The sequence below is a fragment of the Trachypithecus francoisi genome, unplaced genomic scaffold, assembly GCF_009764315.1.
Source record: "Trachypithecus francoisi isolate TF-2019V2 unplaced genomic scaffold, Tfra_2.0 Lachesis_group2, whole genome shotgun sequence".
NCBI classification, from domain to species: Eukaryota; Metazoa; Chordata; class Mammalia; order Primates; family Cercopithecidae; genus Trachypithecus; species Trachypithecus francoisi.
In genome coordinates, this window is record NW_022681465.1 from 66,913,683 (window position 1) to 67,057,861 (window position 144,179).

General features: G+C 41.2%; 1 protein-coding gene across 5 annotated transcripts; it reads left to right on the top strand.

Annotated features, from left to right (window-relative positions):
* Positions 1–7,492: 7,492 nt before the first annotated feature.
* On the top strand, positions 7,493–91,576 carry NPR3 (natriuretic peptide receptor 3). 5 transcript variants are annotated; one of them, XM_033179298.1, is made up of 8 exons: positions 7,493–7,886; positions 21,714–21,836; positions 35,520–35,686; positions 78,200–78,335; positions 83,939–84,033; positions 86,114–86,249; positions 88,038–88,125; positions 89,480–91,576. In XM_033179298.1, exons 1-8 carry the CDS (start codon positions 7,856–7,858, stop codon positions 89,589–89,591), a joined length of 888 nt encoding a protein of 295 aa, XP_033035189.1. In that variant the 5' UTR covers positions 7,493–7,855; the 3' UTR covers positions 89,592–91,576. The 5 variants fall into 5 exon arrangements, with proteins under 5 accessions (XP_033035189.1, XP_033035187.1, XP_033035188.1 ...); XM_033179296.1 differs by lacking the exon at positions 7,493–7,886 and adding an exon at positions 7,893–8,362; XM_033179297.1 differs by lacking the exon at positions 7,493–7,886 and adding an exon at positions 7,893–8,362 and having other exon boundaries at positions 88,041–88,125.
* The last annotated feature ends 52,603 nt before the right edge of the window (positions 91,577–144,179 follow it).

A 144,179-nucleotide genomic window follows, 5' to 3' on the forward strand; every position in this document is an offset into this window, starting at 1 on the left:
TTGCATTTTCAACTCCAGAATTTCTCCTTGATTCTTTTAAATTATTTCAATCTCTTTGTTGAATTTATCTTATAGGACTGTGAATTCCTTCCCTGTGTTATCTTGGATTTCATTGCGCTTCCTCAAAACAGCTATTTTGAATTCTCTGTTTGAACGATCACGTATCTTTGTCTCCCCAGGGCTGATCCTTGTTGCCTTATTTAGTTCATTTGGTGAGGTCATGTTTTCCTAGATGATCTTGATACTTGTGGGTGTTTGTCAGTGTTTGGGCATTGAAAAGTTAGGTTTCTATTGTAGTCTTTGCAGTCTGGGCTTGTTTATAGACATCCTTCCTGGGAAGGCTTTCCAGGTATTCAAAGGGACTTGGGTATGGTAATCTAAGTTTTCGGTCACTGCCTCTGTATCTGCATTAGGGGGTATCCCAAGCTCAGTCACGCTGTGGCTTTTGCAGACTTATAGAGGTACTGCCTTGGTGGTCTTGGATGAGATATGAAAGAGTACTCTGGATTACCAGGCAGAGACTCTTCTCTTCCATTTATTTTCTGCCAAACACATGGAGTCTCTCTCTCTCTGTGCTGAGCTGCCTGAAGCTGGGGAGGGCTGACATAAGTACCCCTGTGGTGGCCACCACCACTGGGACTGTGCTGGGTCAGACCTGAAGCCAGCACAGCAGTGGGTATTGCCCAAGGTCTGTAGTAACCACTGCCTTGTTACCAGTTAGGTTCACTCAAGGCCCTAGGGCTCCACAATTAGCAGGTGGAAAAGCCAGCCAGGCTTGTGTTCTTCTCTTCAGGATGGTGAGCTCCCCCTGTCCCCAGGTGGATTCAGAGATGCCATCCAGGAGCCAGAGCCTAAAGTTGGAAACCTTAGGATCTACCTGGTGCTCTAGTCTACAGCGGCTGAGCTGGTACCTAAGCCACATGACAAATTCTGTGCCACTATTCCCTTCCCTTTCCATAAGCAAAGGAATCTCTCTCTGTGGTCATCACTACTTCAGGATTGTGATGAGTGACTTCCTGGCTACTGCTGATGTTCATTCATGGCCCAAGGACTCTTCAGTTAGCTTGTCATAAATGCTGCCAGGCCTGGAAGTCTCCCTTCAGGGCACTGGGCTCCCCTCTGGCCCAGGAAATGTCCACAAATGCCATCCAATGGCATCTTGGGGTCTTCATTTCCAAGAGCCAAGGCCTGGAATTGGGGACCCCAAAAGCCCGTTTAGTGTTCTATGCCACTGTGGCCGAGTTGGTACTTAAGCTGGTACTTAAGGAGACAAAGTCCCCTTTATTATTCCCTTTCCTTTTCTCAAGCAGAAGGAGTCTCCCCCAGTAGCCACCATGGCTGGGAATGTGCTGGGTCACACCTAAAGCCAGCATAGCCCTGGGTTTCACCAAAGGCCCACAGCAAATACTTCCTGGCTATTACTGCTGACTATTCAGGGCCCAAAGTCTCTTTAGTCTGCAGGCGATGAATCCATTTCTTCTCCTCAAGTGGAAAGAAGGAGTCTCTCATGGAGCTGCAAGCTGCACTGCCTGGGGTTGGGAGACAGTGGGGTGCAAGCACTGCTTTGGCCACCCTGGCTGGTGTCTCTCTAGGTCATGTGCCCCCCATGTCCACAGCCTCCACGCTTAGCACAGCACCAGGACTTGCCCACAAATTGCAATCCCTGTGGCCTAGACTGCCTTTCAAGTCTATCTAGAACCCAGAGCACTTTAGCCCACTGTGGCAAGGCTTGTTGTATCTCAGGTTCCAACCACTAGGATGGATGATTCCCCTCTGGTTAGGGCTAGTGTAAATGCTCCCTCCATAGGCACTGGCTGAGTTCTGCTCAGTGTTACTTTCTGCTGTTAAAGGGCAGCACTGAGTCCCAGTGCAAAGTCCCACAGTCACTGCACTCTGTCTCTCAAGTGCACAGATTCTGTCTCCACACCACGTGGCTGCTGCTGGGGGATGGGGGAATGGGGAAGGGTAGCATTGGCAATTCAAGGCTGTCTTTCCTACCCTTTTTAGTACCCATTTCAGTGATATGAAATGAAAATCAGGTACTGTGATTTATCATCCGGTTTTTGGTTCTTATAAAGTGTTCTTTTGGTCCTGTGTGTGTGTGTGTGTTGTGTGTGTAGTTGTTCAATTTGGTGTTTCTGTGGGGAGGACAACTGATGGAGCTTCTATTTAGCCAGCTTGCTCTGTCTCCCAATTGATATCTCTATTTTAGAAGTGAGAAAATTGAGAAAGTGAAGGTTAAACAGGTTAGGTGATAATGCATAGACATGTTTATGAGGCTTCTAAATGCATGATCTCAACACAGTATACCACCCTAGAGACTGGATCCCAACCCAGACATATTTTCCTGCAAATGGAAATACAGTTTGGTGTGATCACAAATCTGAGCAATGTTATGGAAACTGAGATGGGAGAGGAGATCATTTCTGAGGCTATTACAAGAGAGTAAGACCCAGTGGCTCTGCAACATGCACTGGCATTTGCACATGGCCCAGTGCCCATTTCCTGCACTCCCAAGCCAGTGCAGGAAAGTTTTCTAAAATTTGATTTTATATATTTGTGTGCTTTCTCAAATCCTTTTTGGAAGAAGGCAGTGTACAACTAAATAAGTTCATTAAATATAGTCAGTATTGGTATGCATGAAGTTGAAGTGCATATAAGGGGTCTTCAAAAAGTTTGTGGAATATGTGTATTATGAAAAAACTATGCATAGATTTCAAAATTATTTTTTAACAAACTTATACTAACTTTTTATGACATGTCTTAATAGGATTCAATTTGAGGCACTATCAGAGCAAAATGAATTCTGCTGAAATTGAAGCAAGGAGAAACATTAAATTTACAGTGAAGCTTGGGCTGAAAAATGGTGAAGTAATTGGTGCTTTACAAAAAGCTTGTGGGGACAATGCCTTAAGGAAATCAGAAGTGTATAAATAGTGAGAAGGGACAAGATGATGTTGATAATGAAGCCCACAGTGGCAGACCATACACATCAAGTTTTGAGAAAAAACAAACCAACCAACCTTGTTCATGTCTGTATTAGTCCATTCTCACACTGCTATAAAGAAATACCTGAGACTGGGTAATTTATATTAAAAAAAGAGGTTTAATTGGTTCAGAGTTCTGCAGGCTGTACAGGAAGCAAGATGATGGCCGTCTGCTCAGCTTCTGGGGAGACCTCAGGAAACTTACAATCACGGCAGAAGGCAAAGGGGAAGGAGGCATGTCTTACATGGCTGGAGCAGGAGGAGGAGGGATGGGGAGGGGGAGATGCTACACACTTTTAAACAATTAGATTTTATGAGAACTCTATCACCAGGGCAGCACCAAGGGGGATGAGAAACTGCCCCCATGACCCAATCAGCTCCCACCAAGCCCCTTTTAAATATTGGGGATTACAATTCAACATGAGATTTGGGCAAGGACACAGATCCAAACCATATCAATGAAGAAGACCAGCGATTAACAGCAGAAACAATAATCGACACCAGAGATACCTCAATTGGTTCAGCTTACACATTTCCGATGGAAAAATTAAAGTTCAGCAAATATTCCAGTCCATGGGTGCCAAAACTGTTGCAGCCAGATTAGTTGAAGACAAAAGCAGAACTTTCAATGGAAATTTTAAACAAATGAAAGATCCCAAAGTGTTTATTTGGAGAACTGTCCCTGCCAAATCTCATGCTGAATTGTAATCCTCAGTGTCAGTGGCAGGGCCTGGTGGGAGATGTTTGGGTCATGGGGGAGTATTCCTCATGACTTGGTGCTGTTCTTGGCAATAGTGAGTGAATTCTCATGAGATCTGGTTGTTTAAGTGTGTGGCACCTCCCTGCCAGCCCTGCATTCTTTCTCAGCATGTGAGGTGCCTACTCCCCATTCACCTTCTGCCGTTCTTGTAAGCTTGCCGAGGTCCTCATTGGAAGCTGAGAAGATTCTGGTGCCATGCTTCTTGTACATCCTGCAGAATCATGAGCCAATTAAACATGTTTTCTTTATAAATTACTCAGTCTCAGTTATTTCCTTACGTCAATGCAAGAATGGCCCCTGTGTTGTCATTTCAACACAGGGGATGAAACACTGCTTTGCCAACATGATCCTGAAGACAAACACAATGAAAGCAGTAGCTACCAAGAGGTGGAAGTGGTCAAGAGCCAAGGTTATGGCAACGGTTTCTTGGAATGCTTAAGGCATTTTGCTTGTTGACTTTCTGGAGGATCAAAGAATGATTATTTTTGTTTATTATGAAAGTGTTTTGACAAAGTTAGGTAAAACTTTGCAGAGAAATGTCTGGGAAACTTCACCAGAGACTTCTTCCCCACCACAACGATGCTCCTCATTCCTCTCATCAAACAAAGGTGATTCTGTGAGAGTTTTGATGGGAAATCATTAGGTATCTACCTCACAGTCCTGATTTGGCTTCTGACTTCTCTTTGTTTCCTGATCTTAAATAAATCTGTAAAGGGCACTCATTGTTTTTTTTTTTTTTTTTTCCAGTTAATAAAGATTACATTGACATGGTTAAGTTTCCAGGACCCTTGGTTTTTTAGGGATAAACTACATGGTTGAGATCACCACTCAGAAGAGTGTCTTGAACTTGATGAATCTTATGTTAAGAAATAAAGTTCATATTTAAAATTTTTATCTTTTAATTCCATTTTACATGAACTTTTTGAAGTCCCCTCATACATTTGTTTTTGTGAATATAATAATCTACATAAAGTAACTTGTCTATAAATCAATGATATGAGAATTCTTCATGTAGCTTGCAAATCTCATGCCAGTAATCAGATTAAATCACAGACTATACATTTTTCAGAAGTCTTTCTAAATGTCACTTTGCCTCAGAACATCTTCAAAGAAGTGAAAAAAAGATTGTAGTTGATAGAAATCTAAGAGGATTATAATAGAGAAACAACTGTGTGTTTTCAAAAGAACCCCTTAAGGTCACATTTAGCTGCAGCTTCTGATGAAATTGAATCATAAATTTAATTAGAAAAAATATAAAATTGATATTATTTATAGTGCTGCAAAATTAAAATAATAGATTTGTATAATAGAAGAAAAAGGGTAAGTTAATGAAGTTCCTGCCAAGGAAAGTGAGAACCCAGAGGCAAAGTTTTACTTTAATTTTTTGGCATCCATTGATTTTTTTTCCCCACTTCTTGAATAGTTCCCTCTAAAACAGCAACTGTATGTAAAGAATGAAATCTCAACACTCATTATAGAAATGTTCTTGAATTATTTGTAATGTTCTTTCATCTTTTCTGCCTCTAGAGGGGAGTGTGTTTTCAACAATTCTGGCCTCAGAAGGTATTTTATTGTGGGCCACAGGCTTCACAGGGGTATTCTTGAATACAACTTTAGGACTGGCTCAACAAGGGAGAAAAGGCCCTTTGAAAATCTAGATAGGTTCTTACTTTAGAGGTTGCAGCCAGGATGCCAAGGGAGAAGAGTTGCAGAGACTGTTATGGTTAGTGGAGAAAACTTACTTCTGATAGAATTTCTAATACACTTCAAAGAATCACATGTTAGTTTCCCTATATTAATGCTGTCGTTCCTGGTAGTGAGAAATAACATATAGACAGTAATTTCATTTCGTAGAGCTGAAAAACGAACCGTTGAATACTTTATAGAAAACTTGCCACCTTATTGTAGTAGCTTTAAAAAAAAACAAAACAAAACCAAAACAACGAAACATGGTTTGTGGATCTTAAGTAAAACATTTCTAAACCTCATAAAAAGTCTATTAGTTTTGGAAATATCCTGTTTAGGGCTAACATCGTCTTTCTTTCAAATGTCTAATTTTCTTTCATTTTGCAGCATTTTCCAATAACTTTCCTTTGGTTTCATTCAACAACTGAAGCCAGAAAGGAAGCACCTAGTAAAAAGGTTACCACTCATTTGAACGTTAAAAAAATACTTATTTTTTCCCCATTTCAGTGTTTTACAAAATTGAAAGAAATAATATTTTAAAATTGAGTCAAAGAAATGAGTTATTTCTATTTTTTCCTTTTTTTTTTCTTTTGGTTCATTTTTGTGACTAAAGTGCTGTAAAAATTCTACTATAAAACGTTATTTTGGGGTTTATTATGCTGTATTAGCCTCAAAACTTAGCTATATATATAAAAAATTGATATAAAGAAGTTATTACTTAGAGTAGGAATTAACTTTGTTCCTAACATTTTTACATGATGTAACTGGTGGTCCATGGTTTGTTTTGAATCCAATCCAATTTAAAAATATTCTCAGGGGATGAAGAGGTATTTAAGTATATAATGTATACTGTTTGGGCCTTAATTCATCTAGAGAGTAAGGGGTGTCAGGCTGGGTGATTTAAGTCTTCTGGCCTGAAGATTTAGAACTGCATATTTACACAAACTTTCAGTTGGTTGCAAAAATTCTAATTTGATGAAAAGTAAACAAACCCATAACACTGAAATCCATACACTTACATTACTTGGTGGGTCCTCCTATAATCTTGTGACTCTTTTCATTTGAAAAGCTTTTTAAAAAATCTTAATTGTTGCTCCTTGGAATTCGTAAGGGGTGTTTTGAGCCTCAGCAAAAGCATAACACTGTCATTTTTAAAATTCGTTCCGCTGCATGGTTTGGGGTCTCTTCCCTTCCGCAGCTTGGTCTTGTTGGTGCTCTTAAGTGTGACAAACTGCAAGTGGAGAGCTCTTGTCCAAAAGCTGCGGAGAGGCTACGGGCACTCACCCTAACTTAGGCGCACTGCCCTGCTGTTGAACTGCGGGCGAGGTTGGGTTGCATCTGGGATGGGACAGGCGTTCACACTGGTGCCACTGAAACCCCAGACTCTCCGCATAAACCCACACCACACACAGCAGAATCATATCGCCATTGGCTGGTGTTCCCCAGACACAGGGCATACCTCGGAGTAACAGGAAACCCTGGTTCCTTGATGTCTCCTGGCAACCAGTTTTGAAATCCATTAAGAGCCTTGGAATTCATGATTTAGCTCCTGTTTTGTTGTTGTTGTTCTTTTTTTTTTTTTTTAATCTATGCTGCCATAAACGCCTGCCGTTCTGCAAATTCAGGAAAGATTTAATTGCTGTGAAGCACTAAATCTCAATTTCCAGTGTGTGTGGATTACCTGTTTGTGGAATTAAATTTTATATAGATGTCTCTTTTGCTCCTGGTTAGTGGCGCTAATTAAATAAATGGAAATTCTCGCAGGAATTAGAAGCTCCTACTTAACAGTGAAGATTTCAGGATCACAGTGCATAATCTGAAACCTAAATGACCCAGAAGCTGAAACATTACCCATAATCACATTGACGTTTCCAGAAAGAGTGATGAGAGTGCTGTTAAGGGCGGCGAGCGCTGACGCCAGAAGTTGCCATATCTCCAGAAACCCCAGTTTGCCTTTTTACCCTTCGCAAGTGAGAACCAGAGCGCGTTAAGGCCTCCGAGTGAAAAACGCAGCGTCTGGGACTGCCGCACCCGGGTTGAGTCGGGTGCAAGTTTCTGCCGACAGAGGGCGTTGGTCTGAGACTAAAAGAAATTTGTGGACACTGACGCCTAGTTAAATGAAAGACCATTTTAACACATTTTCAATGTATTTAAATGTGCGGGACTTAATTGTCAGAATTCTTCCTCCTAGTGTAGCACGTTCACATTGCAAAAGACTTGCAGAAGAAGGTCCAGTTCCGTTTTGACCTGCCCAGCCGCACGGCGGACTCCCGCGATGCTCCTCTGGTCACGGACTTCTCCAGAGCCGCTTCCCTCCGGTCTCCACTGCTGTTGTGGCTGTGGCCAGTGATAGGACTGGGTCTCCGAGGCAGGACCTTTCTTGGCGTCGCGGAACCCCGGCACAGTGCCTGGAGCGCTCCAGATGAGGAGCGGTCGGATCTTTGAGCGCTCAGGTTGGAGGGGAGCGTGTGTCGTACCCGGGGGACCTACCGGGAACGTTTTGGGAAAAGCAGTCCCTTTATTTAGGTACCTGGTTTAGCAAACAAAGCCCGAGGACGCTTTGGGGATGCTTTCCAAGCTTTGTGACACCTCCAGAAGTTGAACCGTTCGCTCGCCTTTGGGAGCAACAAGTTTCACTTTCCTGCTCTCAGTGAGCTGACGGAGGGTCCATGAGCTGGGACACTGTGACCCCGGCACCGCTGCGATTCCAGCGCGAACCTGCGTGGCCCAGCGAGAGGGGGCTGGCGCGGGGCTGAGGAAGGCGGGGTGTGGGTGACGCCCGGGCCAGCCGGGCACACCAGGTCCGCGATGGAGCCATCTGCACTGGGACCTTGGTGCTTGTTCCCTGACCTTGCGCCGAGGGACCAGGAAGGTCAGGTGCTCGCCCCGCGTCGGTGCGTCGGGAGGGAATGTGGCCGGAACCAGAAAGGTGAGAGCAAGCGGCACCTAAGGATTACTGCACGGAAACCACAATTTCTAGAACCACCCCTTTCCCCCAGTCCTGTTGTTGTTGCTTTCTTTTTTTTGCACGGTTTGTGTGTGTACGTGTGCGTGCGCGCGCGCATTTCTCTACTTTAAAGCACATTTCCTTTTTTAAAGCCAGGAGCTGGAGCTGGCAAGGGAGAGGCGGGGATCGCAGAGGCACGCGGCGTGGTGGGGGCTCCTGCCCGTGCAGACGTGGGCGATTTCAGCTTTAAGGAAAAGGCCGAGGGCCGGCGGGGAGTGGTGGTTAGAGACAGGGGCGCGATGGGTAGGGAAGGGGTGCGGGGAGGAGCCCTGATGTAAGAATGTTAATGAGAGACTCCCCCAGCCCAGCCCCACTTCTTCCCACCCCTACCCACCCCACCCGCTGGAAATACAAGCCCGGCCTCGGCGCGCCATGTGTGGTAACACGCTCAGCCTCTGCCACGCTATTTAAACGCGGGCTATGGATCCAGGAACCGGCGCGAATCAATGAGATCAAACGCGAGGGAGATGCATCGTCAATTACAAACACTTGGACAAGTCTAACTTTTTTTTTCTTTTACAAAAACGCTTTCAAAAGCAATCTTAGCAACGCCCAAATAAGAAGCCACCTCTAAGCAAAATAGTATATGTATAAAGGGAGGGCGAATATAAACAAATATATATATATGTGTATTACAGACGCACAGGTTTACACCCGGTAAACTTTTTCTTTTTTCTTTTTTTTCTTTTTTTAAGAAAAACTAGTGACATTGCAAAGAAGGACGCTTCCTCTCTATCTTTTGGCGCATTAGTGAAGGGGGTATTCTATTTCGTTAAAGCGCCCAAGGGGGCGCAGGGACCTTGGAGAGAAGAGTAGGGAGGAAAGAGGAAGGGTGGGTGGGGGGCAGAGGGCGAGTCGGCGGCGAGGGCCAGCGCTTTCTTGAGGCACGATGCCGTCTCTGCTGGTGCTCACTTTCTCCCCATGCGTCCTTCTCGGCTGGGCGTTGCTGGCAGGCGGCACTGGTGGCGGTGGCGTTGGCGGCGGCAGCGGGGGCGCGGGCATAGGCGGCGGACGCCGGGAGAGAGAGGCGCTGCCGCCACAGAAGATCGAGGTGCTGGTGTTACTGCCCCAGGATGACTCGTACTTATTTTCACTGACCCGAGTGCGGCCGGCCATCGAGTACGCTCTGCGCAGCGTGGAGGGCAACGGGACCGGGAGGCGGCTTCTGCCGCCGGGCACTCGCTTCCAGGTGGCTTACGAGGACTCGGACTGTGGGAACCGCGCGCTCTTCAGCTTGGTAGACCGCGTGGCGGCGGCGCGGGGCACCAAGCCTGACCTTATCCTGGGGCCAGTGTGCGAGTATGCAGCAGCGCCAGTGGCCCGGCTTGCATCGCACTGGGACCTGCCCATGCTGTCGGCCGGGGCGCTGGCCGCCGGCTTCCAGCACAAGGACTCTGAGTACTCTCACCTCACGCGCGTGGCGCCCGCCTACGCCAAGATGGGCGAAATGATGCTCGCCCTGTTCCGCCACCACCACTGGAGCCGCGCTGCGCTGGTCTACAGCGACGACAAGCTGGAGCGGAACTGCTTCTTCACCCTCGAGGGGGTCCACGAGGTCTTCCAGGAGGAGGGTTTGCACACGTCCATCTACAGTTTCGACGAGACCAAAGACTTGGATCTGGAAGACATCGTGCGCAATATCCAGGCCAGTGAGAGAGGTGAGCAGGGGCGCGTCCCGGACCCCGGGCCCTAACCCAACCGCTCTCCGCGGCTCTCCCTGCACACCCCTCCACTCTGCAGACCCCACACCCCCTTGCGGCGCTGAGGGCGGGTACGCGCGGGCACTCGTTCAGGTATGCGCTGTGTGGCTGCGACGACCTTTGACGACCGCCCATCGCGGTCGAGGGGTGTACATAGAGGGTCCCAGGGAGGTGAAGGGGTTGGAGGGGAGGGCGTCTGAACCCGCAGCTCCTGCGTGCCCAGGTCCAACAGGTGCTGTCAAACCACTTGCGTGCTTTTTCTTCCCGGTTTCCACTTTGCCAGCAGTGGGCTGGCGATTAGGGGGCGTACTCCCAGTGACTGGTTCCATCTACGGTCTGAAGCATCCGAGACGGAAAGAACTTGTTCCTCAGTCCTTTGCCGGCTTGCGCCCCGACTTAGTGCGAAAGCGTCCGCGGACTACTCGCAGCCAGGCGTCACCGCTTGGCTGGCCTGCTCTCGGGGTTTCCCTGACTGTTGTTTCCACAGACCCCAGGTTTCTTTTAAAGGCTTATTGAACCACTCTTCTCATTCCTTTCATTTCCCTTCCAGCCCCTTATAAACGAGCTTCTGTGGTTTCCACCAAAATTGCCCCTGTGTGTCTGAATTCTGGCTGCACTCACTTCCCCCGGCGTGTTCTGCAACGCAGTCTCGAATGCGCCAGAGCTAAGCTTTACGGGAGTACCTTTAGAAGAAACGGGCGCTGAATCTTCTTTCCACCTGTCCTCCAAGTTTTCTCCATGAGTCTTTGGGTGTTGGAATAAAAGAGCCCGAGGCTAAGGATGGTGGCTATGGCTGCGGGGAGCGGGTGGATGCGGACGTGTAATCGTCAGTGTGGCCCATTTTACTGTAGGGTAGAATCTGAGGGAAGGCGGGCTGAGATCCCAGCATAGCGGCGATCCCTCCTCCCTCCAGTCAGGGATTAGGAGCACAGCGATGAGGGAATACGGTCTCTGCTCCCCCTCGGCGCTCACGCGCCTGGAATGTGAGTGGTGCAATCCCGGCAAAGCTCCCCGAGACCCCAGTGCCACGCGGATGAGACCGAAGGGGAGCGGAGCTGAGCCAGGCGCAGGGCGCGTCCACAACTTGGCATGGCCGGACACCTGGGCGTTGGTTGTAGGGGACAGCGTAACCTGAGGCCCAGGGCCCCAGGAACAGGTGAGAGTGAACAGAGAAGCCATCAATATTGGCGCTGCAGTCACCGCCTTGCCATCTTGGCCACCTGGGACTCACCCTTTAGAGCAAAGAGGCGAGAGGTATTTGACAGTAGGAATGCCTGGCCAAGTTTTGAGCTCTCGAACTCCAGGCTGTCTGTGCCGAGTCCCTGCCAGCCAAGCAGGCGGGGCGCGGGCTTTGCCGATTATGAAAAAGGGCACGTGTGTCCAACGGCTGCGGGCTTGCCACGCCTCGGCAAAGAACCCACATCTAAGCTTCCAACTCGCAGTCGCCGGGCTACTGCAGCCTCCATGGGGGAGTCTGCGACCCGGGCTGCTATGGTTCCCGGAACCTGCTTCTTTAGTTCTTGGCTTTCGAGGGCTAGGAGCTAAAAGTCAGAGACTTCTCAAGGTGGGCTGGGGCTTGGGGTGTGTCCCCCTACGGGCGAGATCCGCGGTTTGCTGACTTGTCCGTAATGCCACTACCCTGTAGGTCCCAATGTCGGCGGCTGCCCCGGCGCACGTGGCCTGGGATACAAAACCAAGGGCGTGCGTGAGCCCAGAGGAGGACAGATCGCTGCCCGGGCCCCTCAGCCTCACAGTAGTGGCTGAGGCCTGGGACTGGGCGGACAGCAGTGCCCTGGTGGACCTGGGGACTGGTGCGCCCCGGGCTTCAGAGGACTAGGGCTGCAGTTGGCTGCTGGAAATTATTTTTTAATTCCAAAAGCCTTATAGACGTTCGGAAGTCTCTTTGCTTTTTTTTTTTTTTCTTCAAGTTTGCATTGAGTGGTGAAAGTTTTCTTAACTGACCTGTGTATTTTACAAGTGATAAGGTTAGTATTTTACAATTCTTACTCTAAAAAATATTTCCAACAGTGACCTGGTAGATATTTAGAAATAGGAAACACAACAGTTTCTCCTCTAATCGTCCTCGCCCTTCCACCCTGAAATTCCTTACACTCAAGAGAGAAAGTTGCCTAATAACAAAGTTCTCTTAGGGGACCTTTTACAAACACATTGAAGTAACACAGTTACTTTACCATAAGAAGTTAATGTTTTAAATAGGGCTTCGGTATATGGTTGCAGTGAAGTTTGTGGCTCAGTCACCGACTGGGGGATCTTGGACTGCTATGAAACCTCTGTACCTCAAGCTCCTTAGGTGAAGTGGGGGTAGTCAGAGCACCCACGTCTTTGGGAAACTGGGAGGGTTTAGAGGAGCTAACCCAGGAATGCGTGGGAGCAGTGCCAGACGAATACAAAGTGCTCAATTAATGTGCGGTTTCATTGTAGTTATTATTTTATATATGATGATAATCACCTTTACCCCCAGGGTGAGGCCATGCCATGGGAAAGAACCCTGGACTGAGATGCAGATGCTCTGGATTTGGCTGGTTTCCTTATGTGAATTTTCTTCTCTGTGAAGCAATGTGTGGGGTGAGAATCAGGCCTCTTCAAACTAATATTCTCACCCAAGTGTGAAAATGCAGCTGACAGTATTTTTGCTTTTGAAAATTCCCTATTAAGCATTATGAATTAAAGTAGAGAGAGTTCCTCCCTCTTTTGGTGAGAACACTGACATTACTTTTTTTTGGACTTAAGTTTCTCTTTAAAACCAAATCACAAATGTTTGAACAAGTAAAACACTGACCATGCCAGCATCTCAAATAATAATGCGACTAAAATGTCACATGGCGTACTATAGAAAGAAAAACGAAGGGACATCAATTATTCCTTCATTTTAAGGATTTACCATCTAAGTCAATAATTTAAAATCTTTTTTTTCCTGTCATGTCTTTTGCTAATACCACTAAAATAAACAGACCTGAACATATATTATTTTAAAAAACAATTATCTTTATTTAAAATGGATTTCCTTATACTGCCAGCTACTGCCGTGAGTATTCCACACACTTAACAATAAATTTAGTTTTAAAAAGACAGGCTTAGAAATAATTTTTTCAAGCAATAAAAGCCAGTAGTTGTTTTGTCGATGCACTTTATATGGTGCAGAACTGGAAGTATCCTAACGCAAATGTTGTTATGTGAAGAACTGTAGTTATATCCTTTTAGTTATTAGTATGTCATTAATCTGGGCCTGCATAATGACTGTATAACATTATACAGTCGGTAGAGATAGAGATAACAGTATTTAATCCACACAAGAGTCATTTATTTTTAGAATTAGTCTGGGGTAAATGACCGAGTGGTCAGTCAGCAGCATTTTTAAGGAAAGAACCCATGATAAGTGTAAAATAACTAACACAGCAGGGGAAAAAAGGAGCTTTGTAGGCTGCAGTGGGGAAATCCTAAAGGCCTTTGGAGTAGATGGAGCTTTATGAACAACAGAAATAAAGATTCAATCTCCATTTTGCAAACAATATCCATTGCTATGCAGTGTAGAAACAACCAGAGGGAAACCTTTTTTGAAAAAAATTAGATTTACTTTTTACCAAAGTTTAGTTCTACAGCTATAGAAAGTGAGAAAACTACACAAGGTTTATGAGGAAAAAAAGGTTCCTGTCTCCTACTCTCCATTTTTCACTCTCAATTCTTGTTAGCTGTTCCTGTAGGTATTGGCCTTCATAGCTCTTAATAACATGCTACTTTTTTTTCAGTTTTAGGTCTTATCTCTTGGAATCCTAGTGGAAGAAAATTCTCTTCTCGATCATTCTATTGCCTGTTAACCACACATGCAAGCTTTCTTTCCAGTCATCTTTCCAATATGGTTGTGTCAAAATTTTTCTCAGTAGGCTGAGGCAGGAGGATTGCTTGAGTCCAAGAGTATGAGGCTATGGATTGCACTATTTGAATAGCCACTGCATTCCAGCCTGGGCAATGTAGCTAGACCCCATCTCTTACACAATCTTTTTAGTTAGCCCAGTATTCAGTATAAACATTATCATTACTTTCTAAATGATAGTTAAGGTTAAGTCACATAGGCTCCTGTGTTGACATTTCCTTTTCTCCCCTAGTTATTTTCCTTGGAGTTAAAAAAGTCCATTTTTGTTTATTTGCTTAATTTCCTATGGATTTATAATTAAGTAATCTTCTAATTCTTTATTTTAAATTTCTTGAGTTTTTTAAAAAAATTATGCTACTTTAAGTTCTAGGGTACATGTGCACAATGTGAAGGTTTGATACATAGCTATACATGTGCCATGTTGGTTTGCTTCACCCATCAAGTCATCATTTGCATCAGGAATTTCTCCTAATGCTATCCCTCCCCCAGCCCCCCACCCCCCAACAAGATAAGGCCCTGGTGTGTGATGTTCCCCACCCTGTGTCCAAGTGATCTCATTGTTCAATTCCCACCTATGAGTGAGAATATGTTGTGTTTGGTTTTCTGTCCTTGTGATAGTTTGCTGAGAATGATGGTTTCCAGCTTCATCCATTTCTCTGGAAAGGACATGAACTTAGCCTTTTTTGTGGCTGCATAGTATTCCGTGGTGTATATGTGCCACATTTTCTTAATCCAGTCTATCATTGATGGACATTTGGGTTGGTTCCAAGTCTTTGCTATTGTGAATAGTGCTGAAATAAACATACGTGTGCATGTGTCTTTATCCAGCATGATTTATAATCCTTTGGGTATATACCCAGTAATGGGATTGCTGGGTCAAATGGTAATTCTAGTTCTAGATCCTTGAGGAATCACCACACTGTCTTCCACAATCATTTAATTAATTTACACTCCCACCAACAGTGTAAAAGTGTTCCTATTTCTCCACATCCTCTCCAGCATCTGTTGTTTCCTGACTTTTTAATGATTGCCATTCTAACTGGCATGAGATGGTATCTCACTGTGGTTTTGATTTGCATTTCTCTGATGACCAGTGATGATGAACATTTTTTCATGTGTCTGTTGGCTGCATAAATGTCTTCCTTTGAGAAGTGTCTGTTCATATCCTTTGCCTACTTTCTGATGGGATTGTTTGTTTTTTTCTTGTAAATTTGTTTGAGTTCTTTGTAGATTCTGGATATTAGCCCTTTGTTAGATGGGGAGATTGCAAACATTTTCTCCCATTCTGTAGGTTGTCTGTTCACTCTGATGGTAGTTTCTTTTGCTGTGCAGAAGCTCTTTAGTTTAATTAGATCCCATTTGTCTATTTTGGCTTCTGTTGCCATTGCTTTGGTGTTTTAGTCATGAAGTCCTTGCCCACGCCTGTGTCCTGAAAGGTATTGCCTAGATTTTCTTCTGGGGTTTTTTTATGGTTTTACGTCTAGCATTTAAGTCTTTAATCCATCTTTAATTAATTTTTGTGTAAGGTGTAAGGAAGGGATCTAGTTTCAACTTTCTACAGATGGCCAGCCAGTTTTCCCAGCACCATTTATTAAATAGGGAATCCTTCCCCCATTTCTTGTTTTTGTCAAGTTTGTCAAAGATCAGATGGCTGTAGATGTGTGACATTATTTCTGAGGGCTCTGTTATGTTCCATTGGTCTATATCTCTGTTTTGGTACCAGGGCCATGCTGTTTTGGTTGCTGTTGCCTTGTAGTATAGTTTGAAGTCAGCTAGTGTGATGCCTCCAGCTTTGTTCTTCTTGCTTAGGATTGTCTTGGCAATGTGGGCTCTTTTTTGGTTCCATATGAACTTCAAAGTAGTCTTTTCCAATTCTGTGAAGAAAGTCATTGGTAGCTTGATGGGGATGGCATTGAATCTATAAATTCCTTTGGGCAATATGGCCATTTTCATGATACTGATTCTTCCTATCCATGAGCATAGAATATTATTCCATTTGTTTGTGTCCTCTTTTATTTTATTTTGTTTTTGTTGAGGAGTGGTTTGTAGTTCTCCTTGAAGAGGTCCTTCACATCTCTTGTAAGTTGGATTCCTAGGCATTTTATTCTCTTTGTAGCAATTGTGAATGGGAGTTCACTCATGATTTGGCTCTCTGTTTGTCTGTTATTGGTGTACAGGGATGCTTGTGATTTTTGCACATTGATTTTGTATTGTGACACTTTGCTGAAGTTGCTTATCAGCTTAAGGAGATTTTTGGCTGAGATGATGGGGTTTTCTAAATATACAATCATGTCATCTGCAAACAGGGACAATTTGACCTCCTCATTTCCTATTTTAATACCCTTTATTTCTTTCTCCTGCCTGATTGCCCTGGCCAGAACTTCCAATACTATGTTGAATAGGAGTGGTGAGAGAGGGCATCCCTGTCTTGTGCCAGTTTTCAAAGGGAATGCTTCCAGCTTTTGCCAGTTTGGTATGATATTGGTTATGGGCTTGTCATAAATAGCTCTTATTATTTTGAGATACATTCCATCAATACCTAGTTTATTGAGAGTTTTTAGCATGAAGCATTGCTGAATTTTGTTGAAGACCTTTTCTGTATCTATTGAGATAATCATGTGGTTTTTGTTGTTGGTTCTGTTCATGTGATGAATTACGTTATTGATTTGCATATGTTGAACCAGCCTTGAATCCCAGTTATTTTGTAGATATTTTGCACAGTTGGCCACTGTGGGTTCTTCAATATCCTCCTGGGGCTTCCATCACCTCTCTGTTGAGCTAGATCCCTGTGTGTTTCTCTTTTTTGATTATGTTTTCGTTTTGGTGGAGCACATCCACCAAGTGCTTTCTGAGAAAGGATGAATAAGGCCAAAAATTTGAGATGTTTTGTGAGTGAAAATTTTCATCATACCTTTATACATAATTATAGTATTCTAGGTTAGAAATAATTTCCCTTAAAATGTGACAGTATTGCTTTACTGTCTTCTAAATTCTAACATTGTTATTAGAAATCTGGAATCAGTTTGGATTCTGAACTTATTGTTCATTGCTTTGCTTTCCTGGAAATTTTTAGAATCTTCTCCTCTTCCTTGTGTACTCAATAGGCCTCTTTTATCCAGAAACTCATATCTTTTAATTCTGGGAATAATTCTTAAATTATTTCTGTGATACTTGTATCCTTTCCATTTTCTCTATTTCTTCTTTCTAGGTTTTTTCTAAGTTGCATGCTAGACCTCTTGGAATAATCCTCTACTTTTCTTACCTTCTATTTACCACCTATCTTTTTTTTTTTTTTTGTAATTCATCTTGTTTGGATATTTCCTTGGCCACTTTTAAAGTTGCTGTTGAGTTTTTCATTTTTGGTATCACATTTTCAATGTGTAGGACACGGCATACTCTGCTTTGCTTCCATGCAGTAATATCCCTCTTTTTCTTCTAAACTTTGAATTAACTGGAAGTTGGGTAACCAGATGGAGAATATGAATATATCCCTATTATTGATAAAACCAGTTGAACATGGATTTAGATCTATTTCCAAAAGGGCCTGCTTGCTATTACTTCCTCCCAGAATTAGGCAGGAATATCTACTAAATCACAGACAGTGCCATTTAGCTGCAAATCTCCCCTGCTAACTCTTGACCATGTGACAAAAGAAGCCCATGATGTGTGCTCTCCGCAAACAGCCACAGCCCAAAGAAGAAGGAAGAAAAGACTGAGCCAGCATACTCAGTTTTAGGCTCAACAGTCAGACATTTCACTTCTTTTCCTCTTGTTGGGGGTGAGGGGAGGGAAAATGAAAGCACATTGAGAGATGAGAAATGTTAGCCCATTAGAGGTTTCTCCCAATGAAAACTTGAGGTTTTGGAAATAAGTATCCCCCCGATTCAGGGATACTACCTGGAATGTTTTTGATTCTCTGAATTGATACCTCTTTGCATTTCTCTCTGCTGTTCTTAGAGTGATTGCAAGGACATGATGCAATAGTGAGCAGTCATTTACAGAAGTCATTGTGGGAACCAGATGATGGAGGGTGGCATGGAACATTGAAAGTTCTTTGGCAAGGAGGATAAAATAGAGTAGAATGAGGAAAAGTCTATACATAAAGTTAGAGTTACACCATCGTCCCCTCTTTTAGAATTTTAACAATTTGACCCAAAATTAATATTTATGTATGTAACTAACTGAGATACAACAAAAACTGCCTTAAATAACCTCCACTTATGCAGGTCGCAGGATTAGCTGATGTTCTCTGTTCTCTATAAATCTTATCACTTGTTGGTAGATGCTGGCAGCTAGTATAGTTCTCCTGAGTGTGCCACACACTTCTCATACTTCTTCATATATTTTCTAAGAGTTGTCCCCAAGTCTGTTGATGCTGGTTGTGCTTATTATGATAAATATGTAATTTAATTAGTTATTATATAAATTGATGAAACACAAGCAGGAAAAGAAAGTTATTTTAATTAAAACTATTCTAAACCTTTTGATTGTATAAAGGCAAGTTACTAAAAATACTTGCTGTTCAATTAGGCATGAGTGAGACAACCCTAAGAGATTGGGGAGCATCATAAAAATCTAGGATCGTGTACTCTGGCTACTTTGCCAGTGTCATTAGGTGCTTGTTCCAGTTTGAACTGAAACTGGATGATAATGTGCATTATGGGTTTGGTTTATTCAAGAAAGACAATGCTCTGCCCATGAACTTGGAAATTAGGGCTTCCTTTTGAGTGTTAAATCACATGGCCAACACAAAATGGATAAGATCTAAAATAATCAAAATCTGCTTAGATAGACACAGTGCCACTCTATGTCTCTCTTGCTCAGTCTAAGTGGGTACTAACATTTACAGAAAGAATGTAGGCTGGGCTTGGTGGCTTGTGCCTATAATCTCAGCACTTTGGGAGGCCCAAGGTGGGCAGATCACTTGAGGCCAGGAGTTTGAGACCAGCCTGGCCAACATGATGGAACTCTATCTACACAAAAAGTACAAAAATTAGCCAGGTGTGGTAACATGCACCTGTAGTCCCAGCTACTTGGGAGGTGCTGAGGTGGGATGATCACGTGAGTCCAGGAGATGGAGGTTACAGTGAGCTAAGATTGAGTCACTGCACTCCAGTCTAGGTGACAGAATGAGAGTCTGTCTCCAAACAAACAAACAAAATAATAACAACAAAAAACAAAACAAAGAATGTGTCCATCAGAAGGACTTGGTGGTGGTGGGGTGTCTGTTAGTTTGTTTTCTGTTGCTATGACAAAATACCACAGACTGAGTGATTTATAAAGAAAGAAGTTTATTTAGCGTATGGTTCTAGAGGCTAGGAAGTCCAAGAGCATGGTGCCAGCATCTTGTGAGGACCTTCTTGCTGTGTCATAACACTATGGAGGGCATCACATGGTAAAAGAGCAAATGTGTGCCAGCTCAGGTCTGTCTTCCTCTTCTTCTAAACTACCAGTCCCATCTTAGGGGACCCACCCTGATGACCTTATCTAATCATAGGTATCTACCAAAGGCCCCATCTCCAAATACCACCAACAAATGATTTTGAGCATTAAGTTTCCAACACATGAAATCTGGGGGACACAACCAAACCATAGCAGGAAGAGAGAGAAGGAGATGGGCCAGGAATGTAAAAATAGAAAAAAAGTGCCACAGAGGCCAATGTTTAGGGAAACTTCAGGCAAAGTTTAGGAAAGCTGGTCCTCTGGTCCTTGGACTCTGCCTGTTTGGTCCTGGACCAGATATATCTCTTAGATGGATGCCTAGGGTCATCAAGGCCTGGTGACTTTGACACCTAAATCCTCTACTGGCCTCCCTGATTCTGATTTCATCCTTACTTGCATCTTACTGCTTACAATTTGTCTCTTCAGTTAGCATGCCCAGCTACAGGGCATGTTGACACAAATATATTCATAACCATCCTGGACCTCATTGAATTTAAATAGTGTGCGTTTCAGATTACCTACACATATCTGAGTTAGGTTATTGGAAACTTGCCCCTAAGGAATGATTCTACTCTCTGTATGTTGACAGAATCAGGTTCTGCATCTTGGAATTGAGAGCCAGATCCTGGACTATGATCACTTGCTCGAAAAATGATGAGGGCTGCTTGGTGGCCAGTCAGCCAGAACTTCCCGGAACCTCCTGGAGACATCTACTCTTGGAATCCACATTCTTCAAACTTGTCCAGCCTCAGTCCCTTGTTGAATGTGTTATGGGACACCTTGACTCTTTGTTCATTTAAGAGGCTAGAATCAAATCAGAGGTAAAACAAGGGTCTAAGTCATAACAAATAATTAGGATTTTTTTTGAAAACTTTCTTACTGAGGCATCTTGGAATTGATTATCCCAAATATATACCTATACTTTCAGGCAGAAACAATACCTACTCCCATTGTTATAGATCTTTAAGAATTTTGTATTGTTTTAGAAACTTTTTCTCTAGAGCTTTTATGCTGTACACCGAGCCCTTCTGGGGTATGAAATGTCAGAGTCATGATCTAACACTGAATTAACGTGTGTAGTAAACTAAATATCAACAAGAGCCCAACCTCCATGCAGGTTGCCAAGGCCGCTTTGGCATAGCCTGAAGTTTGTTTTATGTCTTTCAGCACCCATGCTTTTACAAAGAACATATACATCTTGGAGGGCTGGCATGCATCGTGATAATGCAGTTTATAGCACCCAGGTCTCTCCAGGTCCCTCTGCACAGTATGTGTGCAGCAAAACACAGTGGATCTGGTCATGGAGACCTGGGTCTATCAACAGGGATCAAATTGACTGGGTAATGGTCAAGCCCTACTTCACTCTAGCCTGTGTAGCCCTTATATGGTAGGCAACAATATCCAATTCAAGAGGCTTTCGAGTTGTGTGAAGCCTCTTGAATCCAACAGTGTGGATATAAACTGAGAGAACAGGGGAGAGACACCTGGAATCTTACAAATGATTTCTTATGTATGTTGAGACAACCTGAAAATAATGTTTTAAAATTCAAACAGCAGAAAGCTTGTAGCACTCCCTGAATCCTCTGATTTGCCAAGTGAATGTTCTCTCTAAAATCATTAAGTTTGCTTTTTCAGGACAGTGCATTTACTATGCTATTAAGTATAAAAAGCAGTTGACAATTTTCACTATCTTATATTGGGCAAATCTGGTGATTTATTTGATGCAGTTTTTTTTTTTTTTTAAAAAGAACTTTTTTTTTTTTTTAAAGAAAAGGTCCAGAATCCAATCCAGCATCACACATTGCAGTCAGTTGCCTATTCCTTTAAGCCTCTTTCAGTCTAGAATGTTTCTTTAGCTTGTCTTTGTTGTTCATGAAATTGACCATTTTAAAGAACATAGGCCGATTTTCTACAGACCATCCCCCAAGTTGGGTTTGTGACTGCCTCCTTCTCATTAGATGTAGACTGCCCATCTAGACATTTTGGTCCTTAGAGTGTTATTCCAGGTGTCCCATGAGTCTGTGTTCCCATGGTTGGTGATGTTGGCTTCCATCTCTTGGTTATGGAGGTGTCTGCTAGGTTCCTCCATGGTCCATTTGTAGTTAATAAGTGATTGTGAGGAGATACTTCAGGACCATACAAGTATCCCATTCCTTGTCAGATGTCCCTCACTGGTGTCAGCATGCTCCAAGTGCTCTGCAAAGGGGTGCCTCATGTGTGTTGTTTGTTCCTCCCCTAGTGGTGATCATGTGTGCGAGCAGTGACACCATCCGGAGCATCATGCTGGCGGCGCACAGGCATGGCATGACCAGTGGAGACTACGCCTTCTTCAACATTGAACTCTTCAACAGCTCTTCCTATGGTAACTCTGCTTCCACTTTCCCCTCCTCTGCTAAGATTCCAAGAGAGGTTATCAGATGCCGATGAATGGTGGGTTGGATAAATAATATATGGTACATAAACACCATGGAATACTATGCAGCCATATAAAAGAATGGAATCATGTCCTTTGCAGCAACATTAATGGAGCTAGAGGCCATGATCCAAACATGATCAGAATAATTTCAATGAGATTTGGGCAGAATTTTTAATAGAATGGAATAGACTAGAACATAACACTACTGAACAGGTAAAGGTGTGTCACACTTAGCATGTGTATTGTTTTAGAAAGCTTTTACTTTAGTAATATTATTGCACATTTGTGTGTATATGTGCATGTTACACCTATGTTTACAATGGGTCACAGTGTGAAATAAAATAACTGTTATTGCAAATTGAGGTAAAAATCATTTGAAAGCCACTGTTCCCAGTCCCTTTTCTTTCAGATTACTGCACCTTAAACCTCTCCTATACAGAAGTTATGAGTCACTAATGTATAGAGTTGAAAGCATTTAATTCCCTATAATGAATCTGGGGAAGTTTGCAGAGTTCCTGTTATGGAGGGTGATTAAGGAGATCATAAAGATAATAGGTACAAGACATTTCTCCCCCAAATGTGGTTAGGGCTCTCTCTGAAGCAGACAGCACAGGGCTACAGAACATTTTCTCAAACGCTGCATGCTGGCTGCTCAGAGTGGAGCAGTTGTAAGGGAAGTGTAAGTGTGTATATCACAAATGGCATGTTTATACTGAGCTTCACTTCCCAGTTCTTGCTGATGAGATATAGTTGGACAGGATCTAAACCTTAAAACATAAGCCCCGGTTTCCTGCTCTGATATCCTGGCTTACTGGAGCAGTACATCATTGTACATATACAGATAATAAAACACATTTATCATGAAGATAAAGAAAAGTTGATGAAACAAAAGTAGCCACTGCTTCCTGTAGCGGATAAAATTGGAGATTTGAGGCTTGGAAGATAAACACCCTATTTTGCCCTCCTTGCTGCCATGATGGTCTTTTCCCCTCTGTTTCACACAAACAGAGTGGTGGTTTCACTTCTTTTTTTTTGTTTGTTTGTTTTGTTTTTTTTTTTTTTGAAACGGAGCCTCGCTCTGTCGCCCAGGCTGGAGTGCAGTGGCAGGATCTCAGCTCACTGCAAGCTCCGCCTCCCGGGTTCACGCCATTCTCCTGCCTCAGCCTCCCGAGTAGCTGGGACTACAGGCGCCCGCCACCTCGCCCGGCTAATTTTTTGTATTTTTTAGTAGAGACAGGGTTTCATCATGTTAGCCAGGATGGTCTCGATCTCCTGACCTCGTGATCCGCCCGTCTCGGCTTCCCAAAGTGCTGGGATTACAGGCTTGAGCCACCGCGCCCGGCCGGTTTCACTTCTTGACTCAAGATCAGAATGTAGTTTTACCATAGGCTGCAGGGTTGAGTTCATTGAAATAATGAACTGGTGAAAATGAAAAACATGTATGTTGAGTTTTGCAAGTTGGCAGCTACAAATACAGAATTTAGAGGAAGTGCATGTGAATTTAGAGACATTAGGCCTGGCAAGTACCTAATACAAGTGTTAGATACTAGAATTCCTCTTATCCACAGATAAAGCCTTTATTACTTTTCTCTGTTAATTACAATACATGAGTATTGTAGACAATTTAGAAAACACAGAAAAGCACGGGAAAGAAAACAAGTTATCATAATTCTGCCACGCAGACAAAAGTACATTGATAATTTTTAGAAGTATGTACATCCTGCCTATTTTTATAAATATATGTCTTACAAAAATATTCTTCAATATATTGATCATACTATTTAAGGTATGGCTCTATGTTCTTTCATAATGTTGATAATCATCTTTTATAAGTCTTATTTTTCAATATTGATGTTGTTCCCAGCTTTTTGCTATTAAGAACAATGCTGTGTTGAGTATACACACACACATATATACATATATACTCTCTCACATATTTGTACACATATATATTATCTGTAAAATAAATTTCTAGAAGTAGAATTGCTGGCTCAAAAGTTATGTGCTTTTAATGTTTTTTTTTTTTTTTTTTTGAGACAGGGTCTCACCCTGTTGCCCAGGCTGGAGTATAGTGGCGTGATCTTGGTTCACTGTAGCCTCAACATCCTGGGCTCAAGTGATCCTTCTACCTCAGTCTCCTGAGTAGCTGGGACTATGGGACTACAGGCATGTGCCACCAAGCCTGGTTAATTTCTTTTATTTTCTTTAGAGACAGGGTTTCATCATGTGGCCCAGGCTAGGCTTGAACTCCTGGGCTCAAGTGATCTGCCTGCCTCAGCCTCCCAAAGTCTAAAGGGACTACAAGCATGAGCCACCATGCTGCCTGCCATTTATGTTTTGATTGATATTGTCCATTTTTACTTTTGCAGCAAAGTGTGTGATTATCTGTTTTCCTGTAACCTTGTCAACCCTGTATAATTTAACTTTTACCTTATTTTATTTAATTGAATTTCTTTCTATGTTTATAAGCAAAGTTTTGCAGTTTTCTCATTTATATTGTGCATTTTTCTTGTTGTGTTTGTTATTAGGTATTTTATGTTTTTTGGTTGTTATTATGATCATGATCTATTCCCATTGTATTTTGGAATGATATTTATGTAGAGAAGCAATGTGTTCTTGTTTATTTATTTTGCAAGAATTCTACTTGTTAAAATCCTCTGCTCTAATAATTTTTGTATCATTTCAAATAACAATGACAGTTTTTTTCTCCATTTTGATAGTTGAACATCCTATTTCTTATTCTTTTCTTATTGCATTGGCAAGAACTTCCAGAATAATATCATATAATGGGGGTTATACTTTAAATTTTGACTTCTGTCATGAAGTAGATGGTAAAGTACCCTTTTATTCCTAGTTTATCAAGTCTGATTTTTAAAATCAGAAATGAATATTGAATAATATCAAATGTATTTGACCTGTTCTCCTAATAAATTTAAAAATATTGGGCCACCATGGCATTCTTGGAATCAAGTGTATTTTGTCATGATGATTTTTTAAAAGATATATTGTTAAGTTTAAGTTTTTAGTGTTTTATTTAGGGTTTTGGATCTATATTCATGAGTGAGATTCAAGAGCAGTTTTTGGCTGGACTGCAGTGGCTCATGCCTTTAATGGATTTTGGGAGGCCGAGGCAGATGGATTACCTGAGGTCAGGAGTTCAAGACCGCCTGGCCAACATGGTGAAACCCCATCTCTACTAAAAATACAAAAATTAGCTGGGCGTGGTGGCGTGCGACTATAATCCCAGCTACTTGGGAGGCTGAGGCACGAGAATCGCTTGAACCTGGGAGGTGGAGGCTGTAGTGAGCTGAGATCTTGCCACTGCACTCCAGCCTGGGCAACAAGAGCGAAACTCGATCTCAGAAAAAAAAAAGTCTTGAGTTTGGGATGACATTGCCAGATTTTAATATCAGGTTCTTATTAGCTTTATAGAATTAATTGAGATACTTTCCATTGTTTTCCATGCTCTATAACAATTTTGATATCATAGGAATATTCCTTGAAATAAGAAAAAAGTTCAACTCTGTATTTGCACCTAACTTCTTTCTGGAAGTAATTTTGGACAACTTAAAAAAACTCTTCTATAGTGAAATAATTTCAGACATAAAAAACTTACAAAAAATGTAAGTTGAGAATCACTTATGTGAAATTCTTGGTATTAAAGTGTTTCAGATTCCAAGTTTTTATTTGGATTTTGGAATATTTGTGTGATATATATATACATATGTATGTGTGTGTGTGTGTGTGTGTGTGTGTGTGTGTATGTAAAATGAGACATCTTGGAGATGGGACCCAAGTCTAAACATGAAATTCATTTATGTTCCATATACCTTATACACATAGCCTAAAGATAATTTTATTTTTTCCCCTAAGGATGCTGAATAATCTGTATATCATGTGCCTGTGTTTTGACCCATCACATGAAGTCAAGTGTGGAATTTTCCACTTGTGGTGTTATGTTGTTATGTTATGTTGGTGCTCAAAAAGTTTTGAATTTTGAAACATTTTGGATTTCCCATTTTTGGAGTAGGATGCTTAATCTGTATAGAGACTTCATGTACAGTTATGTGTTGCTTAATGATGAAGATACATTCTGAGAAATGAGTGGTTAGACGGGTTCATCATTGTATTAACACCATAGAAGGTTTTCGTACAAACCTAAATGGCATATAGCTTACTACACACCTATGCTATATGGTATAGCTTGTTGCTCCTAGGCAATAAACATTTACAGCAAGTTACCATACTGAATACTGTAGACAATTATAGCACAATAGGATTTGGGTATCTAAACATAGATTCTATCTAAGTATAGAAAAGGTATAGTAAAAATACAGTTTTATAATATTATGGGACTGCTGTCATATATGTGGTTTGTCATTGACTGAAATGTTATTTGGGGCTTGACTGTACATGTTTTACCAAGCTTCCTCTAATGTTACCAAATAACCATAGTACGATTATCAAAACAGGGAAATTAATGTTGGCACAATATTATTAACTAAACTACAGGCCTATATGAAGTTTACCACCACTTCTACTAATGTTCTTTTTCTGTTCCAGGATCCAATCCAGGATCTTACACTGCCATTTAGTTGTTGTGTCTCCTTTATCTCCTCCAGTATGTGATAGTTCCTCAGTCTTTCCTTCTTTCATGACTTTGACACTTAAAAAAAAAGCTTTCACTATGACCAAGTGGGGTTTATCCCAGGGATGCAAAGTTGGTTGTATATTTGAAAAGCAACCAATTTAATCCATCAAATTAAGGAAGTTAAAGAAAAAAAAATCACATGATCATATCAATAGATACAGAACAAGCTTTTAACAAAATTCAACACCCATTCATGATCTTAAAAATAAAAAATAAGGCCGGGCGCGGTGGCTCAAGCCTGTAATCCCAGCACTTTGGGAGGCCGAGACGGGCGGATCACGAGGTCAGGAGTTCGAGACCATCCTGGCTAACATGGTGAAACCCCGTCTCTACTAAAAATACAAAAAACTAGCCGGGCGAGATGGTGGGCGCCTGTAGTCCCAGCTACTCAGGAGGCTGAGGCAGGAGAATGGCGTGAACCCGGGAGGCGGAGCTTGCAGTGAGCTGAGATCCTGCCACTGCACTCCAGCCTGGGCGACAGAGGGAGACTCCGTCTCAAAAAAAAAAAAAAATAATAATAATAATAATAAAACAAGAAATATAGGGGAACCTGCTTAGGTTGACAAAGAATACTACAAAAACCTCACAGCTGATATCACAATTAATGGCGAAAGACTGAATGCTTTTCCCATAATATGAGAAACTAAGCAAGGATGTTCACCTTCATTACTCATTCAATTTGCCACTAGGGGTTCTAGCCAGATAAACAGGGCAAGAAAGGAAAATAAAAAGCATACAGGTTGGAAAAGAAGAAAAAAGTCTGCTGTTTTGTGCAGATGTCATGGCTGTCTATGTAGAGAATCCCAAATAATCTACAAAAATTCCTTAAAGCTATTTAATGAGTTTAACAAGGTCCCAAGATACAGGTTCAACATACAAAAATCACTTGTGTTTCTATATTCAAGCAATCAACATGTAGATGTCAAAATCAACAATATAGTATCATTTAGTCAAAAAAGAAACATTTAAAAAATGTAAATTAAAAAATATCTAGTTTTTTTTTGCTGAAAACTATAAAACACTGATGAAACCACTAATGAAAGAAATAAAAAAAAAGATCTGTATTAATGAGAGACATACCTTGTTCTTGCAATGAAAGAAATAAAAAAAAGATCTGTATTAATGAGAGACATACCTTGTTCTTGCATTGGAAGACTCAACATGGTGAAGAGTACAATTTTTTCTTACATTGAGGTTGAGTAAATTTCTTATAAAAATTTCAACAAGTTTTTTTTAGATGTAAGGAAGATTATTCTAACTTTGACACTTTTCATGAATCCATTATTTTGTAGAATGTCTTTCAATTTGGATTTATCTGGTATTTTTCCACAATGAGATTGAGTTTGTGCATTTTGGTGAGAATACTGCAGGTGTGATGTTGTGCCCCTCTCATTGCATAACACCAGTGCATAAGAAGCCATACTATATGACTTATGGCTGGTGATGTTTGGACAACTTCTTAACACTTCCTTTCCTATGAGTTTAATTTTTCTGCTTCTTGAAAATTCTACTACACAGTTATACAGAATGCTCTTACACAACTTACAAAGTATACTTGGGGTTTCTGATTAGATCCTTTATATTTTACATTTACACCATATTTGCTCTGACTTTGTGCTTTGGTGTTGTTCTGCCTGAGAGGCTCTGCCATGTACTAGCTGTTAACTCTAAAAGCTAAGGGTTAAGAGATGGTTAAGAGCTTAATCTTTAACCCTGGCAAAGTAACATAACTCTGCCCTCCTGTGCAAGCCTTAGTTTCTTCTAATGAGAATAATAATACTTATCTTATGGCATCAGATTGAGTAATAAATGAGGTGATGTATATAAAATGCCTTGCAAATTTCTTGGAATAACTATTTAATAAATGTTAGCTATATTTTATCAGTCCTAGTTTACTTTGACCATTACACCTAATAGTTAAAAAAATATGTTAAGTTTATACATTTTTTTCTTTGGTGATAGTTTTATAGATAGATTTAAGGCCATACATTCTGTTATCAGGTTAGCCAATGTTAATATAATACATCCCAAGAACCTGGGTGCATTAGGAATTGCGTCTTCATGCACCTAACCAAGAAGTCCAGTTGTAGTGATTTTAAACAAATGTAGAGATTTATTCTCTTACCTGAAACACATCCAGAGGTGGGAAGTTGAAGGCAGGGATGATGACTTCCTAATGTCATCAGGAGTCCAAGGTGGCTCTGTTTTCCTGCTACTCTCAATCTTAGTGCATAAAATCCATTCTCAAGATCAAATATAGTGGCTAGAGCTCCAGGGATCATGTGTTAATTCTAGGCAAGACAAAGAGAAAAGACAACAGGTAAAAAGAGACCCTCCTGGATGACGTGGTTCTCTGTGAAAGGCTTTCCTGGAAGCCCCACTTGTTAACTTCTGCTTACATTACACTGACTAGCTCTAGTAATAAGGGATATCAGGGAATGTGTGCTTTTAATTGGACTCACTGCTATCCTACATCAATTTAGGAATCTGTTACTAAGGAAGAAGACAGCGTGGATGTAGGAAGGCAACTGTCCATCTTCCACAGACTCTGAAGCACCTTTTTCCTTGGGGTAGAAGCAGTCAACAGAATCACATGGTGAGCAGAGTGACCTAGACCGAGCTTCTGCTATACATCAGTAGTAAAGGGCCTTATTTGAAACTTTGTACCCCAATAATCAGATATATATGTTCATGAAAAGTTCTTCAACATCTACCTCTCCCTGGGCCTCTTCATACCAAACCCTATACTTTTTCTAGGAAAAGGCCTCTATTTTATTTTATTTTATTATTTATTACTATTTTATTTTATTTGTTTTCTGAGACAGTCTCACTGTTGTCACCCAGGCTGGATTGCAATGGCATGATCTCAGCTCACTGCAACCTCTGCCTCCTGTGTTCAAGCCATTCTCCTGCCTCAGCCTCCCGAGTAGCTGGGATTATAGGCACGTGCCACTAAGCCCGGCTAATTTTTGTATTTTTAGTAGAGACAGGATTTCACCATGTTGGCTAGGCTGGTCTCAAACTCCTGACCTCAGATGATCCGCCTGCCTCAGCATCCCAAAGTGCTGGGATTACAGATGTGAGCCACCGTGCCCGCCAAGGCATCTAATTTTAGTCACTACTTATTTGATATTGGATTGAAAAAAACATATTGATAGTGTATCTATTTTTACTAATTACTAGATTGTTTGGTCTTGGTGAGCACTCAAAAAAAGATTCTCAGATTTGCCCAAATTATGTGATTACAGGAGTTCAGTGGGTAATATATTATGGGATAATTCCAGTGATTGAAAATAAGACATAGGTTTTAAACATAGGTTTAAAAAAGTCTAGAAAGAAGGTAATATATATTGCCCCATAGAGCTTTTAAAGGCACCGATTGACATTTTTGTCCATTGGCATTACCTACTTAGAAGGTAGGTTAGGTGGTAATTTATCTGGGCGATCCTGTCCAGAACTGTTATTATTGTAGAGCTTCCCTATCTTCCTGAGAACTCAGCACTAATTAAGATGGGAACAGAAGTATAGTAGAGATTGGTGATGCACACAAATTAAATTATTCGACTGGCTAAAAATGGAAAAATAACAGAAAAACCAGGGAGAGATTAGAATTATGTTTTGCCATAAAAGTGATACATGTACATTAAAGTCAATTTGGAACATAGAAAAAAAGAAAAAGAATTCTCACATAATTCATCAATCACAACAGGGGCTAAACAGCATTTTGGCACTTCCCCTTCTGATATTTTTTCCTCTGCTACATTTATTTTTAACGTTTTTGTCAACCACTGCATATACAACTTTAAATCTTAGAACACCCAAACTCTGATGAAATGAGTGTACGTTGGGTGGGGTGTTGGTATTTGGAGTCTGGCTTGCATTTGGATCTTGCTCCTATCATTTATTAGCTAAATGACTTTGGGCATGTTAATCTCCTTGAGCCTCAATTTCCTCATCTGTAAAATAGGGATTATACTTAAATCTTTTTCAAAGAGTTGTTATGAGAATTAAAGAAAGAAATACTGCAGGTTAGAACAGCTATCTGGAGCGTGCACAATGGTAGCCCCCATTAAGGGATGCTGTTATTAACAATGGGTTAATAACAATTGGACCAGCCTAGCCATGGCAAGCATGTGACAGGGGGTCGTTTGGAGAGGGTGGGGGTAAGCCAAGGAAGGCAGTTATTTTCTCTCCTTAAATGACCACCAGAGCTGAAGAGCCACAGCACTGTGGGGCCAGGCCAGGTGAACGCTAATCATTCATTTCTTGGACAGATTCTGATGGCTCAGCTACTCATTCAGGTGATATATATTGAAAGTTTACTATGTGCTAGGTCCTCGGTAAGTACCGGGAACTACAGGATGGCACAGTTACCCCAACATGGGTACCCTTTATTGGCTGCAGCTCTTCAGCCACAGGATTACTGGGCATAGGGCTTGGTGCTGAGCAGACTACTTTCCTCTTTCATAAGTATTCTGGACCCAGTGTGAGCTTGGGTGTTTAATATGGCGTTAGTATCCACCACTCCTCTGCAAGTGCTGTCCTCAAGGTCACCAGTGAGCTTCTCATGACCAAATCCATTAGCCTTACCTGAGACCATGCTTCCATGCCTCCAAAGCTGTGCCACCCAATGGAACTTTCTGCAATGATGGCTGTGTTCTAGTCTGTGCTGCCCAATATGGTAGCCACTAGCCACATGTGGCGTTGAGCGCTTTAAATATGGCAAGTGTGACTGAAGAGCTGAATTTTAAATTTTAATTGCATTTAAATAGTCACACATGTGGCTAGTGGCTCCTCTGTGAGACAGCACTGCTCTAGAGCATTCAATCTTGTTGTCATCCATCCCTTTCTGGTAACCCTATGCTCTTAGCTTTGGCGACACAGCATTCTTCTGGTTCTCTGTTAGCTCCTCTGTCTCCTCTTACTCCTCTTGCCCACTAAAAATAGCATCCCCTCAAAGTGTCTGTGCTCTGCTCTTCTCCCTCTGCTTTCTGCACTGTCTTTCATGTCTGGCGAGGCAGCCCCTGGTTTCTAACTTGGAGCTGTGTGGAAATGACACCCAGCACGGTCTCTAATCCTCACTCCTCTTTTTGACTTCGGACTAGTGTTTCCACCTTTAGCCTGGTGGTCACTTGGGCATTCTGCAGTCGCCTTGGATTTACCATACCCCTAACTGAAATCATCATTTCCATGTCCTCCTAACCCCCTCCTCCTCCACCTGGCTCTGCTGCTGCTTTACTGATAACCTGTTTTCCTTTTCTCCTTGGCGTCATCTGTGACGTGTCTCCCTCTCTGTTGTCCTTCACTCCCTAACTGTTGTACAGTCTTAAGATTCCTCATGCACAGCACTCTGCCTTTGTTCTCAAGGGCTCTCTTTTTTTGATAATAAAAGTCAAGGCTTATTGTTGAAAATTTACTATATTCAGAAAAATACCAAAAAGAAAAGAAAAGAAAACTTGTGCATAATTGTAACCATCCCGAGAACCATTTTTACCTTTTTTGGTGTGACTTCCCACATATAACCTTCCCTAACCTCTTGCCTGGATTACTGTGGCTGTGAGCGCTTGGTGTCTCCCCCACCCTAATCCACTGCTATTTCCCAAGGCTGATTCTCATCATATCACTCTTCTGTTCTGCTCATAAATCTCCAGAGGCACCCAGTTGTCTACTGCATTAAGTTTGTCCCCACTGATAGGGCTTCATGCCAAGCCGACCTCTGCTTTCCTAATGCTCAACAGCCCTGATATGGGAGATGTTACTGACACACCACAGTTAGAAATGCCCACAAAAGCAGGAAGTCATAGTATCAGTTATGGTTAGAATAGATACCTATTTAGCTTGGCTTAAATTTATTAAGCACTACTATTTCCATCCTTTTTTTCTAGGAAGCAAAACTCCAGGCCAGGCTCGGTGGCTCATGCCTGTAATCCCAACACTTTGGGAGGCTGAGGCAGGTGGATCACTTGAGGTCAGGAGTTCGAAACCAGCCTGGCCAACACAGTGAAACCGTGTCCCTAATAAAAATACAAAATCAACTGGATGTGGTGGCGCATGTCTGTAATCCCAGCTACTTGGGAGGCTGAGGCAGGAGAATTGCTTGAACCCTGGAGGCAAAGGTTGCAGTGGGCTGAGATCATGCCACTGCACTCCCGCCTGGGTGACAGAGAGAGACTGTATCTCAATAAATAAATAAATAAATAAATAAAATAAAAGACAGAAAAAAAAAAAAAGGAAAAAAGGGAAAGAAAAAAAAGGAAAAAAAGAAAAGGAAAAAAAAAAGGAAAAAAACCTCTAAAGCCATTACCTTTTAGATTGTGGTAGACAGATTTATTATACTGGATTTTGCTTCTTTGCAAATTAAAAAAAGTTTTTGTCCATTTGGTTCCCTGAGATAGTTGCAGTTTCTAGTTCTATGTGTATTTTCTAATTACATAGCATACAAGTCTGTAGAGTTAGGCATTTCCCTTCTTAGACCCCTGGAGAAAACTTTTTTTCCAGAACTGAAACTCGCACCCTCTTTGCTTGAGACATCACCTCTACTCAGTCTTGATACTTTGAGTCAATTAAAAATGAATCAATAACTATTTATTGCATGCCTGCAAGCAATGGGCTCCTCCATTGGACAAAGATGTCCTGAGCATTCTTAGAATTTCGGGTCTTCCTGGCGATGGACTTGGCCTCTTAACAAAAGCCACGCTGTATCTTGATGATTGAGCATCCAGCTGGCTTTGACTGCTTGATGGCTCACTGGCCTGAGCATGGGTGTGACTCTGCTCACACTGTTGCCTCCTCAGTGTCTGGGAGGTTTCATGGGAGAGGAGGAAGACTTTGTCAAGTTTTGCTCAGTGGCTTGAAATTTAATCTTGTGCTCAATGAGCACAGATTTAGTTCCTAATGAATTCTGTCCTCAGCTGTGTCTTATTTATCTTTTAACAGCTCCCTGGCACATGTAAGCAATTAATAAATGGTTGCTATTATTAGGATTATGATTATACAGATGCCTCTGCAAACATTTTCTTTGTCTCTGCCTTTTCTTGGGCTCTAGACTAAGTGCCCAGCTGTCTCCTGGCTGTCAGGCACATTTGCACCTTTGCCTGTGCTGTGATGTAGGCTCAGCCAAGCATGCTTTCCACCCTCCTCCCCTCCTATTAAAATCCTGTTCACACAGTTAGGACCCTTCTAATGCCTCTTCCTCACATGCAGCCTTCCCCCAGGTTAGAGCTCATTGCCTCTTCTTCTCTGCTCTGTGTTGTTTCTTGTACACCCCCCCCACCCCGTAGTAAGCTGTGGTCCTACCTGTAATAACTTCAGTTGTTTACGTGTCACACCCTCAGCCTCTCATTGAATGTGGTGGAGACTGTATTTTCAATGCTCACCCTGCCAGTCTCAGGACCTTGTATAGTTCATACATGTTTGTCTGATTCACACTGTCATAGAAATTCCAAAGCCACCAAGTCTTTGTTAAACTTCTTCAGGAAGAGTAGAGCGAGTGCCACAAAGTCCTGGCCATATATCCCAGAGACATTCTCACGGCTTAGCTGTTGGGTTCGAGGCCTCTGCCAAGGATGAGGGGGGGGGCTGGCGCTGGACTCCAGCAGGTGGAGTTCCTTGTATTTTCACAGATCTCCAGGAATCATAATAATGGTTCATAGAAAAATAGCTTATTGTCAAAAGTTAGAGGTCCACCTTGCCTTTTGGGGCCCTGTAAGCCACATGTTTTCTTGAAAATAAAATAACGAGGAGAAAAGTAATTATTCTTACTCACGTAATTTTTTGCTTTTGTAAAAGAGAGACCTATGAAAGACTGGGGTACCCAGCTTCTCACCGCATCAGTTTCCTTATCTGCAAAATAGAGAGGATCATAGTACCCATATCGCGGGGTTTTGTGAGGAGTAATTATTTTTATGCATATAAAGTGCTCAACAAATAGAGCTTTTATTATTATTTTATTTTATTTTTATTATTTTATTATTTATTTTATTATTATTACATATGTGCTTAATAAATGTTAGCAATGTTAATTATTATTATATATATACTTAATAAATGTTAGCAATTATTATATATGTACTTAATAAATGTTAGCAATTTTTATCTCATTACCACTAATGCACTAATGGACATTGTCTAATAAATAATTTCTATGATGTTGCTAGCACTAGAGAGACAGGAATCTTTGAGTTCACCTAAGCTACTGTTCACCCTGAAAAGATTCAAGAAATATCAATAATCTCAAACTTTTTTAACAGCACTTTCTTTTTTTAAAATTATACTTTAAGTTCTGGGATATATGTACAGAACATGCAGGTTTGTTACATTGGTATACACGTGCCATGGTGATTTGCTGCACACATCAACCCATCATCTACATTAGGTATTTCTCCTAATGCTATCCCTCCCCCAGCCCCCCAACCCCTGACAGGCCCTGGAGTGTGATGTTCCCCTCCCTGTGTCCATGTGTTCCCATTGTTCAACTCCCACTTATGAGTAACATCACTAACTGTCTAATAGTTGTGCATATCCATTGTCATGCGTTGCTGTGACCTGCCGTCCCACCCACACATAACATCAGGTTTATTATGCCACACTAGCCACTTGATTCACCTGCACATTTGATCGTAGGTATTAAAAAAGAAGTGTGAATGGCAAGGAATAAAAACTGAATTCTTTCTTTTATAGTGCTGCAATTTTGGGGGTGGGGTAGGGCTGAAAATTGCAGTTACATGGTTATTACAAGGCAATTACCTCAACAGTACTCTTCTTTCTTGCTCACATTTCAAAGGAACACATGTGCAAAGGGCCTTCTTCTCCTTTAATGGTCTTGACGTCGCATCATACCTAAGGGCAGAACTATGACAATACTTCTCTTCCTGGTTGCCAAAAGTAACATGTGGGGGGGCACATCGCAGTTGTAAAGGCAGAATGGCCTCTTTTTGGTGGCTGGCTTGGAATTGCAAATATTTTTATTTCTTTCATAGGAGATGGCTCGTGGAAGAGAGGAGACAAACACGACTTTGAAGCTAAGCAAGCATACTCGTCCCTCCAGACAGTCACTCTACTGAGGACAGTGAAACCTGAGTTTGAGAAGTTTTCCATGGAGGTGAAAAGTTCGGTTGAGAAACAAGGGCTCAATATGGAGGATTACGTAAGTGCCTGATTATGAACCTAGGCCTTCAGCATCCTGAAAACAGTCTTCTAGTTAAATCAGAGATGACAGAGTGTCCCATTCTGAGCCATTCAGAAATTCCTAGGTTCAGGTCTGAATTTCACTGTTGCCTTCTGTGTGTGTGTGTGTGTGTGTGTGTGTGTGTGTGTGTGTTTTCTTTCTGGGTGGTTTTCCTCCTTCCCTCCCAAATATACTCACTATCATCTCTACCCTTCACTTACACTTTTTCAGCTGCTGCACGAAGGACAATTGCTTTTTCGTGGGCACTTGTGGTGGTGCTGGGTAGAATGTCTGTAGACTTCCATTACGTATTTGACTAAGAGGGTTTTGGGGGAGAAGAAGGATGAAGGAGTGCCAAAGGTTTGCGTGCCTCATTTTTCCAAAGCTTGGTGGCATTGGGTATTTGGGGTTTTAGGAGACACTTTCTTTTGGCAGCCTGGCTTAGCGTTCTGGCTAGTCTGCTTGTGGACGGTGTGGTTGCCTCTTTCTGCTGGAAGTTGCTTCCTACTCACATATTGCAGGGCTTCACATTCCATTAGTGCTGTTGTTACTAGTGCATTTCAGGAGTGGACAAGAGTCAGAACCTTAGTTCAGACTGAGGAATAAGCAGAGGGACTCATCTAAAAGCTGGCACCGCAGGCAGCTGACCACACCTCATTTGGCATCATTATTTTGACTGCTTCTGACATGCCTTTGCTGCATGGCCAACACACCACTCCTGTAAATCCTTTCTTAGAGCAGGATGAGTGGTGGGCACCTTGGACTAGTTGAGTAGGTGTGCTGGTCTTCAAAACGAATCACTCTACAGCATGCAAAACTGAAAAGGAGCACCTTCTTCCTCCTCTTCTTTTGTTTTGAGTCAACACTTCGCTCTGTCTCCCAGGCTGGAGTGCAGTGGCGCGATCATGGCTCACTGCAGCCTCAAACTCCTGGGCTAACGCGATCCTCCCTGTTCAGCCTCCTGAGTAGCTGGGACCACAGGTGCACACCATCATGCCAGCTAATTAGGAGCACTTTCTTAATGATAGGCATACGGCCTGGATAGTCCCTGCTCAAACTGGATAATGATCAACTTCATAAGAGATGGCCACTTCCAAACAGGGTTTCTCCTACTTTCTCTACTTGAAGTACCGCAGAGTGCTGGCACTGGCCTCAGAGCTGCCTTCAGAGTCTAGATCTAGCCCTTCTGAGCTGTGTGATCTTGGAAAAATTGCTCTGTTTCCCCGATTCAAATTACTTTTTCCTGCTGGAGGATTTCAGATTATTTACCTGAAGCATTTAGCACTGTCCCTGTCAGAAAGTTAGAATGAAATAAATGGTACCTCTTTTGTACCACTGTTTCAAGATTATACCTGTCTTTATAGGAATTTGTTATGAAATGACATGCAAAGGGTCTTATACACATATTTATTAATGTTTTAAATGTTGCATATACTATACTCACATCATTTAAAATATCTTTTGACTTTTTAGATCAGTGCTGTCTCGTAGTTATACAATGTGAGCCAAAAAAGTGAGCCACATATATAATTTAAAATTTTCTAGTTGACACATTTGAAAAAGTGAAAAAAACAGGCAAAATTAATTTTAATAATATATTCCAATTAACACAATATAAACATAATATTTCAACATTTAATCAATTAAAAATTATTAATGAGATTTTAATGTATTTCTTATACTATGTCTTGGAAATCCAGTGTGATTTTACACTTACAGTGTGCGAAGCCCTTGTTCAAGTGCTCCACATGACATAGCCACACATGACTAGTGGCTACCATATTGGACAGCGTGTTCTGAATTATGAAAGAAGTAGGGTTTCTGCAACAGAGCCTACGTTTAAGGAAACATATGGTAGTGCTGTCATCATCCAAATCCTTTGTCTCAGAAATAAGAAAGAACACAAAAGGTACTGAACTTCCTTCAGTAGTGCTGCCAAATGTAGGCTGGGTCGTTATTGAAAACATCAAACTCTTTTACATATGCCACTGTATATTATTTTACTTTATTAGGTTCATATTAATTTTATGGTTTAAAAACTCAACAATGGTGCCATGTTGTCTGGTTTCCTCTCATTGGGCAAAAGTTGGCATCCCAGCCAGGAGCAGTGGCTGACGTCTGTCATCTCAGCACTTTGGGAGCCTGAGGCAGGCGATTGTTTGAGCTCAGGTGTTGAACACCAGCTTGGGCAATATGGTGAAACCTCATCTCTATAAAAAATACAAAAATCAGCCAGGCATGGTGGCATGCACTTGTAGTCCCAGCTACTTGGGAAGCTGAGGTAGGAGGATCACCTGAACCCAGGGAGGTGGAGGCTGCTGCAGTGAGCCGTGATTGCACCACTGTGCTCCAGCCTGCGTGGCAGAGTAAGACCTTGTCTCAGAGAAAAAGTTGGCATCCCACTACTGGGTAATTCTTCTTGGTTATCTGTGATTCTGTGTTCATAATATTACATCTTATTTTAATGGTAGTCTAAGCAAAATCTCACTGGAAAGGTATACCTACTACAAAGATTTATAGAACATTCCAAACCTAGTAAGAGCACTGTAGAGATTATTTGCAGCCCTAGATTACCATACTGCTTCCCTCTGATAGTAGGACTGTTAAAACTGACTTTATAAATAAATAAAAATTAGAATTTTAAGTAGAAGTTAGAGCTAACTATAACAACTTATTTTAGTTCTGAAGATGTGTCCATCTTTTGTATGTATGTAGGTTTTAGTGGGGCTTTTTTTTTTTTTTTTTTTTTTTTTTTGAGATGAGGCCTCCCTGTGTTGCTCTGGCTGTTCCTGGGCTCAAGTGATCCTCCTGCCTTAGACTCTGGAGTAGGTGGGATTACAGGTGCACACCACCACGCCTGACTGGGTTGGGCTCTTGTAAACACCAGCTGTAGATGTTTATCAAGTTAGGTTAGACAGGTGGTCCTGGTGAGTATCATGGGAAGGAACTATGGGAGCCAAAGAGCCAGCACCTGGTGTGGCTGGGTTCCCAGAGACTAGTCCTTGATCTAATGTGGTGGGAGAGCCTGTAGGAGTCTGGGATCTTCTCTCTAGACTCAGTCTTTTTGCTTCTCTTACTTGTGCTAATGAGTTGTCTCATCTGCTTTCTTAGAACTCCAGTTGATGATACCCATCGTGAGCTCTTCGTTCTCTGCTATCCATCTCGAATTCAGTGATTCTGGTGGACTCTCATTTGTTCTAAAATTTACCATGCATTTCCAAAGAATCACATAATCTAGGAATAGTGGCAGTTTTGTTTCTTTTAAATTCTTCTACTTTTAAGTATGTTTAATTGAAAGTGTACTTAAGAAGCTGGGCACAGTGGTACATGCCTGTATTCCTAGGTACTTGGGAAGCTGAGGTGGGAGGATCGCTTGAGTCCAGGAGTTGGAGCCCAGACTGGGTAACATATCAAAACCTCACCTCTAAAAAGATAAGTAAATAAAGTAATTTTTTAAAAGTATAATTAAGAGTGTGTATACTTAATTCAAGTAGTAAGTATATTGAATTAAAATTAAGTATAATTAATGAAATTAAAACTTCAAATGGCCTTGGGTGGGATCCCAATACATGTTAAATATAAGCAGTGATAGTGGGCATCTTAACTTTAATGTAAAGAGCATATGACAGAATTCATATCTGTTCACATCACCACTTAAGCATGATGTTTGCTGTGGAGTTTGGGGGACACTCTTTATTAGACTGGCAATTTCCTTTTCTCTCTTGTTAGTGAAGTTTTTTTCTTTGGCAGAATGATTCCTTGTAATACGATAACTGAAACAAAAATAGCACATCAAGCATCAAGGTTTGTATAATGTAGGTTAAGGAAAATATTTGGACATAGGTTTTTTACTTTAGGTGTTACATGTCGTATGATGCCACTGACTCTATTTCATATATGTTAGTATTGCATTCATCATATTACCATGTTGTCAGCATCCTTAAAAAGGTTATGATCTTCTGAAAATGAAAAATTTGAAACTTTAAAATATTTACAGACTATACTAAAGCATTGGGAGAATAGAGTAGCAATGACGGTTTTAGTAAAATTAATGTTCCATATTTTTAACTTATCAAATTTTGATGGATTAATGCCATTTTGTTTTGGTAAAATTGATCTCTTCTCTCCTCTATCCATCTCTTGCCCTCTCTCTTTTTAATTGACTTTTTAGTAGAGATAATTGCACATTTACATGCAGTTTTAAGATGCAATACAGAGAGATTCCTTGTATACATTTCTCAGTTTCCTGCAATGGTAACGCTTTGGAAAATTATAAGATCACAACTAGGATATTGACACGGATACAATGCAATTATTATGCTCAGATTTCCCAGTTTTACCTATACTCTTTGTGTGTGTGTGTGTATGTGTATGTATTAAGTTCTATGCAATTTTATTCTGTGTAGATCTGAGTGTATGAATTTTATCAAATGTGTATTCTTACACATATTGTGATACTCAGTGTTTCTTTATTCTGTTAAAAAGTTGCGATGTGAGTTGCATTAGTAGATGTTTCTGATTGTAACCATTTATGCACTCCTAGAATAACCTAGGACCATCTCAGCTTCAAGACTGAGTTGTTCTATTTCCCAGTTCACATTTTGGAGAATATACTTATGGTTGAACCTACACATGCCTGCCTAGCTGGAGATTTTCAGGCCGGGTTGTCTCAAATGCTATTAGCAGCCTGTAAATTAGCTTCCCTGAGTCCAGTGTTCACTCTAGTTTCCCTCAGCTTGGGTGGTACATGTAAGTGGTGTGACAGAAAATACGGTTGTTTAGGGCTAGTCTATCACTGGGGCTGTAAGTGTTGCATATATTACAATTGTCTAGTCATTAGTACATGTATCTTATGATAGTGTCCCCACTATTCCTATGGGTAATATAATATTTTAAAAAAAGCATTTGTCCTTTTACTAGTGAACCAAGGGGAAATCTATTCCATTCTGATGCATTGTTTTTTGTTTGTTTGGTTTTTTTTTTTGTTTTTTTTGAGACAGAATCTCACTCTGTCGCCAGGCTGGAATGCAGGGGCACAATCCTGGCTCACTGTAACCTTTGCCTCCTGGGTTCAAGTGATTCTCCTGCCTCAGCCTCCCAAGTAGTTGAGATTGCGGGCACATGCCACCACACCCGGCTACTTTTGTATTTTTAGTAGAGATGGGGTTTCACTATGGTGGTCTATATGGTCTTGATCTCTTGACCTTGTGATCTGTCCGCCTCAGCCTCCCAAAGTGCTGGGATTACAGGCATGAGCCCTCTCGCCTGGCCTGCATCATGTTTTAATGAGGCCCAGTGGCCACCACTGGAGGCAGTGCAGCCCAGTGGTTAAATATGCAGGCTTGGGATTTCATAGACCTGGCTGCCTCTTACAATTCTTATCTTGGGCACCTTTCTGAGACGTAGTTCATTAGTTTACTGGCTATCAAATGGGAAGCACAATTTTTAACTGACAAAGTTGTTCAAATAACTCAAGAATTATATAAAAATAATATAATATTCACCACAATGCCAGGCATTCATTGGATGATAAGCATTCATGGGTGCTTGCCAATGATGAATACTAACCATGACGAATACGTGGTAAGCATTCATCGGATGGTAGCTATCATTTCTCTTACTTTTGTTTCTCGTATTCCAGGCTGATCTATACGACACTCTTGTGTGCCTACTGCATGCAGTACTCTTACTCATCCTTCAGATTGTAACTCAAACACCACTTCCTCAGGACAGTCTTTCCTGACACCCCAGACTATGTCATGGTGCTCGGTTCCTTTCCATCACAGCACACCCCTTGGGTTGTAATTACACACTGATGTATGGGATTTTCTGATTACCCTTTGTCTCTTCTACTGTAAACTCTTCGAAAGCAAGAACTACTCTTGTTTCTGCCCACTCTTGCATTCTCTTACTGTGTACATGGCACATAGGAAGTGGCCAAAGTACCTATTATTATTGTTATTATGGCTATTCTTTTTGTTGTTATTGAATAGAAAGGACATAAAATCAAACCCATTTCCTCTACAGAGGCGGAAACGGAGGCTGAGAAAGGTGGGGTGGCCTTTCCAAATGTAACTAGCATATTGCAGTCAGTACAGTGATGTTGGCTGGTGGTGGAGTCCTATGCTTAGACCTTATTGGGTACACAAAGCCAAGTATTCAGTTTCTCTTATACCATGGGAGATAGTGTGGGGATAGTAATGGGGTTTCACAGTGGGGGTTCTGAGGACCATCTGGAGGTCACCTGAAATCTAAAGTGAGAAGTAAAGCCCTACTGCAGAGGTTCTCAAGTGTCAGTGGGGCTCTAAGTATGACTCAGACAAATTTTTGCCAAGTACCTGCCTGGCCTTCTCTGGTGGTTTCTGTTGAGTTGCCCATACGTGCAGTGGCCCTCACTCAAGGGCGTCTTAATGGTGGTGGTTGGCCTCTGCCCACGAACAGTTCCAATTCCAGAGCACTGGTATTTGGTTTTAGAATGCACTGTGTGGTGGCCAAGCCAAGATTAGTTGCATCCCTTGACTCCTGCCTGGGTCAGTGACTTTCTTTTTCCACTACATCAGTCTGACCCTTTTAACAACAATGTACCCCATAAGGGGGCAAACCCATGACCTGAAGATTATGTGTCTCAGGCTCTGCAAGTGAGCCTGGCAGCAACACAGGCTGAAGTATTTCCTTCCTTTCCCTGCACCCCACCTGCCCAAATACACACATGTAAGATACTGGTTTCTCTCTCCTCTTTCAGACTCTTGGCAAAGTCTGGCTAGGACTTCATCTCCTCTTCATTCCTCAGTGACCTAGTTTTCCTATTTTTTTCTGAACTGTAGACCATCATTCCTTTGATCATAAGATGCTGTTTACTGAGTGCTCTAGAAGTATGGATGTGAGCCTGATCCTGGAAAATGAGTGGTCCCGTCTCGGGTGGGATCCTCACCCCCTAAAAATACTTGAGCAGGTGTATAAATATCCATGGCTGTGAGCTCTGGGGGCCCACCAGAGCTGCATTCCTATGCCAGCATGCACATAAAAACAACATATACCTTAGTGTAAAGCACTCTGACACGCTGGTGATAATCACAGGAGTCTGGACAGTTTATTTTGTAGCAGATCGAATGTGGCACATATGTGAAAAAATCCATGTTTCTAGAGAATCAAAATTAAACAATGAGTTCATTTTGCTCTTTAGTAAGAGATACCTTTCAAATTCATTCATGTTTTCATGAGCTCGTTAGGTAGATGAGGGTTTCTTGACCTAGGGTGTGTTAATTCTTTATAATTATGTACAAAATGTTGTGTGTAAGTGCACATGTGTATACTTTTGGAGAGAAGGGTCAGCACCCATCATCTGATTCTTAATGGGGGTCAGTGTAGCAAAAAGTAGAAAATCACTGAACTAGACCATGGCTTGTCAATATTCCATTCACCCAGTTACTGTCTTGAGCCGTGTTTATTCACATGGATAGGGTACTACAACATTGTGTATGTCAGGTTGCACTGAAAAATCACTCCCTTGGAAGAAACTAAAGAAGGACCTGAATGCTCAACTGCTACCTTATCTTACATGATAAAAGCCATGAGTTTTATTTCTGAGATGAAAGACATACTCATTGATTCATTCTGTACCAGGGAGACAGTTCAGTCTTTTCGATTCCCAGTGTTTTTGCATTATGCTTTTAAGAGTAGACTTAAATTTGTCCCTGCTACTATTTCCCATGTTAGACTGAGTCAGTGTTGGAGACACATTTTCCTCTCAGTCAGCTTATTTGGCTTTTCTGGCCTGTAAATTCCCCTTTTGGCTTGACCCACTCTCCTGATTGTGTTTGGCACTTTTGAGACCCATTTGCTGCCTGGCCCTTTAAAAGTTGGTTCTGTCTTTGGGTGAAGTTCACACTCCTTCCCTCATATTGTTGTTGTTTAAGTCAAAATAATACACAACTTTCTAGATTGAAAGGGCCCAATATAATGAATTGAAGAAAAGCCCACAATGAATTAAAAATACATTCATAGTACTAAAGAGTTATAGATAAACATGAATCTTCTTTTCTGCCCTTCTCTACTTCTAACTCCCATTTCCCTAGAGACAATCATCATTAATGTTTTATCTGTTTTTCTGCTGTTTCTCTCCATATTTCTAAAATTGATTATTTATATTGCTGTTTTGGATAGTAAAAATTTTGATATTATCTCTTGACTTCCTAAAGTGGAAAAGGATTTAGCTAGCTCTTTTATGTACTCTTTCTCTGCCAGTTCTTTCTTTTCCTTCTACCTTCCCAATATTTTATAACATAGTTTCTGGTGAAAAATACATTCATAAAATAAAATGTGAAGAAATGCTAAAAAAATCAGAACTTTTATTATTATTACCATATAAATACTTATAGTAGAACCATATAGTATTTTATAGTTACATACCCTTTCCAGTACAGCTTTTTGTTTTCTCTGACCTTACTAATTGCCTTAGTTTTTTTATTTGCTTCTGTGTCTGTGTAGTTCTTACTGTTTCATTTTCACTCTCTCAGCCAAACATTTTAGATAATGTTAATTTTTTAAAGCCTTTATCATCCTACTCTAATCTAGAATAATTTATTTCTCCAATACCACCTGGAAATGTCCTACAGTTCTCTTATATTATAGCTCTTTTCTTGGGTATCATATCTCCTTCTTTCTTAAATTTCCCATTATTTTTGAAGAAGAAAGGAGGCATGCATCAAAAAAAAAAAAAATATATATATATATATATATATTTTTTTTTTTTTGAGATGGGGTCTCACTCGGTCACCCAGACTGGAGCAGTGGTGCCATCTCAGCTCACTGCAACCTCCACCTCCGGCACTTAATAGATCCTCACACCTCAACCTTCTGTGTAGCTAGGACTATAGGTGTGCTTCCATGCCCGGTTAATTTTTGTATTTTTAGTAGAGACAGGGTTTCATCATGTTGCCTGAGCTGGTCTCAAATTCCTGGGCTCAAGCAATCCTCCCACCTTGGCCTCCCAAAGTTCTGGGATTACAGGTATGAGCCATCATGCCTGGAAGGAAAATCTTTTGAGACTTTAAGTATCAGAAAACATTTTGTTTTAGTCTTACATTTAATTGACAGTTTAGCTGGGTATAAAATTTTCTTTGAATATTAATTTCCCTCAAAATTTTGATGCTGTTACTCTACTGTTCTGTGGCTGTTAGTGTTATCATTCTGATTATTTATCTTTTTCATGCTTTCTTTTTCTCCAGCTCTAGAAGCTTTTAGTATTTTCTCTTTATTGTTGATGGTATCAGTAAGGATCTAGTCAGGAAAATAGAGCCTATGCCAGGTGATTCAACAAGCATTTAATACGAGGAATTACCTTTAAGGTGTAGAAAGAGCTGAGATACCAAATGGAGGAATAAGGCAAGCCAGAGATTAGCAACAGCAGAAAGCCATTACCACCTGTAGAGCTGGAAGGACCAAGGAAGAGCTAGTTTTCCCAAGACTCCAAAGTTAGGGTTGCCTTTGGGAGATAAAAGGATAGAGTAAATGCAGCTTCTTCTAAAGATGCTGCCCAAGGCAAAGGGAAAGTGGGAGAAATATCCTGGCTTTTTTCTTCTTTCTGGTAGGACCAGAAAGAAGTGCTTCTTCTTGGCTGAACCAACTAGATGTCAGCTGACAGGGAAAGGGACCTGGAGTAGTTATTTTCATATGATATAGGGCACAGCAAAGCAGATGAAGGGAGGGGAATGAATTGGAGGGGAATGAAATAGGCAGACAACTGGATTCACTGGTTTTCTGAAATTTCACAATAATATGAGCGTTTTTACATCCTTGTTATGAGCACTTTTTGCTTGCCTTTTCTGGAACTTTAAAATGGGATGTTGGCTCTTCTCAGTTGATTCTCTAATTTTCTCTCCTATTTTCCAACTCTTCTTTTTTCTTTTACTTTCTGAGAAATTGACTCAACTTTACCTTCCAGCTTATTTATTGAATTTTTAATTTTTGCCATCATATTTTTAATTTTCAAGAGCTCTCTCTTGTTTTCTGTGCCCCCTCCTTTTAAAAGATAGCACCTTGACTTGTTTCTTGTATGCAATAGTTTATCTTTCTGAGTGCATGCTTTCATCAGTTGTAGAATACAATTTAAAAAATATTTTAACTTATCCAAAGTTGAGATTCATTTTACAATTGGTGGACTGTCATAATTTAATAAGTAGAATTTTTTCTTTCTAAGGGCAACTTAGAAAAAAAGGTGCTTCTTACAATTGCAGGTATATTACATTTGTTGAGATGAGGTTTTTTCCTCTGACAACTAAATCAGAAGAAAAAAAGAGATAAGTGTTTTGAAAAAATTTTCTTTTACTTTCTGCATAGTGTATGCCTTTCAAGTTCATTTTTTTCTGTTAATTTTGATCTCTTTCTCTTATAAACCTTTCTTAAACTTTTGGTAATCCTTAGCTCTCTATTTATATTTAAGGGTGAACCACTATGGAGCTTTCCTGGAAAGCTCTATGTGTATGAGTGGAACTTGTTATAGTGGTGAACTTTACGATAGGGTAACAATATATCAAGCTTGTTATTCAAAGGATTATCCCAAATATGAATATCTGGAAGTTAGTTACTTACCTTAGGTTGGTCAGTTTTACTACAAAATTCTCCTCCAAATTCCTTCTTGAGGGTCATAAGACTGCCCTATATTCTGGGGGCCCAGGGAGTGAGAGTCTTACCTTTAGGACAGCAGACTTATTACTTAAACCCAATTTTCAATTTTATGCTTCACCCAGTCTTCAGTTGTGCCTGGTACCTTCCTGTTCAGATCTTCTTTGCTTCAACATCTTCAGACAATAAAACTAATGCCTTTTGCCTAAATGGGATGGGGCACTTTCTTCTCTGTATAAGGTTAGGGAGGAGATCCGACTCAATTTAAGGTTGAAAAATGGAATATTTACATAAAAATAATTATGAGAGCTCCTATACAGACTTTCAACTAGTCTTGCTATTTTCAGTGCCACTGCATCCTCCACTCCAGAGGTAGCAGTGACTCCAGTTCTAGAGCCTCTGAACTGGAATGGCTTTGCTTCTTGTTAGAGTTCCCTGCCACCCTCCTGTGTACACTTTGGTTGTAGTTTTTCAGTTCTATTGAGTCAGTTACTTTTCCCATCTTCCAGCATTTTGTTGATATTTCTTTTCTTTTTTTTTGAGATGGCGTTTTGCTCTGTCACCCAGGCTGGAGTGCAGTGGCACGATCTTAGCTCACTGCCACCTCTGCCTCCCAGATTCAGCAATTCTCCTGCTTCAGCCTCCCGTGTAGCTGGGACTATGGGTGCCGTCTAGCACGCATGACTAATTTTTGTATTTTTAGTAGAGACAGGGTTTTACCATGTTGGTCAGGCTTGTCTCAAACTCCCAACCTCAGGTGATCCACCCACCTCAGCCTCCCACAGTGCTGGGATTACAGGCGTGAGCCGCTGTGCCCAGCTTGTTGATATATCTTATCTGCTATTTCCTTTCTGTACTCTTTAGACTTGTAGGTTTATGCCTTAAAACATTTATTTATTTCATTTTGGTGGGGATTTTAGAAGGAATCTGTGTTTATATGGCTGTGATTTACGTGAAGTCTCTTCTGTATTGTTGACTTTCCATACCATGCAAGTGTTCAAAGATGGTGGTGCCATTTTTTGTGGGGTGGAGGTGGGGTGGGGAATAATCTTACCAAAGCAGGGGTAAGAGAGACAGGATGTGTTTGAGGGAATGAGTGAACACATGTTTTGGTCCGAAATGCCCTAGCTCCTTTAGAAATTCCCATTTGGTTATAGTTTCCTTCTAAGGACCGCTTGTCTTCATTTACTAGCTCAGTACATTCTTTTACCCTTGTGGACATACCTGACTTCTGTGATTCTTTAAAAGCAACTACAGACAAGCAAAATACATGAACAATAATGCATACCAATTGCTTTGCCAGGTAACAACAAAAACTCCTGCGGGTTTGTCATCTTGGTGTATGAAGACTGCTGATTTTACTTTATGTCTGGAGCTGTTTCCTCTAACATAGCTCTCTGTTGGCTTTTAAAAATGAGTCTTTTGTACATGGACAGGAACATCATCTAGGGATCCTGTTCCCAGTGTAAGGAGACTTTTTAGGTTTTTACGTAGATTTTAAAAAATTGAGCTGATTCAATTTTAAGGTGAAGAAAAGGGGTATTTACATAAAAATAATTGGAGATATTTGTGTCCTGGCAGGTTATTTGTAGTTTATCACAGTGTAATGTAGCAATTTTATACCCTTTCTAGAATCTGTTAGAACTCTTTTGTTGTAAAATAAGACAGAAAAAAGGTGAAAAATATTTGAGGATATAAACTTGTTGAAAGGGCCCCAGTGGCCTTCCATTGTACCTTAGAGATTCTGAAATGAATCCACCCTGTAGTAATCATTGTTGCAGACAGCATCCTTCTAGTGCCAAAGGAGGGAGGGCAGGGTCCTGATTGTGGCCAACCGCAGTGGACTTGGGCCGAGAAAGCCCTTGGCTAGGTCCCTCGTCTTCCTGGTGCTTCCTCTGTTGTGCAGCGAGAGATTCGGACCCCCACCACAAGGGGCCTTCCCATTCCCAGGATTTTGTTATTACATACAGGCAAACAGTGTTTTTCTAATAGTCTTAATTTAGAGACTGAGTTTCATTGTTGTTATCTGGGTATGGAATTTACTTAGCCCTTATTGACAAATCAGAGTCCCAATAATCACAGTCACCACTTCTCACCTCCCATCTGAGGAGAATGTTTTTACAATTAAGCATTCTGCTGCTTGTAACACTACATCAGAAACATCTCTTGGAAATTTTCATTACTCCAGCTTTAAAATACAAAGGGTCAGCTTTTCTTCAGCTCTAAACTGTCACCGTTCTATGGTGTGTAACTGTTTCTCAATGCAAAACCTACTGTTGTATACACAAATTAAGTAATTGCAATGTTCTGTGTCCAATATGTGTTTGCAAAGATACAGTTGTGTAGTTACCCAAACATAAAATTAGAGCCTAGTTTTTAAAAGTGGGTCAGAATTTCTCCAATGAATTTCAGAGATTGGATTTTGTTTTGTTTTGTTTTGTTTCATTAAAGTTGTGTTAGTTATAAAGAACATGTAAAGTACATTTTAAATAAAATAATGTTGCATCCTTAATACTTTGGCTTTCACATTCAGTTTTATACTTCTTAATGTGACCTCTGTTCTTGTTTTAGGGGTAGAATTTGGTAAATGCTGTTTTTATTTCTAACCAGGTGTTCTGAGCAGGGCGTGATTTTATAACCTTGGATATTTGCCCATTTGAGGTTAGCAGGCCACCCGTAGCTTGTTTTTTCTCCTCATTTAGAAGTGAAAATTTAACTAATTAAACAAATACCCCAGTAGTAACCAGCACAACAGTATTGATAGGAAGGTGGGATGTGTGTTTGGGCGTTCCCTCTCTCCCAGGTCTTCCTCTGACACTCAAATATGAAACAAGAGGTTGAGGAGCAGGTGGTTTATCTAGCCAAGGTGTTTGAAAGGGACTGGTTTTGATAAGTAATTGTTTAGAATAGCCCAGACGTCACATGTTGGAAAGTCTAAAATGTTGGAAAACAATGCTCTAATTTCCTTAAATGAGGAAGAAGTGTCAGCATTAAAGCTGTTTAAACCAACTTGGGGCCGAGCACGGTGGCTCACACCTGTAATCCCAGCACTTTGGGAGACTGAGCCGGGTGGATCACCTGAGGTTGGGAGTTCAAGACCAGCCTGGCCAACATAGTGAAACCCCATCTCTACTAAAAATACACAAAAGTTAGCTGGGTGTGGTGGTGGGCGCCTGTAATTCCAGCTACTTGGGAGGCTGAGGCAGGAGAATCACTTGAACCCAGGAGGTGGAGGTTGCAGTGAGCCAAGATCATGCCACTGCAATCCAACCCGGGTAATGAGAGTGAGACTCAGTCTCCAAAAAACAAAAACAAAAAACCGACTTGGATTTTGATACAAGTTTTGCACAGAAGCAGCATGGGAGGTGACATTATTTGAAAAGTTATCAGATCATCAGTCAAATCTTGGCCAGACACTTCCTGCCCTCTTGTCTTGTACAATATCATTTAATTGGAATTGTATACTCCTACACAAAAAATTTTAAGCTAATGGGAGAAGCTAATGGGAGAAAATAAAATGAAGCCGTATTCGCCCTGCTTCCAGCGAGACTGCAAGGCTGAGCTGCATCTGCATAGAAGGAGGCTTTCCCCTCCCCTCCTTCACCCTCACCCCCTTTCTTTCAAGTCAGCCAGGGAGTAATTTGTCCATATATAAAAGTCCTTTCAGGCACTGGAGGGCTTTACTAATTGTATTTGAGAGAATAAAGGTAAACCACAAGTTGGGCTTTTAACAACAGAAAAATAATGAGTTCGCATGGCAACATGTTTAATAAGATTAGTTTTATTAGGAAAATGTAATCAAGTGGACTGAGGTCTTGCAGGAGGAATGGCTGATAAAAAGCCATTCATTTTCTTTAGCTAAAGAACTATCAGTTGGTGTTCAGAACACATTTAAATAAACAGGTATTAAAATCTAAAAAATATATGTTCCTCCCATTTTCTTGGACTAAAAGAGAAACTTGTTTATTCCGCTAACATTTAATTAACTTTAGTTGTGCTAAATTAGAATATTTGAAAAACTTGGGAATCTCCTGATTAGAGTGCTTTTTGTTTGATTGCAAATAAGTATTTGCTTGCAATTGGCACATATTGGCAGGTGTGGATTTATTCATTTCAAAAATACCATTGAAGTGGCACAATCTGAAAATATGAAGAGCCACAATACCTGTGAAAAAGGTCTTTTCCAAGCAATGAGCTTCATTTTGCCCTTCTGAAAGATAGTCACTGTTTTTTTTTCCATTATATGTGGTGATGTAGTTAATTTCAGTTAGAAAGATGTTTGGCGCTAATGGTGACAATACACTTAAATATGCGTGACTAAAATAGCAATTCAGTGTGGGAATATGTTTCATAATTGAAATGCTATGCTATTTTCTTTTTTTTTCCTGTATGAAGGAGAAGGGCACTTTAGTTAATTTGGCCAACTTCTTCACAATTGAAACACAATTTCAATTATTGTTAGAATAGTCCAATCACTTAAAATATGGACTATAGACATATGACCAGTTCAGCCTGTAGAAAGAACATGTATCAGCTCCAGCAGTTACACCCGTCAGTGTAACTGAAGGAGTCTGAGGCAAATCTGTAGAGGATAAAACTCAGATTTCCTTTTTATTTCCTGTCTTTCTTACCCCTTTCAATGCCTCTGAGCACCTCAGGGTCTCAGCATCCTTTTTTTTTTTTTTAACTTGGTGAGGAACTCTTACATTAGAGGCTCAGTAGATTAGCTTTACCAGGACATTGCATTTAAAGGAGGAACCTGGAAAAGGAAGGCTTAAAGTGAACAAATTTAAAGGTGATATTTTGCTGTCAGCACAGGAGATGAGAGTGTCCCTCAAATGCCAGGATTTACTCCTTTGATAAGAGAGCCCTGCTCATGAGACATGTCTTCAGTCAGACCACCTGATGGCCACATTCACAGCTGAAACTCCCTTGCATGAAGTTTTGCATTGCACTAGTAAAGCAGAAGCAAAATTACTCTGCATTTTAGATCATTTGACAGCACCCAGGAAAGCATGCCCATGTAGTCAGCCTTCCAGCTTGCAAGAAGAGAGACTGACAGGCCACTGCCAGCTTCCTTGGCCATGGTACTAACCAAGGACTCTGGTGTTTGATGCTGACAGCAGCCAGAGATTTTTAAAGTCTTAGGGCAGTGTTCTGGTTCATAAGGTCTGGCCACTGATGCTGCTATCCATGTGGGTAGATGTGGTGGAGGAGCCCAAGGTAGTGGTTCGATAAATACTAATTGATGGGCTTTAAAATAATCGATGACCCAAGGGCATGCCAGCTCGTGTGCCAGAGACTTTAATTTGTTAAATGAAGTAAACCACACTGAGTTGCTCTTGGAAGTTATGAAAAATGATTGTAAAGGGTTTTTTTTTTTTTCCTTTTTTAAGCTCAAGCACTTTGAGTGATAGTATCCAAAGAAAACAGCCCAGCAGCCGAGTGCAGAACCTCCCTGTGGCCCTGCAAGCAGTGTGTATGTAGTAACAGTTTTAAGTGGTATCCTTTCTGGGGTCCAGCCAATTGTTAACAGAGAGGAACTAGAATAATATATTGCTGGGGATTCAGCCCTCTTACTGATTATAACATTTCAAAGGAGCTCAAGCTGCAGGAAATTAGTTTGGATTAGTATTTATCTTCTGATTTTTTTTTCTCCTCTGGAAAAAAAAACTTGTTTCTTCTATAAAGATCTTTAAAAATCTTGCCCCACAGACCGTGATTTGGAGGTGGAGAGGCGGGGTGCACAGAGGATTATGTTTTGTATAATAAACAATATGACTATTGGCCTGAATTTGAAGACCTTTATTAATTATTTCTTCTACCCAGATATCTCTATGTGGGATAATTACTAAATCACTGGTGTTGGACAGCTGTGTTTCTACCCTGTCTTAAAGATCTTAAAGAGATTTAATTTCTTTGTTAGTCAACAATTCTGTGTGAGATTGACATACCCGTTTTCCCACTGTTGCCACACATACTACATTCATTTCGATCTTAGGTTATTTTTCCTTTTCTGCGCTCAGTGGTGACATATATTTATGGTAACTGTATGTTCAAGAATTCCTTGGATGAAACAGATTTCAGATGCGGTTTATTTGACCTCTCAGTGCACATATATTTTTGCTAAACACTTGACTCTCCCTATCAGCACGCATATAGTTAAGCCTGAAGATGGTTGGTGATTGAACCCATATACGCACCCTCCAGCGCTCACTGAGCTCCTCCTCTGGGTAAGGTATTGTACTACGTGCTGTGAGGACAATTCAGCACCTGTGTTAGGGGCCCCTGGTGGGTCAAAATTGATGAGTAGAGATGAACCTCTTAAGTGAGGCAAATACAGGAAATCCAGGCTTAGAATTAGAGATGCATTAGACACATTTAAGGAATAATGAAATAACCCCACCTGAATGGAGGGATTTCTTACAGGAGCGGTTTGGAAAGATCTGTGTCTTTTTGAAATTTGTTCCTTCCTTGACTGCCAAAACACCGTCATCTCTAAGTTCTCTACCTACATTGCTGCATCCTTCTTAGTCTTCTTTGATGACACCTGTTTTTTACTTACTCCATGAATACTGATGTTTCCCAAGCTTTTTCCCCTGGCCCTTTTCTCTCTAAACACTATTTCTAGGCAACACATCTGCTTGCCTGAGCAGGATGTTCGCCTCTATGTGGATAACACCTAACCTTCTATCTCAGACTCCAACCTCTCTCCTGAGTGACATCCCCACTTCCAGTTTCCCACTGGCACCTCTGCCTGAATAGCACTGTGTCTATCTACATCACCTTCTTGTTGGAGACTGCTCCATTCAGAGTTCCGTGACCAAGCCTAGAAGCGGAATCAAGGAAGATGAAAGTCTGAGTTCAAAGAGCTTATTTTGCGCACAGAAGAATGTAGGAAGGCAAGGGGATAGTAGTAAAAAGTATGATTTCCAAGGATTTTGAAAATCGAGCTGTTTCAGGTGATAATAAGGTCTATGGGCTTGCTACCCAAAGTGTAGTCTATGGACAGTGGCATTAGTGTCACATGGGAGATTATAGAAATGAAGAATCATAGGCTCCCATTCCTCAGACCTACTGAATCATGATCTGCATTTGAACAAAATCCTCAGGGGGCACTGTCTGCATATTAAAGTCTGGGAGACATTGGTAGAGAGTATGTGCATAAAAGTGAATTGACGAAATTGAATGGAGATGAAAAAATGGCGGGCAAGGAACCAAGAGGCTAGGTGTTGAATGAATGGATAATGCACAGGGACATTGAAGTGGCTCACCAGGAATGCAATAGAATGTGGGTGGAGAGGAAGAATGTGAGCTGACTTCTGACCTCCGTAATGTATTCATTATGCCCTGAGAGTGAGGGAGGGCACTTGTATTAGATGATAGTGATATTTGACATATAAGATTTTTGATGCCTCAGTTCTTTGAGAACACTGGTTAAGATTATTTTTTTCCCTTTAAATTCTGCATCTCAGCTCTTAAAAAATTATAGCAGATCCTTAAATAATGATGAATTGGCTTTGTCAGCCATGGATCTAAAGAGATTAAGCCTTCTTTTCTGGCCTTATGTCAATTTACAAAATTATTTTCAACAACCCTAAGGCTGACTTAAACAATCTAATATCCAATGTTACTTTTTTTTTTCTCATGGTTCATATTTTCCTGACAGTTAATTAAAAGTTGTGTTTGCTAGGGCAAACTTTCTTTCTTTCTTTTAATCCCTCCTGATATGCGGATAACATCTTGGAACTCTTTATACTTGCTAGAGAAGTCATATCAAGTCTTCTAAAGAAGAGACTGATATACTTGGAGTTCCACCCTTGGGTGTAAGTTAGGTGTTTAGGGAAGTATGTTGCTTGATAAACACATGGACACTGATGTTGAAGGTGCTTGTTTGGTGTTAGGAGACTTCAGTTCTAGTTGCAGCTCCATCCTTCCCTCTGCATGATGTTGGGTGAATCAGGTTACTGTTGTGGGCTTCAGTTTCTCATGTACACAGTATACTGGTTGTACTGTATGAGGTCTAAATTCCCTTCCAGTTGTAAAATTTTGTGATGTGTAAGCCTGTTAAGAATTCCTATAATGTTGAGGTAATGCATCCCCCTAAGACATGTACCCAGGAGTCTCTCTTGTATGGTGGCCAGTCTATTTATTGGGCTCAGGTCATTCTACCTTTCAAAATATTGAGAATATCTTTATGATTCCAAATCATGATACATCTGAATCTGGAATACTCTGTATAGTTTTGGTAAATTTCTTAAGAGAAATAAGTCTCACCACATTAGTATATTAGCCTTAAAGGTTTCAAAAAAGAAATAGAGTATCTTTTAATTGCCCAAAGGAGTGAAACAATTTTCTTATAAAATAGACTAAAAAGATCAGTCTCTTTAAAATATATAAGATACAGCATGACCCAACCTTGTGAAGACTATGGGGCATTTCTTGAAATTTGAAGACAATGGAATTCTCAAACTGAAGGGATACTTTCAGGATAATTATAATGAATTATTATTTTTCCTGATAGCTAATAAGCATATAAAATTCATTATTTCCGTAGTTTCTAAAGACTTTTAAGTGGGTTCCAGAATGATTTAGATCAGTTCAGTATGATGGATTGCAAACGGGAATAAGAGAGTGTTGATCATTGGTGTGTTACCCTGTCCTTTTAGGTTGACATTTGAGATCTACAAATGTCTTTTTTTTTTTAAAAAAAAAAAATTATTTTGGTTAAATGATGAGAAACCAGTACTGGACCGGACAAAAATATAAATGTTGACCTTATTATTAATGGTATTTCATGTGTTCTAAAGGTACGGACTGTGGAAAAGCTTCTACAATTTTCTAGGCTTAGGTTGTTCATTTAGGAAATTGATTAATATGCAAAACTTTAAAAAATGGCAAATTTCAAATATACATGAATAGAAAGCCCAGTAAAGGGAAACTCCGTGACCCCATCACTCAGATCCTACAATTATTAGCTTGATCTAATTTGATTTATAACCTTTTCCCTACTCTCACATCCTGAAAATTTTGAGGCAGATGTAAGGCATCATGATTTCATCTGTAAATATTTTAGTATGTGTTTAAAAGATAAGGTTCTTTATTATTATGTTAAAATTTGTATGCAATGAAATATGTAGATCTTAATTGTACAATTTGGTCAACTTTGCTGAAAGTGTATGTCCTTGTAAGCACCACTCCAATCAAGATACAGGACATTTACGGGATCATATACTGTTCGTTCATGTCCCTTTCCAATCAATTACCACCTCCATAAGCAGGCATTTTTATTTCTATTACCACACATTAGTTTTGTCCAGTTTTGAATTCATACAGCACGTATTGTATGAGTGAAATCATGTGGTTTATACTCTTGTGTCTAGCTTCTTTCACTTTATATGCTGCTTTTGAGGTTTTGCATGGTGATGCATATCTTATAGTTCATTCTTTTTAAAAAAGTTGCTGAGTGATACTTTTTTTACTGTACTTTAAGTTCTAGGGTACATGTGCACAACGTGCAGGTTTCTTACAAATGTATACATGTGCCATTATGGTGTGCTGCACCCATTAACTCGTCATTTACATTAGGTATATCTCCTAATGCTATCCCTCTCCCTTTGCCCCACCCCACGACAGGCCCCAGTGTGTGATGTTCCCCACCCTGTGTCCAAGTATTCTCATTGTTCAATTCCCACCTGTGAGTGAGAACATGCGGTGTTTGGTTTACTGTCCTTGCGATAGTTTGCTGAGAATAATGATTTCCAGCTTCATCCATATCCTGGCAAAGGACATGAACTCATCCTTTTTTATGGCTGCATAGTATTCCATAGTGTATATGTGCCACATTTTCTTAATCCAGTCTATCATTCATGGGCATTTGGGTTGGTTCCAAGTCTTTGCTATTGTGAATAGTACTGCAATAAACATACGTGTACATGTGTCTTTATAGCAGTATGATTTATAATCCTTTGGGTATATACCCAGTAATGAGATGGCTGGGTCAAATGGTATTTCTAGTTCTAGATCCTTGAGGTATCACCACACTGTCTTCCACAGCGGTTGGACTAGTTTACAGTCCCACCAACAGTGTTCCTATTTGTCCACATCCACTCCAGCATTGTTTCCTGACTTTTTAATGATCGCCATTCTAACTGGTGTGAGATGGGATCTCATTGTGGTTTTGATTTGCATTTCTCTGATGTCCAGTGATGATGAGCATTTTTTCATGTGTCTGTTGGCTGCATAAATGTCTTCTTTGGAGAAGTGTCTGTTCATATCCTTCGCCAACTTTTTGATGGGATTGTTTGTTTTTTTTCTTGTAAATTTGTTTGAGTTCTTTGTAGATTCTGGATATTAGCCCTTTGTCAGATGAGTAGATTGTAAAAATTTTCTCCCATTTGGGAGGTTGCCTTTCACTCTGATGGTAGTTTCTTTTGCTGTGAAGAAGCTCTTCAGTTTAATTAGGTCCCATTTGTCAATTTTAGCTGTTGTTGCCATTGCTTTTGGTGTTTTAGGCATGAAGTCCTTGCCCAAGACTATGCCCTAAATGGTATTGCCTGGGTTTTCTTCTAGGGTTTTTATGGTTTTAGGCCTAAAATTTAAGTCTTTAATCCACTTTGAATTAATTTTTGTATAAGGTGTAAGGAAGGGATCCAGTTTCAGCTTTCTACACATGGCTAGCCAGTTTTCCCAGCACCATTTATTAAACAGGGAATCCTTTCCCCATTTCTTGTTTTTGTCAGGTTTGTCAAAGATCAGCTGGTTGTAGATGTGTGGTATTATTTCTGAGGCCTCTGTTCTGTTCCGTTGGTCTATATCTCTGTTTTGGTACCAGTACCATGCTGTTTTGATTACTGTAGCCTTGTAGTATAGTTTGAAGTCAGGTAGCATGATGCCTCCAGCTTTGTTCTTTTGACTTAGGATTGTCTTGGCAATGCAGGGTCTTTTTTGGTTCCATCTGAACTTTAAAGTAGTTTTTTCCAATTCTCTGAAAAAAGTCATTAGTAGCTTGATGGAGATGGCATTGAATCTATAAATAACCTTGGGCAGTATGGCCATTTTCACGATATTGATTCTTCCTATCCAGGAGCATGGAAAGTTCTTCCGTTTGTTTCTGTCCTCTTTTATTTCGTTGAGCAGTGGTTTGTAGTTCTCCTTGAAGAGGTCCTTCACATCTCTTGTAAGTTGGATTCTTAGGTATTTTATTCTCTTTGAAGCAGTTGTGAATGGGAGTTCACTCATGATTTGGCTCTCTGTTTGTTATTGGTGTATAAGAATGCTTGTGATTTTTGCACATTAATTTTGTATCCTGAGACTTTGCTGAAGTTGCTTATCAGCTGAAGGAGATTTTGGGCTGAGATGATGGGGTTTTCTAAATATGCAATCATGTCATCTGCAAACAGGGACAATTTGACTTCCTCTTTTCCCAATTGAATACCCTTTATTTCTTTCTCCCGCCTGATTGCCCTGGCCAGAACTTCCAACACTATGTTGAATAGGAGTGGTGAGAGAGGGCATCCCTGCCTTGTGCCAGTTTTTAAGAAGAATGCTTCCAGTTTTTGCCCATTGAGTATGATATTGGCTGTGGATTTGTCATAGATAGCTCTTATTATCTTGAGATATGTCCCATCAATACTGAATTTATTGAGAGTTTTTAGCATGAAGGCTGTTGAATTTTGTCAGAGGCCTTTTCTGCATCTATTGAGATAATCATGTGGTTTTTGTCTTTGGTTCTGTTTATATGCTGGATTACATTTATTGATTTGCATATGTTGAACTAGCCTTGCATCCCACGGATGAAGCCCACTTGATCTTGGTGGATAAGCTTTTTGATGTGCGGCTGGATTAGGTTTACTGGTATTTTATTGAGGATTTTTGAATCGATGTTCATCAAGGATATTGGTCTAAAATTCTCTTTTTTTGTTGTGTCTCTGCCAGGCTTTGGTATCAGGATGATGTTGGCCTCATACAATGAGTTAGGGAGGATTCCCTCTTTTTCTATTGATTGGAATAGTTTCAGAACGAATGGTACCAACTCCTCCTTGTACCTCTGGTAGAATTCGGGTGTGAATCTGTCTGGTTTTGGACTTTTATTGGTTGGTAGGCTATTAATTATTGCGTCAATTTCAGAGCCTGCTATTGGTCTATTCAGGGATTCAACTTCTTCCTGGTTTAGTCTTGGGAGGGTGTACGTGTCCAGGAATTTATCCATTTCTTCTAGATTTTCTAGTTTACTTGCATAGAGGTGTTTATAGTATTCTCTGATGGTCATTTGCATTTCTGTGGGATTGGTGGTGATATCCCTTTATCATATTTTATTGTATCTATTTGATTCTTGTCTCTTTTCTTCTTTATTAGTCTTGCTAGTGGTCTATCAATTTTGTTGATCTTTTCAAAATACCAGCTCCTGGATTCTTTGATTTTTTGAAGGGTTTTTTTGTATCTCTGTCTCCTTCAGTTCTGCTTTGTTCTTAGTTATTTCTTGCCTTCTGTTGGCTTTTGAATGTGTTTGCTCTTGTTTCTGTAGTTCTTTTAATTGTGATGTTAGGATGTCAATTTTAGATCTTTCCCACTTTCTCTTGTGGGCATTTAGTGCTATAAATTTCCCTCTGCACAGTGCTTTAAATGTGTCCCAGAGATTCTGGTATGTTGTGTCTTTGTTCTAATTGGTTTCAAAGAGCATCTTTATTTCTGCCTGTATTTCGTTGTGTACCCAGTAGTCATACAGGAGCAGGTTGTTCAGTTTCCATGTAGTTGAACAGTTTTCAGTGAGTTTCTTAATCCTGAGTTCTAATTTGATTGCACTGTGGTCTGAGAGACAGTTTGTTATAATTTCTCTTCTTTTACATTTGCTGAGGAGTGCTTTACTTCTAACTATGTGGTCAATTTGGGAATAAGTGCGATGTGGTGCTGAGAAGAATGTATATTCTGTTGATTTGGGGTGGAGAGTTCTGTAGATGTCTGTTAGGTCTGCTTGGTGCAGAGCTGAGTTCAATTCCTGGGTATCCTTTTTAACTTTCTGTATTGTTGATCTTTCTAATGTTGACAGTGAGGTGTTAAAGTCTCCCATTATTATTGTATGGGAGTCTAAGTCTCTTTGTAAGTCTCTAAGGACTTACTTTATGAATCTGGGTGCTCCTGTATTGGGTGCATATATATTTAGGATAGTTAGCTCTTCTTGTTGAATTGATCCCTTTACCATTATGTAATGACCTTCTTTGTCTCTTTTGTTCTTTGTTGGTCTAAAGTCTGTTTTATCAGAGACTAGGATTGCAACCCTTGCTTTTTTTTTGTTTTCCATTTGCTTAGTAGATCTTCCTCCATCCCTTTATTTTGAGCCTATGTGTGTCTCTGCATGTAAGATGGGTCTCCTGAATACAGCACACTGATGGGTCTTGACTCTTTATCCAATTTGCCAGTCTGTGTCTTTTAATGGGAGCATTTAGCCCATTTACATTTAAGGTTAATATTGTTATGTGTGAATTTGATTCTGTTATTATGACATTAGCTGGTTATTTTGCTCGTTAGTTGATGCAGTTTCTTCATAGAATCGATGGTCTTTACATTTTGGCATGCTTTTGCAGTGGCTGGTTCCAGTTGTTCCTTTCCATGTTTAGTGCTTCCTTCAGGAGCTCTTGTAGGGCAGGCCTGGTGGTGACAAAATCTCTCAGCATTTGCTTGTCTGTAAAGGATTTTATTTCTCCTTCACTTATGAAGCTTAGTTTGGCTGGATATGAAATTCTGGTTTGAAAATTCTTTTCTTTAAGAATGTTGAATATTGGCCCGCACTCTCTTCTGGCTTGTAGAGTTTCTACTGAGAGATCCACTGTTAGTCTGATGGGCTTCCCTTTGTGAGTAATGCGACCTTTCTTTCTGGCTGCCCTTAACATATTTTCCTTCATTTCAACTTTGGTGAATCTGACAATTTTGTGTCTTGGAGTTGCTCTTCTCAAGGAGTATCTTTGTGGTGGTCTCTGTATTTCCTGATTTTGAATGTTGGCCTGCCTTGCTAGCTTGGGGAAGTTCTCCTGGATAGTATCCTGCAGAGTGTTTTCCAACTTGGTTCCAGTCTCCTGACAACTTTCAGGTACACCAGTTAGACATAGATTTGGTCTTTTCACATAGTCCCATGTTTCTTGGAGGCTTTCTTTGTTTCTTTTTACCCTTTTTTCTCTGAACTTCTCTTCTTGCTTCATTTCATTCATTTGATCCTCAATCACTGATACTCTTTCTTCCAGTTGATCGAATCAGTTACTGAAGCTTATGCATTCATCACGTAGTTCTCGTGCCATGGTTTTCAGCTCCATTAGATCATTTAAGGACTTCTCTACATTGGTTATTCTAGTTAACCATTCATCTAATCTTTTTTCAAAGTTTTTAGCTTCTTTGTGATGGGTTCAAACTTCCTCATTTACCTCGGAGAAGTTTGATCATCTGAAGCCTTCTCCTGTCAACTCATCAAAGTCATTCTCCGTCCAGCTTTGTTCCATTGCTGGTGAGGAGCTGCGTTCCTTTGGAGGGGGAGAGGCGCTCTGATTTTTAGAATTTTCAGCTTTTCTGCTCTGTTTTTTCCCCATCTTTGTGGTTTTATCTACCTTTGGTCTTTGATGTTGTGGGTCCACAAAAAAAACAAACATCTTTACTGTTGTGGGTCTTTGATGTTGATGGTGACGTATAGATGGGGTTTTAGTGTGGATGTCCTTTCTGTTTGTTAGTTTTCCTTCTAACAGTCAGGATCCTCAGCTACAGGTCTGTTGGAGCTTGCTGGAGGTCCACTCCAGACTCTGTTTGCCTGGGTATCAGCAGTGGAGGGTGCAGAACAGCAAATATTGTTGAACAGCAAATGTTGCTGCCTGATCATTTCTCTGGAAGCTTCATCTCAGAGGGGTACCCAGCCATGTGAGGTGTCAGTCTGTCCCTATTCGGGGGTGCCTTCCAGTTAGGCTACTCGAGGGTCCTCCACTTGAGGAGGCAGTCTGTCCGTTCTCAGATCTCAAACTCTGTGCTGGGAGAACCACTACTCTCTTCAAAGCTGTCAGAGACATTTAAATCTGCAGAGGTTTCTGCTGCCTTTTGTTTGGCTATGGCCTGCCCCTGGGGGTGGAGTCTACAGAGGCAGACAGGCCTCCTAGAGCTGCAGTGGGCTCCACCCAGTTGGAGCTTCCTGGCCGCTTTGTTTACCTACTCAAGACCCCTTTCCGAGTAATAACTATGTTGTTCAAATACACCATGATTTGTTTGTGTATTCTTCTGTTGATGGATGTTTGTTTTTTTTCCAGTTTGGAACTATTGTGACCAAAGCTGCAATGAGCATTCCTGTATATGTTTTTTGCTGACCCATGCTTTCATTTCTGTTGAGTAAATATCCAGGAATGCAATTGCTGCGTCATAGCATAGATGCATGTTTGACTGTATAAGAAGCTGTCAAAGTAGTATCATTTTACATTCCCACCAGCAATGTATGGAGTTACAGTTGTTCTACAACCTCATCTACATTTGGTGGTGTCAGCTTTTTAATTTTAGCTATTCTGATGGATGTAAAATGCTGCCTCGCTGTGGTTTAAATTGTACTCCGATGACTAGTGGTTTTGAGCTACTTTTCATGTGCTTATTGGCTACTTCACTTTTCTGACTGTTGTGCTGAAATACTTTGCCCGTTTTAAAATAGGCTGTCTCTTTGTTGTTGTTTGAAAGAGTTCTTTTTGAAATGTTCTAGATATAAGTCAGATGTATGTATAACAAATATTTTCTCTTTCTTTTACCTGCATTTTAATGTTTTTAAATGTGCTTTTTGATGAGGAGAGGTTTTTTTTTTTTTATTCAGATGTAGTCAGTTTTTTTAATGTTCAACTTTTTTGGTATCATCTTTAATAAAAAATTTGCCAACCCTATAGTCACAAAGATATTTTCTGGTTTTCCTTCAGAGCTTCATAAAAGTTTTGGCTTTTATTTTAGGTCTGTGATCTGTCTCAAGTGAATTTTTGTATTTGCTGTGAGTTAGGAATCAAGTTTTAGTTTTGTCCGATCTTCTTTTGTTCTGCCACTCTGCATAGAAAAGACTTTTTTTCTCCCATTGACTTGCTTACGTGTCTTCGTCAAAACTCAAGTGTGGTTTTTAGACTCTTTATTCTGTTCCATTTATCTATTTGTCTATTCTTACACCAGTTCTATGCTGTGTTAAAAACTGTAGCTTGGTAGCAAATATTCAAATCTGGCAATGTGAGCCCCCTAATTTGTCCTTCTCTTTGAAAAAGTTTTGCCTACTCAAATTTTTCCTTTTTCTATATAAATCAACTTGTCAATTTGATTTAAGAATCAACTTGTTATGGCGATTCCTCAAGGATCTAGAGCTAGATGTACCATATGACCCAGCCATCCCATTACTGGGTATATACCCAAAGGATTATAAATCATGCTGCTATAAAGACACATGCACATGTATGTTTATTGCGGCACTATTCACGATAGCAAAGACTTGGAATCAACCCAAATGTCCATCAGTGACAGACTGGATTAAGAAAATGTGGCACATATACACCATGGAATACTATGCAGCCATAAAAAAGGATGAGTTTGTGTCCTTTGTAGGGACATGGATGCAGCTGGAAACCATCATTCTTAGCAAACTATCACAAGAACAGAAAACCAAACACCGTATGTTCTCACTCATAGGTGAGAACTGAACAATGAGATCACTTGGACTCGAGAAGAGGAACATCACACACCGGGGCCTATCACGGGGGTGGGGAGGGGGAAGGATTGCATTGGGAGTTATACCTGATGTAAATGACGAGTTGATGGGTGCTGACGAGTTGATGGGGCAGCACACCAACATGGCACAAGTATACATATGTAACAAACCTGCACATTATGCACATGTACCCTAGAACTTAAAGTATAATAATAATAAAAAAAAGAAAAAAATAAAATAAAAAACAAATGTATAAGACACACACACACACACACACACACACACACACACACAAAGAATCAACTTGTGGCCGGGCGCGGTGGCTCAAGCCTGTAATCCCAGCACTTTGGGAGGCCGAGACGGGTGGATCACGAGGTCAGAAGATCGAGACCATCCTGGCTAACATGGTGAAACCCCGTCTCTACTAAAAAATACAAAAAACTAGCGGGGCGAGGTGGCGGGCGCCTGTAGTCCCAGCTACTCGGGAGGCTGAGGCAAGAGAATGGCGTAAACCCAGGAGGCAGAGCTTGCAGCGAGCTGAGATCTGGCCACTGTACTCCAGCCTGGGCGACAGAGCGAGACTCCGTCTCAAAAAAAAAAAAAAAAAAAGAATCAACTTGTTAGTTTCTAAAAAAAAATTCTGGATTTTTGATTTGGATTGTATTGATCTGTATACCAATTGGGGGAAAACTGACATCTCAGATATATTGAGTCTTTCAATCCATGAACATGAGAGATTTCTCCATTTATCTGGGTCTTCTTTATCTCAGCAATGTTTGTAGTTTTCTGTGTAAAGATCCTGCATATTTCTGATTTTTTTAAAAAAAAATGATTTAATGTCTTTTGCTGCTATTGGATACAGAATAAAATAATTATTTCCAATTGTTCATTGCTAGTATATATAAATACACTTGATTTTTGTATACTGGTGTTTGTTTCTGTTCGTTAGATTGGGACATTTTCTACTGCGATACCTTCAAGATCATGGTCTCTTCTGCTGTCTCTAATCTGCTTTTAAGCCTGTCTAGTGACTATTTCCTTTTTCAATATTGTACTTTTCAGTTCTACAATTCTTGTTTTTTTTTTTTTTTATAACTTTCATTTCTCTGCTGAGATTACCCATCTGGTAACTCTTTGGGCAACTTTTTATTTTTATTTTTATTTTTAAATTTATTTTCATTTTTTATATTTTTAACTCAAAAATATAAAAATTTTTTTCATTATACTTTAAGTTCTGGGATACATATGCAGAATGTGCAAGTTTGTTACATAGGTATACACGTGCCATGGGTGGTCTGCTGCACCCATCAACCCATCATCTACATTAGTTATTTTTCCTAATGCTATCCCTCATGTAGCCCCCCCTCCCCAGTAGGCCTCAGTGTGTGATGTTCCCTTCCCTGTCTCCAAGTGTTCTCATTCTTCAGCTCCCACTTATGAGTGAGAACCTGTGGTGTTTGGTTTTCTGTTCCTGTGTTAGTTTGCTGAGAATGATGCTTCCCAGCTTCATCCATGTCCCGGCAAAGGATATGAACTCATCCTTTTTTTTATGGCTGCATAGTATTCTGTAGTGTATATGTGCCACATTTTCTTTATCCATTCTATCAGTGATGGGCATTTGGGTTGGTTTCAAGTCTTTGTTATTGTGAACAGTGCTGCAATAAACATACGTGTGCATGTGTCTTTACAGCAGAATAATTTATAATCCTTTGGGTATATACCCAGTAATGGGATTGCTAGGTAAAATGGTATTTCTGGTTCTAGATCCTTGAGGAATCATCACACTATCTTCCACAATGGTTGAACTAATTTACACTCCCACCAACAGTGTAAAAACATTTCTATTTCTCCACATCCTCTCCAGCATCTGTTGTTTCCTGACTTTTTAATGCTCACCATTCTAACTGCCGTGAGATGATATCTCATTGTGGTTTTGATTTGCATTTCCCTAATGACCAGTGATGATGAGCTTTTTTTCATACGTTTGTCAGCCGCATAAATGTCTTCTTTTGAAGTGTCTGCTCATATCCTTCTGTTTTTAAGTGTCTGTTCATATCCTTCACCAACTTTTTGATGGGGTTGTTTGTTTTTTTCTTGTAAATTTGTTTGCGTTCTTTGTAGATTCTGAATATTAGCCCTTTGCCAGATGGATAGATTGCAAAAATTTTCTCCCATTCTGTAGATTGCCTGTTCACTCTGATGATAGTTTCTTTTACTATGCAGAAGGTCTTTAGTTTGTTTAGATCCCATTTGTCAATTTTGGCTTTTGTTGCCATTGCTTTTGGTGTTTTTGTCATGAAGTCTTTGCCCATGCCTATATCCTGAATGGTATTACCTAGGTTTTCTTCTAAGGTTTTTATGGTTTTGGGTCTTACATTTAAGTCTTTAATCCATTTGAATTAATTTTCGTATAAGGTGTAAGGAAGGGATCCAGTTTCAGTTTTCTGCATATGCCTAGCCAGTTTTCCCAACACCATTTATTAACTGGGAAACTTACCTCATTGCTTGTTTTTGTCAGGTTTGTCAAAGATCAACTGGTTGTAAATGTGTGGTATTATTTCTGAGGTCTCTATTCTGTTCCATTGGTCTGTATCTCTGTTTTGGTACCAGTACTGTGCTGTTTTAGTTACTGTAGCCTTGTAGTATAGTTCAAAGTCAGGTAGTGTGATGCCGCCAGCTTTGTTCTTTGGCCATCTTTTATTTTTTATTTATATTCATTTATTTATTGAGACAGAGTCTTGCTGTGTTGCCCAGGCTGGAGTGCAGTGGCTCACTTTCAGCTCACTGCAACCTCTGCTTCCTGGGTTCAAACAATTTTCCTGTTTCATCCTCTCTAGTAGCAAAGGCCACTTCTCTCAGCTAATTTTTTTTTTTTTTTTTTTTAGAGACAGAGTTTCACCATGTTGGTCAGGCTGGTCTTGAACTTCTGACCTCAAGTGACCTGCCCACTTTGGCTTCCCAAAGTGCTGGGATTACAGATGTGAGCCATCGTGCCCGGCCTCTTTGACTATCTTTTTGAAAAGTCCCTAAATGTATTTATAATAGCTGCCTAACAGCTCATATCTGCTAATTCCAACATTTATGTCATCTCCAGGTCACTTTCTATTCATGATATTTTTCTTGAGTATAGGTCACCTCTCCAGCCCCTGCATGTCCAGTATATTTTGATTTTATACTGGATGTTGTGGATAATATGTTATAGAGACTGTATTCAGAGTATTCATTTGAAGCCTTAATTTTTGTTCTAGCAGGTGGTTAAATTACTGACTGACATCCTTGAACTTTTGGAAAGTTGGTTTTGTTCTTTCTCAGGGTTGCTCTGTTTTGGTTTTGCTTTTAGTCTTAGGATGAATTGTTAGTCTTTGGACATAGTCTTGACTCCTAACGTGTGGTCCTTTTGTGGAGTTTTAGTGGAAAGTCTGAGGCATTCACCAATTTCCTCTAGCTTGGTGGGGTTCAAACTCCAAACTCTCTTCTGTGCAGAGGGCAGCAGTTCAGATGTTCCTCAGCTTCTCAGCCTACCCTCTTTCTACTGAACTCCTGATGTCTCCCCTTGTGCATGTGCAATTTAGGAATTAACCATGGACCACAGAAGTTTATGAAAAGACTTGGGTGCTCCTGTCTCTGTGGCTCTGTTCTTCCCAGGAATTACCCCCTTGATACCAGCTCTCACCTCTCTCTTCTGATCTTTAAAGCCAAGAAGCTTGTGACCTTCTGCTTGAGTGCCACCTGCCCCCTGCTTCTGGGACCAGGGGGTACCCTCAAGGGAAAAACCCTGTCAATTTAGTTTCCAAATAGTGTTGTCTCTTCTTTTTAGGGTCAAATCTCTGCTAGCTACTGTCTGCATTTGATCAATTTCTAGTGCTTTCAAATAGTTCTTCAAAAAAGAATTTGGCCGGGTGCGGTGGCGCCTGTCTATAATCCTAGCACTTTGGGAGGCCAAGGTGGGTGAATCACCTGAGGTCAGAAGTTTGAGATCAGCCTGGCCAACATCGTGAAACCCCATCTCTACTAAAAATACAAAAATTAGCCGGGTGTGTGGTGGGTGCCTATAGTCCCAGCTACCCGGGAGGCTGAGGCAGGAGAATTGCTTGAACCCAGGAGGCGGAGGTTGAAGTGAGCCAAGATCACGCCACTGCACTCCAGCCTGGGTGACAAGAGTGAGGCTCCATCTCAAAAAAAAAAAAAAAAAAAAAGAATTTGTCCAGGATATAGAATTAATTTTGGAGAGAGTTAATCTGATACAAACTATGCCACCAGTACTGGAACACTCTTTTTAAAAACATAACAATATTTCTACTAATCACACCAAAAAGTTGCCAATGATTTCTTAATTTTACCCAAATGTAGAGAATCGAGTTTCTGATGATGGAGATAATATTTAGTTTAGCTTTTTTTTTTTAATAGCAAACTTGATAGAAAAGCTTTCTTAAAAAATGAATTTACTCATTCACTGACTGATAAGCATATTGTTATTAGGTTGGTGCATTAAAAGTGATGGCAAATACCGCAATTACTAATAGTTATAGCATGACCATCCCTATCTTGGTGTTAAAGCCTGGAAATCTTCCCCTTGGAAGCAGCTACTGAGCCAGATTTATAGTAATCTCAGGTATTCAGGACACAGTCAAGAGAAAAGAAGTATGTGACAAAGGCCTCTGAGCAGTTAAAATAGATTTATAATCAATTAATTTTATCACAGGGGAATCTTTCAAATCCTCACTCAGAACCTATTTACCCTGATTTTAAGTACAGCTATAACAAGCCTTGTGATTTCTCCCCCTAGCTTATAGAACATTAGTGGGAGTGAGTGAGAGAGGGGACGATGGCATGCTATGGGCAGGCACAATGTCAGTGGCAGGAAGTGACTGGTGACAGCAGCATTAACTCCAGTGAGTGCAGTTTCTGTATTTGATGCAGGGCTAGGTCCCAGGGTAACAAAGACACTGGAGGTTTCGCTTGTGCATCAAGGAGCTTGTGCAGTATCAGGGTACACAGATGTGCAAATGTGCAAAATGGGCTGGTGAGTGAAATAATAAACTTTCACTGAGTGCAGTCATGGAAGGAAGGAGGAATTGGATGGTTCAGAGAAGACTTCAGGGAGAAGAACTTTGCTGGCTCACGTAAGGTTGATCTCTGTCTGTAGGAGTCTTTGGAGGATACATTTGACACACTGAAAGGAAATCAAGTGGAACTTATAAGTAAAGGCACTATTTTCAAAGCTATGTTTAGGAAAACCTACAAAGGATGGTTAAGAACCCCAGGGCCTGTGAGCATGGTGGGAAGCTGTGACGACCCCTAGACCAGAAGGAGCAAGAGAAGGAAAAGTTACCAGAACTGCAGGGCTTGTGGTGGTTGCGGGGACCTGCCTGTGGCATCTGGTCTGGGAGAGCAGCCCCTGGCATCCCACCTTTATCTCCTCCGCCCTCTCACCTCTTGCTAATCCAACCAGAAGCCAGAGGAAGGGTGGGGGGCGCCCATTGGTGCTGTGGGTATATGTCGGCTTCCCAGGGCACAGAGATGGCTGGAGAAGGGTGGGAAGTGGACTGGAGGGGTAACCTGAGAATAGCCAGCAAAGTTGAGTAGAATTTTGCCTTAGGTGACACATGTCCCTCAGGGAGGACAGTCCCAGCCCCAGGGCTAAGGTGTGAAGTACCTCAAGGCATGCTCAGAGAATCCAAGTGGTTTTGTAAGAAGTAGGGCACAGAGTTCATCTGGGGGGTGGCTAGCAATGGACAGTGTTCCTTACCCTCCTGAAGCATTTAGACTGGATTTGTGAGCTGTTGAGATCCCTAGAGGTCCCCAGCAGGAAAGGGACCAGCAGCCAAGGGGAGAAAGCATGGCAGGAAGGAGTGAGGGTCGTCAGCTCATGTTCCACCAGCGCGGACGAAGAAATAATATCTGAAAAACACAAGTCTGGTGTCAGCATTGTGTAGACAGCACAATTCCCACCTCAGTAGTGATGGAGGCGACTGGACCGTTCATGATCGTAGCCTTACATATCACAGTCAGCATATTTCTGTTACCAAGGCAGCAATGTCTGTGGTTCATTTTAGGAGCATTTCCAACCAAAGGTCTTTAGATTATATAAAAAGTTTTGATACTTAGAGAAATAATATTAAGGAACCTGGAAAATTTGCTTATTTGAAACATCTTTTTTTCCCTAATGAGACTGGGTAAATGAAGTTTTGCTACATTTATTATTATTATTGTAATTTATCAAGGTTATTATTATAATTATCACTCCAGAATAAAGAACTTAATTTATAAGAAAAAAACAAACAACCCCATCAAAAAGTGGGCAAAGGATATGAACAGACACTTCTCAAAAGAAGACATTCATACAGCCAACAGACACATGAAAAAATGCTCGTCATCACTGGCCATCAGAGAAATGCAAATCAAAACTGCAGCGAGTTACCATCTCACACCAGTTAGAATGACGATCATTAAAAAGTCAGGAAACAACAGGTGCTGGAGAGGATGTGGAGAAATAGGAACACTTTTACACTGTTGGTGGGACTGTAAACTAGTTCAACCATTGTGGAAAACAGTATGGCGATTCCTCAAGGATCTAGAACTAGAAATACCATTTGACCCAGCCATCCCATTACTGGGTATACACCCAAAGGATTATAAATCATGCTGCTATAAAGACACATGCACACGTATGTTTATTGCAGCACTATTCACAATAGCAAAGACTTGGAATCAACCCAAATGTCCCTCAGTGACAGACTGGATTAAGAAAATGTGGCACATATACATCACGGAATACTATGCAGCCATGAAAAAGGATGAGTTCGTGTCCTTTGTAGGGACATGGATGCAGCTGGACACCATCATTCTCAGCAAACTATCGCAAGAACAGAAAACCAAACACTGCATGTTCTCACTCGTAGGTGGGAATTGAACAATGAGATCACTTGGACATGGGAAGGGGAACATCACACACTGGGACCTATTGTGGGAAGGGGGGATGTGGGCGGGATGGCACTGGGAGTTATACCTGATATAAATGACGAGTTGATGGGTGCTGACAAGTTGATGGGTGCAGCACACCAACATGGCACATGTATACATATGTAACAAACCTGCACGTTGTGCACATGTACCCTAGAACTTAAAGTACAATTAAAAAAAGAAAAACTTTCAAAACCAAAGTCATCGTATTTCATAGTGAGTGCTAGTTGGAAAACATTTGATCAGTAGATCTTTTATTACCTGGTGGAGTTACTCATGTGTTTAGCCGCTGTGTGAGGTAGGGCATTCATCCTTCATATCTGGCTTATTTAGAGGCATCTTTGGTGAGTTCATGACTTAGCAGAAATCCTGATTCACTTGACCCGATTCTTGAGTCAAGCTGTTGTTAGCTGCTTGTTTAAAGACTAGGTTGAGATGAGGGACAATTAGTTTGTTGTCTCATGTCCTGTTTTGCCCTTTCTCTTCCATCTTCTGCCATGTCATTCCCTCTCCAGGTGCAGGTTCTGTCCCTCCCTCACCCTGATGATGGGTTGGAGGTCAACTCAGTCACAGCAACTGAAGGACATTGTCAGTTTTAGTCTTGTGTCATTTGTCTCTCTCAGTGTACATGCTCACTTGTAGAGCCACCCAAGTATTGGCCAATTAAAAACACAAACTGGAGCGCAAAACTGTTTTCTTATATTTGCTGGCTGAACAAATGTGTCAATAGGATAAATGTTATAACTGGGCAAGCCAGCTTTAGACTCTTAAAAACTTGCCCACTCAACGTTTTCTTGAGTTTTGACCCCATCCACTGACCAAGATCTCTTTTTCCTGTTAGGATGTTAGTCAGACTCCCTGTCATAGGATAATAACAGTAAGCCTGTCTATGAATGTTTTGTAAGGTGCAACAGAACTCAAGCTATGTTTACATAACTCCTAGCATATAGTAGGTGTTCAATAAAAGTTGGCTATTATAATTATTGCCCAGCAGTGAAGAGAACTGCTTGACTTTTGTTTAATTTAGTATTTTGTAAATCTGCTTAACCAAAATACTGCTATTTCTAGAACCATTCATTAACATTTCAAGGAATGCTACTGTTCTGTGGAATACAGCTTGGGAATCTCTGAATTAGGAATTGGACAAAATTAAACTGTTGGAGTTGGGGTTCTGGATCTTAGCTTAGTCCTCACCACACCTTGAAATTGCTTAAATAAAAACAGGGAAGTTTCATTTTAGGGTATAAAACAGAAATGAAAAAAAAAAAAAAGCCACCTGTATAAAAGCCTGTATTTTTGTCCATTTATTCTTTGTAAACACATCTGTAGGTGACTCGAAAAGTTCAAGGCAAGCTGTCTGAAGTTCTCAGGACCAGTTTAAGAGGGTATCATGAAGTCAGAGAAATTAGAGTTACATGCTCTTTCTGATTTTGGCCTATCAGAAGTAATAAAGCCAGAAATTGTACCCCTCCTCTTTCCCTGTCTCCACCTCCGTTTGACCTGGTCACCCCTCTTCCTGTCTGTATTGCTGCCTGGCACAGTTGCAGGGTGAGTGGGATGCCTGCTCCTGCTCTGTTCCTGCCCTTCTCCTGTTGGGTTTTGGTTTATGCCTTTGCCCACCTCAACTTCGTGCCTTGATAGGACACAGACCTCTGGGAAGAGAGGCCTGCATGTGTCCCAAGCAGTCTTGTGGAGGTTGGATCACCAGCCTTCCAGAAGCATGTCTGGTTGGCACTGGTGAATTGTCAGGGCCTAGGACAGACATCACTCACTTGCTCCTCTGAAGGCCAGGAACGATTATGTCATTATGTGTGTGCATTTCTCAACTAAGCCTTCAAGAGGGTGATGGGATGAGAAGCATCTGTATATGACGCATGTGTGACACATCCAAAGGGCAGATATATCAGATGACCATCTTCCCTGTGTGAGCCTTGGGAGAATTTTCAAAAGTCATTCTCACTTACTTGTGCTCCATACCCACCAATTCCAAAAATCGATGCCCACGGAGATGTCCTCGTTGCTTCCCACGAACAGGACCAGCGTTCCTTGCTGAGGTGTGCTCATGCCTCTGGATTCAGTTCTGTGACCCTCTGCTGTCCCCGTCATTGTAGGAGGTGAATGAGGGCTCTAACTCTACCTAATGATCTTCCTAAGATTGCTTTTGTTCAATGATCCAGTCTGTTCTAGGTGATGAGAGGGAAAAGAGTCTGCAGGCAGCCACACCTCAGGAAGGTCCAAGTTAATTTGCCAGCCCAGGGCATTGCTACCAGTGCAGAACTGAGCCCATGATAGGGATCGTTATTTGGGAAACTTAAGTCAGATCCCACCCTAAGTAAGTTCTAACTTCAGTCTGTGGAGCAAGAAGTATAACAGAGGGTTCAGCGACACTTCCGCCATGCACAGAGTTGCAGATGAAGACCCCGGCTCTCTCCCTGTGGTGTTTCCTGACAGTCAGCCACCTGCCCTTTGCATTTTCCCAGAGTTCCACTGGGATAAGTGTGCAGATTTTCAGCTTAACTTTCCTCAAGGCTAAAATACATCATCAAGTGACCATGTGAGAATTCCATGAAGGCAGTCCCTCTACAGAACAGACATTGGGATCTCTGTCAGTAAGAAAGAGACCTCCCTCTGGTGCTGAGGAGGTTGTGAGGCTACTTGGTTTATGGCAGTTGCTGCTGTGACCGTAAATTGTACACTTAATTTAATGATTTAAAAGGAAATTGAACAAAAATAGATACTCTGTTTTTAAAGTCTAGGTACTATATTATATTTGTAAAGTGTTCATCAAATGCAGAATGTTCTTTAACCTTCGTGCTATGCACACAGCCTTCCCAGACCACTTCCTTCTGCTATCTACCACCTCCAGTGGTCCAGGTGGGCTGGACCAGTTTCATTTCAGGTCAGAGAAGGTGGTCTGGCCATTGTTCACTATGATGAGGTACAAGCCTGTGATGGGCCCATCTCCTCTCTTACCTACTTTCCATCCAAATTTTCCTTTCCCCCATCTCCCCTTCAACCAAAATGGGTGATTAGATGGCATGTCTTTTGCAAGTGATTCTTGAGAAATGCTGCCTAGCACCCTCAGTTTCCCTTCTTTGCACTGGGAACCACCAGTCTGTGGTAGGGAAGGTAGAACTACTGTATGCTATGCTTGAGTTCCCATGAACACCAAAGGCAAAGCTCCAGGACAGCCTAGCTAAGCATTGAACTCGGTCACTTTCTTCCAGCAGCCTCTGTCTGAGAGCTTGACAGCCTTTCTCAGATTCCAGCAACCCCAAGAGCTAGACCACTCTCACTTTACAGAACAGCTGAGGCCCACAGCGTTCTATGCTGACTTGTTTGGAATGCAGGCATTGAGGAATTCATCTAACTATGAATTTACGTCTCCAGAGAGAAGTGAGAGCGACGTGGCTCGCTGCCATGGTTGGGAGCCAGCCTGTGAGCAGCAACACTTTATGATCAGTTAGAAAATAAACAGCAGCAACAACATGATTTCTATTCAGCTCTCCCCATGATAGAGGATCTAAAAAAACACTAATAAATCAATGTGGCTGGCAGGTGCTATCAGAGAGGAAGGCCGGGGCAAAAACAGTATTCTTCCATTCTGGCCAGCTGCAGAGGACAGAATCAAAGAGAATGGAGATGACGGGCCTGGCACGGTGGCTCATGCCTGTAATCCCAGCACTTTGGGAGGCCGAGGTGGGCGAGTCACTTGAGCTCCAGTTTGAGACCAGCCTGGGCAACATGGTAAAACCACGTGTCTACAAAAAATACAAAAATTAACCGGGCATGGTGGTGCACACCTGTAATCCCAGCTACTTGTGGGGCTGAGGCAGGAGGAGCACTTGAACTGGATAGGTCAAGGCTGTAGTGAGCTGAGATTGCACCACTGGACTCCAGCCCGGGTGACAAAGTGAGACTCTGTTTAAAAAAGAGAAAGAAAGAGAGAAAATAGAAATGAAAGGAATGAGAGTTTATGCCCTCTTGTCATGCTATCTTCTTTTTGCAAGAATAAGTGGAAGATGGTGAAAGCTTTTCATCTCGTTGGAAGGCCACTTTATTTGATAAACAGCACCAATAATGATTACCCTGGAGCATGGCTTTCAGCGAGGCCCATGTCACAACTTCGCAACTTGCATGCACAGAGCCCGTCTACCTGTTTGTAGGTAGCAGTGGTGCTGTTTGGTGGAGATTGGAAACTGCATTGTTCTCTTCTCCCAGTTTTCCCAGCATCTAGCAGAAGAAATGGCTGCATGTAGGAACTTAGTTAAGGCTTATGGCTGATGATGGTAAGGAAAATTTCCTGGCAATAACGATGCTAATTACTAGAACAGGTTGCTCCGTGGGGGAATCCCAGTAGTTTACCTGTGATAGCTAACAACATCATGACCTGTGTTGGTCAGGACTTGGACTTTGAGGTTCAAGGGTTGTTCTGTCCAGAGGCAGGGGGCGTACCAGCTGACCTTGTTCCTTTCAGCCTGGAGGGCCAATAGGAAGTGTTCCTAAGCCAACTTCCTACTTGGGCTTTTTTTTTTCCTCCCTTATTTTTTTCTTAATTTGCACGTCTAATTTTCAGTGTCTACAATGTGCTAATGGACTTTCCTCCCGCTAAAAATCACGTGTAGATGTGAGAATGTTCTCGAGAAAAGCTGGTCTCTGGGGCTTTGCTTCTGGCTTGAGGTGCTGTGAGGTAGGTGTTATGAAACCTCCCCCGCAGTGGGCGGGGTACCAGCAAACCTCAGCGGGGTCAGCAGCTCTTCTGCTAATTTTGGCAGGAGAGGGAGACACTCAGCCACCCTGAGAAGAAAGAATGTATATTTTGCGATCCATTTGCAAATCAAGCTAGAATGCATTTTCAGAACTGGGTGTGTATTCAGGGCCTGTCTATTTCTTTCTACCATCAAACCTGCGAGGACAAAAGTAACTCAAGTTCAATATAACTCAAGTTCATTGTTCTCCACCACATAATCTTTCTTCCTAGCCTGAATTGTAGTGGGGGCCGCTCAGAGGGCATGTCAAGAAGGAAGGAAGGGGAAGGGCAAGACAGGATATGGTAATGGGGCGCACAGTCAGTGCTTTGGGTGATCAACATCAACATGGTGGTCCTGGGTTAGGATTTCGAGGAGGGGACGGAAGGAGGAGGATGAGAGGGGGATGGTGACGCCTGGTGGCTAGTGCTTCACAATTTAAGCAAGGCCTGTCTTGGGAACCGCAGGAACAAGGAACTTGCAGGGCACAACCCTTGTACAACAAGGACAGAATATAGGAAGACTGAGGAGAGCAACCAATTCTCTTCGGGTCTTCAAAGTAACAAGGGGATTTGATCAGAACTTTCTGAGGGCACCTGGCATCTCCCACAGGCCATGACTCTGTGATTCTCTGACTTTCCTCTGGAGCTGGCTGGCTTCTGTAAAATTATCAAAGAGAAGGTAGACCTTAAACTTTAAAAAAATGTGGTCTGAGAATGAAATTATACCGCTAAAGTTCACTTATTAAAATTCATCAGCATGAAGACTTTCTCAAGCCATAATGACTTCATGGCCTAAGTGGAAATTTCATATTCCTTTGGAAAATCAAATTGGCATAGCCAAATGAGCAGAAAATGGTCTTTGACTTGTAGATGTTATTTCTACATTATTTTTCTTTGCATGAGAAAATAATCACTCACTCTGACACTTAAGCTTGACAGCTTGCTCTTAAGGAGTAAGAGTCAGAATCTGTCAGTTGCTTCCATGGTCCTAGGAACTATTTGCGGTGTTTTACGTGCACTGGTTCATTCAATCCTCAGAAGAGCTCTCTGAGGTGAGATGGTACTAAACCCCCACTTAACAGATGAGGAAATTGAAGATTAGAGAGATTAAATAACCCATCAGGGCCAAGAGTGGACTGTGTGTCCAGCCAGCTAATTCCAAACTCCTGCAAATCAGCAGTCTTTCCCACTCTCCACCTCTTGCAGAAGGTCAGCAGATGACCACTTGAACTGCACCTGTCATACTAAGGTGAAATTAAGAGCTTGGTGTTGTGGAACAAAGAGAACTGTCTACTGTCTAGGGCGCAAACAACATGAACAGTAGCCTTCTCTCCCACTGAGTGTAAAATGGGCCAATAACACACATGATACCTGTAAGAAAATCACTTATATTTTGAATACTGCTGTTAAGAATTTGAAACTAAGCAGGATCTCTAGGTTAATAATTCTCCATCTCTAGAGCATCAAAACACCAAAAGCTAACAGTGAATGCTGACTCTGTCAGACACTATTTGAAGTCTTCTACAATTTTTCATTTGTTTAAACCTAACAGCATCCCCATGAGATAGGTACTGTTATTTTTCTCATTTTCCAGATGAGGAAATCAGAACACAAGTAGGAAGTGGCAGAGCTGGAAAGGGGGTCCAGGATACTTAACCATTAGGCTAAACTGCTTCTCAGCACTAGTTTTTTGCAAACATGAAATATCTGCTTCTGGGATGCAAATAGGGGTTCCCATCCTAGGGGTGGGATAAGTTTAAGTAGATCCAGTCGCCGAGCTGTGTCTTGTGAATATTTGTGCATCTGAACCAGGTGATGCAGAAGGTCAGTTGCAGCTGTCTTCCCACGAGGTTTTCTTCTAGAGATGGGGCGGGTAGTGGGTTTTCCCCCACTAAGCCATGCCAGATGGCTATCTACAGAATGCCCAGTTCATTTTGCATCATTGGCATTTCGTCTTTGACACTTTCTTCTGAAATGAGAAGGCTTCGATTTTTTGTACTTTTTGGACAGAGTTTGTTTGTAAGCCTCTTGGTGCTTCACGATAGAATCTGCTCATTTCATATCCAGTGAATGTTATAATGGGTTTAAATGTGGTATTAGAATTTATCAAAGGTTGCTTTTAATGTAGGTAAGGGGTGAACTAAAGTGATTAGATGCCTGCTGAAGACAGTCCAAGTTCCTCAGTGTGGTCTCCAGATTCTCCATGATCTGACTCTCCTTACCTCTCCAGCCTCCTTACCTCTCCATCTTGGTGTGACCCTGTTTCTCTTGCTCCCAGCCTAGCAAAACATTTGCACTTCCCAAAATACACCAGGCTGTCAGAATGTGTCCTGACTCTGTGTCTTTGCCCCCATCTGAGAAACATCTCTTCATCTTCAAAACTCAGTTCAACTTTTTTCACTGCTGTTAAGCCTCTCTTTCCCGCCCTTCTCCAACCCATCAGACTAACCACTCCCATTTTGGTATTTGTACTGTATTCTGAACAGACCTTGAACATGCACAGACTCCAACACTTTAAAGCCCATAAAATATCATGATAGCTTGGCTTCTGTTAGTTGGGAATTTGATATGTGCCAGGCATGATAATATGAAGCATTTTATTTAACAGACTTCTTGCAGCTACCTCTTGAAGCAGACATTAGTCTCATGGTCAATATATAGATGAAAAGAACAAAGCTCAAATAGATGAAGTGACTTCCCCAAGTCCACATGACCAGTGTCTATGTTTAGGAAACTTTTAAGTTTCCAGAGGGCAAGGGCTAGCTTACTTGAGTCAGGGCTCAACTGGGATATACCAACAGTCCAAGCCTGTTTTCCATTCTTGTCCTTGGAGCTTGGCAGGGAGTAGGGATAGGGTTAGATGTACTCAAAACACAAATTGGAAAGAGAGACTAAGACATTTTTACTAATGGGAGAGAGGACACAAATGCTAGGCAGACAGGCAAAAGTTACAGCATCTACTCTTCTTTGCACTCATAGCACCAGCACTCTAGTAGGTATCAACAGTTGTTAAATATAAATGAATGAATCTCTACTGTTCTTTCATTATGCTCCACATTCAGAACATGAAGAGATCATGGGATTGTTGAAGATGGAGAAGACCTCAAGGGGGAGGCTGAACTCACATAAGCTTGAGATAGAGGCAGATGTGGGGAAGGAGGAGGGGACTTGTCCAAAAGGGACCATTGGCAAAGGTGGGCACACTTGAAATTCTTGACCTGGTCAACAGGTACAGTTTTCTTGACTTCTGTAACAGGCTTTCCAAATTCCCCAACTGGGGAAGGGCTTTCCCCTCTGAGCCATGCCAGGAAAGTCATGGCATGATTCTTGTTAGTGCCCCTTCTGCCCATCTCTGCCATGGCTAACAGACCTCAAGTCTAACTTGTTAACCCTTTGGAGTGCTCATGTTATTCCTGACATGAGTCACGTGGTGTTTTGGCTCACGCATCTGGGGTTTTCTTTTCAGGTTAACATGTTTGTTGAAGGATTCCATGATGCCATCCTCCTCTACGTCTTGGCTCTACATGAAGTACTCAGAGCTGGTTACAGCAAAAAGGATGGAGGGAAAATTATACAGCAGACTTGGAACAGAACATTTGAAGGTGGGGATTCCATCTATAAGGCAATGGCATGGGGCCAATTGAGCTGCTGATTTTCTGGTTCCGTTTTTCACAGTTGCAGCTGTGGGGCCTTTCCAGCTTCTTGCTTTTCTCAGCTGTAAAGCGGCCCATCTCATGGGCTTGTTGTGCCAATTAAATGAGATAATACATGTGAAAGTGCTTTGAAAAAGCCCCACTGAAAGAGGAAAGGCCTTGTCTCCTGATTATTTAGGTAACAGCTCTATGCTTCTTAATATTGCATTGAACACAAGCCTCATGCATGACAGGACACTCAGTTTGTGAAGAGTTTTGTGATGATTTTAAAACCAGTATTAATCCCAGATATACATTCATGTGTTCAGACTATGTTGGTTTTTGTGAAACGCAGAAAACATTAGCTGTCACAGTTAAACCTGGTGGTTTGAGATGATTAGCAGGTCCAGTCGAGCCCTGTGTTTTTTCGGTTTTTGTTTTTTGTTTTTTTTTTTTTTGAGATGGAGTTTTTGCTCTTGTTGCTCAGGCTGGAGTTCAGTGGCATGATCTCGGCTCACTGCAACCTCTGCCTACCAGGTTTAAATGGTTCTCCTGCCTCAGCGTCCTGAGTAGCTGGGTTTACAGGCGCCCACCACCACACCTGGATAATTTTTGTATTTTTCAGTAGAGACAGGGTTTTACCATGTTGGCCAGGTTGATCTCAAACTCCTGACCTCAGGTGATCCACTCGCCTTGGCCTCCCCAGCTTTCTTAATATCAGGGAAGTATAGGAAAACAACAAAAAATGGCCCATAATCTCATCTCAAGCAACCTCTGTTGGCACTGAAAAATAGTACAAGATAAGACTATGCTTGGCTAGGAAATTTAAACAGTACAAAAATGTGCAAATTGAGAGATGAAAGCTTTCCTTCCCAACCTAGTCCCCTCTCCCCACTGTGAATCACTATTAACGATTCCTATGATTCTGTCTACAAATATTTTAAGTCTTCTGCCAGCACATATGCATTTGTATATCTTATCTTGAAATTTGCATGAAAGGGGTCATAGTATGAATGCTATTTTTCATCTTAGGTGTTTTACTTGTATGTCAAGTTAAAGAATTTTCCATATGAGAACTCACTGATCCAATGCATTTTTAAATGACAGTTACATATTTTTCTACTGTATGGCTGTACAGGAATTTCTTTAACCAATCTCTTATTGATGGACACTTGTAAAGTTATTTACAATTTTTGCTATTATGCAATATGCTGTCACAAGCCTCTTGCACATCTTGAAGAATTTTTGTGAGTCCTTCCAACAGGGAACATTCCTACTTGTGGGATTTCTGGGTCCAAAAGTATGTTGGTGCTTTTTAAAGTGCATTAGAAATTGCCAAAAAGCTTCCAGAAAGTTCCGCTAATCTATATTCTTGCTAACAGTGTACTTAAGAGTGCTGGTTTCCTCTCACCTTGCCAACACTCAAAGAAAATGAACATGAAACTCAATATGAAAGTGATTTCACTGCTGGAGCCTTGCAGATATCAACTCTATATTCATTTATTCATTCAACAAATGTTCATTGAGCACCTACTATGTGCCAGGTGCTGTTCAAGGTGCTGAGGATTCAGCAGTGAACTAAAGACATTTCATGCAATCAGTTGAGCTTACATGCCAGTGGGGGGAACAGGCAACAAACAATGAATACGGTGTACCTTTCAGAGCTATAAAATAAGGTAGGATAGGGAGCTAGAAAATGCCAGGCAAGGAGGAGTAGGACTGCTAGTTTAGAGTGGTCAGGGAAGGTCTCTGTGAGAGTGAAGTTGAGTAGAGACCCAAGGGAAGTGAGGGAGGCTCTGTAGCTGTTTAGGAGAGAGCATTCCAGAGGGAGTGGTAAACGTGGAGATCCTGAGTGCATCTGGGAGACTGTGGAGTGTCCCCAGAGAGAGCAAGATAGCTAATGTGGCTGACACCAAGTGTGACAGGCAGTGTGATAGGTGCCAAAGGCCGAGAGGTAATGGGGCCAGATCATGCGGACCTGCAAGGCTTGCTGAGGTCTTTGGGCTCCACCTGGGTGAGACAGGAAGTCACCTGAGGCTTTTGAGTGACACGATCTGCCTTGTGTGTTAAAAGGGGTCCTTATGGCTGCTGTGTGGGAAATAAACTATATCTGCTTATGGGTATCACTTGACAACCGGTAACATAAAGTACAAATCGCTGAACCGGGGTTCAGTGCATCCTAGCCACTAACTAGTAACCTTGTCCTCTGAGCTTCTCTTTCTTCACCTGTATGATAAGGAGGTTGGTCTAGTTAATGACTGACAAGAGCTCTTTCAGTTTTACATAGTGCTTGCTCTTCTTTTGAGCCCTGTAATGCACTGGGGTATGCTTATATCTATTTGTAATCATACTAGGGACATTTTTCAATGGCAGGAGCAAATACTGCCAAGTTTAGATTTGGGGCACGTATTTTTTTTTCAGTTGGGACTCCTGTCCCTTGGTTTGTCCTCAGTTCTTAGAAAGGGCAGGACAGGACAGTAGAGAGAGGTTGAGCTCCATCTAGAGTTGTCTGGGCAGTATCTATGATGGCAATTGGCAGATTTCATTTCTCTCTAGTGGATGCCATGTCTTACTCAAAACCGGAGTGGCATCTCCCTTAGCATTAGATAGATTGTAGTTCATGGGTGAGTACCCCTCTGGGATTATCTTATTTTACCTCTGACTGCTTCAGTTGAGGAGCTGGAATCCAACAGGATAATTCAGGGAGCATACTAGGACAGAGCCAAATTTCCCAGAAGTTTTGCACAATACACTGAGAACCTGGCATCTGTGGACACGACCTTGGTTGGCCACATCCCATTCTTAGCTATTACTCACCACGTGGTGTGGTCATTTGTTCTTGGTCTTCTGACAGAGGGACAGGAGCCAGAGAACCAGAGTTGGGGGATGCTGGAGGGCGCCACTGAGGGAGGGTGTTAAGGGAGGGTAGATGCCCATGATGGCTGGAATGTATTTTGGTTAGAGCCAGGGCATGGGCTCAGTTTTCTCATAGGCTATCTTGATGTCTGTATTCTAGGGCCAGGTCTACACAGGCAATATGCATTGAGTCCTAAAACAATCAACTGTGTAGTTCAGTCTACAATTAGAATCTCATTTGGTCAAATGTAAAGATAATTGAGGCCAAGGTAAGTTTTCGGCTTGAATTGCTTGGAGAGCTGATTTTATTTGCTTAACAATGGTCCATCTGAGGGTAGGCCTAAAAAGAACTCTAAGGTATCTGTATGAAGAAAAACCCAAACCTTCCTAAAATTAAAAACAATTTTAACTTTATTGGTCACCATTTGGTGACCATTAAGTTGTCAAGGGAAAAATACTCTGGCTGTGATTTGACAAATTTGGCTTTTATTGCCATGAAACCTGTGATCAACTCTCATTTCAATAAACGGCCTGGGAAGAAGCTGGATTTCCTCTGTGTGAGAGGTCAGAGTGACAAGGTAAATAGGACTGTGGCTTAAACTTTGAGCTCCACTATAGCCAAATAGAAATGGGGTGGAAAGTCTCATTACTTATGTACGGGAAAATTCTGCTGTAAGCCTGACAATCTCACCTTATGTACGATACTCTCAGGTGAAGTCTCACTTTGCTAATTGGCCACCCTGAGGATTCTCACCCCATTTCTTGGCAGAATTGCAATAGCTTAAAGGTACAATAGGTCTTAAATTACTAGGGCCACCTCATCTTATAAAATGCTCTGCAAAATACTTAGCAGGATACAACATCACAAACACCTCTCAACAGAATGACAAATGGTTTTGGATGGCCAATAGCTATATATTTTAAGCCTATTTATCACTTAAGAGTTTTATAGGCTGTCAAGGATACACAAGTTTATGGTAGGTGTACCCTTTGTAACCAGTCTATATTAAGAAGACAAAAAAATCAAAGTGAATGGTAGCTTCCATTCTGTTTCTGGTAAAGTAGACCAAAGTCTGGAAAAATCAGTGGGCCTTCAAACCACAACCCAAAGGACAGTAAACCCAAATACCTGCCCTCTCCAAGCCACACTAGAGGATGGAACTTTCCCTTGGGATCCTTTTTCCCAGACATTCATTTTACTACAGGAGTCCGTACTTCCAGAGAGAACCAAATCAGAGAACCAAATCAACAGAAAGGCCAGTTAAGAATTACACCAAACTCTCCCAGCTGAAAAGGAAATAACTTTAGTTAATTAAAATGGGGCGGATGTATGCAATCTCTTATTCAGTGAATGAGAATTATGACACAGACATATTTAATATCAGCCAATAATATATATTTGTTTTATTGATTAGCTGCTCTGAGCCACCATTATAGGCCAAAGCAAGTGGATACACAAGGTCCTCCATTCTCTGGCTACCCAGTTCCAGCCTTATATGTCACTGACTCCCTTTGTCCACATGGGCCATCTTCCCAGAAATCTCACAATTCCTCTGGTCTCTTTGGGCCTCTGTGCCTTGGTAGATACACCTAGGCCAGCCTTTCAGCCTCTCTCCCACTTCTTGATTACTGCTTGCCCAATCTCAGACTTCCTCCAACATCCCTATAAAATTCCTACTCTTTCACTGAGTCCTCCCTGATTCTCCAGCTTGATGTGCTGGCTCCTCCTCTGAGTGATGTGGGCACAGTCAGGTCTTCTCTACCAAGAGTAATTATAAAATAAATAGTAGTAATAATAGTGATAGTAATAATGACAGTAGATGAAAACAATTAACTTCCGTTAAATGTGCTGAAAGTGCTTTATTTGTTTTATGTCATTTAATCTTCTCCACAGCCTCTTGGTAGGGAGGTACTATTATGCCCATTTTACAGTTGTGGAGACTGAGGTTTAGAGGGCTAATTTCCTTGTCCAAAGTCATGGAGCTATGTAAATGTAAAAACTGGTATTTGAATGCAAGCGGTTAGATTCTGGTGTGAACAAGCTGAATCCCCAGTCCAGGCTGCCCCTCTCTAGAGCAGAGAATGTGTTCAATTCATCTTTGCCTCAGCTGCAGCACTAATTCAGTACTAAGCGTCCAGAGAATGTTTGGATAAACAATCAGCGAAGAACTCAACCGGGATAAAGAAGAATAGCTTTTCTTAGCTATTGGCTCCGGTGACCCAGAAAGCAGGCCCGCTGCTCTCCTGTGTATTAAAGCAGCCTGGAGAAAAGCACATTCACTGAGTCCTGGCCCTGGAATGATTTTTCTTTTATAATGTTCGTCCAATGATAACGCAAACCCATGGCAAATCTATAAATGTACACTACCTCCATTTCTAACTCTGCAAATAAAAAAAAATTAATACAAAACTCTGGGATAAGCACGCTGCTTTCAGGATTAGCCTTAATCTTTTTTTCAAACATATTCCCCAAAGAAGATCATTTATTTCTTTTTCTTTTCATTTTTAAATGGAGAAATGTTAAGAATTTAGGAATGCAGACGCAGATGAAATTACAATGTCTTTCCAAAATGCCAACAAAAATGCTCAGAGTCTGATGAGATTCCCTGTGGCATGAGTTTGTTTAAAAAATCCTGCCAATTCATTCTCTTGTTTTTGTTGGCAGATAGAGGTATTTTAAGTAACCAACGTTGAGTTCTTCGCTTCTGGTCCTGTAGGTATCGCCGGTCAGGTGTCCATAGATGCCAATGGAGACCGATATGGGGATTTCTCTGTGATTGCCATGACTGATGTGGAGGCAGGCACCCAGGAGGTGAGCACGCGAGACCTCTGCACCAGTTGCTCCTTCTGCTCATGGGGACTCTGAGGAATGTATTTGTTCTGGTGGCCAAAGAGCTGTCTCCAATGCAGCTTCCAAATAAAAATGAGTTGAAAAACCTCAACTTTTGATTGAGGGTATCAAGGAAGACTTCAGGAAATGGTTTCATGTTTATTCTAAGTGAGGAAATCCTAGCCTTCAAGTGGCGAAGAATCACACCTTACTCTTATGGATGAGGGTGTTGGGGTGAAATCAGTAAAGTGAAACTAAGTTTCCTCCCTTAAGATTGGAGTTTTCTGGGGGAGTGGGAGGGTGGGTGGTTGCAAACTCAACGTGTGTTCACGTTTCCAAAGATGATGTAGTTTCAGGATAACATCGTGAAGAGAAAAGAGTGCCCCGGACACAAAGATGAGTCTTCTGTGCTTGGGAGTGTGAACTCTCTGCCTCAGTTTCCTCATCTGTAACATGGAAATCATCATGTCTTCCTGGCTGATGTCACATGATTATTGTTATGGGGACAGATCAAATGGAACCTAGAAAAGTACTATGTACATTTTAAATTACAAATATACATGTACAATTATACACATATGCAGTGCTTCAGCAAAGAATGCCACTTCCTCGGTTTCCTTGATCGTTGGCTCCCAGGGTCATCGCTCCAGTGCCCTTCATGGGACCTGGCATATGGGACTTGCTGTTTTCCTCTTTGCATGTATCAGGTTGGTGCAAAAGTAATGTGGCTTTTGCCATTATTTTTAATTATTTATTTTTAATGGCCAAAACCTCAATTACTTTTGCACCAATCTAATAGATGCCTGGCTCTTGTGGGAAGTTCTGAAGCAGCAGGAGTCACGCTCGCTATGTTTAATGAATGATTTTTTTGCTCACTGAGTGGCCTGTGTCTCATCTGTATTCCTGGTTACCCCCCTGGGAAAGGTGGGTGGCGACAGTTCATCAGAGTCTATTGTGAGGTTGCAGGGGTGAAGGTGTATAAAGCCGTTGGCAAGTGCCCGGTACACGCTAGCGATTGTTATATTTTGGTGGCGATCTAGGCTTCCTCTAGACCTGACGTGGTCTGTGAGAACCTGCTGCACCTCGGTCAGGAGAAGGGGAGGAGACGTCCCAGCCACTCGGAGCCATATGCTTGTTATCAGACAGAAGAGCAATGACTCCCGAGAACCCGGGTGGGAAGGCACTTCTAGACTGGGGCTTGGGGAGCGGATCAAACAATCATTTTAACCAGAAACTGAGGGATAACCATGGAATCAAACCATAACAGAATAATGATTTTCCAGCGGCCAGAGGAGCCAACTAAGAGAAAGAGAATTCAGCCTGGAAATGGGGGTGCACATAGGGTGGATTCATCAGAGAGGAGAGTGCAACGCTTGAAGGAATAGTCTGGCAACCGGAAGAGGTCAAACAGGAGGTTCCTGAAAGACGCTCTTTCATTATATGTTGAACAATTGAGGGCTGTGAGGCTGGGTACCTGTCATATGCTTAAATCGGGTATACAGTGGACCCTGGCTGTCCTTCACATGTCCCTGAAAGTAACTTGGGCCTTACAATTGGCTGACAGGGTGGGCTGCTATGGGACAGGTGGGTGGGACGGTGCCCTGTCCGATGAACAAAGCAAAAGCCAGGAATTCCAAGATTATTCCTTTCCACTAGGTGGTAGTGACTGAAGAATCCTAGGGGCAGCACTGACAGGGCTGGGCCTTCAGTGAGGGTAGGGCCCGGGGGCACCACTCTCACCACTTCCCACCTCCTTCTGCTCTGGCACGACCGCTCTTAATGCCCTCTTGAGAGCACCATTAGTGACTTCAAATCTTGACTTACAAAGTCCCCAGAACACACAATGACCATCAGTGTGGACAACCGAGGAACCTGCCCTAGGTACCGCACTTTCTGAAGCACTTGCTGTCCTTGCCCTGGAGACAGTGATTTGATGAAATGCCCAGAGGCAGCCAGTTTAGATCAGGCTGTGTATTTTGGGGAATAGCTGTGGAAGGCTGCGAGCTTTGTGCCTCCTTTGACCTTTCGGTTTGTCTATTTGGTTTTTTTTGCCTCTATATAGGTTATTGGTGATTACTTTGGAAAAGAAGGTCGTTTTGAAATGCGGCCGAATGTCAAATATCCTTGGGGCCCTTTAAAACTGAGAATAGATGAAAACCGAATTGTAGAGCACACAAACAGCTCTCCCTGCAAATCATGTAAGTCTAGAGACTTAATTTGCTATGTATGTCATCACCTCTAACCTTAGCATAATGTAAGTTTAAAACCCAAGTGTTTCTAGGGCTTACATTTGGAAGTTTACATTTCTTTCTCTGATGTGGTAAAACATCAGAGGGAACAGTTCACAAACTGGCATCTTGCCTTTAGCAGAGGCTTTCAGGTCTTCTTTCCCTTCCAGCCTTCTCTTCCACAATGGTAGAATGTTTCTCCCTATTTTTACATCTCTTACTATAATCTCTTGGCTAGGTCATGCTTCCACTTTTAGAGAAAATCAAAATACAATTAGTAAATATCACTTGCTTATTCATCTCTCATAGCAAGTCTCGTTCTGATTTTCCAAGTTTGTGGTTGCTTTCTAGCTCCTCAGAACCAAAGAGATAATATCCCTTAAACATCTGAACACTTACACATTGGCAAATAAGTGTAAGATGTATTACTTATGAGCAGCTTTGTATACAAGTAGAGAAGCAAGTGGATATCCTCATAAGTACCTTACAAATAGGAAAGTTGTTAGAAATCATTGTTTTAGAGAATAAGGTAATGAGGGAGAACAAAGTGAATATAGGTCTTTCAGGAGGCCAGCTGATCATTTTAGGCTAATATATGTGTGCTTTTGAAAGCATCTTTTAAACTGTTATGTATTTATGTCTATGCCATAATTACAGGAAGGAATTAAGGAGAAAGCGTGTTAAGAACACACTGGGGAGATTGGGCCTGTATTTGGAATCTCACTGTTGTTACTTGCTGGTTTTGTGACCCTAGGAGTGTTCCTTCAGCTTTTTAAGCAATTTTCCAATGTGTAAAGAGAAAGAAAAGTGCCCAAAGCTTAGGACTATTTTGAGGATTACACAAGATGACGCATCGAAGGCTGCATACTAAACTCTAGATACAAGCTAGCTATTTATCATTTTTCTATAACTGGGACACCACTGAACTTGATTGTTTCAAAGTGTCATCCACATTTTCACAAAGCTATGTAGGACATTTTGACATGAAACTCTGGCTTTGGTGAGAGAACATCTAAAAACAGAACATTGACCCAATGAATTTTTCATCAAATCTTCTAGCACTTTGAAGTGTCACCATCCATCTGTGAAAATAAGAAGCCCTGGGTCAGTGCCCTGGTCCATCTGGTTGTCTTCTTTGACTTACTTACTTACTTTATTTATTTATTTATTTTTGAGCTGGAGTCTTGCTCTGTCACCCAGGCTGGTGTGCAGTGGTGCAATCTCGGCACGTTGCAATCTCCACCTTCCGGGTCCAAGTGATTCTCCTGCCTCAGCCTCCCGAGTAGCTGGGATTACAGGTGCCTGCCACCACATTCAGCTAATTTTTGTATCTTTAGTAGAAATGGGGTTTCACCATGTTGACCAGGCTGGTCTCTAACTCCTGACCTCAGGTGATCCACCCACCTTGGCCTCCCAATTCTTTGACTTTAAACTCAAAAGAGAGTGGGTATATCTGAATTCTTCACTTCCAGTTTTCCTCTGATTCTTGAATTTTCTTCTGTTCTCATTGTGTCCACACTCTTAATAGTGTGCTTGTTTATCTAGCACTTTCTCAAATGGTTCTTAAGCTTTGCACTAGGCAAAAACAAACAAAGACATAAAACAAAAAACAAGTGTACTGTCCCTTAGAAAATATTTCTGAAAAAGGAAAAGTTGCCTCCAGTGGGAAATCGAGGGACATCTTGCAATGAATGAAACTCAAGGCATTTCTAACTGTATCTCAAAATGAACCCTGGTTATCTATGCTTCTTTTTCAAGCAGGTGGCCTAGAAGAATCGGCAGTGACAGGAATTGTTGTGGGGGCCTTACTAGGAGCTGGCTTGCTAATGGCCTTCTACTTTTTCAGGTGAGGACTGTTTGTAAAGGTACAATTCACTCTCTTCTACTGTCTTTGTCATTTGTTTTTGCTTGATTCTATTTGTGACTTCTCCACATCCTTCTTTCACCCAGGAAGCACAGTGGTTAAAAATATCAGCCATTCTTTTGGTGTGACTCTAGGTTTGGTGGTCAGTGGTTTAGCATACTGGGCGCTGGGGTCATGGGTTTCAGTTACATCTCACTGTGGGACAGAGAGCTGCTGCTGCCCTTTGATCACAGATTTTTATTTTTTATCTTTTATTTTTCTGTTTTTTAGAGATGGAGTCTCACTTGTTCTGTTACCTAGGCTGAAGGGCAGTGGCACGATCTCTGTTCACTGCAACCTTCACCTCCTGGGTTCAAGCAATTCTCCTGCCTCAGCCTCATGAGTAGCTGGGACTACAGGTGCAGACCACCTTGGCTGGCTAATTTTTTGTAGTTTTAGTGGAGACGGGGTTTCACCATGTTGGCTAGGCTGGTCTTGAACTCCTGACCTCAAGTGATCTGTCCACCTTGGCCTCCCAAAGTGCTGGGATTACAGGTGTGAGCCACTGTGTCCAGCCCTTTGATCACAGATATTCTGACAAGAATTCCTACCACCCACCAAGTGAAGCAGTCGGGGAGGGAATCTGGATAAAGGGGGAAATAAACTTCTCCCTTCTCAGGCTTTCTCCAATTCAGAATTAGGTGCCAGGGCTCACCTTAAAGAGGAGGAGGGAGCTTTGTGTAGCCCATGCTCTCAGGCTGATCTGTGCTCAGTATCTGGAGAGCCCACATGCTCATTTGCCACTGTGGTTAAGCTCCAAGGCTGCAAAATTGTAGTAATGCGTGTGTGTTCAAGGTACCGATCGTTCTGCCCCGTGAGGGTGGGCCATTCCTTTGTAATCTTTGGTGGTTGAATTTGTGGTTTCTTCATAAGTCATTAGAGCAAGGTTTCTATATTTCTGCATGGGATTGTAACTAGGCGTATGTGACCCTTTGTGGGAACATTGTATTCCTGTTCCTTTGGCCACAGTACACGTAATTTAATTTTTATCTAGGGCATATCCTGGGAGTCAGGGAGAACTTCTGTAGCCGAATAGACAAGACCTAACCCCCAAGGCACCCAGGGAAGAAGGGGAAGGCTTGTTCTGTGGTATTTGGAAAAGCATGGCAATTTTCTCTCTTGAATAAGGGCATCACGCCTGGGGGCACACTACTTTAATCTCTGACCAGGGTTTCATATTCTGTCACTTCTCATTTATCAACTCAAACCCAGATGTCCCTTGAGGGCACTCTTTGTAAGAGAGCCCGTGGTATTTTGTAGCAAGTTTTATTACGACATTCACTTTCCCTTTACTCAGGAAGAAATACAGAATAACCATTGAGAGGCGAAACCAGCAAGAAGAAAGTAACCTTGGAAAACATCGGGAATTACGGGAAGATTCCATCAGATCCCATTTTTCAGTGGCTTAAAGGAAGTCCTCCGCTTTTTTTTTCTGCCTGAGATTCTTTAAGGAGATAGATGGGATGAAAGACATCAATGAAACAGAAAGGGCCTTCTTGAAGAATTTATTATTTTAAGCAGTTAGTCATTTCATTTTAAAATTTCTTTAGAAGCTCAGGAACTATTGTTAATCACCATCTGCCTCCAGGCCTTTCATCTCATGACAAACAAATGTAATAATGATATCATGTCACTCTGTTAAATGTGCATACTGTTTCAAGGGCATATGATTAGATTTACGTTTTTAAAATCTGATGTCTCTATATCTTGATGGCTTTTGGCAGCATTTCACACAAGGATATAAAATGTGGTTTTCTTAAATGAAATGTTTTGTAGCTAGAATAAAATCATTTTTACAAGTAGAACATTCTTGGAAAGAATTTAACACCCAATAAGGGGAAAATGTAATGAAAAATCTCAAGGTTGGTAATACAGCCTTACTCCCTCTAGAGCTGGAGGATAGGTTTGTGGTTGAGGACTTCTGTGTCCAACGTCTACATTCAGGTTCTGACTTCATATCTTGAAAAAGGATTTCCTCCCTTTTTCAGTTTCTCATAAATGCTACTCTGGATTGTTGTAAATATTAGTGAGATGGGAGGATTTACAGAAGAAAAGCAAGTCTAAAATGTTTCCTTTTTGATGTAAAAAAAAAAGTCCCATTTCACACTAACATTTTATTTTACAAGTATTTTAATCTTATATTTTGGCATTAGAAAAATTTGTCTTTTTTTTTTCATTTTGAAGATTAAATGTTGCTTACATTTTAAAAGCATGGGTGAAGTGTACAACAAACCAATAATGATAAAAAATGCTTCTCTTTTTCTCCCTGTTTCCCTCTTTCCCTTGGGAACAGCCAAATGCTAATTTCTGCTTTAATTGTAGAGATGTGGAAGTGTATTCAGATTACAAACTCTACAGGAATACATCAAAATTTTAACTCTTTTGCATTTTTACTGTTTAACTGTTTTAAATGCAAGTTATTTTAGGGTGACACTCCTTCCAGTTCTGGCCAAATGATGAGTTTCAAGATCAAGAGTAAAAAGTTATTAGAATTTTTAAAGGGAGATAGCCCTTTTCCCTGAAGAACAACTTTGTTGAGAGTTACAACTTGACAGCAAGTACAGAAATGACAAATTTAAAACTTTTACATGTGGCATTTACCAAAATCCCCAGTGATGATTTTGGTTAAAAGAGGGAACCTAAATAGCTACTCTATTCCCTTTCCGTTAACTCCACAGAACTCTATAGGCATCCATGAATAACTGTAATAGTGGGTTAGGTGTGGAGATAAGGAATTTGGACAAAGTTGAGTAAGTTTTTACTGGGTATCTGCTTTGCACCCAGTAGTCTGCACATGCGTTTAAACTCAGGTTACCACTTTCACTTATATTTTATGGAGAAGATAGACAGTGAGGGAAGAATGGGAAGCTGTCATGTCAGTTCACCATCTTGGAATTACATAACTGGGGTCTTTCCTCAATAACATTTTGAGCATCTGAAAAATAGTATAAAAATTATCTTAATATCTATTGAAGGGCATGTCTAGGGAGGAAACAGGAGAATTTGAGCAGTCCCTTGGTGGTGATGAAGCTGGTAGCTCACACAAGTAACAGTGGAGGCAAAGGTAAGCGCAAGCTGCCTGTCCCAGATGCTGACCCATGTGTGCGTGCTTCCCTGGAGAAGTCTGCTTCTGTTGCTCCCACTTGAGTCACAGTTAACAGATTATTTCTGTGTGAGGCACATTTCTCTTCTGTTGTTTAAAAAATGGGAGCTGGGAGGCAGCTAAGAGGGCAGGATAAAAGAATTAAGTACAATCAACTGAAACAACTATGTTGTAGTTCTCCATGCTGGATGCAAAGGAAAAAGTGTTGAATTCCAACAAGGATGGAAGAAGAAGGCAAGAAGGGCAGACTCCAGAAGATCTAGTGCAGGAAGAGAGTTTGAGAAGTAAAATGCAGGAAAGCAAAGCATTGTACCGCTTGGGACTCCCCGAAGTGAAACAGCAAGGAAGAATTGTGTCCATTTCAGTTACTTGAATTGGAGAGCTTGTTTCTCTCATTTTTATTTTTCAATGATTTTATTTTATTTTATTTTTTTTATTTTAAAGATACTCATTTTCTCTTATCTTGTGCTTGTAAAAAAAAATTCACATTTCAAGTCTATGTGCTTATTACGGGAGAAAAATAATCTACCTGGTTGCAGTTTTTGAGTATAAACATTTCTAACCTTTTTAAAATTTTTATAGCAACCCATTAACACTAACATTTTTAGAACAAATATATTCTATTTTAACTTCAGGTAGAGGAATAGTCCTAAACTTAATATGATAGCTCTAGATAAGATCTTAAAGACAAGTGAGCATTTAGTATTCTAAAAATGGTGGAACAAATCATGAGGTTTCTGGATGCCATACCAATTTAAAATCAATTCTCATGTTAAGATTGATTGCTGGCTGGGCGCGGTGGCTCACGCCTGTAATCTCAGCACTTTGGGAGGCCAAGGCGGGCAGATCACGAGGTCTGGAGATCCAGACCATTCTGACTAACATGGTGAAACCCCGTCTCTACTAAAAAAAATACAAAAAGTTAGCCGGGTGTGGTGACGGGCGCCTGTAGTTCCAGCTACTCCAGAGACTGAGGCAGGAGAATGGTGTAACCCGGAAGGTGGAGCTTGCAGTGAGCTGAGATCGCGCCACTGCTCTCCAGCCTGGGCAACAGAGCGAAACTCTTTCTCAAAATAAATAAATAAATAAATAATAAATAAAATAAAATAAAAATAAAAATAAAAAAGATTGATTGCTTATTTACATGTCAGCCATCTACGATTTTTTCCTTGAAATCTGCATATGGGTTACCAAAACTCTGTTAAGTTTTGAAAATTCCATTAAGTTGGAAACCTTGGTTAAAAATGTAGGTGCTTGGCCCAAGGTTACCCTGAATTCAGATCTCTCATTATTATATTTGGGGATTTACGTTCCTAACTGCTAAGCAACATCTTTGACAACTAGTAATTCATACTCTACTAGTGGTCACATGTCATATAGTAAAATAAATAGGGCTTTAGTTCTTAAGTCATTCTGTAAGTTTTTACCCTGAAATCCAGGGTGTTCAGATTTCAAAAGCGATACTTTATCAGTATTTTCTCATCCAGTCAAACTTCAGCTGACATTGATACAGGTCAAAATGCGTAGATGCTTTTTGGTGTTGGAAATAAGTGTGTGTCCTATGGTCATCACTGTCTTCTTAGATTTTTGGGTAGGGGGGCAGGTAGGGGGAGACTCAGAAATAAAAGTGTTCTCCAGATAACTTCTATCTGGAAAGAATTTTCTATACAGAGTCCATCTCTCCCTCAAGACTGACCACAGGTTTCATGAGAAGGCCCCTGAAAACATCACATTTCTCTGACGAGCCATCAACTTGTCTTTTCTGGAACCACAGGCATGGTTCTACAGACCCTACTGTAATTCTTCACATTTCAGAACCCATGATTAATGGAGGGAAGAGAGAAATGCATGGGAAAAGAACACCTCCTTTTCTCCTTTCTCTTAAATTCAAAGACGTTTGCTTTGGAATGCCCTCACTTCTCTCTATTCACAGGCTTCTAGAATCATTAATTTACTCAAGGCACGTGTGCCTTCTTTGCTCCAAATGCATCAGTTTTGTTTTAGTTATGGCTGATTTTGGGTGTGTGTGTGTAAGATATGCAGTCAACAATGAGATGAAGGCCATTGCATAGATCTCATGCAGATAGTGATGGATTTAGAAAGTAGGTTCCAGTGACGTTGCTACCTTCTTATAAGCCAGTATACACTGGCTATTTGTGGAAGTCTCTTTGGGAGATCAAATAGAGCGTTATGCCACTGGGAGTGTTTATAAACTGGAAGGAACAAGCACCTGTGTTTCTTGGGACACAAAGCACTCAGATCCTGAGTGGATGCAGACATGAGAGTAAATGTCAGCCCAAATTAGGCCACTCGACCTACGGACATTTCTTGGGTTATATTTAATCACACCCCATGGTTTCGGGCTACATGAGGAAGCTGGTAACGAGCTGAATTTCTTATTCGGTGGAAAAAACGGAAACTGTCTGAAAACACGGATATAGTTTAGGGGTCATTGTGGAAGCAGAGAGAATGAGATGATGATGTTCAGAGGGACCGGCTTCTTCTTCAGTTGTATTTAGAACTGAAGAATAATCAATAATTTAGTCCCCCTTCAACAGGCATACTCAGCAAGAAGCGTGGAACATACTGAGCAAGAAGAATCAGAAGCTTGATCCTCTAAAAGAAATAGAAGAGGGTAGCTTTGCCTGTTGCCACTGTCTTTACTGTCCCTTCTGCCCCCCACCCACATCCACATCCAGCGTCACTCCAAGGATGCGGCAGCATCTTGCACATGCAGGTAGAAATTTGTGAGTAGGCCTGCATACTTCCTCGGGGGAAGAAAGACAAACTAGTGCTGGTTGTAAGAATGTAGCTGGTTTTTCATCAGAACCCTTATGCTAACCTGACCACACTTGCTCTCGGGGAAGTTCGAGCCTGTGATGTGCATAAACTCTAACAAGCTTGGCTTTGGTGTTCAGCACGCAGATTCCATAAACGTCTCTTGCAGGCATACCCCACAGCTAGACTGCAGGATTAAAATAACTTCCAAAAGGTGCTGGATTGGAGTTTGTTCAAATTTCTCATTAACCACTAATGTTAATTCATACCAAATGCAAAGTATTCTAAACCAGCTGATGCTGTTAATGTTCATGTTTTAAGCTACTTCACACACAACGAAAGTGTTTCAATGGGAGTCAAGTCTCACACGTAAAAGTCCATTTTATAATAGCTCTCTCATGTATCAGGTGCGAAATGATATGTAGGGGAGAGATTTGAACAAGCAGAATTAAGTGTTAGCAAAAATGCTTCATTGCTTCGATTCATGTTTAAAGACCTAAATTTCTATGCACAAGGAATAAAGGGCCACTTACCAAGTGTAAATCACAACATAGGCTACCAAAATGTTTCTTATTTGCTAGGAAAACAAAGCTGTCGCAGTGCATAATAGTTGGACCGAGATGGCTAAAAAAGAGGCAAATTCAGATTTGGAAACAGGTGTCCTCTTTATTATTGATTGCCAAGATCTGAAAATCTTCAGTGTCTTATAAGATGACAATGAAGTAGCCCCTGAACAGCATGGAGTTGCTGTGAGCATGTTCATTGCAGACCTTTGTGTTGGGTCCTGGGAATCTGAGCTTTGTTCCCTGTGCATGGTGGGTAATTGAAACCAAAAGGACATGGGATAGACCTTGTGACAGATCAATTCTGCGACCTCTGTTTTCTGGGTCACATTATTCATTGTTAATTTAAATGCAGGACTACCAAACAGTACAGACCTACCATGAGTCTGGTAGAAAAGTAAAAGTAAAAGCTGCACAAGTTACATACAGTTTATTATTCTAATGTACAACTATTTGCATATAATGTGATTTAATTTATTGTTGTTTTGTGTGGAAAAGGAGAACTAATGACTGTGGATATAACCCCTGTTTTGTATAATATATTTTATTTCTTGTGCAAACTGGTCATTTGAAATATCTACTTCATTTGATGTTTGGATATAAATGTGTATGTGTCCTTGTAAATGTTTCTATTAAGCAAGAATGCCACATACTCAGAGTATAACAATGTGTTCTCATTAAAAAATACATCCCACAGAAACCTTTTCCTGTTTATAATTCAACCAGCACACACTGCACATATTCATATTCTTTGAGGGCTTTTGTTCTTCTGGGACTTGTTTAAGTCAAAGGGCAATAGATGGGTCTGATGAATTGTAATATTTGAATGATCCCCATGAAAAGACTCAAGAATTTCTGCCTAGCAAAGGCAAATTGACAGAATTTTAAAATAAGGGGCAGACTTTGAATCAGCAGGTAAGGGAAGAAATCTTCATGAATGACAACCATCATCTTGAGTCACTGCAGCTCAAGAGCACTTCATGGTTGACCTCATCGACTCATGTTATTAAGTCCTTTGCCACTTTAAAGAGATCCTAAGTCAATTTTGTCACTTTAAAGACTCCCCAGGTTCCAGCATACTAAGCAGATTAACCAGCCTCCAGCATCTCCAGTTGCCTCTGGGTTGTAAAAAGCTGCTTCACCATCTGGGAAGTTACTCATGATTTATTTTAAGCCCAAGAAACACATAGCAATTCTCATGGTTGGAGTAATGTTCCCCTGATCCTGCTGCTGCTGCCTCCACCAATGAGGTCCCCAGATGACACCACGAATGCCACTCAAACTCCCAATGTTTGAGGAGATTCTGCTGACTTGGGGTGGAGTAGGGTAGGGCGTGGGGGTGGGGGAATGAAGGGTAGAGACAGGAAACCTCTGGAAAACAGGTTTTCCCATTGTGACTTTTCCATCTCTGTTTTGGGAGGCATGGCCTTCTTGAGTCTTGCCACCCTATTCCTACCTCCCCAGTCCCCTCTGAATTTCATTTCATGCATACCCAACAAACCATGATGGGCTAAAGGTGCCTCATGACTGACTCTTTGGGCTGTGCCCACTGAAGAAGCCCTAGGGAGCTCCAAACACCATTGATTTAGAGCTCTGCCCTAACCCTAAATCAGGGCCATCTGGCATTGACTTAAATAGCAACTACTATAGTGGGAGGTACCAATGGCCATGTGTCTTTAAAAAAAAAATAGCTTTTTTTTTTTTTTGAGATGGAGTCTAGCTCTGTCGCCCAGACTGGAGTGCAATGGCGCGATCTCGGCTCACTGCAACTCCGCCTCCTGGGTTCAAGCGATTCCTCTGCCTCAGTCTCCTGAGTAGCTGGGATTACAGGCATGTGCCACCATGCCCAGCTAATTTTTGTAGTTTTAGTAGAGGTAGGGTTTCACTATGTTGGTCAGGCTGGTCTTAAACTCCTGACCTCGTGATCCACCCACCTTGGCCTCCCAAAGTGCTGAGATTATAGGCATAAGCCACCACACCTGACCAAAAAATAGCACTTTCATAAACCATCCATTAGCATCAAACTAGCGTCAAGAAAAAAATTCCCTTTGCAGGCCTATGCAACGCTGATGATCATTAGCTGCTGAAGTTCTTGAAGAGTGGAGAGGAGGAGGAAGATAAGCAGGGCAAGATGTGCTATGTGCTTTGTATTAATCCATCATGCCATTTTCTCACATGCCCCTTCTGTCATTTCCACTTCATAGATGGCGACACTCTGGAGCCAGACTCCTGGGGTTCATAGTCTGGCGCTGATCCTTGTGTGAAAATGAGGATAATACTAATTCCAACCTCGTGGGGCTACTGTGAGAGCTTTACACTTAGGATTCTGCCTGGGCAGGTAGTGAAACATTCAGTGGAATTACTGTTATACTCTCCTGTCTCCTTGGATAAGGAGACAAACCTCTCAGTTGGCAATTTTTGAGGCCTTTAAGGCAAAAGGAGTTTCTACTGTTGAAAGCCAGGCAGCCCACTTTTCTTTCTTTTCAGTTTGGCTTGATGACAAGTCGCCTCGACCTCTTGGAGGATGAAATGAAAGGCAAGAGGTCCCTTTCCTGTACACCACCCCTCTCCAAAGGGTCCCGACAAGGGCCGAGAAAGGGACAGTGATGGCCACATTACCTCTGAAGCTTTCAGAGGGCCTGTGCAGCTTTACTCAAACCTGGATTCCTTCCTGAGAGTGTAGACACCAACCCTGGAGCAGCGGGCCATACACGCTGTACCAGATTTCCACCCCTGCTTTCTCCCCCCACTGAGACAGGCCTGGGGACTGCCCTTTGGAATTCATCCCCTCACTACTGTGATTGGTCAGAGCAGTTCCTGCCATGACACAGAGGACTCATGTGTCCTAAAGAAGAGCCTCCCACCTTGGTACCCTCAGCCCCAGGGCTTTCCAGAGAATGCTGGCATTTTATCCTAAATGCAAGAGTAACACCTCATTAAGGGCGTTGGTGGGTAGGGGATTTCCCAGTGTAGACAAAGGAGGTTTTTATTCCACCGCTACTCCAGTGGCCCGAGAGAGACCAGGCGTCACACAGGCTGGCAGAGAATGCTGCATTAAAGTGACCTTTCTGGACTAGAGGACATGAGGTTCCTGGTACCCACAAGGTCCTCCTCCTCCCAGTGCTAGCAGCTACAGAGACCAGAATAGAGATGACATCTGCTCTTCTGGAAGGGCCTCTGATAGTTCAGTTCAGAATGAGGATGGAATAAAGCAGATCTGGGAGGCTTACTCCAGGCTGTGTCACCCCCTGCATCACTTGCACAGTGACCCCTGCTAGGTTCCCTCTGGTGGTGTATAGACTGGTTCTGTGGAATGCTTGAGAAGGACCAGCAGTACATGAAGAGATTGGTGTTCCCCCAGTGGGAACCTTTTGGGTGATATCAAAGATACGCTTTCAGGCAAACATCCAGCAAGAGGCTGACTCTCAATAGAACTTGACACCTGGCATTTTAACCATATACTACTTTATGACTATTCTCAGCATTTTATTCAGAAGGAAAATGAAGACAGCAGAAGGTATGCCATTCTCAATTTGATGACACTAGCTATTTATTGAGAGCCTTCCACATGCCAAAGGGGGGCTTAAGCACCTTCGATGTGTGCATGTATTGCACTCTCACAGCACCCCTATGAGCTAGGACTGTGGTTATCCTCTTCATCTTAGAAATGTGTAAACTAGGTTGCAGACAAGATGGCCAAATAGGAACAGGTCCAGCCTGCAGCTCCCAGCTAGGTCAATGCAGAAGAGGGGTGACTTCTGTATTTCCAGCTGAGGTACCTGGTTCATCTCACTGGGACTCGTTGGACAGTGGGTGCAGCTAATGGAAGGTGAGCAGAAGCAGGGTGGGGTGTCACCTCACCTGGGAAGAGCAAAGGGCCTAGGAACTCCCTCCCCTAGCCAAGGGAAGCCGTAAGGGACTGTGCCATGAGGAATGGTGCATTCCACTCCAGACACTATGCTTTTCCCACAGTCTTTGCAACCTGCAGACCAGGAGAGTCCCTCAGGTGCTTATGCGATTAGGCCCCTGGGTTTCAAGCACAAAACTGGATGGTCATTTGGGCAGACACCAAGCTAGCTGCAGGAGTTGTTTTTTTTTTTTTTTCATACCCCAGTGGCACCTGGAATGCCAGCAAGACAAAACCGTTCACTCCCCTCGAAAGGGGGCTGAAGCCAGGGGCCAAGTGATCTAGCTCAGAGGATCCCACCTCCACAGAGCCCAGCAAGGTAAGATCCACTGGCTTAAAATTCTCTCTGCCAGCACAGCAGTCTAAAGTCGACCTGGGATATTCAAGCTTGGTGGGGGGAGGGGTGTCCAACATTACTGAGGCTTGAGGGTGGTTTTCCCCTCACAGTGTAAACAAAGCCACCTGGAAGTTCAAACTGGGCAGAGCCCATGGCAGCTGGCAAAGCTACTGTAGCCCGATTGCCTCTCTAGATTCCTCCTCTCTGGGCAGGGCATCTCTGAAAGAAAAGCAGCATCCCCAGTCAGGGGCTTATAGATAAAACTCCCATCTCCCTGGGACAGAGCACCTGGAGGATAGGGCCACAAGGGCCGCTGTTGGCACAGCTTCAGCAGACTTAAACATTCTGCCTCCCAGCTCTGAAGAGAGCAGCGGATCTCCTAGCACAGTGCTCGAGCTCTGCTAAGGGACATATTGCTTCCTGAAGTGGGTCCTTGACCCCTATGCCTCTTGACTGGGAGACACCTCCCAGCAGAGGTCGACGGACACCTCATACAGGAAAGCTTTGGCGGGCATCTGGTGGGTGCCCCTCTGGGATGAAGCCTCCAGAGCAAGGAACACGCAGCAATCTTTGCTGTTCTGCAGCCTCTGCTGGTGATACACAGGCAAACAGGGTCTGGAGTGGACCTCCAGCAAATTCCAGTGGACCTGTAGCAGAGGGGCCTGACTGCTAGAAGGAAAACTAACGAACAGAAAGGAATAGCATCATCATCAACAAAAAGGACATCCACACAGAAACCCCAGCCAAAGGTCACCAACACCAAAGAGCAAAGGTAGATAAATCCATGAAGATGAGGAAAAACCAGTGCAAAAAGGCTGAAAATTAAAAAAAAAAAAAACCACCTCTTCTCTTCCAAAGGATTACAACTCCTCACCAGCAAGGGAACAGAACTGGACAGAGAATGAGTTTGATGAATTGCCAGAAGTAGGCTTCAGAAGGTGGGTAATAACAAACTTCTCCGAGCTAAAAAAAAGTATGATTCAACTCAGTTCAAGGAAGCTAAGAACCTTGAAAAAAGGTTAGAGGAATTGCTAACTGGAATAACCAGTTTAGAGAAAAACATAAATGAACGGATGGAGCTGAAAAACACAGCACAAGACCTTTGTGAAGCATATACAAGTATCAATAGCTGAATCGATCAAGTAAAAGAAAGGATATCAGAGATTGAAGATTAACTTAATGAAATAAAGCACAAAGACAAGTTTAGAGAAAAAAGAACCAAAGAGAACAAAGGCCACCAAGAAATATGGGACTATGTGAAAAGACCAAATCTACGTTTGATTATTGTACCTGAAAGTGATAAGGATAATGGAACCAAGTTGGAAAACAGTCTTCAGGATATTATCCAGGAGAACTTTCTCAACCTAGCAAGAGAGGTCAACATTCAAATTCAGGAAATACAGAGAATCCCACAAAGATACTCCTCGAGAAGAGCAACTCCAAGACATATAATCATCAGATTCACCAAGGTTGAAATGAAGAAAAAAAATGTTAAGAGCAGCCAGAGAGAAAGGCTGGGTTACCCACAAAGGGAAGCCCATCAGACTAACAGTGGATCTCTCTGCAGAAACCCTATAAGCCAGAAAGAGAGTGGGGGGCCAATATTCAACATTCTTAAAGAAAAGAATTTTCAACCTAGAATTTCATATCCAGCCAAACTAAGCTTCATAAGCAAAGGAGAAATAAAATCCTTCACAGACAAGTAAATGCTGAGAAATTTTGTCACCACCAGGCCTGCCTTCCAAGAATTCCTGAAGGAAGTACTAAATATGGAAAGGAAAACCTTGTGCCAGCTACTGCAAAAAATACCAAATTGTAAATACCATCGATGCTATGAAGAAACTGAAAGTAACAGGTAAAATAGCCAGCTAGTGTCATAATGACAGGATCAAATTCACACAAAACAATATTAACCTTAAATGTAAATGGGCTAAATGCCCCAGTTAAAAGACACAGACTGGCAAATTGGACAAAGAGTTGAGATCCATCAGTGTGCTGTATTCAGAAGACCCATCTCATGTGCAAAGACACACGTAGACTCAAATTAAAGGGATGGAGGAATATTTACCAAGCAAATGGAAAGCAAAAACAAAACAAAACAAAACACAAAACAAGGGTTGCAATCCTAGTCTCTGATAAAACAGACTTTAAACCAACAAAGATCAAAAGAGACAAAGAAGGGCATTGCATAATGGTAAAGGGATCAATGCAACAAGAAGAGCTAACTATCCTAAATACATATGCACCCAATATGAGAGCACCCTAGTTCATAAAACAAGTCCTTAGAGACCTACAAAATCACTTAGACTCCCATACAGTAGTAGTGGGAGACTTTAACACCCCACTGTCAATATTAGACAGATCAATGAGACAGAAAATTAACAAGAATATTCAGGACGTGAACTCAGCTCTGGACCAAACAGACCTAACAGACATCTACAGAACTCTCTAACCCAAATCAATAGAATATACATTCTTCTCAGCACCACATCACACTTATTCTAAAATTGACCACGTGATTGGAAGTAAAACACTCCTCAGCTAATGCAAAAGAACAGAAATCGTAAAAAAAAATCTCTCAGACCACAGTGCAATCAAATTAGAACTCAGGATTAAGAAACTCACTCAAAACACACAACTACATGGAAACTGAACAACCTGCTCCTGAATGCCTACTGGGTAAATAACGAAATTAAGGATGAAATAAATAAGTTATTTGAAACTAATGAGAACAAAGAGAGAATGTGTCAGAATCTCTGGGACACAGCTAAAGCAGTGTTTAGAGATAAATTGATAGCACTAAATGCCCACAGAAGAAATCAGGAAAGATCTAAAATCGACACCCTAACATCACAATGAAAAGAACTAGAGAAGCAAGTCCTTTTAAGAAAACAAAATTCAAAAGCAAACAAATTCAAAAGCTAGCAGAAGACAAGAAATAACTAAGATTGGAGCAGAACTGAAGGAGATAGAGACCCGAAAAACTCTTTCAAAAATCAATGAATCCAGGAGCTGGTTTTTTGAAAAAATTAACAATATAGATAGACCACTAGCCAGATTAATAAAGAAGAAAAGAGATAAGAATCAAGTAGACACTATAAAAATGATAAAGGGGATATCACCACCTATCCCACAGAAATACAAACTACCATCAGAGAATATTAGAAACACCTGTACACAAATAAACTAGAAAATCTAGAAGAAATGTGTAAATTCCTGGACACATACACCCTCCCAAGACTAAAACAGGAAGAAGTCAAATCTCTGAATAGACCAATAACAATTTCTGAAATCGAGGCAGGAATTAAAACCTACCAACCAAAAAAAAGCCCAGGACCAGACGGATTCATAGCCGAATTCTACCAGAGGTACAAAGAGGAGTTGGTACCATTCCTTCTGAAACTATTCCAAACAATAGAAAATGAGAGACTCCCCCCTAACTCATTTTATGAGGCCAGTGTCACCCTGATACCAAAACCTGGCAGAGACACAACAAAAAAATATTTCAGGCCAATATCCCTGATGAACATCAGTGTGGAAATCCTCAGTAAAATACTGGTAAATTGAATCCAGCAGCACATCAAAAAGCTTATCCACCACAATCAAGTCGGCTTCATCCCTGGGATGCAAGGCTGGTTCAATATACACAAATCAAAAAATGTAATTCATCACATAAACAGAACCAATGACAAAAACCACATGATTATCTCAATAGACGCAGAAAAGTCCTTTGACAAAATTCAGCAGCCCTTCATGCTAAAAACTCTCAATAAACTAGGTATTGATGGAACATATCTCAAAATAATAAGAGCTATTTATGACAAATCCACAGCCAATATCATACTGAATGGGCAAAAACTAGAAGCATTCCCTTTGAAAACCGGCACAAGACAAGGATGCCCTCTATCACTGCTCCTATTCAAAATAGTATTAGAAGTTCTGGCCAGGGCAATCAGGCAAGAGAAAGACATAGAGGGTATTCAAATAGGAAAAGAAGTAGTCAAATTGTCTCTGTTTGCAGATGACATGATTGTATATTTAGAAAATCCCACCGTCTCAGCCCAAAATCTCCTTAAGCTGATAAGCAACTGTGTCACAATACAAAATCAATGCAAAAATCACAAAGCATTCCTATACACCAATAATAGACAGAGAGCCAAATCATGAGTGAACTCCCATTCGCAGTTGCTACAAAGAGAATACAATACCTAGGAATACAACTTATAAGGGATGTGAATGACCCCTTCATGGAGAACTACAAACCACTGTTCAAGGAAATAAGAGAGGACACAAACAAATGGTAAAACATTCCATTTGGATAGGATAAAAACATTCATGGATAGGAAGAATTGATATCGTGAAAATGGCCATACTGCCCAAGTTAATTTGTAGATTCAGTGCTATCCCCATCAAGCTACCATTGACTTTCTTCACAGAATTAGAAAAAAGCTACTTTAAATTTCATAGGGAACCAAAAAAGAGCTCATATAGCCAAGACAATCCTAAGCAAAAAGAACAAAGCTGGAGGCACCACATTACCTGACTTCAAACTATACTACAAGGCTACAGTAACCAAAACAGCGTGGTACTGGTACCAAAACAGAGATATAGACCAATGGAACAGAACAGAGGCCTCAGAAATAATGCCACAAATCTACAATCATCTGATCTTCGACAAACCTGACAAAAACAAGAAATGAGGAAAGGATTCCCTATTTAATAAATGGTGTTACCAAAGAGAAGAACCACATGATTATCTCAATAGATGCAGAAAAGGCTTTTGACAAAATTCAACAGCCCTTCATGCTAAAAACGCTCAATAGATTCAGTATTGATGGAATGTACCTCAAAATAATAAGAGCTATTTATGACAAACCCACAGCTAATATCATACTGAATGGGCAAAAACTGGAAAAATTCCCTTTGAAAACTGGCACAAGACAGGGATGCCCTCTCTCACCACTCCTATTCAACATAGTGTTAGAAGTACTGGCTAGGGCAATCAGGCAAGAGAAAGAAATCAAGGGTATCCAGTTAGGAAAAGAAGAAGTCAAATTGTCCCTGTTTGCAGATGACATGATTGTATATTTAGAAAACCCCATCGTCTCAGCCCAAAATCTCCTTCAGCTGATAAGCAACTTCAGCAAAGTCTCAGGATACAAAATTAATGTGCAAAAATCACAAGCATTCTTATACACCAGTAACAGACAAACAGAGAGCCAAATCATGAATGAACTTCCATTCACAATTGCTTCAAAGAGAATAAAATACCTAGGAATCCAGCTTACAAGGGATGTAAAGGACCTCTTCAAGGAGAACTACAAACCACTGCTCAGTGAAATCAAGAGGACACAAACAAATGGAAGAACATACCATGCTCATGGATGGGAAGAATCAATATTGTGAAAATGGCCATACTGCCCAAGGTTATTTATAGATTCAGTGCCATCCCCATCAAGCTACCAATGAGTTTCTTCACAGAATTGGAAAAAACGGCTTTAAAGTTCATATGGAACCAAAAAAGAGCCCGCATTGCCAAGACAATCCTAAGTCAAAAGAACAAAGCTGGAGGCATCACGCTATCTGACTTCAAACTATACTACAAGGCTACAGTAACCAAAACAGCATGGTACTTGTACCAAAACAGAGATATAGACCAATGGAACAGAACAGAGTCCTCAGAAATAATACCACACATCTACAGCCATCTGATCTTTGAGAAACCTGAGAGAAACAAGAAATGGGGAAAGGATTCCCTATTTAATAAATGGTGCTGGGAAAATTGGCTAGCCATAAGTAGAAAGCTGAAACTGGATTCTTTCCTTACTCCTTATATGAAAATTAATTCAAGATGGATTAGAGACGTAAATGTTAGACCTAATACCATAAAAACCCTAGAAGAAAATCTAGGTAGTACCATTCAGGACATAGGCATGGGCAAGGACTTCATGTCTAAAACACCAAAAGCAACGGCAGCAAAAGCCAAAATTGACAAATGGGATCTGATTAGACTAAAGAGCTTCTGCACAGCAAAAGAAACTACCATCAGAGTGAACAGGCAACCTACAGAATGGGAGAAAATTTTTGCAATCTACTCAGCTGACAAAGGACTAATATCCAGAATCTACAAGGAACTCAAACAAATTTACAAGAAAAAAACAAACAACCCCATCAAAAAGTGGGCAAAGGATATGAACAGACATTTCTCAAAAGAAGACATTCATACAGCCAACAGACACACGAAAAAATACTCATCATCACTCACCATCAGAGAAATGCAAATCAAAACCACAATGAGATACCATCTCACACCAGTTAGAACGGCAATCATTAAAAAGTCAGGAAACAACAGGTGTTGGAGAGGATGTGGAGAAATAGGAACACTTTTACACTGTTGGTGAGATTGTAAACTAGTTCAACCATTGTGGAAAACAGTATGGCAATTCCTCAAGGATCTAGAACTAGATGTACCATATGACCCAGCCATCCCACTACTGGGTATATACCCAAAGGATTATAAATTATTCTACTACAAAGACACATGCACACATATGTTTATAGCGGCACTCTTCACAATAGCAAAGACTTGGAATCAACCCAAATGCCCATCTGTGACAGACTGGATTAAGAAAATGTGGCACATATACACCATGGAATACTATGCAGCCATAAAAAAGGATGAGTTTGCATCCTTTGTAGGGACATGGATGTAGCTGGAAACCATCATTCTTAGCAAACTATCACAAGAACAGAAAACCAAACACCACATGTTCTCACTCATAGGTGGGAACTGAACAATGAGATCACTTGGACTTGAGAAGGGGAACATCACACACTGGGACCTATCATGGGGAGGGGAGAGGGGGGAGGGATTGCACTGGGGAGTTATACATGATATAAATGATGAATTGATGGGTGCTGACGAGTTGATGGGTGCAGCACACCAACATGGCACAAGTATACATATGTAACAAACCTGCACGTTATGCACATGTACCCTAGAACTTAAAGTATAATAAATAAATAAATAAATAAATAAGTGGTGTTGGGAAAACTGGCTAGCCACATGCAGAAAACTGAAACTGGAGCCCTTCCTTACACTTTGTACAAAAATTAACTCAAGGTGGATTAAAGACTTAAACATAAGACCTAAAACCATAAAAATCATAGAAGAAAACCTAAGCAATACCATGCAGGACATAGGCATGGGCAAAAACTTCATGACTAAAACACCAAAAGCAATGACAACAAAAGCCAAAATTGACAAATGGGAACTAATTAAACTAAAGAGCTTCTACACAGCAAAAGCAACCAACATCAGAGTCAATAGGGAATCTACAGAATGGGATAAAATTTCTGCGATCAATTCATCTGACAAAGGGCTAATATCCAGAATCAACCAAGAACTTAAACAAATTTAAGAGAAAAAACAACCCTACCAAAATATTGGCCAAGGACATGAACAGACACTTCTCAAAAGAAGACATCTATGCAGCCAACAGACACATGAAGAAATGCTCATCATCACTGGTCATCAGAGAAATGCAAATCAAAACCACAATGAGATACCATCTCAATGCTTTTATACTGTTGGTGGGAGTGTAAATTAGTTCAACCATTGTGGAAGATAGTGTGGTGATTTCTCAAGGATCTAGAACCAGAAATACCATTTTACCCAGAAATCCCACTACTGGGTATATACCCAAAGGATTATAAATCATTCTACTATAAAGACACATGGATATGTATGTTTACTGCAGCACTGTTCACAATAACAAAGACTTGGAACCAACCCAAATGCCCATCACTGATAGACTCAATAAAGAAAATGTGGCACATATACACCATGGAATACTATGCAGCCATAAAAAAGGATGAGTTCATGTCCTTTCCAGGGACATCGATGAAGCTGGAAACCATCATTCTCAGCAAACTAACACAGGAACAGAAAACCAAACACCATATGTTCTCACTCATAAGTAGGAGCTGAACAATGAAAGCACATGGACACAGGGAGGGGAACATCACACACTGGGGCCTGTTGAGGGGTGGAGAGCTAGGGGAGGGATAGTGTTAGGAGAAATACCTAATGTAGATGATGGATTGATGGGTACAGCAAACCACCAGGGCACAAGAATACCTATGTAACAAACCTGTACGTTCTGCACATGTATCTCAGAACTTAAAGTATAATAAAAAATTTTGATTTACCATAATTTTATTGATCTTTACTTTATATGAATTGTTGCTTTTGTAGGTCAAAAAGTGGTCAACTATTGGCAATTTCACATAGTTCGATCTAGTATTTTGGAGCTATGTTGCTGATGTTTGTTGGTTCAGGTTTGTTATATTTTCCGATATATTGTGTGATAACCTTTTTTTACTTTAAAGTCTATTTCATCTGCCATTTATATGTTTAGAACATCTTTATTTTGATCAGTATTTTAAAAATGTAATCCACCTATCTTTCTTCTGATTCAATTCTATTTGGACTAAAAAAAAAGAAATAAAAAGAAATGTTTGATGAATTAAAATAAGTTGGGCTGGGGGTATTAATTCTAGCAAAGTCAAGGTATTGCTGTCTAGTACCTAGTGTCAGGGAGGATGGTTATCTCCATAGCCAGTGTATGATACTGATACACACTGATGACATACCTGAGACTGGGTAATTTATAAAGAAAAAGAGGTTTAATGGACTCACAGTTCCACATGGCTGGGGAGGCCTCACAATCATGGTAGAAGGTGAAGGAGGAACAAAGGCACATCTTACATAGTGGCAGGTAAGAGAGCATGTGCAGGGGAACTGCACTTTATAAAGCCATCAGATTGCAAGAGACTTATTCACTATCATGAGAACAGCACAGGAAAACCTGCTCCCATGATTTAATTACCGCCCACTGGGTCCCTCCCACAACACATGTGGATTATGGGAGCTACAACTCCAGATGAGATTTGGGTAGGGACACAGCCAAACCATATCAGCCAGACAAGTTTTATAAGGCTTTATGAGATGATGAAAGAGGTTGGGAGTCAATCAGAGACAAGATCAGGACTTGTTTTTGGGCTCCAGTGTCTTGTTTGGGTGTGTTAGATGAATCATTTAACCCCACCTATAAAATATATGCATGTTTGTATGTTTTGCACCTCTCACAGAAATATTGTAGTTACAAAGTAAGTGGCATCATTGGTTTTTTTTTTCCTCCACAATAAAGCTCTACCAACACAAGAAAAAAAAAATAATAAATAAAATAAAAAATTGTGTAAACTAAGGCACAGAGAGATTAAGTAACTTGACCAAAGTCTCACAGTTACCTAGTGGCAGAGCTGGGGTTTGGAGTCAGGCTGCTGGCTCTAGGCAGTGGCTACGCCAAATGGCTCAATTCATTATTCATCATTTTCAGTCTTCTGTAAGTGACCTCCCTTACTTTTCACCACCTCACACCCAACTCTCCCTCTCCATTTTCACCACCCCTAAACAAGGCTTCATCACCTTATCTCCAAATGAGAGGAAGTAGCCTCCTAACTGTGCTCCTTCTAAGCTCTCCTCTTTCATGCAACTGTCATCTCATCCTTCCTAAAATACTGCACTGATAATGTTACTCCTGAGATATGAGTTAAGAAGAAATTACTTAGGTAGATAGTAAGGGTATGGGAGTCCTTAGTAAGGCTTTCTTTTTTAATGAAAAGCAACCCCAAATCATTTTCTAACAAAGAGCAGCCTCCAAGCTAGGATCTTGCAGGCCTGAATGCTGGCAGGAACTGAGGACTAGAGCTGTTCAAGATGGAGGCTCCATCCTCCCTTCTCTGCCAGCCACATGTGCTGTAAAGGAGCAGAGAAGATGGCACCTATCAACTGGAAAATCCATTTGCATAAGAAAATTAGGCCAGCCTTCCTCACATACTACTTACAGACGTCATACCAGAATGAACCAATCTGTAGGGCCTATGTAAATCAGACACTGCCTTCTCCAGCCTGCCTATAAAATCTGCTGTGGCCTGCGACTTCCCCTCTTTTTGGACATCTCTTTCTGTTTGGCAAGGGGCTGCTCTCTTCTCTCCTTTCTCCTGTCTATTAAACTTTCCACTCTTTAACTCACCCACATGTGTCCATGTCCTGAATTCTTTCTCAGAGCCCAACAATGAACCCCAGGGTATGAACCCCAGACAGTGTAGCAGTTTCACTCCCTTGCTCAAGAATCTTTAAGTACTCCTGTTCCCCACAGATCATGTTCCATATTCTACGGCTGATGTCCAAAGCCCTACAACCTCAGTCTTGCTGTATTGATTTATTATCATTCACTATTGCTTCGATGCAGTTAAATTGTGCTGCATTTGACTTAACTGAAATTGATTTATTTCCCGGCCCTTTCCTGCCAGAAAGTCTCAATTCCCACTGTTCCTCCTGCCTGAAAAATCCTTTGCTTTCTAATTTCCACCCATCTGTAGTTTGAAATCCTATTTCCTCTATAGGCTTCCCTGTTCTCCCTAACCTGAAATGAACTCTACCTTATTTTGTGTCTCAGGGGCTATGAATGGGTGGTCAACAGATGCGTTTTGTTTGGGCAACCAGTTTTTAGAAAGAAATGGAATATGGATGTCTTTGGATGGGGCAAATGTTTTTGATTTGCCAGCCTCTCTACACTCCTGATGTTCTTAAACCCAGCTCTCTTCACAAACTTATTTTAGGGTTTGCAAACCCTGTGTGTACAGCTAACTGGTGAGCTCTTCTCTCTTCTATTGCTACCTTATTTATCCTTTTAATGTTATAATTTCCAGACTGCTGGCCTTCAGAGAATTGCCTGACACTGTAGATTTGTCTTTCTCTCTTTAGCTTCCTTATCAAGTAATAAGTGATTCCAAAACAAAATGTTTGCTGTACCAGGGGAATTATTACTTGAAGAAATTCTATAGTATTTTTGTAATGCTAATACTCCATAAGTCTGCATTGTGAAATCAGATTTTCTGAAAACTGGCTTATTCTTAAGTGGCTTCCCACAAGAAAGACTCTAAGAGATCATAAATCCCTGTTTTTCTATTTTCTAGCTCTGTGGCTTCTGCAAACCATAGGACCTTTCTGCCTTTGTACAATCGGGAGGATAATAACTCCTTTGTAGGGTTTTCAAGTGGTAACTGATACGCACCAGAAACTCAATAGACTGGAGCCATTCATAATCTTTTCATGAGGTAAACCTTATTTACTTAGTGCCTCAAGTTGCTGGGTTCCTGGTATTAAGACTGGCCCACAATGGAAGCCCTGGGGGCCTTTTTAGTGTGTGGCTCAGAGCAGGTACATTCTCATTCTCATCCTCATTCTGTGTCTGGAGTTGGTTCCTTCTGGTGGGTTCTTGGTCTCACTGACTTCAAGAATGAAGCTGCAGACCTTCGCTGTGAGTGTTACAGCTTTTAAAAGTGGCACGGATCCAAAGAGTGAGCAGCAGCAAGATTTATTGTAAAGAACGAAAGAACAAAGCTTCCACAGTGTGCAAGGGGACCTGAATGGGTTGCCGCAGTTGGCTGAGGTGGCCAGCTTTTATTTCCTTATTTGTCCCCTCCCATGTTCCGTTTCTGTCCTATCAGAGTGCCCTTTTCTCAATCCTCCCCATGATTGGCCACTTTTAGACTCCTGCTGATGGGTGCATTTTACAGAGCGCTGATCAGGTGAGTTCTACAATCCTCTTGCTAGCTACAGAGCCTGGATTGGTGCATTTTTACAGAGCACTGATTGGTGCCTTTTACAAACCTCTTGCTAGCTACAGTGTGCTGATTGGTACATTTTTACAGAGCACTGATTGGTGTCTTTTACAATCCTCTTGCTAGCTACAGAGCGCTGATTGGTGCATTTTACAATCCTAGCTACAGAGTGCTGATTGGTGCGTTTTACAATCCTCTTGTAAGACAGAAAATTTCTCCAAGTCCCCACTCGACCCAGGAAGTCCAGCTGGCTTTACCTCTCAATTCAACAGATAAGGACACTGAGGCATACCCAAAGCTGTGGGTGTGAGGGTCCTGGCTGGAGCAAGGATGAGAGCTGATGTGTGTGACACGGACTCTCTTCCACACTCTGGGCTAAGCCCCCGGTCTCACACAATCCTCACTGCACCCCAATGAGGCAGGCACTGTGGTCATCTCTGAGACACAGAGTGGTTAAACAACTTGTCCCAGTCACCCAGCCATGAAATGACAGGGCCAGAACATGATAGCAGGGAGTCTGGCAGCAGAGCCCAGGTGCTCCTCCACTCCAATGGCTGCAGTGGCACTGCTGGTAGTCTCCAAGGTGCATGCCTTACGAATACCTGGAGAACCCTCTAGAGGCCCTACCACCTTTCATCCCTGTTGCCTGCTGCCCTATCAATCATGATGAGAGGAAAAGAGTGCCTTTACAGCAGAATTGAGGATCACAGCTCAGGGCTTCCCAAATACCCGTCTGTAGACTGGTATCAATTCAGAAAGTTTTACCAGTCTGTGCTGAAATACAGAAAAATTAAGATGAATTAAGATGGTGTAGGGAAGTGTTCGTAAACATAAACTGATTCAATATTTAAATATCAATTTTTTTAGCAGTCTTGCTCTGTTGCCCAGGCTGGAGTGCAGTGGCCTGATCTCAGCTCACTGCAACCTCTGCCTTCCTCAGGCTCAAGTGATCCTCTAACCTCAGCCTGCTGAGTAGCTGAAACTACAGGTGCATGCCACCACACCCAAGACATTTTTGCTTTTTTGTTTTTTTGGGTGGAGACGGCGATTTGCCATGTTGCCTGGGCTGGTCTCAAACTCCTGGGTTCAAGCGGTCCTCCCACCTCAGCCTCTGGAGGTGCTGGGATTACAGGCGTGAGCCACCAGACCCAGCCTTAAATATCAAATATTAAATATCCATACTAAAACAATATGTAAAGCTTTTTTTCTCACATTATAACTTCATGATTCTGTGTATGAATTGTGAAAATACCTTTTCTGTTAAAAATGATAGTGATAATTGTGGATTTTTTTTTATATTCTTACTTGACAAAATAAAAAGTTGGCAAACTCTTTTTTTTTTTTTACTTGAATGAAATTCATAAAATTGATGAATCTAGAAACATTGCTTTAGGCTGTTGCTACATGGAATGACATCATGTCTGCATGCTTACTTACTCATTGTAACATGAGAATGTGTCTTGTCTTCCGGGCATCAGGATTCAGTTTTTCCCTCATTTCGTACCCAGTGACTTAGAGCTATCTGTTCAGTAAATCCCTACTGGCTGATTCTTCTAAGGGCCACACAAAACCTGTGTCCCAGCCCAGGTTCCTAATAGTGTATCTCTGTCCTTCTGTGAAAGATCTCTCACATTCTGACTATAGCTGAGTGATGAACAAGTCATCCTCAAACCAAAACCGTTGGCAAAACAAACATTTCAGACCACTGCTCTTTCCTTGAAAGGTTTTCAGAGCTGCTTCTCAAAACCAGGCCCCAAGGTTGAACTTTCAGCTGCATTTACAAGCAGCCTCTATAGTGAAACAGATCATTACTCACCGGCTTATGACAACAGCAATAATGGGAGTGATAATAATGTGACAACACATTAGAGACGTTTTACTTAGTGGCTCCTTCCAAACTGTGACACTAAAACCTATTTTTCTAACTTTAAAACTTTTCTAAACTTAGCTGCTTTGACTTGAGAGATAAAAAAGGAAAAGCCCCTGACTCCAAAATCCCTGCATATCAGGGATGCTTTTTGCATTTTATTCTCATTTCTACCCACCCAAGATCCTGTATCTTCTCATTCAAGTAAACCTCGGCTCAAAGCTATTATTTATTATATTTTATTTAAGAATGACTTGGCATTCTCTGGTTCATCTCTGTCATATAAAAGAAACCAACCTGCTGGCAGTGTGCTGGAGCTGGCTGAGATTGGCTTGTGAGAACAAATGATTAAATTGTTAGAAATTTTGTCAACTGGTTGAGAACTAAGCCATTTTGAAAAACAAAATTACAAAAACTTATAATTAAATAAGTTTTATGAAAAAAAAGGTAATGAATACTCAAAACACAACTTTTTTTTTAACTTTTAAGTCCAGGAGTACATGTGAAGATTTGTTATATAGGCAAACTCATATCATGGGGATTTGTTGTACAGACTATTTTGTCACTGAGGTATTAAGTCTAGTACCCATTAGTGATTTTTCCTGATCTTCTCCCTCCTCCCACCCTCTGACCTCCAATGAGTCTCAATGTGTGTTGTTCCCCTCTATGTGTCCATGTGTTCTCATTACTTAGCTCCCACTTAGAAGTAAGAATATATGGTATTTGGTTTTCTGTTCCTGTGTTAGTTTGTTAAGGATAATGGCCTCCAGCTCCATCCATGTCCCTGCAAAGGACATGATCTCATTCTTTTTTATGGCTGTAGAGTATTCCATGGTGTACATGTACCACATTTTCTTTATCCAGTTTACCATTGATGAGCATTTGGGTTGATTCCATGTCTTTGCTATTGTGAATACTGCTGCAATGAACATATGCGTGCATGTGTCTTTATGATAGAATGATTTATATTCTTTTGGGTATATACCCAGTAATGAGATTGCTGGGTCAAATGGTATTTCTGTTTTTAGATCTTAGAGGAATCACCATACTTTCTTCCACAGTGGTTGAACTGATTTACACTCCTACTAACAGTGTATAGGTATTCCTTTTTTCTCTGCAACCTCACCAACATCTGTTATCTTTTAATTTTTTAATAATAGCCATTCTGATAGGTGTGAGATGGCATGTCACTGTGGGTTTGATTTGCATTTCTCTAATGATCAATGATGTTAAGCTTTTTTTCATATGCTTATTGGCCACATACATGTCTTCTTTTGAAAAATGTCTGTTCATGTCCTTTGCCCCCTTTTTAATGTTTTTTTTTTTTCTTTTAAATTTGTTAACATTTCTTATAGATGTTGGGTACTAGACCATTGTCAGATGTGTAGTTTACAAATATTTTCTTCCATTCTGTAGGTTGTCTCTTTACTCTGTTGATAGTTTCTTTTGCTGGGCAGAAGCTCTTTAGTTTAATTAGATACTATTTGTCAATTTTTACTTTTGTTGGAATTGCTTTTGACATCTTCATCATGAAATCTTTGCCTGTTTCCAGAATGTTATTGCCTAGGTTATCTTCCAGGTTTTTTTTTTCTTTTTTTTTTTTAAGTTTTAGGTTTTACTTTTGAGTCTTTAATTCAATCTTGAGTTGATTTTTGTATATGCAAAACACCACTTCCTAAGATTTTTACTACATATTACTATTATCTATGTTGTTGAGGTTATGTATATTTACCTTTTTGTAGGATGGAAATCCTATATGATGATGGGCTCTGTGCATTTCTTCCCAACTCTGTGTTCCATGATGTCACGTTGCTAGCTTGAGATTGGCCACGGTGCAAGTATTTACAGCATGGAAATCAACAAATGCTGCAAATCATGGCACATTTTCCTCAGACCTGGTTCTTATATGCTTACCAGGACACTACTGCCTCCCATTCTCTTCTTCCTACTAGTAGACCCAGAACCCAGCCGATCAATGACACTTCTCTTTCAGAGGTAAGGAAATCGATGTTCTATGAAGTTAAATCTCAAAGCGGAAAAATGGCCAACCCAGGGCTTCAAAAACCTAACTAGTGCTCTTTTTTTGCTTGTGAATGAGGACACCTCTGATCCTGAAAAGTATCTTGAATTTTAGGGTGAATTTTCCAGCTTCATAATGGCTATCTTTTAAAATCTCCTATAGAGCAGTATTTTAATATGCTTTATTTTATTCCTACAAAATTTCTAAAAGGAATGCAATAATTGATAATAAATTAATGTCTTTTTTTTTTTTTTTGAGACGGCATCTCGCTGTATCTCCCAGGCTGGAGTGCAGTGGCGCAATCCCAGCTCACTGCAACCTCTGCCTCCCAGGTTCAAGCGATTCTCCTGCTCAGCCTCCCGAGTAGCTGGGACTACAGGCATTCACCACCATGCCCGGCTAATTGTTTTGTATTTTTAGTAGAGATGGGGTTTCACTATATTGGTCAGGCTGTTCTTGAACTCTTGGCTTCAAATGATCCATCTGCCTCGGCCTCCCAAACTGTTGGCATTACAGGCGCGAGCCACCGTGCCCAGCTCAATAAATTAGTGTCTTATCTCATCTTTTCAGGATATTATCTGCAAGGCCCAGCTACTGCCCTCAAAACACTAATGTTTTCTCTCTTCCTCCCTATTGGCTGAACATGCTCAGTGTCTCCCTAGGCGTTATAGCTGTGCTTCCAGAATGGTATTTCTGACTCAACACAGATTCTATTTCACACCCAACCTTCCGTCACCTAAAGTATCTTCTTTTCTATCTTAGGACCTCAGTCAGGCCATTGTAAATGTTTCCCTAGACAACCACAGCATATGGTGTTAATTACAGAGTGTCTAGATGCAATGTTACATTACATAAAAAAGGGTAGAGAGGCCAGTCACGGTGGCTCATGCCTGTAATCCCAGCACTTTGGAAGGCTGAGGCAGGTGGATCATGAGGTCAAGAGCTTAAGACCATCCTGGCCAACATGGTGAAACCCCGTCTCTACTAAAAATACAGAAATTAGCTGGGCGTGGTGGCATACGCCTGTAGCTCCAGCTACTCGTGAGGCTGAGGCAGGAGAATCGTTTGAACCAAGGCGGTGGAGGTTGTAGTGAGCTGAGATTGCACCATTGCCCTCCAGCCTGGTGACAGAGTGAAACTCCGTCTAAAAAAAAAAAAAAGACGTGGGGGGTAGAGAATGTTCTTCATACCAAGCCATAGACTTGGGTATTCAACTTGCATTGATCCTCTGAATTTTTAAAGTATGAGTGATGCTTTCTCATACACAAATAAAGGATTGGGAATAGACAATAAAGAGACAATGAGAGCAACCAGGACTTCAGTGGTCCTCTCAAGAGCTGGAGGGTGGTTTAGAGGTTCACATGACTGTCCGCTAGATTAGCATTACATCCAAACAGGATGCTGGGCATTGTAGGGGCTTACACTGTTTAGTTTAGCACAGATCTTGCAATGAAGAAAAGAGAAGCTCTATGTAGGTTGTCTAGACAGATTTTATTATATATTATTGTGCTTATATATCAGGTAGAAGATACAGAGTCCAGACATGTCTTAGCTCCATTGAAAGCCACTCTCTAATTCCTTCACTACCTTTGGTGAGGAGGATTCGTGATGCAACTTGGACTTCTCACCCTTTGCTTGAAAAGCCCATGGTAACTCAGCTGCACTGGTAGGTCCTCAAGGGCTTCATTCTTTAAATCCCTTTCGAGTATGTACAGGAGACATTCCTGCAGCCTACTTAGGAAACTATTTCTTGAGGAACAGTCATCACATTTCTGAAAAATTATGGTGGCAGCTGATCCAAAATCTTGGCCTTGAACTCCAGCCAATGTTTTCTTGACTCCAAAGTGTCCTGCCAAAACGAAGTAATTGCACAGCTGACAGAACCTCTCTTGTTACCTCTTAGGAATGACCATAATTTACAGCCTGCAATGCCAATGGGGGTCTCCCAGTGAACATACAGCTACTCTGGGTGCATTTCAGTGAATCATCGCAGGGCTAACTGACCTTCTCATATTCACCTTCTGAGGAAAACATGGAATTCCTTATTGAGGAGAATGAACACCACCAACAAGGAGCTCTGTTTTTATTGTAACCATGTGCTCCTTTCCCCCTGCACCCCCCATCCAGGTACCCACTAGTTCCCTGACTTTACAGCTTGGTGCCATTTCCTAAGACTTCCAATTCTCCTCCCAGGTACTGTTCCCAGACCTGAAGTAGCCATGACCAAAGCTGTCACCAAAGAGCTTTGTTAAAGGAAAGATATCATATTTGGCTTTTGAAAAAGGCAAACTCCTTCCTTCTAAAAGGAGGAACTGTTTCATTTTTGAAAGAACACTCAGAGCTTGACTGTTGTTTTTAAGGCAAGGTAGGTTCTGGGCCAGAGGTCTTCTAGACTATAGATTCTAGAATCCATTAGCCTTGGAATGGGGCATACGGGGAGATTAGAAGATGTGTTTGTAGCCTTTGTGAACCTAGGTAGGTAGAGGAGTAGTCGAAGATCTGTAGGTGACTAAATGCTGCTTAGGCTTGAGGACCCCAAGATTCTCCAGGATCTGCCATTGGAGTCAAGTGACTTTAGCATCCTCTGCTTTCTGATAAGGAGAAATGTATCCAGAGAAGCACTGAAGTAAGTTTATCTTGTTATTCCTCAGGACCAGCCAATGGGAAGAAAGATCTGGGGCTGGTTCTGACTGGGAGGCTGAGAGTCACCCAGGGTCACCCAAGAGAGATACTTAGTTGTGGCAAATTTTCCATGAAGTATTTATTCTCTGTTCCGGCAAGGCCGTTAAAGCCCAAGTATTGATTTATGCGAACTGGTCACCTCCCCACTCACTCAGTATCTGGAAAAATGGCCCTTTGGCTCCTACTCTTACTATGCTGGTGTTCATTTAGTTCTTTCTGCATTTCAGACCCCTGTAGCTTTCCCTTGATTTTTTTGTGAGCTCAGCTATGCATTTAAAAGAATATTCGTTATATTCATCCAGTATTTCTAGCTGTTCTGTAGTGGGCAATTTCCAGGTAATCATGTCCTCCATGCTGCCAGAGATGAAGTTTTTGTGATCTGATGTAATCTGAACAAGATCCACAGTGGATGCCCTTTCTTCATTAGCAGGAATTGTCAGGGTTGCCACAGTCCTGCATCAGGGTGTGTGAGTGCGGTGAGTTTTTGCAGGGGTGGTCTGCGTTACTCTTGGGAGGAGCTGTCTGACGGGGGCAGCAGGTGACATTTTGCTGCAGGGCTCCTGGGTCTGCTGCCCAGATCAACTGAGTCCTGAAACCTCTGTTGGTCACACTTAACACCTGGGCTCTGATTCATGCCAACAGTCCACACTATTGATCTCATTTCTAAGGCTCGGACCCACTGACTCACCTTGTGTTCAGTTCATTGCTGTCATGCGGTTTCTCACTGCCTGATTGCTTTGAACTCTCTCCTTGCTCCAACCTGAAGAACTGTGCATATCCATCTTTAGACTCAAGTTTCCCCCTGCCCCAGGCCCAATCCACTCTCGTGTTTTAGTTCCTAGGGTGTAACACTTTCTCTTATTCATCTCCCCAAAATGGACAGGGACAAATCATATGAACATCCTGCCATGAAAGTTCAGGTAGTATATATTCTAAGGAGGAGAGAGTAATTCTGTGTTGTCAAAAGATGTGGACCTACCAAGATATTCAGAATTGAGGAGACTTGAAATTAGCAGAAAGGAGGACTTGTACAACTCTATTCAGTCCCTTTGATACCCTAAGATTATCACTTTAACTCTATCTTCATTAATACACTGAAGCCCCAGTAGCTCTTAAGTTACTGGGAGAGAGAATCTTGACCCCTTAAAACTGTATTCCTTCTCCCACCCATTTTTCTGTTGTTTGTGAGGAAGTCCCCCACCCTATCTCTCTTGAAGTGAATTGTCAGCAAAAGTATTGGCAACGCTCTTCTTTCTCTGTCTCTGTGTTATATTATGGTAATAGACACATAACATAAAATTGACCATCTTAATCATTTTTCACTGTGCAGTTTAGTAGTGTCAAGTATATTTATATTGTTGTGAAACAAATCTCCAGAACGTTTTTGTTTTGCAAATCCAGAATTCTATACCTATTCAACAAGTCTCCTTTTTCTTGTCCCTCTAGCCCCTGGTAACCATTATTCTACTTTCTGTTTCTATGAATGTGATTGCTTTAGATACTTCCTATAAGTGGAATCATAACATGTTTGTCCTTTTGTGTCTGGCTTATTTCATTTAGTATAATGTCCTTAAGATTTATCCATGTTGCAGCATGCAACAGTGTATTCTTCCTTCTTAAGGCTGAATTTCCACTGTACGTATATACCACATTTTGTTTATTGATTTATCTGTCGATAGATATTTGGGTTGCTTTCACCTTTTGGCTATTGTGAATAGTGCTGCTACAAACATGGGTGTGCAAACAGCTCTTGGATACCTTGCTTTTCTTTTTGATATCTATCCTGAAATGGGAGTCCTGGGTCATACGATAGTTCCATTTTTAATGTTTTCAGGAAGCTTTGTACTCTTTTCCATAGCAGTTGCACCATTTTATGATCTTACTGACAGTACACAAGGGTTCCAATTTCTTCACATCCTTGTCAACACTTATTATTTTCTGTTATCATTATTATTTTAATAGTAGCCATCCTAATGGGTGTGAGATGGCAACATCTTTCTTGTATTTCTTTATAAGATTCCTGGAATTATGGATGTTTTGAAAACATTTGATCAGTTAACTTTAGATCACTTAGTTCAACTTTCAAAGGCAGATGGAGGTTCAAATGATCTTTAAAATGCAAAGCGGTTTTGAGTTTTGACGAATTAAGCATTTCCTGATCAAGATTGGAAAATATCCAGAACATTCATGTTTGGTTTTCATCTAAAACTGTCACTTGGCTAACATTCACCACCAAATTCCACCTGATTTCATTACATAAACTTTATAGAGCTCTCCTTACAAGTCTTCTGTGTATTTTGCTAACGATGGAAAGACCACTTCATCTTGGCTTCTGCTTTTCTTCTGTGAGCTCATCATAGGGTCATTGTGTTGCAACTTTCATACTCTTGGATTAGACTAGAGCTACATGAGTCTACTCCCTCCTGATCCTAATTTCGGTCTTTCCTTAAGCTGAAACAGCTGGCTTCTTCTCGAGGTCACAAAGGTTACTTTGGCTACCTTTAAGGAATGACCATAAGCAACATATTGTTTTCACCTCAAATTACTTTCTTGTTAATCAGATTTTGTTCGCAGTTGGTATTGAATCAGAACCTGCAGTATTTAGCTTAGCAACCTTGTGCTTCTGTCGGCATCAAGCCATTCCCAAGGAGGGAAAGGGAGACACACTTTTGGATATCTCATGTTGCCTTTCTATCTAGTGTGACTCTCCTCAAATACATGGCACTAAAATTTTAAAAATCATACTTCTCATATTTCCTTTCACTTCATTATCTGAAGTTATAGCCCTGCACCCATTCAACATAGCAAAGTACATAGCAAGGAGAATGTATGACTCATAATTGATGAATATTTTATTTTGTTGGGAGATAGCCCAAAGGCAACGTGGTGTGCCAATATATGCTGGACCAAACACAATTAAACATTTTAGTCCAACACAACTGAATGTTTCTGACCTTGCAGTTCATTGGCTGCTGGTACTTTGTGAATAAGTTGGTATGAGATCATGATATGGTTTGGCTGTGTCCCCATTCAACTCTCAACTTCAATTTTATCTCCCAGAATTCCCACATGTTGTGGGAGAAACCCAGGGGGACGTAATTGAATCATGGGGGCCGGTCTTCCCTGTGCTATTCTCATGATCCTGAATAAGTCTCACACGAGCTGATTGGTTTATCAGGGATCTCTCCTTTTGCTTCTTTCTCATTTTCTCTTGCCACTGCCATGTAAGAAGTGCCTTTCACCTCCCTCCATGATTCTGAGGCCTCCCCAGCCACGTGGAACTCTAAGTCCAATTAAACCTCTTTTTCTTCCCAGCCTTGGGTATATCTTTATCAGCTGCATGAAAACAGACTAATAGAGTAAATTGGTGCCAATGGAGTGGGGCATTGCTGAAAAGATAACCAAAAATGTCAAAGCAACTTTGGAACTGGGTAACAGGTAGAAATTGGAATAGTTTGAATGACTTAGAAGAAGACATGAAAATGTGGGAAAGTTTGGAACTTCCTAGAGACTTGTTGAATGGCTTTGCCCAAAATGCTGATAGCAATATGGACAATAAAATCCAGGCTGAGGTGGTCTCAGATGGAGATGAAGAACTTGTTGGGAACTGGAGCAAAGGCGACTCTTGTTATGTTTTAGCAAAGAGACTGGTGGCATTTTGCCCCTGCCATAGAGATTTGTGGAACTTTGAACTTGAGAGAGATGATTTAGGGTATCTGGTAAAAAAAAAATTTCTAAGCAGCAAAGCATTCAAGAGGTGACTTGGGTGCTGTTAAAGGCATTCAGTTTTATAAGGGAAACAGAGCATAAAAGTTTGGAAAATTTGCAGCCTAACTATGCGATAGAAAAGAAAAAATCATTTTCTGGGGAGAAATTCAAGCCTGCTGCAGAAATTTGCTTAAGTAGCAAGAAGCCTAATGTTAATCCCCAAGACCATGGGGAAAATATCTCCAGGCCATGTCAGAGATCTTCATGGCAGTGCCCCCATCACAGACCCAGAGGCCTAGGAGGAAAAAGTGGTTTTGTGGGCCAGGCCCAGTGTCCTCATGCTGTGTGCAGCCTGGGGACTTGGTGCCCTGTGTCCCAGCTGCTCCAGCTGTGGCTGATAGGGGCCAATATACAGTGCAGGCTGTAACTTCAGAGGGTGCAAGCCCCAAGCCTTGGCAGCTGCCATGTGGTGCTGGGTCTGCAAATGCACAGAAGTCAAGAATTGAGGTTTGAACCTCTGTCTAGATTTCAGAAGATGTGTGGAAACGCCTGGATGCCCAGATAAAAGTTTGCTGCAGGGGGAGGGCCCTCATGGAGAAACTCTGCTAGGGCGGTGCGGTAGGGAAATGTGGTGCTGGAGCCCCTACAGAAAGTCCCTACTGGGGCACTGCCTAGTGGAGCTGTGAGAAGAGGGCCACAGTCCTCCAGACCCCAGAATGGTAGATAAACCGACAGCTTGCACCATGTGCCTGGGAAAGCTGCAAGCAATGCCAGCCCGTGAAAGCAGCCAGAAGGGAGGCTGTACCCTGCAAAGCCACAGGCTCACACCTGACAGTGCCTTGCAAAAATACCTTCACTATAATGATGGGACAAAGTAAGGGCACTTTGGTAACAGTTTAGTGAGGGATTGATATGGAAAGAAAACGTTTCCTTCATAACTACAACCATGGTGAGCACAAACCAGAAATCTTTAAACAAAATTCAATGACAATAAGAAAGAAGGAAGGAAACTGGGCTTTTGGAGATGTGGATGATCCATCTGGAGCCACCATTTTTAAGGACATCTTGTTCAGTGACATCATTGTTATTGAAACCAGTTGAGTGGGTGATTCTGTTATTTGCAGCCAAAAAAAAAAAAAAAAAAAAAATTCAAAACCGTGCAGCCCATGTGTGGAGTTTAGCCTTTAACAAACAATGGAGAGCTGCTAAAGTGTTTTAGAAAAAGTATAATATGGTCAGATGTGGGTTAAAAAATCATGCTCCGGGGTGTGGAGATTGGGTTGTAGGGATTTAAGGACTGGATGGAGGGGTAGGGAGAAATTCATTAAAAAGGACCAAGTGTGAAGGGGCAGATTATGAGGTAGATCATGGATATGTTACGTGTAAGCTGTCTTTAAGTCTCATTAGTGGAGAGGCCAGGAAGTCAGTGAAATATATGCATCTAGAACTTAGAAGTGAAATGTAGGCTGGAGAGAGATTATGTGTCATGAGAGAGAAAGAGAGAGAGAGAGAGAGAACTATTGAAGTCACGGATGTGGGTAGATGGGCCTGTGGTTGATCCTTGAGGAACTTTCATGCTTAATGGCAGGGTAGAATAAAGTGGGTCCCCAAAGGAAACAGAATGAAAGATAATGTAGAGAATCTGAACACACATAGACCTAAAACAAGTCCCTGGATTTCCACTTTAGAACACATAGGAGAGAGGACTGGACTTGATGGTTTCTCAGAATTCTCCTATTTCTGAGATCGTTGCTTCTAAGATAATGCTGATTGCTCCATATTGCGATATCAATGTTAAAACCATTGAATTGATTTTTTGACTCTGGCCAATTGCAAATAATCCCTTCTGCCTTTGAACTCATATTGCATATTATCTATGTTCTTCTTATGGCATATTCTACCTTGTAATGTGCTTATGGGCAAATATGTCTCATTTATCTTACTGGATTAGGTGTTCTTAGAGGCCAGAAATTATGTCTTATTTATTTCTCTACCTCTCTTCCCAGACTACTCTCCTTAATTGGCAAAGTGTTTTTGTATACTGTTGGAAATCAATACATTCTTTGGTGAATGAGTGCTTGGTAAGTAAGTAAAAATACTTAATGAAATGGCTATAAACTTTCTTTTGTTGAATTCTTTCTTTTTTTTTTTTTTTTTTTGAGACCGAGTCTTGCTCTGTCGCCCAGGCTGGAGTGCAATGGTACAACCTCGCCCCACTGCAACCTCTGCCTGCTGGGTTCAAGGGATTCTCCCTGGCTCAGCCTCCTGAGTAGCTGGGATTACAGGTGCCCGCCACCACACCTGGCTAATTTTTGTATTTTTAGTAGAGATGGGGTTTCGCCGTGTTGGCCAAGCTGGTCTTGAAATCCTGACCTCAGGTGATCCACCCGCCTCGGCCTCCCTAAGTGCTGGGATTATAGGTGTGAGCCACTGCACCTGGCCTTTTGTTGAATTCTTGAATGTGACCTAGAACATCTGATTGAACTTCAGGGTAAATAAAAAGCCTACCCTGAAGAGATCTAAAGGTCACAGAACATGCCCCTGAAGTCCTCCACCTGGTGAATATCCGGCTGTCTGTTACAGGTTGTAAGGTTACTACTAACCACTAACTTCCAGATTTCTAATTAAATCTGATGATTAAAGCACACAGAAGACAAAATAGTCCTTATTTAAATCAGGCCTTCTTATGTCCTCTGGAGTTGATCATTTTCCCATCTCCTGTAGTACAGATGTCCCTGACTGACAATGGTTTGACTTAATGATTTTTTTAAGAATGAGACACATTCAGTAAAAACTGTATTTTGAGTACCCATACAGTCATTCGGCTTTTCACTTTCAATACAGTGTTCAATTAATTACATGAGATATTCAATATTTTATTGTAAAATAGCCTTTACATTAGATGATTTTGTCCAATTGTAGGTTAATGTAAGTGTTCTGAGCATGTTTAAAGTAGGCTAAGCTAAACTATGATTAGGATAAGTATATTAAATGTATATTCATCTTCTGATACTTTCAATTTATGATGGGCTTATTGGGAATTGAGGAGTATCTGTACTCCCAGATTGCATCCTTCTTTGGCTGAGGAATAAAGCAATGTTGCAGTTGGCCAAAGCAGGCTCCACAAATGAATTTGACATCAGATATTCCTATAATCTTTAAGATAGCAAATATTATCAGCTTGGTCTTACCAAAGTTCTGTTTTGTGACTGTTTTTAACTGATATCCACCCAAAACAACACATTTAACATTCAGCTAAATTAATTAAAAAATCCAAGAGTTGGCAAATTATTGGTCCACTCTTCCTTTGCGCCAATTGAATAAAGTACCAAATGGAAGATAAAGCTTAAATTTATTGAGGCCTTCTATTTGCTGGACCTTTTAACATGGCTATTTTTTTTTATAAGAAATAAAGATATATGTACACAGGTTTTTTGGTATTACCTACATATCTCTAAGTAATTAGAATTTGAATATTATTTGACTATTTATAGTCATTAATTTAAGATTAGAAAAAAATTAAATTAAATGATTTCAAATCCTAGGTTTTTAAGAAATCTAGATTGGCTCTTCTATTTTTACATATCCAACAGTCCCTCAAAATTCCCCCTTTCTTAAGCCAGCAACCATTAAGTTACTCTTAAACCCACACTAAGTACTATTTAACACAGGGGACAGCCAGCCAGATAGGTCTGGTTTTTAGTATCAGTAGTGTCTTTGTTGTGGAAAGATGTCAGTTCCCACATTCTCACTACACTGTACAGACCTGTGTACCCCAGGCAACTTTATAGCTCAAACCCCATTCCTTGGGGACTTATAGCAACTTGTAAATCCATGAGGAATTTTTCAGCAAAGTTCTATTTCTTAGTTTATTCATGGATTAGGCCTGTAAGAGTAGATTCATTCGAAGGCTCTAATGAACAGAGCTTTTTTTTTTTTTTTTCACACTGGAAAGAACACTTGTGTCTCTCTTTCCAGCATTCAGCTTATGATGGTTTTAGAATTTATGTTCTCAGTTATATCCCCCATTGACTTTGAAATCTTAGAAAATACTCACCATGGTTCTTTCCAGAATCCAGCACCATTCAAAGCTTTTCTTTATATTGCATTAGAAAACGAAGACCTACCAAATGATTTTGCATGAGTTTGTTGCTATGCTTTACTTCTAAGATCATTGGTTCTGCTCTTCCAACTATCCAGAGGTCAAGACAGCAGTTGAATAACTGAGCAATGTCTGTTATTAGGGGTGGTGAAGATAAGAGAATTTTCATGCTAAGTTTCTCAGATTAGACTTTTTTTTAGTTTTTTTTTTTTTTCTTTTTTAAAAAACTAATAGATGACTTCAGAATAATGTCCATAAGAACAAACTGGGATGTGCTAAAGGTCCCATTGCCCACTTGGCTGAATATGCCAGCAGCATGCCTCTGGCTGGTCTGGTCATTTCATTTCATTGACTTCTATGGTTCTATAAGTTTATGGGCTCTTTTTACTGTATACTCAAAGCTGAATTTTTTTTTTTTTTTTGTCTTCAATACTTGCTAATTTCTGTTCCACTGTTTCCAAGCTTCATTCTTTTCTGTTTCACCTCAGTTTAAATGAATTTCAAGGATATCTCCTTTTTGGACCATGGGACTTAAACTCTCTTAGCTGAAAGGTCTCTTAAACTTCCCCAAGTACAATGTTCTCATTTTACAGATGAGAAAATGTAGCCACAGAGAAGAGAAGGGAACTGTCATAGTTCCTAGGCCTTTGGAGTATTGACTGCATCACCTGCAAAAAGAGGTGACACAATCTGAAGCAGGGATCAGAAAAAAGGTACATGTCTGATCAGTTTGTCCCATCACTGGATGAGTTTTCTATGCTACATAACAAATAATCACAAACATAGCCTCTAAAAACAACGTATGTTTACTATCCCACAATTTCTGTGGGTCAGCAGTCTGATCAAGGCTTAGGTGGGGTCTCTGAATTCAGGCTGCAATAATCAAAGTATCAGCCAGGCTGTGTTCTTATCTGGAGGCCTGACTGGAGAAGTTTACATATCCAAGTTCCTTCAGGTTGTGGCAGCATTTATTTCCTTGAGGCTGTAAAACTGCAGGTCCCAGCTTCCTTCTGGCCACAGACCAGAGGCCGTTTTCAGCATCTAGAGGTCATCCTCACCTGTTTGCCATCTGCACCTCCTAATGTCCCCACTTCTTCAAAGCCTGCAAGGGTGAAAGTCTCTATCTAGCAAGACGGAGTCTTACATAACTTAACATAATAATGGGTAAAACATTGCATCACCTTTGCCATATTTTATCAGTTAGAAGCAAGTTACAAGTAGCACCCAAAGTCAAGGAGAAGAGATCATATGGGGACATAAATACTAGAAGATGAGGACCTTAGGATCTCTGCACCATGACCCCAAGTAAGTGATTTACTTGGGCTAACAGGAATACATTTCAGGCAAACAGAATTTTCACTGTGAATTACTGTTAATTTGCAAATAAGTTTCTGGTCATGTTTCTCAGTGCTCTATCCCCTATGTCATTCAATAATTTTATCCATTTTATCAGTGACTCCATGAAGATACCAAAGACAAGTTTTTCAAATTTATGGATGAATCAGAATGTTAGCAAATAATTCGGATGCCACAATTAGGTTCCAATTTTATTTCCTTGCTAATGTAATGGGGATGCTATTTTTGATGTTTATTAAAATGATTTTTGCATTTGAACTTCCCTGTATGTAACCTTCTTTTCCGCTGGAGGCATCCATTTTCCTTGGGGGAAACTGGAATCATTGTGTAGAAATGCAAAGAAAAGGCAAAGCCCAGCTTTTATATTTCAAAATAGAAGTTTTGAGCTCGCAGACAGTATTTTGAAAAACAAGCTATGGTGAGAAAGAAAAGATTTTCTCAACTTTAGCTCTCATCGACATTTTTGATCACTGAGTTTCAATTTAAGTAACAGGGAAGAGGGAATGGAGGTATGATGTCACAGAAGCCTCTGCTATAGAGGAATGAAGGCAAGCTTACCCCTTGGGATCCCAGTGGACTGTGGGAAGAAATAAATGAGATAGAGAGGGTATGGAGGTCAGATGCCAGGGTCCTTAGAAACCTTATTCAAGGTCAGAAGTCCAAGGGCTGCAGAAATATCCAGACAGGCATATGGAAACTGTCATACTGGGGAAGATTGGCCTTTGTTCTTAGGTGTAGCCTGAAGAAACTTGCAAACTTCTGGAACGGGCCTTGCAGTTGGCTGGGCAGCCATAATTTCCAACATGGTGTAACAGGCTGGTGGAGAGATGGACCTGAGGTACCACTCCCAGCCTCCTATGATCTGTCTGTGTCATTCTTGGAATCCAGAATTCTCACATGACCCAGGGAGGGCATGAGGTGCTGAGAGAGCTTGGAGTCAAAACAAAGGTTCATAGAAGCAACGTTGAACCTACCTAAGCCCTGTGATCATGGAAAACGATTGGAGGTTCCCTCATACTTTGGCGTTCTGGCAAAGGGCTTACTGCAAAGAACCACCTTTCCATTTAGCACACTGATAAGACTCATCGATGCCCTCTACTTACCTGTGACATGACCACCCACAGACCCTCCAAATTCCCATTCTTTGCCTCATAAATGATTAGCCAAACTGCCTGTGTCCACTGATCAACTGGAACAAGATACTTGTTAATCACACTTTGACTAGGATTCTCTCCTTCCCCCAGGCCTCTGAACTTTGTCCCAGGCTCAGCTTGAAGCAGCGTGCAGCCCCTCCTAAGAGTAGGCTGCCCTGAGGTAAAATCTTATCTCCTGATTGATCACACTACCCTTTCATCCCACTTGCCTACAGTTCATTTTAGCCTTGTTTACTCCTCTGTAGAAAAGAAAACCCCCTTTCTGCCTGACTCTCAAGATTCTTGTAGAATGTGTGATCACAGTGCTCTCCGTATTACCATAGGACACCTTCCCTATTGCAATAGTGCCTTTACTCCCTTTGCAATAATTATTTTGAATGAAGTCTCTTCTTTCTAAGTCTGGATTTGCTTTTATATGACAACAGCATATGGTGAGTTTGTGGCCAGAGGCAAATGGCCAAGGCCACTGACTCCAGCTGTGGGTGCCAGTAGGATGCCCCAAGGCTCAGATGGGGCCCTCTGCACCCCAGGGACAAGACTAGACAAATGCTCCATGGTATATAGGTCAGTGGGGATCAGAGGATGTCGATTAGACTTGGAGCTCCTTTGCCACAGTCATGGGGTCTCATGATTCCCTCCTTAAGCCAATTGACATTTTGGAGAACTGGGGCTGCAGTGCTCCTGGGGACTGACAACTCAGAAGAAATAAACTGTTTCTTCCAGCTTAAAAGTCTTTTTTGAATGTGATATTGTTACTGAAAAGTGTGTGTGTGTGTGGGTGTGTGTGTGTCTGTTACCAGCAAGGACTTATGAGACTTATAAGGGTGACTAACTCTGTTAAAAAAAACATGGACAAAAGCCACATTTTCTTAGTGCAGTTGATAGTAGTGTGTGCAAATTTGCCACCAGCTATACTAGAATTACGAATCAAAGAAAACAAGATGATATTTCACAGCAATAAATGTAGGATCCTGCCTTTGGGTTCAAAAACATGTAAGTACAGGATGCGAATATTTGGTTTAGGAACAACACGGCAGTACTCAGGAAGAAAAAATTAGCGGTTGTATTAGTCAGGAATTTTTTGGTTGCCACTTACAGAAACCAAGCTGGGATTAGGCAAAAGGGCAAAAAGGGAATTTATTGACTCTCAGAAGCCAAGAACAACCAGACTGAGGGAAGAGCAGGGAAGGCTGCTAGGTTTCAGGGATAAATAGGCAAGGGACACAAAAGCCCTGGGCTCTCTCCGCTTCTTGTCTGAGCTGACCTCTCTTTGGGTGGCATTCTCTCTTCTGTGTTTTATTCTCTCTTGCTACAGACCATCTTTCTGCACAGGGCAGGATTATGGCCCTTAAATGCTTCTGAAGATCATCTCTTCTAACTTTTGCTAGTGGACTTGGAAGAGGCTGGCTCTTCAGATACAGCCAGACAAGACCTGAGGAAGAATTCTGATAAGAAACCTGGTAAGGGCTCTCCTTGCAGCCAGGGAGACAGAATCATGTCAAAAAGGGACAGTTCTCAAGATAGCCATTTAAACATGCTTACGGGGAGGGAGGAAGAGAGAGAGTTGTTTGAAATTTTCAAGAAGTAAAAGGAGTTTCTGGATAAATAACTCCATAAGGTCCAAGTATAAGCAGGTGGTCATTGTTAATATGAAGCCAGATGTAGGCTGTGTTTTACAGAGACACTCGTACAGTGGAGGGTGCACCAATGACATAAAGATTAGGGTGAATCAGGTAGTGCACCTGGGGTTGGGCTTTTGTTTTGGGGGTCATGTTTAGAGGAGATGATAGACCAAATGGAGGTTGTTGTGAGGAAAGCAACTAGACCGGTGGGATAATTCAAATCATTCCATATTATTGCTAATGCTGCTATCTTGAGGAAATCCTGAAAGAACCAGGGACATTTAGACTGGAGAGGAGAAGGTCTGGGGACATAGTAGCTGTTGTCAGCTGCTTGTATTCTTTATGAATTAGTGTATAGAAACTTCAGAGCCACAAACTTTCATGCAATATAAAGACTTTCTCACTATTGAAATCATGTGGGGTAGATGGGCCTGTATGATGGAACAGTGAGATAACAATACATAGCAGCATAGGATTCATTTATGCACTCCTTCATCCCTTCGTTCATTCAGCAAATAGTTATTCATTAACAAATAGACAACATTAGCAAGCAGACAAGTTCTGCAAGAGCAGCTCATTACGGTACTGTCTACACTTAGCACCGTGTCTGGTATGGACTAGTCCTGTATTAGCATTTTCTATGTGAATGGAGCATATACGAATGAATGATGGGGTGTGGTCACTGTGCTGGGTACTGGAAATGACCATAGGACTTTCAAGGAACTGATAATCTAATACCCCAGGCAGCTGATCACCCAATGATGATGACTTGTGTGCAGGGCTCTGAGGGACATGCATGCAGGTTGCTTTGAAAGGATGATTATTAGGCCATTTTCATGCTGCTGATAAAGACATGCTCAACACTGGGTAATTTATAAAGAAAAAGAGGTGTAATGGACTCACAGTTCCATGTGGCTGGGAGGCCTCACAATCATGGTGGAAGGCTAAAGACACGTCTTACATGGCGGTGGCAAGAGAGCATGACAGCCAAGCAAAAGGGGAAACCCCTAATAAAACCATCAGATCTCATGAAACTTATTCGCTACCACAAGAACAGTATGGGGGAACCGCCCCCACGATTCAATTATCTCTCACGGGGACCCTCCCCCAACATGTGGGAATTACGGAAGCTACAATTCAAGATGAGAGTTGGGTAGGGACACAGTCAAACCATATCAGGATGGTATGGCAGAAAGTGCTGTTGAAAGGGCTGGCAGAGCTGGGACCTTCTTAGGAAAAGGTGGTCAAGGTGGAGAAGAATGGGAAGAGCCTTCCCAGAGGGAGGGAGTGCAGTAAAGGGGATGAGGTGGCCCAGGTACAGCCTCCTGCTCCTGGTTGCAGCCCTGTAGACCTCACTGTGCTCTGGTGGTGTCCCTTCCATTTCCATGGTTCGATTCCCATTCCTGCCCCAGATATGTGCAGAAATGGAATGGGCAGCAAGGGACCCCTGGGTGGACTGAGGAGGCCTTCAGCCTGGCTTCTCCCCACCTATGTATGGGGAGGGGGCAAAGCCCTAGAATCATTGAGGCAAACTATCCTCTTCCTCAGGAACCCTTTACTTGCTCCTGCCTCAGAGCTTTCCTGTTCTCATTTCCAGTCCTTCCCTTATCCAACCTGACTTTCTTTCTCTACTGTATGTAAGGTGATATTTGTGATGTGAGGTGCAATGTGATCTCCTCAACTCAACGTCATAAAGGTGTAAATGATGGACCAGGTGTAATCTCTTACCCATTCAGGGTTCACTTACATGTGAGTGTAAGTGAAAACTTAACTTTTTTTTAACCACAGCAAAGACATCCTCAATGGTAAATTTTAGCCATCTTCAATAAAAAAGGGAGGACTTGGAGAATTTGTGAGAAGGATTCACTTCTGTACCCCCCACCCTCAAGAATGTTTTTCACATGGTGAGTTGTGGCTTGAGAAATCAATTTTGTGTTTCACAACTAGCATTTTTTAAAGAACAAAATAGAATTGAATGGAATGAAATAGAACAGACAAAAATATTGAGTTTATAACATAACAAGGGTAAGTTATGTTTCATAAAATGTATTTCAGGTAAATATGTGTGTGCAACATCATACATGTCAAGTTGTAAAATATATTTTTACTGTCAGTTGTAGCCCAAACAAAAATGTTTACCCTCTGGAAAAGTACAATTTGACTTTGATCTGAATGAGTTGGTCTTATTAAAGAATCAAGATGGTGTTGGTTATACTAGCTTTTGCTTTGTGGTGGGTTCTAAGAATATTTTTATTTTTTCTTTGTCCCATATCAGATGAGTGGGAGTCTCTCAGTTTTTCAAGTCCTCTCAGGAAGCAAAACAACATGAAGTAATAACAGTTGCTTCCTACTTACTTAAGCAAATGCTTTTTGCTTGTGATTTCCCCAGGACTGTTATTTCTAAGTACCTTTGAGGATTACAGTAATCAGTAGTGCATATATGTCATCCACAAAAGCAAACTAGACTGGACTTTTCCATTTGCTAAAGGCAGGAGAACAAGTTGAATTAAATAAGGTCACTATTTGAAGAATAAATCTTGAGGAAGAGAAGAGCCTGTAGTAATATTGCAAAGCATAACCCTGTTCCCAAAGACATGCCGAGCCCTGGAGACTAGGGCATGGGGTGAAGGAGCTGAAGAATGCTCAAAACTGTTCTCAATGATTATTCCATTTTGGGGCAAATGTACATGAAAATGGAGTACCAGAGAAACAGTTATATGCCAAAAAAACCTGAGCTCTGAAGAGAGGCATGGAGAACACAATTTCACTGAGTCCAGAGGATGACTGAAAATGCGAGATAGGCTCAAGGTGAAATAGATCCCACTGGAAGTTCAGAAGGACAGTTTTGAGAGTTTCTACCCCAGGGAAACCACTCAGAATTGTACACTGGATGTTTACATGATGAAATTGGCCTTGAGCCTGTGCCACCCAGATGCCAAAACAAAACAAAATGAAACAAAAACACCCCAAAACTCAAAACAATTCTTTGGCCAAACTGATAGTGAGTAATGATTAACAAAATGTTCTTTTCCTTGGTGAGATGCCTAGAAGAAAGACTCTATCTCCTAGGTGACTTAAAGAGGCCTGTGTGTTCTCATGTCCTAGGGAGATGAAGACAGAGCTAACCCCTCTCCTACTGGTGAAGTTCCCTGACTTAGGTGGTTGTTATGGATCAGACTGCCTCCTAATTACATTCTGATTATTTTAAAAGTGAAACTCCAGGACGCAGTGGACCAGTGAGCAATTCCTCCCGTTTCTCAGAGTCCTCAGACTCTGCCAGTCAGCAGCTACCTTCATGATATAATATTCCCAGAGCTTCAGAACATATGCTTGATACTACAGCCCCCACCGAATTCCACATTACTTAGCCCCAACTAGAATACAACACATTGGAAGAGCCACTTCTAAGCCTTATCCATTCTCTAAATTTTAGTATGAAAGATTCTTACTTATGGAGGAGTCATGGGGGAAGGCCAGGAATACCAAATGTTATCAACATTTCTCTCGCACTTGGCCCCAGGCGATTCAAGCTGACTTGTTCATAGTTTAACATATAAATAAGGCTCTATAAAGAAGCAGTGAAATTAAAAGTGGCAAGCAGGGTCCCAGTAGCTGCTATTTTAGGAAGATTCCGACCACCCTGATTATCGGGAGGAGGAAGGGTGACGCCGTTGGCGTTGACGACATTGACAGAGAAATGGCAAGCATAATCTTTTAAACAGAGACCTTTGCTTAGAAATGAATGGCCTGTCTCAGATTCTCACAGAGTCACAGGAATTACACCAAATAGGATCCAAGTTTCACTGGAAACGGTTTATGGATCAGAGAAGTATGTTTGGGGAGACAGTTGAAGAAAATTCAGTAAAAGCTATAAAATGTAAACGAAGCTTAAGAGGCTGGAGCCCTCCATGAACGCCTGTAAGGAGTCTTTCCCAAGTAGAATTATTTTGGAAAGGTAATTTTGGATTTCATACTTCACCATTTACAGCCCAGTGTGTGCATCTCTCCTGTGCAGGTGCTGGGTGAGCATATTCTAACATCTCTCTTGATGTTCCATGCTGCTTAGTGGAATGCATGAGTTTCTCAGACAAATGTCTGAAGGAAGAAAGGAAAATCTAAAGAGAAAGAAAAGGAAAGGATACAAGGGGGAAAATGGAAGAAACTAAAAGAAAGAAAGAAAAAGAAACAATTCCAAAGAAATGGCCTAGAAAATAGAATGCATACGGAAACAGAGACAGGCTTCATTTATTCTGCTTCACGGCCTGGCTGCAGCCAGGACTCATGTCTGCTTTCTTGTTCTGGAAGCAGAGTAGATAGACCTTGTTTGTCTGGCCCCTGGGGTTATGACCAGACGTGAGATTCTAGAATGAGCAGTGCACAGAGGCGACTGGCCAGGTGTAGTGATCTTAGAGAGCTAAGAGAAGGAACAAATGAAGAGTGAAAGAGGGAGCCCAGAAGACATTCTGTGGGAAAGAATCAGGTAAGTGGATTTCCTATACACACGGCATTGTGCTTTGCAGGTTGTGCAAACTAATAGTAGATGTATGAGGTTGGTCTTGGTCCAGAGTAGGCCCTCAGCACATAGTTGCTGGATGAATACAGTTCTGATAATGGAGCTAAGGGTGACAGAGAAGTAGGTGCTAAAAGACTTAAGGGAATAAACGATTTTCAACCATATTGGAACCATTTAGGTTTCAAGTTGATTTGCCAATTATAAATCACTTTATTTGTTTGGTGAAGTGGATTCCTAAGGATCTTGTTCATAACATGTTTTTTGTTCTTCTGTGGTCACCGTATGGACCACTTACTAACTCTAGACTCTTAAGTGTTTTCTTCTTGTGACTTGTGACTTGGAGGCCAAGCCAGAGACGTAACTCCCTGCTGGCAACTGGTCATTTCTGTAAGGGACCACCCTTTCCCCCTCTGGTTTCCTTACTCGCCACTGCCACCACCCTTGTCACTCAGGAAGGACTGGGACTACCATGGAAAACGTCGATAACTGCCACTGCTTGCTTATGTTCACTGAAGACCTAGACTTCTGTCATGGCCATCACCCAAAATGTCCTTGTTGAAGTCCCTTTCTGGAGTTCCCATCCCACTGTCAGGAGGTCTGCTGACCACAGAAAGAACAGAAGGAAATGAAGGGGAGACCCAGCAACCACATCCTCTAGTTCTGAGTTGGAGCTTGGACTGTTTTTATTTCAAAAACACAGTTGCAATTGGTGATGAGATTTCATGGTACTGTTGGGTAGTACTCTACTTCAGGCACAAATGAGTTAAGGAGGCATCTGGGGGTTGGCTTGGAATCTAACCACAATGTTTCTATGGCAAATTGACTGCTAATTTGCCAATAATCAACTTAGAAAAGACTGTCAGAGTCAAGACATATTCACTTAGAACTAACGAAATTGAATATGGTCTAAAATTTCATATTTCAGATTCTGCAAAAAACTCAGACGGCTCTAACTTGTCTGAATTAGGACTTGCAAATAAATTCTACTGAATACGTCCTATTCCAGCAGGCTTTACCTCATCACAGGCAGCTTTGCCCATAGGGAAAGAGGCAATAAAGTTTAATATTCTGGTGGTACTAACATCTTCATGATGTTTGTAGAGGGAGCAACATCGCGCCAAGTGAACAAGAAAAGAGGAAGTTCTCGAACCACTTCCAAAGGGTTGAGGCTGAAGAGCAGATGTCTATGGGCTGCTCAAAAGTCTGCCACATGGCCCAATAGTTCTACCGCTGCTGAAACCCCAAGTCTACAACTCAGGGTGGTCTGGAAGTGAAGGGTTGTTTTCTTGAGAGTAGTTTCAAGAATGTAGCTCCTCACCTAATAAAAGGAATGTGTAATGATTAACTGGGTCTAATATTAGTATCTGAAAAATAAAGAGTAATTGGGCCTGGTATGAAAGAGAATAAACCTTGCACGCACCCACTGCCAGGTAAAATCTGTTCTTTTTCAGTCATAAATCTTTCTTGGACGCCAGAGAAGAATTTCACTTCCGTCAGAAACACTGAGTGAAGCAAAGAGAAAGAACATGTTGTTTTGGAGATGAAAGCATATTGAGTTGAGAGCTTTTGCTGTCTTTTCTGTCTGTTTTTCTGGCTTCTTTCAAATGAAATCCTTAACTTGGTCATGCCTTACGTTGTTTTGCACAAGATAGGGCAGTACTGAGGAAAGGTTGGGATGGGCCATTTGCTTCAAACTTTAGCTTTAGCCGGAGAACTTACATCTGATGTTGAATCTCACTGTTCTCCAGAGTTGACCATTGGTTAAACATCTTTGGAGATCAAACTCTCGACAATTGTGAAGAATAATTAGATTTTAGGGGATGAAGAATAATAGATTTTAGGGTATTCCTCAAGAACACCACTAATCGAGATGCAGAGGTTCAATAGATTTGTTTATCAAATAAGGTAACCACTCTCACTGAACCAGAGTTTCAAATTAGTAGCAGCCACTTTACTTATGTAATCTAGTTTGTCTTCATGAAATCATTTGATACAGGGCAGTGGTTCTCAAAGTGTGGTCCTCACAGCATCAGCATCACCTAAGAACTTACTGGAAATGTATGTCCTTGGGTCTTACCCTGACTTACTGGGCCAGCAATCTGTCTTTTAGTAAACCATCAAAATCATTCCAGTGCTCACTAAAGTTTGGAAACCACAGGTGTAGGCAGTATTATCACCATATAATTTATTTTTATTTATTTATTTATTTTTTCATAAATGAGCTAAATCTGAAATTTTATTCAATTATTGTTTGGTGAAATACATATAGATCACATTTACAGTATACAGCATCCCCTGAAATGCATCTTTTGTAACTATGTAAATTTAAAACATTTTAAAATTGTGCAAGAGGGTGCATAGCTTCTCAGAATTCCTTTAGGGTATGTGGAAGCCAAAACATAAGCTGTAGAGGATTATTGTGAAAGTTATTTTAGCCACATAAAAGAAAACGAATGTATATATTTCTCTAATAACTTAAAGGAGGAAAGGAAGAAAAGAACAACTTGATATACAGCACTTCAGTTTCAATATAGAACATGCATTCTGTTGTAGTTTTGATAATTCTGTATCTCAAATTTTAGTGGCCATTTCTGTTAGGCACTGCTGTTGCATGTCCTTGATGTCAGAGACATACTGTGATATCTTTTTGCTTTGCAGTCCATTGCTGATGGCTTTAAAGAGGCAGTTCGTTATGTCCTTCCATGTCTTATGCTGGTGCCAGTGTATCACTGTTGGCACTATTTTGAGTTACTAAAGGTAAGATTTTATAACATAGAATCTCAAAGTACTTATCTAATAGAAAAGTTTACTTTTTTTTCTTTTTTTTTATTATACTTTAAGTTCTAGGGTACATGTGCATAACGTGCAGGTTTGTTACATATGTATACAATGTAATTTATTACATGCCATCATGTCATTGATCTTTCCATCATGTCATGGATCTTTCAAGTCTCTTACAGCTAAAGCTTTCAATGGTAAATTCCAGATTTCCAAGGGTCTTCAGTACCATACATGCAGTAGGCAATTGGTAAATATTTCTTATAAAAGCTGTCTCTCTGATATAGTAGACATCTCCTTCCCTGTGTCCCTCCCTCCCCACCTCCCTTCCTCCATTCCTCTATTTCTCTCTTCTTTTCTCCCTTCTTTTACCTGCCTATGTCACTTTAGGGAATAGCCTCTTCTCCTTTCCATATGTTTTAGATGGAGCTGATAATCAAGTGGATCTTATCTCACCTGCCACTTGGCAGCCACTTAACGCAGGCTGACCAATCAAATTGTCCCACTCCCTGGACACAGTGATTGGTCCAAAAATTCTAGCAGGGCCGCTGAAAATATTTGGGGTTGGAGAAGAGTGAGATGAAGAAGAGACCCTCCCTATTCCCGACTTTGTGAGCATCAAGAAACCAGGTGAATTTGGAGCTTCAGGAGGCACACTGACTTCCACGTGGAGACAGTCTGCCTGGGAACGAAGCCAAAATAGAGAAAAGCAAAGTCAAGTGTAGGAGCGAGAGAGGGGCAGGGATCTGATGTCATCTTTCAAACTCACGGAGTCACCATGCCTTGTAGCCAGAGTCAGCTCTGTCCTTGGACTTCATATTCAATTCAACATTCCCTATGAATACCTTAACCTCGGATCTTTGGGGACATCTACATTAATTACCTTATTTTTTCTGATTGCAAAATCAAGAAATACACATATAAATTTGAACTTAGTAGAATTACGTCATGTAGAAGATCAAAGTCCCTTGTGATCACTCTCACTTCCTTGAAAATGACCGCATATACTTATATATATATTTCTTCAGCTTTTTTCTACCAATATGCTAAGAAATGGGACATTAATTCAGATTTTTCTTGATGTCTCAGTTTTTCAGAGGCCCATAAAGCCAAGAACAAAATAAGAGATGCCAATATCTACCTTTTAGAGTGGGGTTAACAGACCATTTACGCAGAATTTGCAAAATTACTGATCCAGGAGTGGGATTGGCCTTATTAGCTCACACAAGAGGTTCTATTAGAAAAACCTGTGAATTCACAAGGAAGTTAACAAGGTCAGTAGGAGCACATCTCTGGAGAACATTTTCAGTATGGTGGGAATAATCCCCATCCTGGGGGTATGGGGACAGGGAGTACTTATCTCTTACCTTAAGCCAAGTGGGGCAGAAGGCTTCACAAAAAATCACTCAGAGGCCCTCATATGCAACTACTGGAATTTGGGAAGTGCAGTGCTTGGTATCTCATTGATTCCTAAAGTCAGCTGCTGTCACCCGCAGAGCAGCAGAGGCAAGAGATGAGACTGAACTCATAATTTGATTTGATTTGACGTGATTTCCCTTTTGACTATCTGCCAACTGTTTCCAATTTGGAACCATTGCAAACTATGAAATCACCTGCCCAGAGTGCATTTATCTGGTTTGGCTGACAAATGGGAAACCTTCCTCTATCACATCCCATCATGCATTTCTCCTCTAAACCCATGACCTTTCTCTTACACTGTCCCGAGTCATCATTCCCCTCCTGTGCCGCCTCCATACAACAAACTTGGGCACAGCACAGACGAGGATGTGATTATTGTGTGAAGTGAATCTGTAAGGTGAGCTACATGTCCAATGACTTCAGTGACAAGTCCACAGACAATGGAAGCAATTTCACAGCAATTTCCAGGTCTATGTTCCAGTTAACATCAGAGTTTTCTGGAACTACAGCTCTTTTTCTAGACACTATGACTATTGTTTCATCCCCAGTTTTTTCTCTTTGCACCCAAATGAACTCCACTATGTAAAATTCTTGAGTTCTGCCTATGAAACCTTCCCACATAGAATCTCCTCTTTCCTGAGCATTGATTTAGCCCCTAGGTTCTACTCTCTTACAAATATTGTAAGAACGTTACTTATAACAACCATTTATTAACTTTAAGTGGGTATATTTTTACCACGGTATCGCATTTACTACTCATGACATCCCTGTGAGATATTATTGTCTCTATTTTGAAGATGAGGAAATGGAGGCTCAGAGGAGTAGAATGATCTGCTCAGCAAGTTGGAAGTGGAGCCAGGATAAGAATTCAGATTTTTCTGATTTGCAAAGTCTACAATCTTTTCCTTACAACCTCACCTCCTCAGCTCCTTGCTCTCAGTAGCCACAGAATTACATTCAGTTCCATTAGCTTTAACGATTCCTCTCTTCTATACTCCACTGTTTCTCTTCAGACTCCTTGGAGTTTCTTCAAACACTTTCAGATGTTTCTAGCAGTAGAGTTATATTTCAAGTACTTTGACACTCTGACCCTGGTCAGACGGAGCACTGCCAGTCTACAAAGGAATTTTGAGGAACAAATTTCTTTAGCTGATCAATTCAACTTGAATATTTGAGACTTCTGTTCAATTAACTTTTCCATAGAAGTAGAGTCTGAAATTCCCATTTGTGGGACTGGGGAGCTTTCTAAAAACAAGAAGACTTTCTTTTTCCATAGCACTTGAGAAAATGTCAAAAAAAAGTTGGTAAAGTACTCTTGAAAATCATTGTTTCATTATCACTCTGTATGTCTATAATGTATTTGTTTTTTTCTCTGCCCATATTATTCTTAGCTACTACCTATTTTAATATTTGTTCTATCTAATTGTTTTGGTAGCTTTTCAGTTAAAAAAACAATGATCTTTAATGATAATACTGGCTTTTGGTGTATCCATACCATTTTTTAAAAGTTGATATCACTTAATAATGGAAATAGGGGCGGAGCAAGATGGCCGAATAGGAACAGCTCCAGTCTCCAACTCCCAGCGCGAGCGACACAGAAGACCGGTGATTTCTGCATTTTCAACTGAGGTACTGGGGTCATCTCTCTAGGGAGTGCCGGACAATCGGTGCTGGTCAGCTGCTGCAGCCTGACCAGCGTGAGCTGAAGCAGGGCGAGGCATCGCCTCACCTGGAAGCGCAAGGGGGAAGGAAATCCCTTTTCCTAGCCAGGGGAACTGAGACACACAACACCTGGAAAATCGGGTAACTCCCACCCCAATACTGCGCTTTAAGGAAACAGGCACACCAGGAGAATATATCCCACACCTGGCCGGGAGGGTCCCACGCCCACGGAGCCTCCCTCACTGCTAACACAGCCGTCTGCGGAGATCTATCCGCAAGGCAGCAGCGAGGCTGGGGGAGGGGCGCCCGCCATTGCTGAGGCTTAAGTAGGTAAACAAAGCCGCTGGGAAGCTCGAACTGGGTGGAGCTCACAGCAGCTCAAGGAAGCCTGCCTGTCTCTGTAGACTCTACCTCTGCGGACAGCGCACAGCTGCAGTCCATTAGGGGAAAGAGCGGGGGCCGCTGCAGACGTGAACGACTCTGTCTGACAGCTTTGGGGAGAGCCGTGGATCTCCTAACGCGGAGGTTGAGATCTGAGAACGGACAGACTGCCTGCTCAGGTGGGTCCCTGACCCCTGAGTAGCCTAGCTGGGAGACATCCCCCACTAGGGGCAGTCTGATACCCCACACCTCACAGGGTGGCGTCACCCCTGAGAGGAAACTTCCAAAGAAAGAATCAGACAGGTACACTCGCTTTTCAGCAATATTCTATCTTCGGCAACCTCTGCTGCTGATACCCAGGCAAACAGGGTCTGGAGTGGACCTCAAGCAATCTCTAACAGACCAACAGACAGTCCTTCTGACTGTCAGACGGAAAACTATCAAACAGGAAGGACACCTATACCAAAACCCCATCAGTACATCACCATCATCAAAGACCAGAGACAGATAAAACCACAAAGATGGGGAAGAAGCAGGGCAGAAAAGCTGGAAATTCAAAAAATAAGAGCGCATCTCCCCCTGCAAAGGAGCGCAGCCCATCGCCAGCAACGGATCAAAGCTGGTCAGAGAATGACTTTGACGAGATGAGAGAAGAAGGCTTCAGTCCATCAAACCTCTCAGAGCTAAAGGAGGAATTACGTACCCAGCGCAAAGAAACTAAAAATCTTGAAAAAAAAGTGGAAGAATTGACAGCTAGACTAATTAATGCAGAGAAGATCATAAACGAAATGACAGAGATGAAAACCATGACACGAGAAATACGTGACAAATGCACAAGCTTCGGTAACCGACTCGATCAACTGGAAGAAAGAGTATCAGCGATTGAGGATCAAATGAATGAAATGAAGCGAGAAGAGAAACCAAAAGAAAAAAGAAGAAAAAGAAATGAACAAAGCCTGCAAGAAGTATGGGATTATGTAAAAAGACCAAATCTACGTCTGATTGGGGTGCCTGAAAGTGAGGGGGAAAATGGAACCAAGTTGGAAAACACTCTTCAGGATATCATCCAGGAGAACTTCCCCAACCTAGTAGGGCAGGCCAACATTCAAATTCAGGAAATACAGAGAACGCCACAAAGATACTCCTCCAGAAGAGCAACTCCAAGACACATAATTGCCAGATTCACCAAAGTTGAAATGAAGGAAAAAATCTTAAGGGCAGCCAGAGAGAAAGGTCGGGTTACCCACAAAGGGAAGCCCATCAGAATAACAGCAGACCTCTCGGCAGAAACTCTACAAGCCAGAAGAGAGTGGGGGCCAATATTCAACGTTCTTAAAGAAAAGAATTTTCAACCGAGAATTTCATATCCAGCCAAACTAAGCTTCATCAGTGAAGGAGAAATAAAATCCTTTACAGATAAGCAAATGCTTAGAGATTTTGTCACCACCAGGCCTGCCTTACAAGAGACCCTGAAGGAAGCCCTAAACATGGAAAGGAGCAACCGGTACCAGCCATTGCAAAAACATGCCAAAATGTAAAGACCATCGAGGCTAGGAAGAAACTGCATCAACTAATGAGCAAAATAACCAGTTAATATCATAATGACAGGATCAAGTTCACACATAACAATATTAACCTTAAATGTCAATGGACTAAATGCTCCAATTAAAAGACACAGACTGGCAAACTGGATAAAGAATCAAGACCCATCAGTCTGCTGTATTCAGGAGACCCATCTCACATGCAGAGACATACATAGGCTCAAAATAAAGGGATGGAGGAAGATCTACCAAGCAAATGGAGAACAAAAAAAAGCAGGGGTTGCAATCCTAGTCTCTGATAAAACAGACTTTAAACCATCAAAGATCAAAAGAGACAAAGAAGGCCATTACATAATGGTAAAGGGATCAATTCAACAGGAAGAGCTAACTCTCCTAAATATATATGCACCCAATACAGGAGCACCCAGATTCATAAAGCAAGTCCTTAGAGACCTACAAAGAGACTTAGACTCCCATACAATAATAATGGGAGACTTCAACACTCCACTGTCAACATTAGACAGATCAACGAGACAGAAAGTTAACAAGGATATCCAGGAATTGAACTCATCTCTGCACCAAGCGGACCTAATAGACATCTATAGAACTCTCCACCCCAAATCAACAGAATATACATTCTTCTCAGCACCACATCACACTTATTCCAAAATTGACCACATAATTGGAAGTAAAGCACTACTCAGCAAATGTACAAGAACAGAAATTATAACAAACTGTCTCTCAGACCACAGTGCAATCAAACTAGAACTCAGGACTAAGAAACTCAATCAAAACCGCTCAACTACATGGAAACTGAACAACCTGCTCCTGAATGACTACTGGGTACATAACGAAATGAAAGCAGAAATAAAGATGTTCTTTGAAACCAATGAGAACAAAGATACAACATACCAGAATCTCTGGGACACATTTAAAGCAGTGTGTAGAGGGAAATTGATAGCACTAAATGCCCACAAGAGAAAGCAGGAGAGATCTAAAATTGACACTCTAACATCACAATTAAAAGAACTAGAGAGGCAAGAGCAAACACATTCAAAAGCTAGCAGAAGGCAAGAAATAACTAAGATCAGAGCAGAACTGAAGGAGATAGAGACACAAAAAACCCTACAAAAAATCAATGAATCCAGGAGTTGGTTTTTTGAAAAGATCAACAAAATTGACAGACCGCTAGCTAGACTAATGAAGAAGAAAAGAGAGAGAATCAAATAGACGCAATAAAAAATGATAAAGGGGATATCACCACCGACCCCACAGAAATACAAACAACCATCAGAGAATACTATAAATGCCTCTACGCAAATCAACTAGAAAATCTAGAAGAAATGGATAATTTCCTGGACACTTACACTCTCCCAAGACTAAACCAGGAAGAAGTTGAATCCCTGAATAGACCAATAGCAGGCTCTGAAATTGAGGCAACAATTAATAGCCTACCCACCAAAAAAAGTCCAGGACCAGATGGATTCACAGCTGAATTCTACCAGAGGTACAAGGAGGAGCTGGTACCATTCCTTCTGAAACTATTTCAATCAATAGAAAAAGAGGGAATCCTCCCTAACTCTTTTTATGAGGCCAACATCATCCTGATACCAAAGCCTGGCAGAGATACAACAAAAAAAGAGAATTTTAGACCAATATCCCTGATGAACATCGATGCAAAAATCCTCAATAAAATACTGGCAAACCGGATTCAGCAGCACATCAAAAAGCTTATCCACCATGATCAAGTGGGCTTCATCCCTGGGATGCAAGGCTGGTTCAACATTCGCAAATCAATAAACGTAATCCAGCATATAAACAGAACCAAAGACAAGAACCACATAATTATCTCAATAGATGCAGAAAAGGCTTTTGACAAAATTCAACAGCCCTTTATGCTAAAAACGCTCAATAAATTTGGTATTGATGGAACGTACCTCAAAATAATAAGAGCTATTTATGACAAACCCACAGCTAATATCATACTGAATGGGCAAAAACTGGAAAAATTCCCTTTGAAAACTGGCACAAGACAGGGATGCCCTCTCTCACCACTCCTATTCAACATAGTGTTGGAAGTTCTGGCTAGGGCAATCAGGCAAGAGAAAGAAATCAAGGGTATCCAGTTAGGAAAAGAAGAAGTCAAATTGTCCCTGTTTGCAGATGACATGATTGTATATTAGAAAACCCCATCGTCTCAGCCCAAAATCTCCTTAAGCTGATAAGCAACTTCAGCAAAGTCTCAGGATACAAAATTAATGTGCAAAAATCCAAGCATTCTTATACACCAGTAACAGACAAGCAGAGAGCCAAATCAGGAATGAACTTCCATTCACAATTGCTTCAAAGAGAATAAAATACCTAGGAATCCAGCTTACAAAGGATGTAAAGGACCTCTTCAAGGAGAACTACAAACCACTGCTCAGTGAAATCAAAGAGGACACAAACAAATGGAAGAACATACCATGCTCATGGATAGGAAGAATCAATATCGTGAAAATGGCCATACTGCCCAAGGTTATTTATAGATTCAATGCCATCCCCATCAAGCTACCAATGAGTTTCTTCACAGAATTGGAAAAAACGGCTTTAAAGTTCATATGGAACCAAAAAAGAGCCCGCATTGCCAAGACAATCCTAAGTCAAAAGGACAAAGCTGGAGGCGTCACGCTACCTGACTTCAAACTATACTACAAGGCTACAGTAACCAAAACAGCATGGTACTGGTACCAAAACAGAGATATAGACCAATGGAACAGAACAGAGTCCTCAGAAATAATACCACACATCTACAGCCATCTGATCTTTGACAA

Coding starts and splice junctions, on each gene's coding strand:
- NPR3 (XM_033179293.1), top strand. CDS start 9,330: ATGCCGTCTCTGCTGGTGCTCACTTTCTCCCCATGCGTCCTTCTCGGC. Junction 84,034..86,113: donor TGGAGGCAGGCACCCAGGAG/GTGAGCACGCGA, acceptor GCCTCTATATAG/GTTATTGGTGATTACTTTGG. Junction 86,250..88,037: donor CAGCTCTCCCTGCAAATCAT/GTAAGTCTAGAG, acceptor TTCTTTTTCAAG/CAGGTGGCCTAGAAGAATCG.